This window comes from Uloborus diversus, chromosome 2 (assembly GCF_026930045.1).
Source record: "Uloborus diversus isolate 005 chromosome 2, Udiv.v.3.1, whole genome shotgun sequence".
Lineage (NCBI taxonomy): Eukaryota > Metazoa > Arthropoda > Arachnida > Araneae > Uloboridae > Uloborus > Uloborus diversus.
Genome location: NC_072732.1, coordinates 1,213,050 through 1,335,062, shown reverse-complemented (window position 1 = coordinate 1,335,062; position 122,013 = coordinate 1,213,050). Strand labels below are relative to the sequence as shown.

The 122,013-nt window shown below is 33.6% G+C and overlaps 1 protein-coding gene across 1 annotated transcript; it reads left to right on the top strand.

Annotated features, from left to right (window-relative positions):
• Positions 1-10,746: 10,746 nt before the first annotated feature.
• Positions 10,747-99,828, top strand: LOC129216849 (uncharacterized). The gene is made up of 21 exons (XM_054851061.1): positions 10,747-10,827; positions 19,016-19,101; positions 28,834-28,937; positions 37,336-37,445; positions 37,530-37,573; positions 39,503-39,551; positions 42,508-42,572; positions 49,343-49,370; positions 50,784-50,855; positions 52,905-52,981; positions 56,280-56,371; positions 58,172-58,329; positions 62,172-62,513; positions 68,422-68,498; positions 73,474-73,568; positions 77,032-77,161; positions 82,390-82,462; positions 85,765-85,811; positions 89,140-89,220; positions 92,386-92,454; positions 99,639-99,828. Exons 1-21 carry the CDS (start codon positions 10,803-10,805, stop codon positions 99,741-99,743), a joined length of 1,929 nt encoding a protein of 642 aa, XP_054707036.1. The 5' UTR covers positions 10,747-10,802; the 3' UTR covers positions 99,744-99,828.
• The last annotated feature ends 22,185 nt before the right edge of the window (positions 99,829-122,013 follow it).

The following is a 122,013-nucleotide window of genomic DNA, read 5'->3' as shown; positions in this document are numbered from 1 at the left end:
ATGACGCGGAAATGTGTTTGCCTATTAAAAAAAGTCAGAAATTCACTCGCAGTTTATTAACATTTTTGTTTCATGTGTTTTGTTTTCTTTTATCATTTTGGTATCACTTTGATATACCCCCCAAAGATTACGCGCCAAATCTGGCACTCCCTACGGACTTCTAAGGGTTGCTGTATCTTGTTTTGGTGTTGCCAATTTAGGTTTTTTTCAGCTTTTAGGTTTTTGCTGTTGCCAAATTTAGTATTTTCTTGTATTTTGTACAATTTTTTGAGTGTTTTTTAAAAAGTTTTGTGGCAACAAAACAGGTATTTTGCTTGGCGAGAAAAAGAAAGTCGCCAAATTTCCGATTTGGGGGGTATATCAAAGTACTTCCCTTTTATCATTTTTTTGGGGATATTTCGATAATTGGGAATCTGGCGCGGTCATATCATTTTTGGCGCAAATAATTTTATTTTGGTAACCCTGCTGATTTATAGTAACCCTATGTGAATAGGTGTTTCCAGTCTCTTTGTTTAGATTTATACCTCTCGCGCAGGCGCTGGAGCCAAAAATTGACGCCAATGAAGAAAGATCGCCAGATTCCCAATTACCGAAATCTTCCCTTTTTTTTACATCGTTAAAACAAATAAATAGAAAAAAAATTAAACTTTCCTTTTCTCTTTCGGGACTATCTAGTGGAGAGAAGTTTCCCATTCTGGAGGTTCGGTGTTTTGACGGAGCGTGATGAGCCAATGGGGAGAGAGCATCTTGCTGCTCTGTGGTACTTTTAGACGCTCATTTGTTTTGAAAGGGGCTGATGTAATTTTCCTTCAAGCGCTTGTCCCAACACGTTTAATAATATAATTAAATGCTGAATTTGTTTTATTACCGGCAATGTTGTGATGGGAAGTTTTTTTTTCATATCCTTATGTAAGTGATTAAAATGTAAATTTGTTAAAAATCCTGTTTTATTCGAAGAAATCCTGCGTTTCTTTATATAGTATCATTGTTCTGAAATCTATATATTAAATTTTTTGCATCAAAAACTTTAAAGGTTCTAATCGAGTTTACATTGAGAAAAAATGATTTGAAATAATGCTTAGCAGCTGTCATCTATGAAGTTATTGCTTTTAAATTGAATATTAGTTGTTCCTACTTCAAAACTATATTATAAATCAAGAACAGAACTATTATGAGAGTACTCTAGAGCTGCAAAAATGGATGATTTGTGTGAGATCGCGTAACTCTGATTGATTTCTCTGGTTGAAAGCTGGATATTCACTTCTAAGCGGTTTGTAGATCCTGCCTAAAATGTCAACATGAATGAGGAAAAGCGTGAGAGTAGCGTAGATGTCCTGTGTAGATATTTCAGAAATGCCGAACAGGCCGTCAAGTCCTCATCCTTTCGAGGCAGTGGTGGAATGGTCGACGAAAACAATGGTCGTGAATCAAATGACGGTAATCGAGTATTACCAGCCGTCACAAATCTTACTACGGCAAGTCATGACGTTGAAAGCAAAGTACTCGTTCCGAACGATCCGTTTCCGGTTTCGAAGAAACCTCGTACGGGCTGTAGTTCGTCTTGCAACTTCATCCGTAGTATCGATGCGAGTTATTGTGTTTGTCCGATACATGACATTGCGATTGACTCTGCCGGAGAAAACTCCGAGAGTGTTTATCCCGAAGTGATGAAAAGCGACACTAGTAGCGATGATACTACCAAAAGCGATGTCGCTCCTGCTCAGAACGGCGAATCAAAAGTTGAATCATCGGAAAAATGTGTCGACTCTGAAACGGTCCGTTTGGCTGATAATTTGGAACGTGATATTTTCAAAGCAAAAAAGTGTGACTCGGAAGCATTTCCCAAAACAATTAGATCCAATCCGCACCCCAAGCAAATGCTGAGATACAAGAGGAGCTCGTCGTCCAAAGAAAACGAATTCGGTTCGAAGAAAAGGAACTTAGCGATCGATAATTACGAGAGCAAATCCGTTCCGTTATACAACACGGTGGTCGTCAATTTGGGAGTCACGTCGAACGTTAACGACGATGCTCAAAGTTGCAATTCTTCGGACGACGAAATGAAAATAGACTTGGCGAGACCCGCGACCGATTCTGTTTCAACCAATGACGTCAAGAATGTCTTGAAGGATTTGGTTATTTCCGTTTCTGAACCATTAAATAAAGAACAATGCATGCACTCCAAAACTGAAACTAACTCGATATTTGATCCCCTTGCCGACCCTGAACCTGTCACAAATAATGAAAATTTTCCCAGACGTGACACCGAGGATGAAGATGAAAACATGAAAGAAAAATCCTTTGATAATGACTTGAATAAGAACAAAGCATTGGAGTTGAAAGCTGTCTCTGACAAACAAAATATTGCATCGTCCAAGTTGAAGATGAAAAATAAACGAAATTGCAATAGAAATATGAAAGCTGTTCGTTCAAAATGCTTACTTCCTAATGATACAAACTGCAATTCTTCTATTTCAAAGTCTCAGAGGAGTAAAGATGCTAGTAATGAGAATATTTCTCATGATGGAAATCAAGAATCTCATATTGATACTAACCCGAAGAAAGTGATATTCGTACACGCTAAGACTTTTTCGAATTTTAATGGTGCTAAAGAGCTTTTTGGTGAATCTTCTGATGAAGCAAACATACATTCCCGTGTTTCTGAAAGAGACCATAATTACAATTCAAAAGAAAATCAGTTGAAAAAATGTAGCTATAATGTTTTACCCAATGATGTAGAGTCGAATAAAAGTTCTAAAAAGCCCCTTCCGGAAATCGACGAGCATGAAATGCCGTTGAGCATTGAATCGAAATTGGTTGAGATACTGAATGAGCAAATCAATATGGTTTGTGCCATGGAAAAAAATGTCGAAGTAATTGGATTATGTCCCGACCTAAAATATAGCTTATTTAGGGACGGACAAAATTCTAGTCCTTGCAGCTCGCAAACTTGCGATCCGAAAGAAAAGGGTGTTAATTCTTCACCAATTATCAGCCCTCAACAACCAGCTACACCTATTTTCAATCGTGAATGTCAGAGTCCAGCATCGAAAGAAATCGTACGTTCCTCCAACGATGACAGTTCAAGAATGAATAATTCTAAAGAAACCCATACACTTTCTGGTATGGAGGATTCCCAAATTGGCAATTCTAATGGAACTATCTCGTCTGTTTCAACTGTTAATGATTCTTGCGAAGCAAAAGATCTTGTCCCGTGTGCTTTCGATAGAAATGATTCACGAAGCGGCAACTCAAAAGAAGCCTTAATTTCTGCTTCCAATGCTAATGATTCAAAAACTGGTAATTCAAAAGAAATTGATGTCTCTATTGCTAATGAATCACAAATCAGCAACTCAAAAGAAGCCTTAATTTCTGCTTTCAATGCTAATGATTCAAAAACTAGTAATTCAAAAGAAATCGATGTCTCTATTGCTAATGAATCACAAATCAACAATTCAAAAGAAGCCTTAATTTCTGCTTCCAATGCTAATGATTCAAAAACTAGTAATTCAAAAGAAATCAATGTCTCTATTGCTAGTCAATCACTAATCAGCAACTCAAAAGAAACTCTCATGTCATCACCTAATCCAAAAGATTCTCAAATTAACCATTCTAAAGAAATCAACTTATCTGTATCTATTGCTAATGATTCACAAATCAACAGCTCAAAAGAAGCCTCAGTATCAACATCTAATGTAAGTAGTTCACAAATTTGTAATTTAAAAGAAATCAATATATCTAATGCTGCTAAATCACAAGCTAGCAGCTCAGAAGTTAACATCCTGTCTGCTTCAAATGACAGTTTACAAGGTTGTAACTCAAAAGAAATCAACGTATCAATATGTAATTCGCAAATATGCAATTTAAATAAACCAATTCCATCTCCTGCTAATCCCAATGATACACAAATTTGCCAATTGAAAGGAACCATCCCCTTTACCACTAATGCTAATGATTCAGAAAGTTTGAAATTAAATGGAACCATTTCTTCTACATCTCATATTAATGATTCACAGATATACAAATCAAATGAAACCAACCCATCTACTTCTAATGTTAATGATTCACAAATTCATAAATTGAATGAAACCATTTCATCCACTACTAATCCTAGTGATTCACAAATTCGCAAGCTGAATGAAAACATCCCACCTATTTCTAACGCAAATCACTCACAGTTTTGTAATTCAAAAAGAACACTGGTACCTCCTAAAATGGTGAGACAAATTATGTCTGGGGAAGGTTTTTTGCTGAGGAAATTTTCGGCAGAAGAATCCAGCATGCTGCAGCAGTACTATGCAGCAAAAGAACAACATAATCTCAAAAGCAAAACTGACTGTACTCTTGCGCATCCCCGATCAATCTTGAAGCCTAAATCTGTAAGAGTAGACCCAACGACAAGCGAGATTGATAGCACTTCCACGCTTGCAAGAAGTTCTTTCCTCATTCCAGAAACTAAACCTACAGAGGTGGGACAGCCAAAGAAGACTATGACCGATTGCGCTGTGCTATCTGACCAAGACACTTTCCTCGTTCCCCAACCGAAACCTGTTGAGGTGGGGCCTAAGAGAAGTGAGACTGGTTGCACTCTTGCACTTGAGCAAAATATTTGCCTCATTCCAGAACCTAAACCTGTTGAGGTGGAACCTAAGAAAAGTAAGACTAGTTGCACTCTTGCACTTGGGCAAAATATTTGTCTCATTCCAAAACCTGTTGAGGTGGAAACTAAGAGAACTGAGACTGGTTGCACTTCTGCACTTGGGCAAAATATTTGCCTCATTCCAAAACCTGTTGAGGTGGAAAATAAGAGAAGTGAGACTGGTTGCACTTCTGCACTTGGGCAAAATATTTGCCTCATTCCAAAACCTGCTGAGGTGGAACCTAAGAGAAGTGAGACTGGTTGCACTTCGGCACTTGGACAAAATATTTGCCTCATTCCAGGACCTAAACCTGTTGAGGCGGGTACCTAAGAAAAATAAAACTGGTTGCACTTTTGCAGGTGGGCAAAATATTCCTGTTGAGGCGGAACTTAAGAGAAGTGAGACTGGTTGCACTCTTGCACTTGGGCAAAATATTTGCCTCATTCCAAAACCTGTTGAGGTGGAAACTAAGAGAACTGAGACTGGTTGCACTTCTGCACTTGGGCAAAATATTTGCCTCATTCCAAAACCTGTTGAGGCGGAAAATAAGAGAAGTGAGACTGGTTGCACTTCGGCACTTGGACAAAATATTTGCCTCATTCCAGGACCTAAACCTGTTGAGGCAGAACCTAAAAAAAGTAAAACTGGTTGCACTTCTGCACTTGGGCAAAATATTTGCCTCATTCCAAAGCCTGCTGAGGTGGAACCTAAGAGAAGTGAGACTAGTTGCACTTCGGCACTTGGACAAAATATTTGCCTCATTCCAGGACCTAAACCTGTTGAGGTGGAGTCTGAGAGATGTGAGACAGATTGCCCTTCGGCACTTGGACAAAATATTTGCCTCATTCCAGGACCTAAACCTGTTGAGGCAGAACCTAAAAAAAGTAAGACTGGTTGCACTTCTGCACTTGGGCAAAATATTTGCCTCATTCCAAAACCTGTTGAGGTGGAACCTAAGAAAAGTGAGACTAGTTGCACTTCGTCACTTGGACAAAATATTTGCCTCGTTCCAGGACCTAAACCTGCTGAGGTGGAGTCTGAGAGATGTGAGACAGATTGCCCTTCGGCACTTGAAAGAAATGCTTGCCTCACTCCAGAACCTAAACCTGTGGAAGAGGAACCTAAAGTTCTCGTGCAGACATTACCCATCATGAGCATGGGCCATTTTTCCTCTGACAGCAAGTTGAAATCCCCAAAAAGCATACGTTGCTTATTCAATTCTAAACATTTAGCTGCAACAATTCTTCAAGAAAATGTGACAAATGAGAAAAGAATACGTAAGAAAAAGGTTCTTTTTGATTTAGAAGAACCTCAACCCAGCTCTTGTAAGTTTCTTACTATATTTTGTTTCATGCTATAAATTTTAACTGTTTATTTATATGCAATAGTAGAGTTTAAAATGGGTGATCTCTCTCTCTCTGTCCTGAACCATAAAAGTAGTCAACGAACCAGTCGATTGGTCTGTAAAGCTATTAATGTTTTATCCTCTTTTATTCAAAATTTTGATATTCTTTTGAAACTATTAAGAGGAAGTTTACTCATTTATTGGCAAAATTGACATTTCTTTGACTAGAAAAGACATTAAGAACAAGAGCCTCCCATTTTAAACTTACTGCTAAAAAGCCTCCTATTTCTTTTAAGCATATTGTTATGTTGAGGGGTGTACACAGGGAGGGGGGAGAGAGAAGGGATACCTGTTGGCCCGGGCCTGAAGTGGGCCCGAGATTTTTAAAATGAGAGGTGAAATATATATTGGGACCTGGGTGGGTGGTGTCTCCATTTCGTTGCTCTAGTTCGGGGAAAAACATGTTTATGTAAAAATAGTGATGTGGATCGGGTAAATACCCAGCGGGTAGGTAAATATTTTTTGGGTATTTACCCAAGGCCTGGTTAAATACCCAAAAACTGGGTATTTAATAAAAAAATGCAAAAAAGCGAATGAGAATTTTTTTTTTTTTTAAATCTAAATATGAAATAATTGGTAAAACTGATATATACATATGTATTACACAGTTTATAATATTTTTTATTGGAAGACTTGATGAAATCATGAAAGAAACATATCGTGAACCAAAGAACCTTTCTTTTCAATGTCATAATTGGAGAAGTATAAGCAATTCATTATGAACTTCAGGATTTCAAAATCACAATCTAGGTTAGTCATATCCAAAATGAAAAAAAAAAGGAAGCATGAGGGATGTTTGGAAGAATAAACAGAAGTTATTAAGAAACTATGGTGTTATTTATTTTATTGATATTTAAGTGATATCATGGAAAATATAGAAACAGTTTTCACATTAATAAACAAAAAAAAAAAGCAAAATTTTCTTTTCTGTTGCCTTGCTCATTTGCATTTGCTCCCCTGTAGGGTGGGAAGGTAAATATTTTTTTGGGTATTTATCCGAAGGCAGGGTAAATCCCCTAGTAATTGTGCATTTTGCAAAATTTTTTTAGGTAGTATTAAAAGGTGACTATTATCTTTTTTAAACATAAACCCTAAAATAAAAGATTAAAAATTTTAAATTTTTATGTATATTATGTGTGTGTGTGTATATATGTGTGTATGTGATACAGAATACACCTGAACAATTGAACTAAGTTTGGAGGAAATTTCCGCATAAGATATAGGTAAATAAATTGTAATAATAAATTGAGCGACATTTCGTAACATTTTGATGTCATGCAGGGACATATTACTGGGTTATAAAAGACTAGGACCTTAAAAAATTGATGTTTGCTTTTTTTTGTAACCAGTTAAGCTTTTTTCTTTTTGTAGAATGGCTTTTTATATCTGAAATTTGGCAATCAACATTGATTAGGCATATCCAACACATTTAATGTGAATATCATATTAGATTGCTAAGCTGTTTCACACAATAATTCTTTAAATATGTGATCAAAATACAATTTTTGGGCAAAAATTTATTGTTTTGTATATGGTTGGTTGTATATATACATAATGGAATACATACAGAAAAGTATTTTAGATGAATATAAATTTTTGAAATAAATACCCGGGTATTTACCCATTTTGGGTATTTACCCGGGTATATACCCTGGGTATTTACCCCTAAAAATAAATACCCGGGTATTTTACATCACTATGTAAAAATGACTTTAAATCTTTTGCAAAAATATGAAAAAATACCTCAAGGAAAGTGAAGAAAAATTGTCTACAATTTAACACAAAACAAAAATTTTAAAATCTTTCAAAAACTTCCCTTTTTTGAGTTTAAAAAGTAGGTTGATTTGAAACTGAACAAGCAAGGAAAAGTCGTTTTTGTTTACTGCTGCCACCGATGACCCTTAAAGAGAAGGAAATACTACCCATAAAGCAATTTTTGTGGTTTTAAAGAGAAAGTTTTTAAATTGAAACCCATTTTTGTGACCACTGTGCCAGAACGGGTTCAATACATTAGAACATTTACACATCTGTTAAACGGCATCTTAATGCATACCGTTTAACAGATGACTGTATGCATTAAAATATAGCGTCATCTCACAGCAACAGTAAGGTATCTATTCCCAGACTTAGATAAAATGAAAAGTTTCTGCGAACACAAATCCTAACTGGAAAATTTTCTGCAAATAATTATTTTGCCTAACTTACCCTTGAATAAAAAATTAAATTTATATTCAAATATGAAAGAGGCCAAAAAAAAAAAAAAAGCTTTAAATCATTTAATTTTTTTTTTTTACAATAACATATAGTTTATGCTTATTTTTCACCAACTGAAGAAAACTGCCAAAACAATTATGTGCTTTAAAAGGCTTTTGGAGAAAGGCTTCAATGGAAATAAACTTATTTTTTTAAAAATTCTCTTTAAAAAAAAATTAAATTAACATTAGCAGTTTGAGAAAAATTTCTTCAGAGCCAAAAATGTCCGAACTCCGTTCACGTGTTCGTCTATATTATGCAACACTGTCTATTCTTATATAAGGTAGTATCTATATGAATATGAATTTTGCTTAATGTCTATTTTCCTAAAGTTGCTCCCTTTAATATTTATTTGAATTGCCGAAGAATATGAGGATGTATGTTGATGTAAAAATGTAATTTCTGTTAATTTTAAAATCATTAACTTTCATTTGATCCAATGCTCGTATAAATTAGAAATTGGAATTCATACAAGAAAATTAGCTTTTATTTTAATGTTTTAGGATACTTTTATATGATAAAATAGGATCGTTTCCATATATCGAAATTTCTATATATTGAATTTTTTTCCCGGCAATTTGCTACTTCGATATATAGAGGTCCGACTGTATATGTAACTCATTTATCCTCTAATTCATGCAATTACCTCAAACTCGTTTTATAAATAATTTCGTCGTCTGATAATTCTCCAACATAAGACTAAAAAACAGAAAAATAAAATAATAGTTTAAAAAACTGAAAAAACACGCTTTCGTAGCAAAATGAACTAAAAAGCGAAAAATAATCTTTGGAAGATAGTAGTTGACCAATCACTTAATTTTAATGTAATACAAAAAAGCATGGGGGGCTTATCAGTTGTCTTGAATTTCTTCCATTTGTTGTCCAAGCAAAATTGTAAATAGACAGCACCCCACGCTTTTTTGTATTACATTAAAATTATGTGATTGGTCAACTACTATCTTCCAAAGATTATTTTTCGCTTTTTAGTTCATTTTGCTACGAAAGCGTGTTTTTTTAGTTTTTTAAACTATTATTTTATTTTCACTTGAATGCAGGGTTGGCTTTCTGCCGGCAGAAACTAGTTTTTGCCGTGCCAGTGGCAGAAACTGGTTATAACCGGTAAAAACCGGCAAAAACTTAAAAGCGTCTTTAATAACTTAAGTAACTACTAAATGATGTTTAAGTAAACTAAAAGGTTAAACTTCATTTCATCATTTAAACAACAAAATCGTATGCTAGTTCCCTTGATTTAGTTCGGAAAGGAAACTTTTATATTTGGATGAATCTACCAAAAGACGAAAGACCATATCGGAAAGAGGAGTGACATACAGAATTAAACAGGCACTACTGATTGCAATTTGCTCGTTTACACAAATCATCTAAATTGCTTGTGATTGAAATTATCATGTGCTTCAAGAAGAGAGTGCCAGAACATTACATGCAAATATTAACGTCGATTTTGTACCTAATGTCACAGCTTTGCAAAACAAGTTGGCCCCATTTCTCAAAACTCATTTTTCCAGTCTAATTTTTCCCACTACCCCAGTTACTGCACGGTGGACCAGTTAGAAAAAACATACAATAGACGAAAGTTTCACGAATATTGCTTGTTCCTCGATGCATTGCATGCTCGCTCTTCTGTTGCAAGCATATTCTAAAGTTTCTCATTTGTGCATATTAAATCGAGAAACTGTTTAGATTTTAGAAACCACCTTTTCTATGAGGCAAGTGCAGGGTCCAAACAATGTAGCATTTGATTTTGAATTGTGATAATATTGTAATTCTCTCAATTGTGTTTTGGTTAGCAAATTAATATTTTTTCCATGTATTGGAATTCTATTGTATGTCAATGTTTTTTTTTTTTGTCATTTTGTGAGTTTTTGCCACAAATGTGGCAGAAAGTGGATTTTGCCATGCCGGTTTTAACCGGTTTCTACCAGTGGTTTTAACCACCTCGGCAGAAACTTGCCAACCCTGCTTGAATGTCAAGTGAGAGTTGATACTGAGGAAAAAATTCTTTCCTATGTATTGTTTTCTTTCATATTGCGATCAATAATGAGTTTAATGCGCCTCTGAAGTAGAAAAACTTACTTTTTTTACTTCCTCTCCCTTTCTGCACAAAGTAGAATGAGTTATATTTTTGCCTCCTTAGCAGCAATTAAAATACCTCTTTTTGAAGTATTTAAGATTGAATCTGTATGATATGGATGTGTATTTTTACTTTCTTCTATATCTAATATATAGAAGAAAGTATTGGATGGTTTTACGCTGCAGAACATCATTAAGTATTCTTCTTTGTGGGTTATGACTTAGAAATTAATTTTTGGAAACTGAACTAATATCAATGTTCTACTTTTATATTATTCTCCACTGAAAATTTTTACATGATTAACCACCCTGGGGTTGGCCAGTCTCTAAGATATCTTTTCCTCATTTCAGCTAAAGTAAAGAAAATATGTCAGCGACCTCGTGGCCTGGATTTCCAAATAAAGAAAGGAAGGGGCATGAAGCTCAAGCACATAGAGAACAGTAAGTAGTTTAATTTTGTTTGTAAAGATTAGAATCTCGGCACAATGTAATTTAAAAAAATCGATGAAGATTGAATCAACTTGAATATTAACTGTTTACTTATATGAGGTTACCGTGTTTGTTGCAATTGAGAATTGCAAAATGAAATATACTTAACCAATGATTCTCAATTTTTGTTAAATCATAGTAAATTCGTAATACAGTAAAAGACCGTTATAAGGCCAACCTGTGTAACGCGATTCTCTATAAACTGCACTACTTTTCAGAAGTAAACAATAGGTTTTGAAGTATAAAATATACCCCTGTTTTGCTTTGCAAACATAAAAATTGTTAGGCAAATTTAATTTTGAAAGTTTTTCATCTTTCCATCTTATTTTGAAGCTTTTAAGTTGAAAATGAGTACTCGTAGTAAACAGAAAATTCCAGATGGCTCTCGAAAATGCAGCTGTTTTGCAAACCATGAAGCTAGCAGAAGTGCAGGATTTTGATTGTGAAACATATTTATTTGTGAATAACTAATTTGGTGCTTTAATACTCATTGCAGATAAAACTCATTCTGAAGTGCTAATATATAGATATATTCTGAATATTAGTTTCAAAATTTGTGAAATGATCTATATACCGCAAAAGCTCTGGTCCCAAGGTGTGCGTTATAACGGTTTTCTACTGTAACTGAATTTTCTTGATTACTGTGTCGAGTTGATATACCCTTTAACAAGAACACACCTGAAATATTGGTCAAGGGGGAAACAAGTATTTTTATTAAGAGTACTAAATAGTTGGACAATACAATATAGAGATGCACCAAACAACATATTTTTGGAATACCGAATATTCGGTTAAAATTCTAACCAAATATCTGTAATATTTGTATGACAGCAATTTTAAGACAGAAAATATTTTATCCATTTTATGTCTCTTGTTAAACTTAAATGCATTTACCATCCTAAATTTCTCTACATTAATTAAAATAACAAATTTAAAATAAATAAAAAATGAAAAAAAACTATTCCAAAAGACAAAAGCAAATTAATCTAAATATGTAAAGGTGACGGTGTTTCTTTGCTTCTTTGTTTGTACCCGATGGCCAGAAGACCCCATAGCACCTACAGCCCTGAAACTTGGCAAAAAATTCGAACGTACCCCAGGGGTCTGCACCACAAAGCCCAAATTCTAAATTTCTAATTAGTTTTTCATAATTAACTAATTAAGCTAAAAAATTTCACACTTTTTGCCTAATTAGGGGGCAAACATCCCCTCCCCCCTGTAAATGATTTTCGTTTCTGCTGGGACGTCATCTTCAGTATACGATTGCGTTCGAATAGTAGAACCGGTGATTTCTTGATTTGGTTATTGCGCTGTTGTCATTTTTGTTAAATTCATTGTGCGAATGTTAATTGATTTTCTTTTTAATTTGAATGTCGCTTGGTGAATTTGGTGATACACAATGTAGTTGCGGATTATTTGTTTTTTTACTTTCTTCTATATCTAATATATAGAAGAAAGTATTGGATTCGTGCAAATTTTCGAATTTCGAAGGATTCGAACGTTTTTAGGTGTGCTGAGTCCATTTCGACTATTTTTGGAAAATGTCTGTCTGTCTGTGTGTGTGTATGTGTGTGTGTCACGTCTGTGTGACCAGTTTTTTGTGGCCACTCTACAGCAAAAACTACCGCATAAAATCGTACGAAATTTGGTACACATATGTGCCCCTATGTGAACTTGTGCCCATTGGATTTTGGCGCGAATTCCTCCAAGGGGGTGGAGCAATGGGACGTTTTTTGAGTTACGCGTGATTGCTATTCCTCAGGAAGTAACTGGCGGAATCAAACAAAATTTGGTCCATATGTTGCCTGTAACAGGAACAGGTGCTGATTCAATTTTGGTGTCAATAACTCAAACGGGGGTTGAGCTATAGAACGTTTATTGTCGTCCATTGTGACGGCTGTATCTCAAGAAATAATGAACGGAATGAAAGAAAAATTTATCGGCAAGTAGTCCTTAGTGGGTATAAGAGCTGATTTTATTTTGGTGTCAACAGCTAAAAAGGGGGGTAGCGCAATCGCCCGTTCTTTTTTTCCATTGTGAGTGCCCTATCTCAAGAAGTAATGCTACATTCTGGTTGAAATTTGGAATATATGTGAATCCATATGTAAACAGGCTTTGGTTCAATTTTGACGCCAATCGCTCCAAGGTGTTGGTTTTTTTTTTTTTTTTTTTGAATAAAAATAGCTTTATTAATGCAACAATAAGAAAGATAAATCGTAACAGATTGTCGTCTGCGTATTTCTCGTGATTTTAAATGAATGGAAATGATCGGAAATATTATCTCGATTTAAAATTTTTGACTGTTGCCATCTTATGTTTGTTAACAAATAAAATATTTGTAATTAATTCAAGCAAGGCTTTTAAAATAACTTTCAGTTTTTGCATGTGTCATTTTGTTTTTGTTGGGAATATTGCTTCCTCGTCAAGCATGGGGAAGGATCAGAAAAAAAAGAAAAATATAGAAGAAAGTTTCGTGATGGCCACAACATACTAGTTTTTTTTTTTTTTTTTTACAAAATATTTCAGATTTCAAAGGATTGCATTCAGGTTTTTTAAAGGGTGTTCACACATTTTAGTTAAAAAGTATGATTGATCATTTAACATCAGACCGGGGGAGTTTTTTTTTTTAGTTCTAGAGTTTTTTTTTCCTTTTCTGAGACAATAGCTTTTCTATAGTTGAATTTTTCATACAGGGTGCGGGATTTCCTTTTTGTCCTAGATGTACCGTGATTTAGCTATTGAAGAAGGGATTTTTCGCTGTATCTATTTTATGTTACATATTTGCATACTTAATTTAATTGGCGTAAAAAGGTGAATGACACAAAACGCAACTGGAAGTAGGTATAGAAAATAGGAAAAAGATAGATATTGTTTATAGGTATAGAAAATACGAAAAAGATAGATATTGTTTAATTAATACTGATTCCAAATGTATTTAAACAGCCGCCATAGGCATCAAACTTGGTGTAAAAACATGGGGGAGGGGAATGGATTTTTTTATTCAAGGGACTTCCTTTAAATTCTTAGCACGAAATTCTTGCTGTGTGGATCAGGGGTGCCCACGGGGGGGGGGGGGGGGGATTATGGTGCAAGTTGCGCCATCAAAATTTCTGGGGGGAATTTTTTATTTTTCAAAATTTTTCTATTTAAATTTATTTATTGATTTATTTTTGATTCAAGTTATTTATTTTATTTTATTTTGTTTTATATTTCATTTCATTTATTTATTTAGTTTGTATGTGTGTGTGTGTGTGTGTTTGTCATTGGCGTATCACAGAACTTTTCTAATAAAATAATGATGATAATAATGATTAAAAATAAATAAATAAACAAATAAATAAAAAAAATGTTAAAAAAATAAATTAATTAACATATTTTTAAAATAAAAAATTAAAAAGAGAGCTACAAAATAAAAAAGAGGGGGGGGGAAGGAAAGAGGGTTGAGAAAATGGGGGGAAGGGGAATTTGTGCTATTGAACTTGGGGGGGGGGGGGATGGGCACCCCTGGTGTGGGTGCAGCTAGTAGCTAGTATAACATATGAGGCAGGGAGAAGCAATGGTAGGTTAGTGTGAAAATTAAAAATTTTGCGATAACCAGCAAAAATGGTGGGTGAATTTCTCCTGTGTCTTGGGGCAAGCGATAGTACTAGTAGTCGTGGTAGGTGTTGCTGTACAGCATGATTCAGAAGAAAAAAATTAACCTAGGAAGCTATTTTCAAACGCATTTTCAGGGGCCAATATAGGATTTTTTTCTCGCTACCTATTTTTGTGAAAGTATTGCATCATTCTATTTTTGTGAAAGTTTTTTTTTTTATCAGCATTGTTTTTGTGAAAGTTTTTTTTTTATCAGCATTGTTTTTGTGAAATTTTAGAGGCATCCTCATTTTTGTAAAAGAGAAGTAGAATAAGTGAAATTTTTGTTTGAAAAGTGTAAATGTGATCTAGTATTATTTTTAACAGGTTTCGTTTTTTGGGGAGGTGTGAGGAGGGGGGAGCTAAAAACCTAAGAAGTATGAAAAATATCATCGTCATTTCAGCTTAATGGGCTATGTACTGTGTACAAAATAGGAAATTATAAGAAAAACGGTTTCCCAAAACATATGTTGAAAGATTGCGATAATATTGCATAAATACACTTGGGCGAGAAACAGCTAAAAATGAGTTAAAATACTACAAAAAGGTTTCTATTTAAGCGATTGTTCATATAAACCTGCTTAGAACTTTATTTTATGAGTAAATTTTGTTTTAAACAGAGAAACAAATTTTATGTTTTAAAATGCTAATTTTTGTGAAATTTTCGATGTTTTTGTGAAGCTTCTGATTTTATTACTTGATTTTTGTGAAAATACCGATTTCAAAACAAGATTTTTGTGAAGGTACCGAAAAATGGTAGCAAAATCAGCCTCTATTGGGCCCTGATTTTACTCAAAACTTGAAACTGTCCACTTACATCCCTTTGCTTCTCATTGCTTCATATGGCTAATTTGGTTACCATTCATCTGATATTCTGAACAAGATGATAATTTCTGCCATGATTATGTGATTCATTAACATATGATTATGGCTCTGTGGCAGAATTTTATTTTACTTTCTGCGACAAGTTTTCTGGACCTAATTTCTTTCTGCAAGAGTGCGCCGTGAAGTGAAAAATGAACTAATGGACAAACTTAAGTGCAGTTTATTTCAAAAGTGAAAAATTTATTTATTTATTAACAAATTTCACACAACTTCTTGTTTAGGTAAATTCATTTATACAAAACGAAAAGCATTAAAGCTCAGTATCAGGGTTTCCAACAGATTATCAGTTTTCTCTAGGGGGAAAAAAGTAACCTTGAGCTAAATCTATGGTAAATATTAACACCATGGTATCAGCAATTAGTAAGTAGAAGAAAAAAAAATCCAACCAAAAGCAATGTGAATTATTAGGCTAATTTATGTAATGCTAGTGTAAATTATGTTATAGCAGGGGGTGATTGTTTAAACAGAGATGCCACTCTCAAATTTAAGTTTTCAGTCTTAATCTCTTAGCACTTACTTATCTGTAGTTCTTAATACCAGAAAAATACAGATGCAGCATCTATACTCAAAGAAATAAGATCTGAAGAAAAAATAAGTTTTAATTAAAATATTCATTACAGTTCGGTGGGCTCCCCCCCCCCCCCCAAAAAAAAAAAAAAAAAAAAAAAAACTAAAACATGCATGTGATTGGAAAAAATAAATGTGGATCACTCCTCCTCCCATAAAAAACAAAATTAAAATATACATTTTACACAACTAAAACGAAGTATTCCCCTCCCCCCAAAAGGAAAATGAATTTAATTAAAATATGCATTACAGTTTGGGAAAAAAAACTAAAACATGCATGTGAATTGGAGAAAAAAAATGAATAAATAAAGGGCACCCTCCCATAATATATATATATATATATATATATATATATATATATATATATATATATATATGCAATACACAGGATTATAAACAAAGTATCCCCCTCTCCCCAAAAGGAAAGTAAATTTAATTGAAAAACACATTTTAGTCAGAACAAATTGAAAATTTAACCCCCCCCCCCAGAAGAAAATAGGATTTTATTAAAATACTAAAGCAAAAAAGAAATACCACCCCGGGATTGCCCCCCCCCCCCCACCTAAGGGCAAGGATGCACCCCCTTCAATATTGTGAAGCCCCCAATGAAAAAAATACCCCTCAAAACAACTCCCCCCCCCTCCTTACAAATTTTAATGTCTCAGTCTGCACCATGACCCCCCCCCCCTCCAGGCTGAGCACCCCTGCCCTCTCCCTCATGTAAAAAACAGAATTTAAATCAAGTACTGGAGCAAACAAAAGTTCCCTTTCCATGATAAGAAAAAATAATTTAATTAGAATATGCATTTAGAAAAAAAATATATAACTCCTCCTAAGAGAGAAGATTTTCATTCATGTGAGCACCCCTATCTGAATAACGATTGGTCAGCCCAAAATAGAACACAATTTATCAAATATTCCATCCGTTTTCTGTTGCTGCAGCATGCGACAGCCACCCACCGCAAATAAGCAATTTGTTAAAGGCTTAAACTAATTTTTCAACAGAGGTGAAAAAAGGCAAGTCGGCACAAGTTTTTCACACAAACAAACACAAACATGTGCATTGCCAGCCACTCTTCTTTGATCAACACAGCAGGGTTGGCCAGATTGGACCCAATTGGGTTGGACGCAATGTTTTTTTTTTTTTTTGAAAAAAACCCATTTAAAAAAACCCATTATTTAGCCCACTTTTGGGTTTTTTTAATTTTTCCGAGAATTTTTTTAAAAAATTAACTAATTTAAATACTTTTACAATTCAAACTTCTTTTTTATTTGTTCTTCACCACAGACAATGGACATAAAAAATGAATTTTGAACTGTAATAGTATTTATTAACCCTTAACGGCATTAAAAAATACTCCAAAAATTTTAAATAAATGTATTTAACTTTTTTTCTTTAACTGGTCAATAAGTAACTCAAATTATTTTGACTAAGTCCTGTCACGCCTGATTTTCTCAATATTTGTAGAACAGAGGAAACTACTCTAGCTAAAAGGAGATTTCATTTATTTGATTTATTTTCTGCAAACCAACACGTCACAAATCTCGAATAAACAAGGTATATTTTTTAGAAATTAGCATGTGTTACAAACGGACGGACAGAAAACGGAATAGGATGTACAGTATTTTCATTATCTTACAAAAAAGTTTAATATTTGTTACTCTGTACACAGAAATAGAAAAACAGGCAACATAAAATTCAAAGAAATGTCTTGATTAAGCTGGAATTCAGTAAAAAGGAATTTAAACTACTTGAGGTTCTACAGTAGTTTTGCATAACAAAGCGAAATACAATAAAGTAAAATTCAAAGAAAAAAAAAGGGGTAATTAAAAAGGAACAAACGCACAATAGATTTTATCACTCGAGATATAACTTTGCCTTAACTATTGATGATCATGGAAACTAAAAAATCTGAAACTTGATCATTCAGGTTTCGTCGTCTTTTATACTTTTCTTCAGAAAATGCTGAATTTTCCAGCTTTTTTTACCCGAAGACAATTTTTGTGCTTTGTCCTTATATTTAAGCTACAATATGCTACAAGTACCCACATTTTCCCTAAAAAAAGACAAAAAAACCCACATTTCTTTTTAAAAAAACCCAGCTTTAGTTGGGTTTTTTTGGGTTTTATTTAAAAAAACCCAAAAAACCCTGGGTCCATGGGCTTTTTAAAAAAAACCCGGGTTTTTGCCAACCCTGCAACACAGGGTTGCTTTAAAATCGCTCCACGTGGTGAGAAGTTCCGGTTAGAACTGGTTTCTATCCATGGCCTACCTCCCAGTCTCCGATATTGCAGACTACCACAGTCGTCAATGATCGCTCGATTTGGTGATCGCCAAAGGTTAAGGTTTTTTTTTTTTTGTAAAATATCGAGATTATTTTATTTTTTGCATAAATTCAGGCCTTTTCCTTAATTTATAGTCGAGTTACATTTTTGCCGTGAAACGGCTATCCTTTGGTATTGTTCTGCAGAATGATTTTATCACTGACCTTTTTTCCCTCCTTAGTGCAAAACCTTTCTGCACAAACTCTCTCTCATTCTGCGACAATGTCGGCAGCTTTCTGCCACGGGGGATCATGGTAACATGATAATGTTATAAATAAACACTATCTCGTTTACTTTACATAAATAGTTACAAAGGTATTAATGAGCTGCAAAATGAAACTGTAGAACACCTATTGTTGCTTCACAGGAATTCACCATTACTCTACTTAGATAACAATAATTAATTTAATTACTTGGTTTTCAAACAATTTTTAATATTTTCTATCTAAAAACTTCTAAAATTGAAACACTTCTAAGTTTTATGTCTAAGAGTTCCCTTTTCATTTTTAAATGTTTGTAAAATGATGATAACCCTTAATTGACTTACCATTTATGAATAATTAGTATTCTTTTCTGTCTTTTTTTTTAAAACTCTTCCATACTTAAATGAGTTATAGTGAACAACTCATCACTCATTTATTAACTACATGCAAGATGCAGTGAAGTTTCTTTGCTGTTATCTTTTTTCGGAGGAATGGTATTTCAACTGACTTTTAATTTTTTATTTTAGTTAAGAGCAACTTAGAAAAAGCTTCAGCATCAATGCTGCGTATTCTTCACTACATCCTCTTCGATACCTACGGCCAAGATCGTACTGTAAGTTGCTCATTCCTTCTATTTGTTACTTTATTTTTTCATATGTTTGGGTAAGAATATATGCATTGTACAGTGAAACTTCAGTAACTCGACATTTATTTTTCTTATGGTTGGCATAGTACTAATTTCAAATCGCGAAAACCTCTCTATCTTGACACACATTTGCAGGAACCCCTGTAAGTCAACATCCAATTGCTATTTTAGTCCAATTTTCGCTACCAACATTCTTTCATATTGTAACGGATCCGGTACGACTTCCAACTTTCTTGAAAGGACGACACAGTTCTTGATTAAAAACACAGAGAATTTATTTACACTATGTACAGGAAATATCGTCAACAACTGCTGAATGAATCATCAGCAATTAAGCAAACATCACACCACACCGTAAACTCAACAGCTACACACGTATTTACTTCCAAATACGAAAAACAGCACAGCGAAATGCCTCACAATAATCAGAGCTAATACACTCTCAGTACAAATTCTCAATCGAAACTGACTCTTTATCATGCGTAACGGCTTTTTATACACACCGAAAGAGAACTCTCAAAATATCAGGGTTCGTACGCCCTTGAAAAACCTTGAAAAGTGCTTGAAAAAAAAAAGTTCATTTTCAAGTGCTTGAAAACCTTGAAAAAGTTTTAAAACCTTGAAAAAGTTTCCTGGTGCTTAAATTCTCCCAAAAATCAACGAATTGTGCTTAGAAGTTTTAAAAAAGTATTTCACTAATGCAATTTTCTGAACATGTGTTCAGTATGCAACATCGAGAAAAATTGCTTCCGTTGTTTGGGATTTCAATCCTTTTGCATCTTGTAAATATTTTGATGTTTTTTACAACCGAAAGATATTTTGACATATGGTACCTTAGATTAGTTTATTTTTTGTTTAATTTCATTAATTAACAAAAATTAATTTGGAAACCATGACAACATTGAACTTACTCGGGTTTCGCGGAAAATTGCTCTTGTGTTTGAAATTTCAATCTTTTTGCATCCTGCAAATATTTAAATATTTTGGCTAATCAAATGTTAGTTTCGCATATGCTACCTTAGATTAGTATATTTTTTGTTTAATTTTAATAAAAAACAAATAAATTTATTTCATGGGAAACATGCCACGTCGAACGAACTCAGACTTTGCGAAAAATTGCTTCTCGTGTTTGAAATTTCAATCTTTTTGCATCTTGCAAATATTTAAATATATTCACTAATCGGATGTTATTTTCATATTTGCTACCGTAGATTAGCATATTTTATGTTTAATTTCAGTAAAATATAAGTTTATTTTATGGGAAACATGACAACATTAAACTTAATTCGCGAAAATTTGCTTCCCTTGTTTGAGATTTCAATCCTTTTGCATTTTGTAAATATTTTTATATTTTTGGCAATTAGTAGTTATTTTGACACTGCTACATCAGATTAGCTTATTTTATTTTTTATTTTAATAACTAAAGAGTTAAAGAATTCATTACCTTGGTCTTTTTTAATTATTTGCTTATTTATTTTTGCAATTTTGAATGATTATCTTTACCTAATTTTTGGTCATAACAGATTTTTTTTTTTAAAATTTAAATTTCAGCAGTTGAGCACCTAACAAATTAACTTAAAGTTTGTATTTTAAATATAAAGTTTATTTATATAATTTTATTTATAAGTACATCATTTTTTTATGTCTGCTAAAATAAATAAGGTGTATAACAGGGGTGGTTGTGTTATGATTATTCACTTGAAATCCAGTAGTGTTCTTTTTTATGCTTTTACCTCCCTATATCTCCAATTTTCCCCTTTTCCTCAAATGTTCAAAATTACTACTTTATTAAGGTTGTGGGTACTTGGAGCTTTCCGAAAGAGGCTTTAATCAGCAAAGGGGTAGATAGCTTAAGGAGGGTCATTCATCTTCATTTGGATCTAATAAATTGACCTAGCTAGGCCCAGTGCCTGTTGCTGGTTATCAACAGGCACTGGGCATGGTATTTCTATGCAAAATATTTTGACTTAATAAACTATTTTATGAATTGTATGCATAGCAAAAGTTGTTGTTGTACATATGTATATTCAAGTAATAGGGGTCTTAGTTTTAAAAATTATTGCCCCCCCCCCTCGCCCCATTTTGCTCTTTGAAACTTTCAGGTAATTTTTTATGAACTCACAAATCACCTGAATATTATTGCCTTTCTAAATTTAAATTCTAATTTCAACAATAACCCATTTTTCCCCAAAATAAAACTACTTTTGTCATAATATATGTCAACTTCTTGTGAATCTTTTCAATTTCGAAATATGGCTCTATAAATCTGAACTTGCACATTTATTGTCTATTGCAAGTTAATCAATGAAAGCTGAATAGGCTCAAGTTTGCATTCAGAGTATTTATCACTGCTTAAGCTGCTTTTGTATATTTTGAGGTGTAGAGACTGGACTGTGGACTTTCATAAACTTTTCTTACTTCCTAATTTTTAAATTTACTCGAGGACAGTTGAAATGCCTTATTGTCTGAACAGCTAATAAATACATACGAATAATTGATTTGCATACTTATAAATGATTTGCAAACCTAATATTTTTAGAACTTAATAGTGAAAACTGAAATAACTTTCTGGGTAGTGTTTTTGTCCTAACCGCCCTTATATTGTAATAAACCACTGTATAGATATTGGAAATAAATGTTGAAACCGGGGGGGGGGGGAGTGACTTCAAAAAATCCTCTCTGGCAATGCCATTGAACTTGGGTATTTTAGTTTCTTCCCATAAAAGTTAAAAGCACTTATGAAGTTTTTTTTTTAAGTATTAATTTGCTGATTCTAGAAAATATACAAACCTCTGACTGCTGCAACCTTTGAAAAACCTCAAAATTAAACCTCTTGGTATCTGCTTCTCTTTATGACCAAACTTTTCAAACATTTTCAGAAAAACTTTCAACGCAGTAGATCTTTCATCAAAGCGTCTCTCGTTGTAGAAAAGCAATTTTGCTTTCCTATACTTTTTTGTATTATTGCCTTATTTCTATGTGTTTGTAGTAAATGAAATCTGCATACAATATTTTTTGTACAAATTTATGATATTGCCTTGAAAACAAAATTTTTTACCTTGAAAAGTACTTGAAAAGTGCTTGAATTTTTTTCTGCCTAAAGGGTATGAACCCTGAATATATTCCACAAGATTCCCGAAAATCGTAGACCGTTATTTTATTTCTTTTCCATTCACAAATTTTATCATTCAGAAATGAGGGGATGTATACTTCAGCCGAATGTACAGGGACCGTATATTCATTACAAGAAACTATTTACAGGTTACGTTACAATTATTTTAGATGAAAGATAATTTAATAAACGCCAAATTTAGCTAGATTACGACAAATTAATCACAAAAATAATTACTATTTACAGAATTTGTAACAATATTGACCTTTTCTTAGAACCTTATTCTGTGGTTTCTTGGATCGGTCCATCCTTTTCTGGATGGATCTTTTAGATAATTCATCCAGGGGAGTCAGCCACCACACTCTGTTGTTGGTGCAATCCTAAAAGGGTAGGGAAAATGTACCGAGGGGGGTCTTCAAGGCAAAGAAGGCACAATGGCATGTTTTTCAAACAAGTGTGAGCAGGACTTTCTATCTTTAACAGACCTGACTGAAAAGAAGCTTTTATCCCTTTTCAAATATTAATGATTTATTCTTTATGAGGTATTCAAATAATATTAGCATTTTTTTGTGTACTTATTAAAAATGAAAGCAAAATAAATAAATAAAAGGAAAATTTAAAAAATAAAGTTTAGAATGGAATTAGTATTCATTTTGTGAATGTATTAGTCAGTTTAGCAATGTTTGATACTCCCCCCAAAAAATGTAATCTCGTTGAAATTTTAATTTTTATTAGTTGTTTTGTAATGGCAACAGTAGTGAAAACAGATTGTTCTTTCTTCTTGCAAAAAGTGTTGATGCATCTAATGAAGTAGTGACTTCATGCGTTGTTTTATTTAAAGTAGTGGCTTCATATATATTATTAGGAGTTAATTAGGAGTAGTGGCTCCAACTAATAAAGTGTGTTGATTTAACTTTTATACGGTCCACATTGTGTTTTGTGAGTATGTTCATTTCGAACCAGAACGTAACAGTGATGCAACGAGTAGTGATTTGGCCGAATGCTGAATATTCGACCTCAATCGAAGCCGAATATTTGGCTGTTCGACCTCCAAATAGTTAACTGATTTTTGTTTAAAAACAAAACACAGGTTGCATTTGATTGTGTGGTTAATAATTCAATATACATTAATAATGATTTTAAAACTGATTTGGGAAATTGTTTCAAAAAATTGCTAGCATTAGTTCAAACTTTGAAACTATTCGACAGTACAATTACTGAAAAGAAGCCTTAGCAACAGTTTAAATATAAGAGTCCTTTATTTAAAAACCACATGCACTAGATAATTCATGTCTATTCCAGACTGATAAGTCCATTACGAGGACAAAACTGCAGTCTCTATAGCATGACCGAGAAGTCGGTATATTGCATGTAATATTACAAAGAATTTTATTTTAATGTTTCATATGACATAAATGAATATTTAAGACAAAAATGAAAAGAATGGAAAGAAGCATTCATTTATATCATAGGGTCTGGTGGGGTTAAGTGGTCATAAAATCGTAGATTTTCAACTTCGGTGGATAAAAAATACAATAATTTCTTTAAATACTTCAACTTTTTTTGTTATTATTTTACATTGCATTATTAAAGAACACGTACATTGAATTTCAGGAAAAAAAATTATTGATTTAAGTAGTTTTATAACATTTTCATTTCTCTTTGTATTTATGACCCCCATGGGGTGGGGGAAAGTGGTTATAGCATGGGGTAAAGTGGTCATAGTTAAAACCAGCTGCAAAACTGTTACAAATAACCCTATTATTTGTATATTTCGGTTATTTTTATAGTTACAAGTATATGTACGAGTATATGCGGGTATGCACGAGTATATACGTGTCGTGTAAACAAGAGTAAACATGTTCATATATGAATAAATACATGTATACATCAGATACATGCATGCATGTGCCTACTCAAGTATATTCGTGTATACACGAGCATATAAGCATGTATACTAATATACAGTTACAGGGGCCAATCCAGGATTTTTTTCTCGCTACCTATTTTTGTGAAAGTATTGCATCGTTCTATTTTTGTGAAAGTTTTTTTTATCAGCTGTTTTTGTGAAATTTCAGACGCATCCTAATTTTTGTAAAAGAAGTAGTGGAACAAGTGAAATTTTAGTTCGAAAAGTGTAAATGTCATCTAGTATAACAGATTTTGTTTCTTTGGGGGGGGTGGGGCTGAAAACCTGAGAAGTACGAAAAATACCATCGTAATTTCAGCTTAATGGTCTATGTACTGTGTACAATATAGGAAATTATGAGAAAAACGATTCCTGGATACAGATGTTTAAAGATTGCGATAATATTGCATAAATACACTTTGGTCAGAAACAGCTAAAAATGAGTTAAAACACTACAAAAAGGTTTCTATTTAAGCGATTGTTCATATAAACCTGCTTATAGTTTTATTTTATGAGTATATTTTGTTTTAATTAGAGAAACAAATTTTATATTTTAAAATGCGAATTTTTGTGAAATTTTCGATGTATTTGTGAAGCCTCTGATTTCATTACTTGATTTTTGTGAAAGTACCGATTTCGAAACAAGATTTTTGTGAAGGTACCGAAAAACGGTAGCAAAATCAGCCTGTATTGGGCCCTGAGTTACTTAATATACAGTCGGATCTCAATATAAGGTCACCCCTCCGAGTTTCACGAAACTGACCTTATAAGCAGGCTGACCTTATAACCGATCCATGTATATTTATTGATAGATAAACATGCTATATACATTAATTATTCTTAAAATTTAATACATTAAAAAAATATCAGTAATTAGGTTATATTAGTTGAATAGATTTCTGAAAACTTTCTTCGGCTTCTCATGACTGGTAAAAAAGTGCGATATGTACACACTGAGTGCCCTCATTACTACTGCTTCATATTTTTCACTTTCTACTGCATTTGGTGCACTACATGCTACGTAATGGGAATACGACTTTTCACTTTTTAAGGATCGTTTATTGCGAAAAATTCTTGGAAGTGAATCTATTAAGCACTGAAAGTGTTTAAAGAAATCAGAAAGAAGTGACCTCATTTAATGGACCCAATTGCGTTGGACCCAATGGGTTTTTTTTTTTTTTTTTGAAAAAACCCATTTAAAAAAACCCATTATTTAGCCCACTTTTAGGTTTTTTTAAATTTTCTGAGAAGTTTTTTATAAAATTGATTAATTTAAATACTTTCACAATTTAAACTAATTTTTTATTTGTTCTTCACCACAGACAATGGACATAAAAAATGAATTTTGAACTTTAATAGTATTTCTTAACTCTTAACGGCATTAAAAATACTTCAAAGATTTAAAAAATATATATTTAACTTTTATCTTTAACTGGTCAATAAATAACTCAAATTATCTTGACTAAGTCCTGTCACGTCTGGTTTTCTCAATATTTGTAGATTGTACAAAGGAAACTACTCTAGCCAAAAGGCTTTCATGTGAATTATTTTCTGCAACCCGACACGTCAGAAATTTCGAATTAACAAGTTATATTTTTTTTTTTAGAAATTAACAGGTGTTACAAACGGTCGAACAGAAAACAGAATAGGATGTACAGTATTTTCATTATCTTACAAAAAAGTTTAATATTTCTTAATCTGTACACAGAAATAGAAAAACAGGCAACATAAAATTCAAAGAAATGTCTTGATTAAGCTGGAATTCAGTAAATAGGGATTTAAACTACTTGAGGTTCTACAGTAGTTTTGCATAACAAAATGAATTACAATAAAGTAAAATGCAAAAAAAAAAAAAAAATGTAGTAATTAAAAAGGAACAATAGATTTTATCACTCAAGAAGTAACTTTGCCTTAACTGTTGGTAATCATGGAAACTAAAAAATCTGAAACTTCACCATTCTTGGGTTTCGTTGTCTTGTACTTTTCTTCAAAAAACGCTAAATTTTCCAGCTTTTTTTTACCCCAAGACAATTCTTGTGCTTTGTCCATATACTTACGCTACAATATGCTACAAGTACCCTACATTTTCCCTAAAAAAAGACAAAAAAACCCACATTTCTTTTAAAAAACCCAGCTTTAGTTGGGTTTTTTTTGGGTTTTATTTAAAAAAAAAACCCTGGGTCCATGGGCTTTTTAAAAAAAACCCGGGTTTTTGCCAACCCTGCTTATAAGCGATTAATGTATCATAACCATCCGATAAGACACAACATAGAATTCCTATTCAGTGAGCCGGGACTTGAGAAAAGTGACCTTATGTGCAGGGTGACCTTATATTAGTCTGACTGTATACTTGTTTCTTTAACATATGTTAATGTTAAACTCTCCAATTAGTTTTTAGAGGAAAAGTGAAACGTGAATTCCAGTAAATTCACTCTTTCTTATGCACTTGTTCATAATTTTTTGTAATTTTTTTCTCTGTGTTAATTTGTTCTCTGTGTTAATCTGTTGTAATTTTTTTCTCTGTGTCTCCCTTAAATAGAGTGTCTCTTAGTTAGAGTCTAATACATGGGGTCCCTGTTCAAAGGGACTGCGACCAGAAAAAATGTCCCTTATGGGGAGTAGGGTGTGTCTTATAATGCACTTTTTAAAAAAGCTTTGAATTTCTTATGGGGCACCCCTTTAATTGCTTCCTTTTGATGAAAAAATACACACATAAAAGTTTCATAGAATTTGAACATAATTTAGTGGGTGCTACCAGTGATTAAAATTACATTCATTGTGAAAAATATGATGTAAAAATCAACTCTTGACATATTTTTAATCAACATGAAATTAGGTTGGTTGAGTTTAACATAACACAAATACCTATTTCTTATATATACTAGAAAATAATAAGCATTTCATGGTTGTCATTTTATGTAATAATGTCAAAAAAGCATTTGAAAGTTCGGTAATGCCATTCATATCACAGGTTCAGACTTTCGGTCTTTTACATTCAGCAATATTGTAATTTTTCTCTTTGTTACTTCCATGTAACAATACAAACTTTTCACTGATTGCTACTTATTATCCAGGCTAAATAAATAAATTTAAAAAAATAAAAAGAGAGAAAGTTGACAAATTTTGCAGCAGTGGTAGCACCCTCTAAATATTATTCAATTTTTATATTTCATATATGAGAATTTTTTTTCATCCAAAGGAACAAAATGAGAGGGTGCCTCATGAAAAAATAACACCTTTAAAAATAAGACGCACCCTAATGGGGAGGTGTTCCTTAAGGGAGGTTTTACTCTATATTTTACTCTGAGTGAGAAAACTAACTTTGCTTCACACATGATTTATTCTTCTATTTTACCGATTTAGATTCTTCATGTATTAGAATTTGTTTCATTAAAAGTATTAACCTTCCCGATGTGACAGAAAAAATATTTTGTTTTTCCGCCTTTATTTGGAAATTTTATGTAGACATATTTTATGTGTTAAGGGGGTCATAGTACCTTTCAAACATTTTTTTTTAATTTAAATAAATTTTATATTTATTTGAAACCATAACATGCATACTTATTTCGTAATCAATAATTTATTTTCAAAATTAAAAAATATTGCCTACATTTTTTAAAAATTCAAAAAATTGAGAAAAATTTCAGTTTTTTAAAATTTTTAAGGCTTTTTTATATTTTTGCACTAATTAAAAAAAAGTTTTTTGCTAAATGATCAGTATAATCATCTCTAAAAATCTGTGCATTCATTTGCTTATGAGTTTATTGGAAAATTTTCTGTGATTAATTATGTAAAAAATCAAAGTTTTTTTTTTTAAATGTGGTTTTTATAGGTTTAACAATCTCTAAACATTTGAGTAATTTATAAAATGCTTATCCAATGCACAATTTTGTCAAATAGGTTATCCCAATTGCAAAAAGTATTACTTTAAAGCTCTATCTTTGATAGAAAAAAATCCTCAGGGATTCTAATGACATGAAAACAAAAAAACCATCATCGAGAAAAAGCAATTTAAAGTTTTTCTTTTGCATAAGAACACACAGCAAGCATGGCCTAAAACCACTCATAACTTTTTAAATATTTGAACTAAAGCAATGAAACTTTTCCCCTGTGTTCAGAATAGTTTTTAGTTTTGAAATAAGCAATAAAATTTTTTTTAAATAATTTCATCATTTTTGAGGTATTGTAATAGAGGGTCAACATTTGTAGTACAGACATTTCTAATCACCCTGAAAAATGGTAATGCATCAAATTTGAATCAAAATGCCAACGAAAAATGGTAAGCATGAATACGGTTTTATAAAACTTCCAACGTGTGGAAGTAAAATACGTTTTTTGCATAGTATTCGGCCAAGGCCGAAAAGTAAACTAGGTATTTGGCCTAAGCTGAATGGGCCGAATATTTGTTGCATCATTAGTAAGTCAGTGATACAGAAACTCTTTAGGAATTAAAATTACGGAACCTCGGTAAATCGACATCTGCTTATGTTGACATTTTTTCGTGTTCCCTTGGAGTGTCGAGTTATACAGGCATGTGTGTCTGTATGTCTGTGTAGGCGTGTGTGCGTATTATTGATGCAACGAATATTCGGCCCCTTTCGAGTTATCGAGGTTCCTCTGGTTTTTTATTTTAATGAAGTCACATTAATAAAGTGTGCATTGTTTTTTTTTTCTGTAGGAAAGATTAAGAGTCAGAACGATCCGAAATATTTTGTGCTTCAGTGGTTTTCCGTTCGAGGAAGATTCCGAAGAATTCGAAAGAAAGCATGTTTGTTTGACCAGGTAAATACCATCAAGTTGTGAACTTTGGAATGTGAACAGTGTTAGCTCTTAAATGCAAGATTTTTCAAAAACACTTTAAAATACAGCAGGCACCCCATAATGTGCTCACTTTGGGACAGGGTTGGCTATCTGCCGGCAGAAACCGGTTTTTGCCCTGCCATTGGCAGAAACTGGTTATAACCGGTTAAAACCAGCAAAAACTGGCCAAAATTTAAAAAAGTCTTTAATAGTTCTAAATTGCTAAATCATATTTGTTTAAGTATACTAAAAAATCAAATTCATTTCATTATTGTAAAAAGTAAAATCCATCGCTATTGCTCTTGATTTAGTTCAGAAAGAGTATTTCAATTTCTGATACTTGTAACATTTGGATTAATCTAACGAATGACGAGAATCTTATTGGTGCTTAAGGGAAAAAAAATGACATACAGATTTAAACAGGGGATTATCCTTTGCTAGCTTATAAGGTTCATTAAAAGTGCTTGGAATAAGATTTGTCACGCACTCAAGAAGAATGTGACAGAGTTTTACTTGCCATTATTAACTCAGATTTTGTACATGATATAGCTTTGCAAAACTAAGTAGCCTCATTTCCTGAAATGTATTTTTCTAGTCAAGTTAAGGGAACCAGTTTCAAAAAAATAAAATAAATAAATAAAATGTGCATGAAAATCTTGTTAATATTTCTTGCTCCTGGATGATAATACCTGTTAGTTCTGCTGAACTTGATAAGATCTTCTCTATTTTGAATGGTGATAATATTGTAAATAAATTGCACTTCGCTTAGCATTTAACTGTTTTTCCCGAGCATTTCTTGTTACACGCCCGTAATTACTTCTGTATCATTTTGTGCTGCATAAAAGCACATTTCGTTTCTGCCATAAAAGTGGCAAAAAGGAGTTTTTGCCGTGCCGGTTTTAACCAGTTTCTACCAGTGGTTTTAACCACCTTGGCAGAAACTTCCCAATCCTGCTCTGGGACAAATGCAGTTTGACTGAAAAAAGTCCGTGACAGACAAAATTATGCTTTTTTTTTACACTTAAAAAGCATTTATTTTTACAACTGCAAATTAAAACCGCAATAACTCTCAACTAAACGCTTAATTTTCATTAATCTTCACTTTGTTTTCAATTTCGTCACGATTCTTTACTAACCTACACCTGGATGAGAAATTCTTAGCTATGCTGCAGCATTTCTTTGACTCAATATTGATAAATTGTCAAAGCGTTTTAAAATGTCAATTTTTTGCTTGACAGGTTAATCATTGCGCTTTTCCATCATGGCTGAAATGTTTGATCGTTTAGTGATATTTTTAATGCAACTGGACATGGAGAAATATTCTTATACTTTACTGATTTTCCCGGAAGCTACATTAATTCTCTCAAAGTGGGAGGAGATCACCACTTGCAACATGTCCAACGACTGCACTTTTGCCTGTGCAAAGAAAAAACATCCTAGAGGGAGTCTGTGATTACTGAAAACGAACTTCCTGTTGTTTCATTCCTAGAAAAAGACTGCTTTGCTAAACCAGAAAAGGCCACACATAGAGTTAGTCTTGTCAGGGTTTCCCTTTGTATTTCTGTTGATTGTTGAACAAAAAAGGGGGGTTTATGGTTGAATGGCTGCTTGGTAACATCGGGTTTTAACTAAAAAAAACAAAAAAAACAAATACAGTAGGCGCCGCTTAATGTTATCAGAATCACAAAGTCCCGGAACACTTGTATGTTAACACGCGTTTAAAAAAGTCGGATATTGTAATCAGTGTCTTCGTTTATTGTTATCACTTTTTCATAAACTTTCAATTTTTTCCCCATTTTTGTTCCTCAATTAACAGAAATACATGGGCAAACCCTGACGAGTCTAACTTTCTGTGTAGCATTTTGTGGTTTTCAATAGCAGTTCAAAATTTTTCTAGGAATGCAGCTACAGAAAGTTCACCCCAGTGACCACAGACTCCCCCTAAGATAACTTTCTTTTGTATCTAAAAAAATTCAGTCGCTGGACATGTTGCAGGCCTTGATGTAGGGCCTCCATTGTTGCCATTACTTTGTAAGCTGTCGAGATTGAAAACAAAGCGAAGTTAAACTAAAATTTAAACAACAACCAAAACCATGCTGGAAAAGATAGAAAAGCTGAATGTGCTTTGAAACTGGTTGACGAATGTCGGGGAAAACGACCATATTTTACTTCACCTATTACTATGTGATTAAAAAATTGAATAATTTAGCTTTAACTTTTTATAATTCAGATATTTCCATTCTGTTAATTTAATAATTTATAATTTAAAACTGCGTTCAGTTGAGTCATTGTGATTTTAGTTTGAGGTTGCCAAAATAAATGCACCTTAATTGGAAAAAAAAATATTATTTTGTGTCTCCTATATTCTACCGTCATAATCATAGTTGCCGTAACTCCACTTTAGGTAAATGTTCAGGAAGGGCGATTTAGTTTCTTTCGCTTGGGCCACCAATTTAAATTGCGACAACTCTTTTGGTGATTATGTTACTAGGAGGTATTTTGGATGCTCTTTGACATAAGATCGTTAAATTGGACGATTTTCCAAAATTTGGGGCTAAAATGGCGGTTACGGCTTTTATGCGTAGTATACGACTTCATTCTGGAGCAGCAGAAATGCCGCAACTCCCTTCTTTAGCGTGATTTCGGCTACAAAGTTACGATTTGAAACACCATTCAGTGAAATTGTACTTTATATTTGTTATTTAACTTTTGCTTTGTAAATAAAAAGGATGAATTAAATTAAAAATGAACCTTTAACACCAGCCAAATAAGTTTTATTACATCAAAAACAAAACAAAAAGTCTTACTTGTTATTCACAAGTTGATACCAGGTCAGTAACGTGTCTGGTTGTAAAAATTTGCATGTTAAATACCATTTTTCGAATGACATATTTATCCAAAAATTTACAAAAGTATAGTGCTTTCAGTATTACAATTTAAATACCATTCAAAGGAGATATTTATACAAAAATTGACAAAACTATAGAGCTGTCAGGATTACAACTTAAATAACATTGATTAAATGACATTTTTCTAGCCATCGTCGACATTGCTGCGGAGATCTGCAGCCTTGTTATTCACTGGAAGATTTTCCCAAAATAGCCGTCTGTTTTCTGGCATGAGGGGGAGCAAGGTTTTTAAAATTCCTTCTTTTCTTTCAGCTGAAATGCCCCGTGCTTCGGAAATCGATTGCGGCATGCCCTTGTATTTTTGTGCCTTTACTGAAAGGAAATTGAGTGGAATGTACTCCTTTTCTGAAAAGTCAGTTTTATATTTAACGTTTTGCTGTCCCCTCTCCGCAACAATTTCGACGATATCTTTTAAGTAGGGCCTTGGCTTGGCCCGACTTATTTTGTATTGTGATGACTCATCTTTCCATTCCAAAAAATCGCTTTGACCCATCTCTTTCACCTTAACTTTGCCAGAATTGGCTTCACCGACAGCTTTAACGAAATCCGAAAAGTCGTAGGTTTTTTTTTGACGTTTCAGTGATAGTTCGACCTGGTGGTGAAAACTATCAGCCGCCATGAAAGTATGGCCAGGCTCAAAATAACGTAAGGTAATAGAGTTTGCAGCTATTTCGTTGGAGTTAACTATTTTTACGATGTACGAAATGAGAGTCCAATTTTTATTTTGACCGGCGCAATTATCCAGCCAGATAACTAAATAAAGTATGTCCCTGTGACAAACAAAAAACGAATGGAAAGCACTTACAAGATCTTCTTTTTTGCGCCCAGAAGTGCATTCATGCCATAGGCAGGCAAAAGGGGGTACCTGCGGCTTATCGCCTAACGGAGCGAAAGTCTCATTAAATACAACGATTCTTGGACAAAATAATACCTTTTTAAACATGTCAATTCGCGGTAACATAATTACTTTTTCTAGATCAGCAGAAACGTACAAGGTCTCGGCGGAAGTAGTTTGGCTGTCGGCGCGATATTTTTCTCGCGCTGCTGTTGCTTTCTCAATATGTTTTTTCCATTCAATACAAGAAGTACAGTCACTTGACAAAGAATCCTCTGTATGCAGAGGGTCATGTAGCTTAAAAATTTCGCAATGATCGCACTCTTCATGACCAAGTTTGGTAAACGAAATATTCAAAGCTTTGACACATTTTCGGTACAAATCATACGAACACGTAATATTTGGATACTTTTCAACAAAATCCGCATGCATATCAGTGACCGTTACGTCGTTTGGCAAATATCTTTTGTTCGGAGCGTGCTCCCTACGGTAATGAGACACGCTAGGCGAAAAAGATTCTATGTGTTTATTTATAAGATCTCTGGTTGTTTTGTCTCTTTCATACCGACCTCTTTTATCAGCAGTCACATAGTTACCAAAAACTTTATCGCCGTTCAGGACCTTAACAATGATTCTATCGTTTTTAGCACTATAACCAAGAGTTGTAAGGAAGAATGTTTTACACACATGGCAAGCTTTTCCGTTTTCATCTTTTAACTCGTACGTAACAGATCTCTTGCGTTTATCAGCATTCTCGCCGCGCCTTCTTTTAACTACCGATTGTGTTACACACGACGAAACAAAAAGCTGCTGTTCATTCGGTTTCATAGCCCAATATTCAGAATTTAAGACGTATCTTCGATCATTGGAAATTTTTGAACCGCAAGCTTTAAAGGTGCAAGCGCAACTAGCTTTGAGTTGATGTTGTTTAACTTTCTTTGACCGTTGATCCTCTTTCCTGTCATTTACAGATTGGCTGTACATTTTTCTCTTTCTAGTGGCACCCCTCTTCGTCAAACTTTCGGCTACATCAGATTCCTTAACGCTCGGAGTACCGGTATTTGAAGTGGACTGTCCCAGTTCAGTGCTGCTGCTGCCGTTTGCCCTATTTTTCTTTGCTTCCGTTAATCGTATATAGTAATCAAACGGATCACAATCACTGGAATCCGAAGAATCAGTGCAAACAAAATTTGGATTTAGCATGGAGCGGTTTGAACTCGTATTAATGTGGGACGGGCCCGCTTTTGGTGAAGATGCACTGTTGTTGTCATCTTGATCCAATTTAACTGCCTCCCGCTCCTCTGGATCGGTTTCCATTGTGGCGGTCAATTTGTTATACCCTAACAGCCAAACAGACAGAAAACTCATTAAAAAGGTGACTCTTGTTAAAAGCCGTTGTCCCACCTAATTAGTCTACGTAATTAAAACTAGTAACTGCAATATTGCACTAATAAATACACAAACTTTAGTGTAAGTTTTTAGTGAATTACAGAATAAAAATAAACTTTTGTAGTCTCCAAGAGCACTTTTTTTTAGGTATGCACTATTGCTGCTGAACAATAATTCACTCGGGCACACTAGATAGGTCAAGATCACACGTCCACGTACTAAAATAAAATGAAGGTGTGCCACAGTCTACCTTGCAAAGTAAACATCACCAGCTGAAACTTCCGCGCATCGTGTCTCTGGTCCGTTCCTAAGCGTAAACACAGTAACTCCACCACGCGTGCGGAGTTGCGGCATTTATGCCTATGATTGGATTTGCGGCATTTATGCCGAGTACCGACTGCATTTTGGAGGAGTTGCAGCAAAACTGGCTATCGATTTAGGTGGGAAGGACGCTTCAACCGAATATATCCTTTCGTACACACATGCGTAATGGCCTATAGTACCCAAAAATCGCAATAACTCAAAATCGACAAAAAGTGGAGTTACGGCAACTATGCGTATGACGGCAGTATTCTTTTCAGTTATTGTTATCAGTCGGTTATTGTTATCAAATTATATTTGTCCGAAAGTGATCATATTAAGTGGCGCCTACTGTAATTGATTATCTAATGTCCCAAAATATTGATGAAAATTGTAAAAATGCCTTACTATTGAAGTATAGTAGTAAAACTTGATTCGTTATAGAAATAAAGGTAGGCATTTTCAAGAGCATTAAACTAGGAAAAAAGTCCTACTTTTGCAAATGCTGAAAAAAGAAATCCAGCAATAAGTTACCACCCCTAAGCTGGGGCTAAGGCAGAACCACATGCAAAAAACCAGACAGCCCGATTATCACATCCAGAGACTACAGTTTTGTTCTTATTTGAACACCTCAGTCCGGAATAGTGAATAACTGAGCTCGAAGCAGATGTCATCTCATTGAAGCTGTGAGAGCGCCAACAAACTGGTAGATAAAGGCAGGGGCCAATCCAGGATTTTTTTCTTGCTACCTATTTTTGTGAAAGTTTTTTTTATCAGCATTGTTTTTGTGAAATTTTAGACGCATCCTAATTTTTGTAAAAGAAGTAGTGGAAGAAGTGAAATGTTAGTTCGAAAAGTGTAAATGTCATCTAGTATTTTTAACAGGTTTCGTTTTCTTGGGGGGGGGGGGGAGGAGCTGAAAACCTAAGAAGTACGAAAAATACCATCGTAATTTCAGCTTAATGGTCTATGTACTGTGTACAATATAGGAAATTATGAGAAAAACGGTTCCTCAAAACAGATGTTTCAAGATTGCGATAATATTGCATAAATACACTTTGGTGTGAAACAGCTAAAAATGAGTTAAAATACTACAAAAAGGTTTCTATTTAAGCTATTGTTTATATAAACCTGCTTATAATTTTATTTTATGAGTATATTTTGTTTTAAATAGAGAAACAAATTTCATATTTTAAAATGCGAATTTTTGTGAAATTTTCCATGTTTTTGTGAAGCTACTGATTTTATTACTTGATTTTTGTGAAAGTACCGATTTCAAAATAAGATTTTTGTGAAGGTACCGAAAAACGGTAGCGAAATCAGCCTGTATTGGGCCCTGAAAGAGAATTTAGCTCACCAGAGGATAGGAGATGATTGAATAGTATTTTCTTTTTCATTAGCAACAACAGAGTTTTAATTTGTTCTTAGAGTATTTCAGAAGGCTAAACTGGGTATGTTGTCAAAAGGCAATGTGATGCATTTAAGGGTTGTAAATAAGTGGTCGTTAGTTGCGTTTTGCGTCCAGAAATTTTTATTTGATGCTTAGATTTCCATCTCTAGGTGACTAATTTGATACTTCAAGTTTCGGATCACATTAAAGCTTTTTTCTCATAACATCAGAGTCTCATAACTCGGGTCAGTCATTAAGAACAGTGACGGACCCCAAGGATTAATTTGTAAAGATGAGTTTTAATTGCAATCAATTTAATCATTAAAAAGTCAATATCTGTTTTGTGTTTTACAGATTATTTTAAATGCATTATCAGCTGTGTAGTATGCTTTGAGTTAAAACTGCTGAAAAGCATAATTGAAACTTACATTTTCACATGATTTTTTTTTTTTTTTTTTGGAGTTATGATTAGTCATGGCAGGTTTGATTCATGGTGGGTTTTTTGGTGTTCAAACCACCTCCAAAATTTTAAATTACGGTACTAAAATATACTTTACATTTTTATTTTTTTTTTGTTGAGAAACTTATTGTTACTGTTTAAAAAATGAAATTTTTTTTCGACGAATTGTACAAATTTAGTGCTTTATCCGCAGTCTTGATTTATTTTTGTGTAGTAATTCTGAACATGATTTCTTACAAAAAAAAAAAAAAAAAAATTACAGCATTTTCCTTCAGATCTTAAATACCAGATGCTAGCAAAAACATCAATATTCTTTAAATTTTATGGTGCCAAACTCTGTATTTTAAATATTTTTTTGCTGTGAGAAAATCTGAATTTACAAAGTATTACTTTGAATGCGCATGCATGAGTACATGCATCTTTTTTTTTTTTTCTTCTTTTGAGTTACTATTTCAAAGACATCGAATATTTAACAGGGGTTAAGTATGTACTCTGTGCTGCACACATCAGATTTTACAGAATACTAGCGGTACCCGCACAACTTTGCCCTTAGTAAAAAATTAAAAGGTCATTTGGTTTGCATGTACGTTTAAATAATGGGAGATGAATTTCTTGGCAATATGCTATGTTCATTTGCTCGTCCATGTTATGGTAGTTCACTCGGTGTCGAGGAATTAAATCCACCAATGGCGGTAAAAATAGAACAAAATCAAATTTTCCAAAAATTGCTTTGAGGTGCTCAGCCCTATGCTAAGAACTAATTTTGTATCAAATTTTGTGAAAATTGGCCAAACGGTCCAGGCTCTGTGGTTGTAACAGACCTCCAGAGATTCAGACTTAAGGACTTTTATATTAGTAGAACTTTCAGCTTTATTTTTAGTAAAGATACAAATAAAATCAAATGTTATCGATCGTACTATAGATTTCATGAGAAATGTGTCGTTAAAACCCTCCCCGAAAGGAAAGTCTAGTTACGACCCTTCGATGAATGTGCAAAGTTTGGAGGCAATTGAATCGTAAATGATGGAGATACTAGGCGAAAATCTTGGGTTGGCCTAGTTAATGCAGTTCATGAAGTGAACCATTTTGTTTTCCAGGATCTTTTTTCCCGTGTTGGTGGAAATTCAGGATGCGGTTATCGGGAAGAAGAGCGGAATGCGGTGTGAAATAGTGGAGAATCTTCTGACATTCTTCATGGCGCCTAAGAGTGAGATTCGATTTATTCAGTACAAATTGGCCGATTTTTTTCTAACTCATTTTTATGTGTATTTAATCTTGACTGTCTTTCTAGGAATTGCTTCCGAGGAGGTGCCGGAATATCACGAGAATTTAGCGGTGAGTTTAATTTTTCTTTTTGAGGAATGGGGTGTGAAAAGTAATACAGTAAAACCCCTCCTAATGGACACCCCTCTTATGCGGACAATTGTTACTTTCCCGGTTCCAATGCAAATAACATTATTAAACCCCTGTCCTACAGACACCTTTCTATTGCGGACAAAAAAATTTGTCCCGTTAGTGTCCGCATTAGAAGGATTTTACTGTATTTCGTTTTGTCTTGTTCTTGATGTTGGTTTTTGTGTAAAGATAAAAATATAGTTTTTTCACAAGGGGAGGTGGGATGGCGGATGAACTGATGACGTATGTGCTGGTCAAAATGAGACAACACTATGAAACAATTCTAGAAGGATGAAAAATGTTTTGAATTCTCAACATTCATGATGTTTGAGGCAGTTTAAGGGTAGAATTTTCTTTTTTACGGTTTTTAAGACTTTCTTTCGTGTAGTCCTTAGAAATCCTTAGAAAGTCCTTATTTTTAATTTCCATTTTTATGACCATAAAAACCTTGCTGAAAAATAGTGAGGCTTTAATAATGCATGAATCTCTTGAGCCTCCCCATCATTGTTTCTTTCTGCATCAGAATTGCCAAGTCTCCCAATTTTGGTGAGAGACTCCAAATCTATTGCTGTTCTGCTTTGTAGTTTATTTCTCTCAATTTTTTTCTATTATTCTTGATAACAGTTTTTAAAAATTTTGCTTGTTTTGATAGTTGAGTAAAGTTGTTGAGTCGCAAATCTTATTGCTTCCTAATTGCTTGTTGCAATTTGTTACTATGTGAGCTGATAAGATTTAGTCTCCCAATTGCTGTAGAAATCAAAATTCATATCACTCTAGATTCCCCTTCAAATTTCCACTGAATGGCAGCAAGTTCCGGTGTATTAAAGGAATCGATGATCATTTTTAAAGCCACCATATTTTCTAAACTGATTCTCAATTGCTATTTAGACCTGCAAGTGGTAGAAACGGTGCTGAAATGAACTACTAATGACTTGAAAAGCAGTTTTGAATGATTTAAGCATATGTTTTGCTAGAAATCACTTTTCGTACTAATATTTTTCTTTTGCACACAGCTTAGTTCGATTCATTAGAACTTTAGCAGCTTCTATTTCCTCATAATCATGCTTATATTTAAGTAATTGACATCGTTTCAAACTATTTTCTATTCAATTGCTCACATTTCATCATGGTGCCAAAAGATTTCTTGAATTGTAAAAGGGAATGTTTAAAAAAAGAATAAAAAGTAACAAATTTCAATATCTGGCTAATTTTAAAGGAATATAAATTAAAGCTGAGATTCATTTCAACCTATCTTTAGCAAAGCATTTTTTTTTAAATATTTTTGTATCGCTAGAAACTTTCAAAGCTATGTGTGTGTGTGTGATGTGTGTGTGTTGTGTGTGTGTGTGTGTGTGTGAACCACTCATACCTTTACTCTATTTAAATCTTCGGGAACTAACAGAAAAGTCCTTTCTGATGCAGGAAACAAAACGCTGAATGGCCTGAAAATTAAGTTAGCACTAAGATAAAAGTTTTTTCCTCTTATTCTTTCTATTAATTTCCCAAATACAATTTCAATTATTGCAGTAATTTGATTAAAAATACCTATATTAATTTAAATGTATACGTTTTTGTGTTATACATTGTGTGATAAATTCTTACATATATATCTTTGTTATTTTCCCCACTATACCCCCCCCCCCTGTAAATATTTCAAATATAGAAAAGATTGTGAGTAAAATCTCCCATTTTCCACTTACACATTGACAGTATGCACATAATTTGCTGTATACTCTCATATTTTCTTATTTTCTGTATGCATGGATGGGGAAAATATTTAAAAATAGATATGAATATCTTTTCATTATTATTTATTTTTTATTATTATTGTTATTTTCTAAACATTTCTTTTTCTTCCCCTATGCTCAGGAACCATCATATGCTGAGCTTGACAGATTGAAACAGCACATTTTAAAAGGTAGTGAGTGCCCTGGTGCATTTTTCTTGAAACATAAATTTTCCTCTGCTTCAGTGGAAAAAATACATTTATACTTATTTATTTCTAGTTTGTGGCAACAGCATTTAATTTTCAGGAGTTGCCATGGTAACTTATACTTATTTATTTCTAGTTTGTGGCAACAGCATTTAATTTTCAGGAGTTGCCATGGTAACATCCTATTTTTGAACATTCTAAACTCAGCTTAATTCAGTTGTATTTTATCCACTCATTTACTGCTTTGCATTGAATTTAATGTTACTTAAGAATTTATTGATAAAAATATAATAAGTTATCTTTTTTATTATAATTTCTGCTTAAGGCATTGGAGAGTTAAAACTTTGTAAGTAATCTTCTGTCAATATATTCTATGTAACATTTATTCTTCATTTTCAAGAAATTATTTATTTATTTATTATTATTATTCTTATTATGTAATTTATGCTCTCTTGCAATGAAAAAAAAAAAACTTTTGTTTAAAAAAAAATTGTGTCACTGTTTTTTTTTTTTTTCTCTGAGAAATGTCTTTATTTTTTTTATTTTTTTATTTTTTGAAGCTTTTGTTATGTTAATGCAATATATTGAAGATTTCTTAAAACTGTTTGTAACCAAAACCAATTGTTACTTGTTTCAAAATTGGATAGCATCATCACAATGATTCTTGATATTTTCTTACGTACAAATTTATCTTTGTGTAGCTGTTATTTATTATTGTTTTTTTTTTTAAACTCATTTAATGCATGGTAGAAATTACGGTAACCGGGTCGCGGCGATAAATGTTTTATTCTGGCAACCCGCTACCTCAGTTGGCGACACAGCAATTTTAGCAACCCTACAACAAAGCTGATTCGCTATTCGTTTGGCCAATCGACGATACACAAAACTGTTATTGATTTGTCTCTTTTTTTTTTTAATTCCATAGAATTAAGTTTTTAAATTTCTGAAAGTTGATTTTTTTTTTTTCTGAAAATTGGCAACGTAAACTGTAGTATTTCAATTTTTAGATCATCGAAATATTTTATCAAATTTTACATTGTGGAATGTTTTTCACTCTTAACTATTTCAAGTTGTTGATTTGAAAATTAGTCATTAATATCTTTCAGATACTTTTTTTTTTTTAGATTTGGCTCGCCGTAAGTACTTTCCTTCATGTTTTATTGTTCCATCTTGAATTTTAAATTTATTCATTATTGTAATTATTCAGTAAGGGTAGAAGTAAAATTTGCAATTATGATAACGTTCTCTGACTGGATCTTTTCGTTCGGTTTCATTTAACTAATAGATTATTTTCGCTTTACTGTTACACTTTAACTGTACTAACTTAATGGCGTTTTCTGTTTACTTCACGATTTATTTCGTACTTAATTTTCGTTTTCGATCCAATTTTTAATGGTTGTTAAATTTTGTTAGAATTTCTCACATTTTTTTTGTTACTTAGAATTTCTTTCAATGTGTTTTGGTAGAGTAATTTAAATTTTAATGGAATTGTTGAATCATTTAAATAGAATGTTATTTTACATTTTAATGGAGCTTTAACGTCATTTTGTAGTATTTTCAATTTATTTAGCAATTTGTTTGAATTTTAACATAATGTTAATGTTACATAATGTTTATTTTCCTTTTTGCTCATTTCGCTAATTGCTAGTTGTGTATTTTGTTCGAATAAAATGTGCATGCTAACCAAAAACAACTTAAGTTAATTTTTTTGCATTAAATGTTTTTGAAAATTATCAATTATCTGTTTCCAATATCCAATCCCCCCCCCCCCCTTTTTTTTCTTTCAAGTATTTAATTGTTTTCTCTCTTAAAAAAATGCTCTATGACTTCCTAAATTATTTTAATAATATGTTTCTTTGCATATTTGCATATTTTGTTACATTATCATCATTTAAAAGAGAAAAAGAATTTTAATATTTTTTTTTCTTTGCGGTTACGATAAGAGAAAGAAAAAGTTAACAGACTCTTTGTTACCAAGGTGATAGTTTGAGTCATCCGGAGCTCCTCCCATTTTCTTTGGGTTTATTCTTATTGGTGGATTTCCTTTGTTTACATTAAAATACTTTGTTTACATTGAGTCGTAGGTGCCAAATTTGGCTGTTTTTGAAAAAAACCGCCAATGCGACCCGGTGTTACCGTAATTCTACCTAATGCATTTTCTTCCTTTTTAAAAAAATTTTTATTTTAATGTACATTTTTTAAAAACTTGGTTACATTTGAGAGTAGTACTACCTGGATTTGAACTGTTTTTAAATTTAGTAATGCTTGTTGTAAGTTTGATCTTTTTTTTTTTTTTTTTAAATTTTTATTTAGAGGAGGTAAAATTATCATTTATTTTAAAAGATGTGGAAAATGTCTGCTTGTTTTTTTTTTTTTTCAACTGTCTTTTTTTCTTTTAACGATTTATCTTCCTTCTTCTCTTTCTCTTTCTTAAAGCCTGTTCTCAACCTACAGAGAAATTTTGGCTTATTACATGAAAACTGCTCATATTTGTGCTACAAGAAATCAGGTCTGTTGGTCATGCCACCTTAATCACATCTGAAAAAGTAGTTTCGTATAACAAAGGGAAAAAAAATGTTCCAAACTACTTACATAGCTTAATATTCAATATAAACTCAAATTCTGAGATGAAAGAAAATTAAAAAAGAAAAAAAAAAGCTATTTTTGTCCTGAATGAAATTTTTTTTTTTTATGTGAATTTAAAAAAAAAAAAAAAAAAAGCTCAAAAAGTTGTCTGTTGTGTTTAATCAAATTGTAACAATGGAATTTATCGGAGTTTTTTTTTTTTTTTTTTTTGGTAATTTTGGAATTTTTTCCGGTTTATTGATAGGTTTAGATGACATAACCTTTAAAGATAAGGAAAATGGCATACTGCAAAAATCAGAATCAGTATTTTTGCATGTGTTAAAGCTATTGTTTTTTAACAAATTATTTTTTTAAGGTCCGGAACCAATCGTTGTGTTAGAAAGATTGCAAGGAAGTGAAATCGATGAAATGGCCCAAAATGTAAGTGTTTTAGAACTTTCAGTTAATTCTATAGAATTGTGCAATTTATTTATTTTTATCTACGGTTTGACTAGTTAAAAAAATCAGTAGTGCAGTGATGAATTGGTCCCTGCAGAGTCCGAAACTACTTTGATATACCCCCCCCCCCCCAAATCGGAAATTTGGCAACTTTTTTTTCTCGCCAAGCAAAATACCTGTTTTTGGCACCTTTTTTTTTCTTCTCCTTCAGATCCCTAGATTTGCAGCCTTCAACAATCCAACCTCCGTCAAAAAATCAATTAACATCTGCATATTCTGAGCCAAATGATGCACCAAATAAACAATTAACAATACTTGGCCTTCCAACTGTCGGCCTACCCGACGAAAATAAAGAACAACTATCAATTTTCCCGACTCAAAATTCCCTGAAACTTTTCAACAACACTATATACCGTAGGCATATTGAAAGCTAAAAGATATAAAATAATTAATAGAAAAAAAATTATAATTGGAAAATGCAGCAAGTCAGAAATCTGCTTGATCACTTCACAAAGAAATGGCGAATGAATGAAATGGCGCTAAAACATATATGAAATCCAAAAATTGTTGCCGCAAAATTAAAAAAAAAAACTCAAAAAATGTTACAAAATACAAGAAAATACTAAATTTAAAAACCTAAAAGCTGAAAAAACCTAAATTGGCAACACAAAAATAAGAAACAGCAACTCTAAGAAGTCCGTAGGGAGTGCCAGATTTGGCGCGTAATTTTTTTTTTGGGGGGGGGGGGGTATATCAAAGTTATACCCAGAGTCCAATACATATTAACGTACAGGGGCAGCAAATAGGGGGGAGGGCGAGAGGGGGTTGTTGCACCTTGAAATTTTTCACTTAGAATAATAAAAAATGGGTAAATTCAATTTAGATAACTTAGAAAATCATTTGCCTGCATTTTCAGAACAGAAAAAACTGATGGAGGATCATTGCTTTAACTGAAGAAGTAATTTCTGGGGGGGGGGGGGGGTAAATGTTTCAAAATTGTGTATTCTTGTGTTATGAATGTGCATCTTGTATGAGATGCCCATACAGTGTTGAGACTGCGCAATTTTTACACGTAAATTCCATTTCAATTTACATAAATTTTTATGCTCATATCTTAATGTTTAGCTAGTAAGTGTTCATCGATTCCTTGTACTAGAAACACATTTTAGAAATTCAATGTATTATATGCTTTCATAGAAGCTTTTCATAAAGATATGCTATTTTGGAAAAAAAAAACCCATCCCACGTCAAAAAAATACTTTTACATCAAACAGATATATCTTGAGGATCTTCACTTGACAATCTCTGAGTGACACAAGATGGTATTTAAGGGTTAAATCTATAAAAAAAAAATAAATAAATAAATAAACTGGAAGGATTGCCAGAAAGCGACCTTTTCAATGGTAGAAAATTTGATGTCATTTTAATATGTATGACTTTGTTTGAATTTTTGTTTACTTTATTTATACTGTGGAGTGTTTCTTGAACAAAGCTACACTCTAATTTACAAATTTCAATTCTCTAATCTTAATTCTTGGATTGACAGTTGAAATTCTTAGTAATTTTCGCACTAATACATACTTGAACCAAGTGTGAAACTTAGTGACAGAGATTTCCATAACAGGTTTTACAGTATGCCAATGTAGAAGAGGTGACAAAACCCACATGAAGTTGCACTCAAAATATTAAATAAATATTTGAATAAAATGATCAATTTTGTTTCTCAAGAAATTGAAGATTTGATGAGATATATTTATCATTGGTCTTAAGTTCAATATTACGTAGGTCGGTTATAGAAAACGAAAAAGGAAATATTACACTTATAAGTGAAATTTATAGATTGAGGGACGAGGAATTGTTTTGTTGATTCTGGATATACCTTTAATGACGCAAAATAAATACTAGCTCAATTAAAAAAGTTTTCTTTGTTGCTTTAAAGAGAGAATTTGAAGGAAATGTATTTTTAACATAACTTTTTTGTTCCATTGTTTTTTGACTGTTTGAATCAGGTCAGTCATTTGAATGGTGATTTATGTGTCTTAGGAGGTTAGAAACTTACCTTCAAAGTGCAATGAGGCAAGCAAGACCTTCATATTTAGCTATACTGGCAATAAAGCAAAACACTGGATATTGATTAAATATAGTTACAAAATTTTCTGTTCTTCTTGACTCCAAAAAGTTTAACTTATAGCTTTGGTCGCAAAAAATTTTAATTGTTCTTAACAAACCTAATTATTTTTAACATTAAAACTATTTTATTACCACTTCCTGTTATCTAATGTGCATTTTATACCATACTGAGGAAATTCATGTTCAAGAAACTCGACCACCCAAACGAAATGCTGAAATGGCCGCCCCTGTTGATGTATACCTGTTTATACGTTTTTTTCATGCAGTACCTTCAAAAACACATAAATGGTGCTTCACTGTATTTGCATTTGGGGGCATCCCTTCTTCTTGGCACCAATTTGTTCTTGTTTCTGCCAAAAACTTGATTGACATTGCCAAATGGTGCACTTCTTTGCTTTCACTAGTCGTTCTTTTCTGTGAACGCAGTATACTTTAGTTTATTGATTAAAATAAGAAGCAATTGCTTTTTCTGAAATGTAAAATATTTTTACTTCAGTGGTCTGAAATTTAAAACAAGGTTTTGTTTACTTTACGTTATTGGAAGGTAATGATAAAGCACCACATATATCCCAGGGTCTGATGTATCGAGGGGGTTTTGCTGTATTACCTTAACTTTGAATGATTTTAGTTTTTTCATAAAACATTTAATCTAATTTCGAAATGCTCAATCATTAACAAAGTGAAATGATATTGACCTAATTCTCTAACTATGAAAAATATGTGTTGAATAGAAACTATGCTTTGCATCTCTCTGACCTAAGCAATTCAGAGATATTTGAATTAGAGGTTTGGATGTATTTTTGGGCACTGAAGCTTATTTCTATAGCCGTCCGTAGAATTTGAAATGCTGGGTATTATGTGGAAAAGAAATGAACTTTTATTGGTAACTCTAACTCAAAATGATTATTTCAATGCTAGAATTTTTACTCTCCTTCAATTTGCATATTTAAATTTCATTTAAAGGTTTTTATTCTACTAGGATCTTAAATTTAGCAATCGGAGATCAATCCATGTTTGAAACTACTATTACCATTCAACTTTTTTTAATCAAAAAGTTCCTACAAGTTTTATGATTGAACAAAATGTTTTTTGCTACCCCAAAGTATGGATTGCTAATCTCTATGCATGCAGTTTTGAAATTTTTATAATGTTTAAAATTATTTGACTTGTAAAAGTTACAATTATTTTGCTTGTAAAAGCTATTGTTTGATGCAGCTATTTTTTCTGCAGTAGTTAAATCTAAGTTCTAAACAATTAGTTTCTTTGATTCCAATCTATGCAGATGTTCCAAAATGTAATATATCTTTTCAAATTATAACTAAGTGTAATTTTTGCTTTTAGTAAATTGGAGAAAAGATAAAAAGAAAACATTTTTATTTGTAAATATTTTTAAAGATTTTTTTTACACACAGATGATAAAAAATTTAAAAAAAATAAAGTTTTACTCATAACAGTATCAAAAGTTGTTTATTCATGCTCTAAAGTTCAATATTTAAAACTTTGAAGGAGAAAATTCTAAATCTTATGAAGGATGCAAAAAGGTTGCATATTTTGCATCCTTTTAAACTAAAGAGGAGACTCTTTAATGTTTTACAAAAATATCTGTTTCAGAAATAAGAGTCCAAAAAGCCTTTGACACATTGAAAAAAATCATTGAAAATCAACACATTGTCATATGAATATGCTGTTTGGTATTTATACAAGAATAACCACAAACTCATCAAGATTTTGAATTGGTTGTAATTTGAGTGCAGTTTTTTTTTTTTTTTTAATGGTCACAGTTTTTTTGTGTGTCATGTCCTGGTATTGTAACACATGTAAAAGAAAAAAGCTTATCTTGTTTCCTTCAGGGGTCGAAGTGGTCCTATATATCCTATATTTCCTATATTTTCAAAAAAAATATGAAAATTGTCCTATATTTCCTATATTTTTGGAAAATGTCCTATATTTCCTATATTCCTGTTTTTTATCCAATTTATTTCTTTAAAACAACAGTAAATAAACTATCTGACTTTGGATATTTCGTCGAAAGTACGTGTGCAAACGAATTTCAAATTAAAAAACACAACTCACTAAATCCTGCAACAGGCATCTTCATTGGCCACAGCAATATGACGTCGCTGTAGTGGGTGGAGTTTCGAGAACGAATTCTGAAGTTAGTTTTAGAATTTTGCGTTTGGCAACAGCAGTTTGTTTTGTTTTCCAGCGTGGTTTTTTTTGGTTTTGTTTTCGTGGTTTTTTTTTTTTGGTTTTTGTTTTCGCGGGTATATTTTTGTGTTCAGTGCATTTTCTGACTGGAATGTTCTAATAGTCTTTTTGCAATCTTTTCTTTTTGTGGAATTTTATAGAACAAAATATCTGTATGTTTGCTACAAAGCATTGGTTATTTCCTGTTAGTTCTCAACACAAAGACGGTTTTTATTTATTTATATAAGCTATGTGTGTGACACTTCTATCCCTGCAAAAATTGTGAGTTGCTGTGTTAATTATCAATACATTTCACTTTGTTCTTTTTTTTTTTTTGTCTACAAAGTAAATTTTTTTTTCCAAAATTATTCTTTCAGCTACAGGAAAAACATTTCAGGTGTAAGTTATAATTTTGTTTAAAGGTTTTTTTTAAAACAAAATCATTGATAAGAATAAATAAATAATATGTATGTATTATTTCTTTTTTCATAACGAAACTATTCATATAATGTGTCCTATATTTGTCCTATATTTTTTGTGGAAAATGTCCTATATGTGACAAGTTGATCACTTCTACCCCTGTTTCCTTGCCATTTTAAAAAGACTGCATTCGTGTTACAACACAATTCCAAATCTAGATGAGTTTAATTATTGTTGTGCAAGGTCCACATTCATCCAACAATTGTTTGTCTGTGAAATTTTTACCGTATTACCCGGCACTATCCGGCATGCAGCAGAATTTGGGGGTCACCAGGTTTTCAACAACACTTGCCTGGTCCTTTCCGGCATGCCGGAAAAATCGAGGTTGGGAAGAAAAAAATTAATGCTATAAAAAATATATGTTCAGCTTAAAATAAATATAATTTAATTATCTTATTAGCACATTGGTAACTTAACACCGGACCAAAAAATATCTCATGTTCAGAGTAGTTTTTTATTTTACATTTTCCTCTGGTAAGAATCTCCTGCATAAATTATTTTTAAGATGGGGGGGGGGGGGTCTGAGAGTTTTTAGAATGTTTTGGCATATTATATGAAATGTTCCAAAGACGAATTTATATTACCTTTGAACATTATTGAGAATTTTTTTATTTTTATATAAAAGAGCCAAACCAATTTTTTTTTCCAACATAGCAGTAATCCCCCAAACCAGAATACCACTAAATTTGCGACATGTGTCGCAGAACAGATTCCAGAGCTGCAGAACGATTCTGTTCAAATGTGAGAGGAAAACTCAGACAAAATTTCTGTAGGAGTTCTACAGATTTCTGTGAAATTCCCGCAAAAACTGCCAAAACAGAATTTTGCACAAATTCTGCAAATTTATTTAAATTAGAAGGAAATCCAAAATTCTCGGAAATTACGATAATTCGGCGGAAAGCTCGCGAAAAATGTTGAAGTCAATAAGTCATCTGTCAGAACTATAGATTTACTTTGACCTTAAAGAAACCTGCAGAATTTGTGCAAAATTATAGTCGAAAGATATTTGTACAAAATCGGCTGTTTCTGCAGAAATTTCATTTTCTAAATCTGAAAAGATTATGATTTTTCTAGCACTTTTGGTTCCCCTTTTCCTTATTTTTCCCAATCGATCTTCATCCGCTTTGGAAACATGCCAACATTGAAGTGTGTCCATTGCCGAAAATTGCTTGTCTTGTTTGATATTTCAATCCTTTTGCATCCTGAAAATATTTCATTTATTTAGAAAGTTTTGAAGTGTTTTATTATGTGCACCCTAACTTTACTCGTTTTATTTATTATTTTTAGTAATTTATTTATTTTTTAACATTATTTTAATTGCTCCTTCATGCCATGTAAAATTGGCCAAAAAAACGTGGTTTGATACCTAGGTTCGGTTTTTATAAAACATTGTATCTTTGCTCTTTCTATGCATTTTAGAAATAATATAAAGTATAGTTGGAGAATCTCAATCAGTGAAAAGATTTTGATTTAGGGATCCCGATTTGTGAAAAAGGCCACGTCGGTTGCTTGTGTAAACAATGCTTGAAGTACTTGCAGAATAATTTTCATCAAATGATTTTACGATGCAGAACATCGACAAGTATTCTGCTTTGGGGCAGTAATCCTAAGCTGTCATTCTCTAAAGGTGTTTCATTTTCAAAGAGTATGCTCACTCATATGTATTCTAACATCATGTACTAGTTTTCATAGCGTTTCGTTCAGTTTTATCTGAGCCTGAATTGAGTCTCGAAAAGTGACATAGTAAGGGCTGAAAATTTGGAATGGTGATTCATTTATTATTTTTCCTTTCCTGCTTTACTGTTTGTATGCAATTTTTGCGAGGAAAAAAATAACAGCTTCTGATATATGCCCCTATATAATTTTCTTAATGTGCTTACATGTACTGTCATTTAAAAATCATTTATTGCTCAAAACATTTTCTACAGAATTCTAATGTATCCGTTTCTTCTTAGGTGCAGAGCCTGTCTAAAGAAAGCACAAGTAAGTTTTTTTTTTTTTTCAATTTTCCATTTGCCATGTTTAAGTTGTTACACAGTCATTCAGAGTGTGTAACTCTGTTCCACTCTATTTTTCTTTTTAACTGCCTCACTTCTATTTTAATAGCATTCTTAGCATAAAATTGTTGAGGAACTCCTGAAGTATTTAATGGATGGTTACCCATATGTATTTTAAATGAATGATTGACCTGGCTGAAAGTGTGAAATGAATTTATACTTAGTGATGCAACTTTGAATGACAAAAATTTAATATTTAAAATGAGCCGTGTTCGATATTGCCAAATTATTTGTGAAATAAAAATAGAAAATAACAACCATGTGCTGGCAGAGGGCATCTTTGGACTTTCTATTGTTTCTTTTGAAATCAAATAAAGTGAAAATTATATAGTGACTAGCCCAATTGCTTCAAAATTACTTTAAATAACTGTACTAAATTAATTTTTCTCAAATATATATTCCAACTGCAATTACTATAATGGTTCTATCCCCTCTTAAGAAAAATTGATTTGTATTCCCAAAAGTGCAGTTTTCGTCATGGTGTTTAAACCAGGGGTTCAGCGCAGACAGCCGCATAGAATTTTTTTAGAGGGGGGGGGTCTCATTTGAGGGAGGGGAGGGGGCTGATCCATAGAATTTAAGAAGGGTGAGCTGTTTCGCTTCCTGCGATGAGACAACCTAGTTTAAACATGACTGAATTATTATGGAAATGTAAATGGTTTAATTACTTGAGTGAAAATCCTCAGCAAGTTATCAACTCTTTTGAAAATTTTCAATAGCTCCCTTCTTTTTATGTAAAATATGGAGTTTACATATATGCTTATAAGATAACTTTGTTTTGATTGTAATGATTTTTTATTGAGTTAAAAAATTGCAGGTTATTTAGAAGTGAGCTTTTTTTTTTTTTTTTTTTGAAGTTGTACTTCTGTTTCTGTGCTACCCAATAGGAAACTTGCAAAAAAAGGGGGGAGGGGATAAATAAGAATTTTTGTTAGAAATTTGGAGTATCATCCAGATCAGAAAGAACAAAAGAGGAAGAGAATTACAACAATTAGTTTAACAAGTTTGTAATCTGTACAGGGAAATGTAGACTCTTATATCTGGATAATGCTTAGTATGTCCTATTTCTAATTCAGTCCTAGAATTAACCATACATTTTAAACTATATTTATTACATGTCATGGCCCTTTTCATGCATACTTATTGTTTTTTAACTGAATGTTTCATTTTCATGACCTCTGTTCTGTCTTGTTTTTGGAAATATATCATGCCCTTTTATTGTCCCCGACGCAATGTAACGAAGGGTAGCTGTACTTTATTTGTGTTTGATGATTGCTCTATTATGTAAATATTTTTCTAAATTTCTTTTGTTTGTGTTTTGCTTTAAACTCACGGTTAGGTGCTTTTAAGTATTGCAAGCCCCACTTCATTTTCGATGGCCCCGGCATCACTCTGAAGAAGCTGATGAAAGGTAACTATTTTAGAATACAGCGAAACCTCTCAAGAAGGGACACTACGGGGAATGGACATTTTGTTCCTTAATTACAGGTGTTCCTTCTTAGAGGTAGATTAATTAATGCATGCTGTGTATTAAACTCGGTACAATTTCGTAATAAACGTAAACTAATAACTTTTAAGATTAAGTACTGAAAGTATTTCATATTTTACGCTAAAATTCAGCTTTATTCAAATTGGAAAAAAAAATTAAAATGGAAATATTATGACGATTTTTGTAGCATCCAACTTTTGTAACCGATTCTTGTTAACTAACAATTTTGAATTAATGTGTCACATAGATTTGTTTGATGTCATGTAATTTACAATGTAATACAAAGCAAAAAAATTTCTATACAAAACTTGTCACTTCGATGCGCTATCCGTCAGAGCTGAGCCCATTATTGGGAATGATGCGAGGGAAAAGCATGAATGTAGTAGGTCTCAGCAATAATTTGAGAATACATATTTGTTTTGTTTTTTTGCATGTTATGGATCCCGAACTAAAAGGCAAATTTGCTTCAAACAAATTTTGAAGCAAAAAGCCATAAATGAAAAACAAGTATAGAAATTTTTATTTTTAAATTTATTTTTTGAGCAATTCCAAACTTTTAACGTTAACAACAACATGAAAAATTATTTTATGGCACCAAAAAATACCTCAGATTTTGAATATGTTCTCAATAATTGGTCTCGAGAAATAAAAAAAAAGGAAATAAAAAAAATCAATGTATTATATCTTGTAAACTTTACATTGACATAAGCCTAAGATAAATTTGATTGAATCGAAATGAATGCAAAGCGCAAATGTATTTGCTTACAAAAACAACAAAAATTCTGTTTTTTTTTTTTTTTTTTTTTTTTTTTAAATTTTTTTTTGTTTAAATGCTATTTATAAAAATAACTATTTTATTTTTGAAAAGTCATGAACATTTTATGAATTAATTGTTAATATAATACAATAAATTAATAATCTTTCAATATTCACATTTGTGCCTAATTTATAAAAATAGATAATTTACAAAAGATATATACATAATCAAATAAATTACTTTCTGTGAAAGTTAGAATGATTAGTTATAAATGACTAAGAATAAAATCTTGTAAATGAATTTTCTCTTAATTATATCTTTGTGTGATAAATAAAAGTAAAATTAAACCCATGTATTGTAAAGCCTACGTAGTATCTACCAGTATCTACAAATGAAGCATAAGTTAGGTGTACATTATACAACTTTAAAAATAAAAAAATTGACACTTTATTTAAAGGTTAAAAAAAAAAAAAAAAGAAGTTACAGATGGTGTAAAAATTTTCCTAATGTATCAGTGAGAACACTTATGCAAATAGCACAAATATACTTTAAGAAAATAAATATATTTTTCATTGCAGACAAAATTTTCCTGGTTTAATGGAATACAATTTCTTTATTAAAAAATCATTTTAACTAAAAACCTCAAAAAAAAAAAAAAAAAAAAAAAAGGCAAGATTTGGTTGAATTTTCGGAAGTGGCCAATTTTCTCAAAAGTACATAGTTGCTAATAAGCTTATCTAGTCACCTTGGTGGCTAGTTATTATATTAGAATGTGAGTTGATAATTTTACTACGTTTAACAAATTGTACGAAATTACTGAAAAATAGCTGCATAAAATATAACATTGGTGAAATTACCATACAGTAATTATGCAATTGCTGAGCTTGTTTTAGAGAACAAGTTTTCTCTAACTATGTTGCTATTGAAAAGATTTTACTGCTTTTAGTTTTGGCGCTCTAATTCAGAATCATAGCAATAAGATTTTTCTAACTCTTTTTTTTTTTAAACTGGTTCTCCTTTTTTTTTGCTGAAATTTTCTCTTTTGTTTTCTTTATTATCATTATTATTATAAGAACTATTTTTGATTTGAATATTTTGGTAATAGCTGCCACAGACCACTGACATAATATTATAATATTTTTCAATATTTTCTGATAACAAGGACATGTATTATTGTAATGTTTAATAAAATGTTTTACTTTTTTCTTTTTAAGTTCGTCGCAGTGTGTTCAGAGCTCGTAAAGAAGTTATCAGTCTCTTGCATGTCATTTTATATGGACGAACCGAAGATGTAAGTACTACACCATTTTCAAATAAAATAAACAACACCAAATTTCTTAATGTCTACACCACTTAATGGTTCTATTGTTTATATCGCCACTTAATTTCTGTGCTACTTAATGACCATCCCAGGGGTGAATAAGGCTCGGATAAAATAGCAAATTTGGCAAACGAATTATTTTGCTGTTCATTTCCCGCCAATCTCGATCCAGTTCAATCAGAGTTAATTTAAGCCAGCACCATTTGCCAAGTTAAGTCTTAATCTTACTAAAGATATATTTCAAGAACATTTTAATAAAATTAAATTTATTTTAAATATCTCTTGTTATTTTATTATGACAGACATGTAAATTTGGGAATTTTAAGATGCTCATACACAAAGTATGGCCTTGTTTTCTAACTGTTTTTATTTGTTTAAATAAGTAACTATTATTATGCAAGTGTTATAGTTGATTACAGGGTTTGTACAGGTCATGGAAATCCTGGAAAGTCATGGAAAAAAAATAAACAGATTTCAGACCTGGAAAAGTCATGAAAAATCAATATTTTCATATAAAGTCATGGAAATTTGTTTCAAGTCATGGAAAAATACCTTGGGCAGTAAGAAAGTAACAGAAGCTAAGAGGAGCTATATTGATGTGAAAGAGGAGCTATATTGATGTGAAAGCTATTTCCATTGGAAAACTGAACGATCCTATAAACAAATCTGAATTTTGGAATCCTATTGCATCCGCTTCTGTAACAGCTGTTCGCCTTGTTTTGTTATGTGATTTTACTGCTGGGACATCACTTATTTGGAATTCAGAATTATTTTCAGCGCTTCTTATATTTTCTATTTTTTAGAACTGGACTTGCATGTTCTAGATTTTCCCACACCGGCTCAAAAAGTAGAATTCAATTGCATCTGAGTACATTTCAACCACTCATAAAAAATCATTATTAAACATGTCGTTTATCTTAACTTGTTGAAGGCTTTAGAAAATCAATACTTTTGTCAGGGGATAGAACAAAGAAATAGGGAACTCTAATGCTTAAAAAAACATGAATTTGACGAAAAACGAGGCTTTACTTCAATGAACGAAAATACTGTCAAGTTACATAGATTATTCGATACACTGTTGACACCAAAGGGCAATATTTTTATGAAGTAAATTTATTTTTGAAAACTTTGTAATGACTCATTCATCCTTTGTCCCATTCATTAATATTCTGTCCCATTCATTGTTATTATGCTCTGTTTATTAAATATTTATTAATTTCAACATATATATGTTGCATTCACTATATTTGTACCTTGCTTAAATTAAAAAGATAAATAAGAATATTTATTAGTTTCTGCGCTGTGCGCTGATGTTTTTTCAGTCACAAGTAAATGCTTTGATAAGGTAGTGGCATTCACATAATAGTTTTGTTAATACCCATTGAAGAAAATTGGCAAATAGTACTGTCAGGGTTGCCATGCCACAGGGAAACCTGAAGAAACAGGGAAAACACAGGGAATTCAAAAATCAACAAAAAAAAACTGGGAAAATCCTGGGAATTTCGAAAATTTCCTCGAAAGCCTGGAAAATACAGGGATTTTTTTTCCTTCTTAAATTAAAGTTACAAAAATCAATATTCTCAAATATATAAACTACCAAAAATTAAATAAATAGTAATAATTATAATGAGAATATTAATAAAGTTCAGAAATAAAGTAAAATAAAAAATGGTAATTTTGCTTTAAAGTTTTTTTTTTTAAAAGTAAATATTAAAATATTTATCATAAAAATAGAATCTTGAATTTCATGATAATTTAGAGTGTATGAAATTAGTCGTCAATCATCATTGTTCTGGGTCACTTATACACTTTTAGGTCCATGGCTAAGAGAAGTTTTTTTTTTTTTTGAATAAAAAGTTGAATATATTCAACCACCATGCTATTATTTCAGTTATTATGAATTCGTATTTATTTTCCCTCATTTATTTAGAAATTTGTGTTTGGTTTTTTTTACCTTGTGGTAAAATTATCAAGATATTAATGTTCTTTTCCAAATAATCAGTGCTCGCTCGTTTGTAATGTTTTATTTTCATACAGGGAAAACACAGGGAATTTTTTTTCCAAAATTGAGTGGCAACCCTGACTGTTCTCTTCGTGTGACGTTACAAGGTCATGAAAATTTTTATGAAGTCATAAAGTTTTAGATAAGTCATGGAATTTTTTCATCCAGAGTATGAACCCTGTGATTATCAAAGCTCAAAAACAAACTTTGATTATAGTTTTTTTTTATTGAATGATTTTCATACAAAATACCAAGTTGCTCCTCAAATTTTTGAAATGCTCCTCAAAATTTCTATGGATGCTCCTCAAATTGTTTCTCCAAGGTTGGCAACCCTAAAATACAGGGTTCGTACGCTCCTTCAAAACTCCTTTAATACTCCTTCATTCAGAAAATTTTCCTAAAGGGCCCTTCAAACTCCTTCATTTTGGTTTGAACTCCTTCAAAACTCCTTCTTTTTTAGTTCAAGACTACATAATCTTCCTCTATGACAGAAACTTAAAATACTTCAATCGACAACTTAACATCGTCACTAGGGCAAAGGTAAATTTACGATTTTGATATAGTAATTTCGCATATTATATTTTTTCAAAAAGATGTAATTTAGAAATTGAGCATAGGAGTCATAAAAGTTGAAGGTGAAAATATTATTAGATGACAAAGACATTTCGGAAGTGAATTAAAACATGCTTAAATGGTGCTTGGCTATTTTTTCAAGTTTTATGATTATTGCTTTTCCTTCCACCACACTCTCAGCAGCAAAAGTCGGTTTCTCTAATTATTATTTAAATATTTAAAAATACATAAGCAGATGTACTATATTAAGCAATTGTGTTAAAGAAAACAATTGTTTAGTAAATTGCAGTTCTGACAATGTAAAAAGGGTCATCCATGTTTGATGTCATAACTTGAGGGGGAGCCGGGTTCATGAAATTGTGACAAGGGGAAGAGAAAGAGTGATAATAAGTGACATCACACAATTGTTACAACACTATGTTATGACATGTGACGAGGAGTAGTAAGGTGAAGTGTGACATTTTGTGACAAAGGGGAAGGGGGTCAAATACGATGAATACAAGTGCAACACCATTTAAGGACAGCCCATTAGTACTCCTTCAAAACTCCTCCAAAAATCCTTCATTTTATTTTTGAAATTGAGTACGAACCCTGAAATATATATTTTTTATATATTTGCTTTTTTTTATTCTGTATGTTTTGATTTTTTGAAATGTTATGGGAGTGGCTTGCTTATATAAATGTTATTTTTAGCTCAGTGAAATGCGGCGGAATATTTTGGAGTTCAACGGGTTTGCGGAGATTCAGAAGGAATATGCCGAGATCCAGCCCATCATCCTCTCCTGGTATGCTGTGACTTAAACATCTTTCGTTTTATTTTGTAGAAAGAAGTCATTTAAATTTAATAACTGTTTTCTTTAATCCTGAATGAAAATACTTCAAACGTACTGAAGTATATTATTTTCAAAATCATCGAACGTTTTTTCGTCTATTCAGTAAATTACCGCCAATTAGCCAGGGCTAAAGCAGAAATACATGAAATACACCGCCAACTCAGTCATTTCCAGCCGAGGACTGCAGTTTCGTGCTTATCGGCACTCATCAGCCCGGCATAGGAAAGTGACTGAGCTGGAGATGGAAAACCTCTTAAGGAAACCAAGAGGGCCAAACAAACTGGTAGCTAATATAGAATTAGCACAGATCAGCCGAGTGACCGATAGACTGACTCTATTTTAAATGTATTTTTTTTTAAAAAAGTACCTTGATCCTATAAAGTTGATGAATTAAGTATAATGAGTTAAATTATTTGAAAAATCCTTCCAGTGCTTCAGTCACTCGGCTGATCTGTGCTAATTCTACATTAGCTACCAGTTTGTTTGGCCCTCTTGGCTTCCTTAAGAGGTTTTCCACCTCCAGCTCAGTCACTTTCCTATGCCGGGCCGATGAGTGCTAATGAGCACGAAACTGCAGTCCTCGGCTGGAATTGACTGAGTTGGCGGTGTATTTCATGTTTTTTTGTCTGTTCGAAATTCAAGAGATATTCAAAAATGTTGGGAACAAAAAAGGTATTGCTTGTGTCTACCTTGGAAAAAAACCATTGCGTTAAGTGAAGTATCTTCAATAACCAGGATTAAAAGAAAGAAAAAAAAAAACCATCATGCAAAATTTTATCGCCAAACAATGACGACCGATACTAAAATACTTTTAAGAAATGAAAACAAAATGAAAAAGATGGATTTAAAAGGCATAACCATGGAAACACAAAATAAAATAAGTTTAAGAATTGAAAATGAGAAAGATGGAAATAAACAATGAATGCAAAAAGCGTTACGATAGAAACACACGCAAAAAAAAGGTTAAAATCTTGAATAGAGAACAGATTTTTGAACTTCATTTCGCTTTTAACTTTTTTTCTTATGGAGATAGAGGGTTAAATTTTCGACCTTAGGTCGAGTTAGATCTAGAGTAAAAAAAGCAGCTCTTTTAAATGCTGTCAAAAAGAAAACTGTGGGACGATTCTTTCACTTTTTATTGGTGGTTTTAATGAAGAAAGAAGTGCCTAAATTTCAGCTAAGCCTAAAAAAATTCGAGCTAAAAACGTAAAAAACTCCCGCCGCAATAAAGTTAGAGCGTTGGAACAAATTGCGTAGAACGCGGAAAATTCTTCCCTTTCCAACGATATATAATATTACTATTTACGAGTCATTTTTCACCCCCATATTCAGGAATCTATGTGAAAATTGGGCCTAAATTGCATTAAAAAAAGAAAGATTCGTCGAATTGTTTTCGAACTGGTCTGCAAATCTTCTCAGGACTTAAAGGAACAAACTGTGAAAATTTCAGCAAAATCGGCCGGGTAGTTCTCGAGTTTTGCGAGTTCAAACACACAGACGCGTTTTGGAGACTTCATTTTATACTATGTATATATATATATATATATATATATATATATATGTGTGTGTGTGTGTGTGTGTTTACATATGTGTGTATGTGAAAAGCGTGTGTGTTAGGCGGATGTGTGTACAGGCTCCAAGAATCATCATGGATTGTTGAGCCTCCGAGGAAGGAAAGAAAAATGTAAGTTCTTGTTAAAAAATAAATTCCGATTCCTGTCGGACTAAAATGTGACATGTTATTTTTTTCAGCTTGACGTACACAGAATTACAGCAGATCTGTGATGTGTTGAGCATCTATGCTACCGGCGACTCCAAAAAGAAGAGAGTGAAGAAGATTCTGAAGTTTTTAAACTCCCCCCATCAGCCTCCGGATTTCAGATCCAGACTGGAGCGGCGGAAGAGGAAAAGTGAGCCCCCTTTCTGTGCCCTGACCTTCGTCCACTCGATTTTTATTTGTTCACTAGCTGCGTAGCCCGACTTTGCACGGTTTCTCGAAAATAAAAGTTATGTCAAGTGATGCGAGTTCAACAAAAAAAAAAGTCAGTGAAATTTTGCAGCAGATTGCCGAAAACCCCCGAAAAGTAAACATTTTAAATCCCCTGATTACAGGAAAAGCCCCAAAACAAAGAATTTTACCTGTTCATATTCGAGAAAAAAAATGGCAACAGATCTTTCATCTCAATGATTTTCTTCAGGCTATACATTTTAATAAAAGCGTTGTCGCGGAAAGTTGAGATGAAGCACTGAATAATGATTTGAATGGAGGAAAGCCTTCGAAAAATAGGGATTTTATTTTGAAATCTAAGAGTCATAATTAATAGTTTTTAATGGATATCTCCGCTAATTATTATCGTAGGATTATGTTAAATAGCCAAACATGAAGACGGGAAGATGACGAATCCATCGATACCTGTTTCGCTGGTCGGTTCACTGTCGTTCGGGAGAAGAAGCTTGGACATACATAGATACGCTCAGTTTTTAATTGTATAAGAGATAATTGTGTAATAAGTTGATTTCATGTGATGGCAAATCAAGAAAGAGAGATTGAAAGCATTTTTGTCCTCAGATATGTTTTTTCGAGATGCATATTTAACTCGGGAATCAGAAATTTATGCCTCAGTATTTTAAACAAGCAACCATCATAGCTGTTGACTCCCGATTCGGTCGAGAGACTCAGAATTTTGATGTTTTCTCACGAAATCCCAGATGAAGTAAATACCTCCCGAATTTTCATCAAAACCAACAGGGCTCTCAAATGGTCCGCTTTTCCCGCCAAAGTCCGTTTTTTAGGTTTAAGTCCGCTTTAGACCGCTTTTTAACTTTTTAGTCCGATTAGTCCGCTTTTATATTGTTTTTACTTAAGAATCAGATTTTAAAAATTTTCCATTATGTTAAAAGATACTGTACACCCAAACAGGGGGCCGCGACAGCTTAACCTGACTTTCCCGTGTTATTTCGCTTCAGATTGACGTCATTACTCCTCCTTCATAGCTACAGCATGGAAATCCATAAAAAAGAGAGGTTTGGGGGAGGAGTTATGACGCCGAATCGGAGCAGGGTGCTACCGATATTTCTCGGAATTTCAGCCTCACGTTTGCAATAACGAATGAACATTCCAATCTGGGATCTCGATAACACGAATATTCCTTCATCTCAAAGTTTTTATTGGATCCTAAGCATTGAGACTGTTGTGGAAACTTCCCATAACTCGGGACGTTTTAGCCGGTCCCTTGGGACTTAGAGTTGTCGCGAGTTGACTGTAATAGTAACGCTGCTATGAACCACCCCTTTTTTTGCAAATGAATTTGGAAGTAATCTCGTGGCGCATGCGCCATTTTTTTTACAGGCGCATATGTTCGTAAATTTTACGAACTTGAAAAACCTTGAAAAGTTCTTTGGGGGGGGGGGGGGGAGAGAGTTTATTTTCCCATGTGCTTGAAAACCTTGAAAAAGTATGAAAAGTTTCTTGGTTGAATTCTTTCAAAAATCATTACAAGCAATCTAAAGCATACTTTAGATTGCTTGTAATTCTTTTAAAAATATTTCATCAGTGCAATTTTCTGAACATATGTTCGATATGCAGTATCGCAAAAAATTGCTTTTGTGTTTGAAGTTTCAATCTTTTCGCATCTTCTAAATATTTTCACGTTTTTTACAATCAGAAGTTATTTTGACATGTGCTACCTTAGATTAGCTTATTTTTCGTTTAATTTCAATAATTAAGGATTGAATTAGTTTGGAAACCATGATAACTTTGAACTTACTCAGACTTCGCAGAAAACTTCCTCGTGTTTGAAATTTCAATCCTTTTGCATCTTGTAAATATTTTGATGTTTATGAAAGTAGGAAGTTATTTTGACACATACTACTATAGATTAGCTTATTTTTCGTTTAATTTCAATAATTAACGAAGGAATTAGTTCGGAAGCCATGACAACATTAAACTTACTCGGACTTCGCGGAAAACTGCTTCTCACGTTTGAAATTTCAATCCTTTTGCATCTTGTAAATATTTTGATGTTTTTGACAGTAGGAAGTTATTTTGACATGTACTACTTTAGATTAGCTTATTTTTCGTTTAATTTCTATAATTAACAAAGGAAATAGTTTGGAAACCATGACAACATTGAACTTACTCGGACTTCGCGGAAAACTGGTTCTCGCAATGGAAATTTCAATCCTTTTGCATCTTGCAAATATTTTGGTGTTTATGACAGTAGGAAGTTATTTTGACACATACTACTTTAGCTTATTTTTCGTTTAATTTCAATAATTAGCGAAGTAATTATTTTGGAAACCATGGCAACATTGAGCTTACTTGGACTTCGCGGAAAATGGCTTTTAGTGTTTGAAATTTCAATCTTTTTGCATTATAAAAATATTAAAATATTTTTCCAGGGGCAGATACAGAAAAATCTTTTGGAGGGGGCACGGGAAATTGAATCCCCCTCCCCCGCCTTCGATGTTTCATAACAAAGTTTTGACGACTTTATTTTTAAATGTGCGTGTTTATTTATTTATTAATTAATTATTATTATTATTATTATTTTAGGATTTAGATCAATGAATCTACTTCTAAGTACATGAATATTATGCACTAATATACTTTGATCGAATGTGGACGGAATAGATCTTTAACGTTTCAAGCCATTTAAATACTAAACCCAATATAATGTCACCAAGATGCTAGACAATGAGCGGCTTTACCTAGGAGCATTGTCATAATGATTATAACACGAGGGCGAGGTTATTAAATAAACCCATACCGCTCTTGAGTTTTTTAAAATTAATTTAATCATAACTTCATAACATATATGTTTCACTGAAGAATTCAGTAACTATTTCTGTGTGAATTTCAAAACAATTGCAGATTTGTTCTTAAAGCCATGATACAGTTGAGATAACATATTGATACTACATGCCGTTTCTATTGAAAATCATGGTTTTTCTAAGAAACTACCACATGATTTCTTTCATTATGCATCTTTTATTAGCTGAAAAAGAAATCTATTATTTCTCAAATAGGTTCCTAGATTAAAATGACTCTTTTAGGTGCGCCTACACATTTTAAAAAATGCTAATTATTGATTCCATCAAAGAAGAATTAATGGACGAATCGCGATAATGCGATCTCTTGAAATTGAAGCCAATGCGTTAAATGTTTTCTGCAATTCCGGGCATCTGACTCCAGTAATACTTCTTTAGCAAAGAAAAATGCTTTTATTCAAAATATGCTGTGTGTGTGTGTTTTGTGTTCTTTTTAATTAGCTAGGTAAAAAATGCAAAGGAAAGGTCAGTTAAAAAGTAATAAATAAAATAGTGAAATTAATTAATCCTTTTTGGGGGGGCACGTGCCCCCTGTGCCCCCCCTAAAATCCGCTACTGAGCATAGGGTCGTAAGTGGACATTTTCAAGTTTTGAGTAAAACACGTTTAAAGTTCCAGTCCTAGGTAAGCTTTCATCAAAACATTTTTCTAAACCATGCTGTATAGCAGCAACTATTTGTACAGGTTATCTCCAAATGTTTGATTAGCGCACTTACCGCCGTTTGCTTCTCATCTCTTCAAATATTTGTAAATCATTGTTTTGGGGGAAAATATGTTTAACAACGACATCTTGACAATAACTCAATTTTGATAAAAAATGCGGGTGTGACTTTTGTGCTCCGTTCGGATGGAAGGAGTTTCGACAGTATCTTATGAAATGATTGTCTTAAAATGTTAAATGCCACATCCGTTTTATGTTCCAGTGCTGCTCCGGAAGGCTAAATTGGACTCGGCAAACGAATCCGCATCTTCGAAATCGAAAAGCCAACCCACCGCTGCGCCGAAACTGCGGAGCGACTCCGCTCCGTCGAAGTGGAAGGGCGAAGTGTCTTCTTCCACGTCCGAGGATGCGACCGAATCGAAGAAGGGGAGAGATTCCTCGAAACCGGGAAAGAGAGATCCTTCGCCGGAATCGAAGGAGGGAGACGCTCGACCGGAATCGAGCGACACGGTCACTTCGACCGAAACCGCAGCGACCGAATCGGCGGGCGTGGCTACCAGAAGTCAGAGCAAAAGTCTGCCGAAGCTTGGCGATTTTGGAAAAAGTGAGAGAATTTATAAGTACATTGTCGACACTCGTTTGTCATAGTTAATGAGTGAATTTCCCTTGAAGTAGGTTTCTTTGTAGGATGAATGAATGACCTGCACATTGCCATTTTTCGTCTTACGTCAATTTTGCTCTGAGGTTCAGAACTGTGGATTTGACAAGAAGTTCTGTCTAGAACTAGACAAGCCTACTTTCCCGTATACCCATACTACTTTCTAGTACCTGATCAATGTTCTCAAAATAGCTAAAATCGCAAATTGTTTCAAACATATTTTTCCAATATTTTAAGCTACTTTCTAGGAATAAAATATTTCTCACTCATCTAAAAAAATTAGATGCGTAAAAAAAAGAAAAAAAAACAAAACGAACAAATAAAATAGCAGCAACTTTTAAGCAAAGCAGCTAATACACTTTTTTCCATTTAAAAAAAAATCTTCAACAGCTTTCAAAACAAAAAAAAAATAAAAATTAATAAGCTCATTAAAATAAATACATCCTATCAAAAAAAAATCATTTCTTTTTCCCCTGTTGCCAATAATAATTTTTTAAATGAATTAATGCACTTATCAAGATAAATAAAAGCAATAAAATGTCAACGTAAAGAAATACTTTTCATTGTCAAAAAAGAAAAAAAATTGTCTGCGCGTATCTTTATGTAGAAACATCAATGACTTCGAGTTTATTCACCAAAAACTGAATACTTAAATAAAAAATTTAGCGTTAAAATAAAAACAAATCACATCAACAATAATTATTTCACAGTTAAAACCATAGCGTCGAAGTCAATCTAATTTTGGGATGAAGGAGTCGGAGTCGAATATCCAAGAATCGGAGTCAGTCATTTGTCCTCCGTGTATAAATGTTTGCCAAAGCTACGAAGTCAGAGTCGAAGTCGGGGAGTCGGAGTCCGATTAATTGTCGGGAACAGGAGTCAGAGTCGGTGTCAGGTCCCCCTAAATTCTCGGAGTCGGAGTCTGGAGTTCGGCGTCAAGAGCTATTTCCAACAAAATTTATTTGAAGTAAATCCGCCTTCAAGTACGGAATCTACATTGACTTTCAGTTTCCCCGTAGGCGCTAATGTTAAGGGATTTGAACTGTTCAAAATTGAACAGAAAATTGTTCAAATCAAAAAGATATTTTATATACAAGTTTTTCATCAAAAGCTTTTTCCTACAAAGTTTGTTTGAAGCAAATTCGCCTCACAGTTCGGAATTGCCTTGAATTTCCCCATAGGAGCTAATGTTAAGTTTTTTTGAACTGTTCAAAATTGAACAAAAAATAGTTCAAACCAAAAAGCGAAATATGGGAATGAGGTGTCCTCGCCGAGATCTTTCGAACAAAAAAAAGTTTGTTCGAATCGGACTATTCATTCAAAAGTTATTAGGGGGGGGGGGGGGACAGACAGACAGACCGACAGACATTTTTTCCCATCTCAATACCCTACTTTCCAATTTTTAATTTTTCGATATTTATTTAATTATTGTATTTATTTTTGACTTTTTTTTTGTTTTTCGGGATATTTTTAAGATGCATTAAGCCTTCTTTCATGCTTTTTTCTTCTTTTTCTGACTTTTACTGGGAAAGTAGGCTAAAAAAGGGATCCTCTGTCTATTGGAGGTTTTTTGCTCCCCTCCCCCCTTCCAAACGAAGGCAGAAAAACACTTATATGAATTCCCAGGGCCCACACTAGGGATTTCAGATTGTTAGCCTGTAAATTAACCAAATTTCCAATGGCTCAGCCAAAGACCCATTTTTATCCCCGACACACAAAGGAAGGTGGTTATAAGTTTGATGTGTCTGTTTATCTGTGTGTCTGTCTGCGGCACTCTAGCACCTAAACGGATGGACCGATTTTGAAAAAAAAAATTGTTCGAAAGGAGAGTGGATAGAGAGTGTTCTGAGCTAGGTTGCATCTTCGGATGACAATTCATTATCGAAGCAACCGAATGATTCATTAACGAAGATATTAATTAAAATCCTCTGAAAGGTTTTTCATCATTTTTGCAGTGAAAATATATTAACATTTTTTAAAATTTAGTACCAAAATAAAGAGTTTTTCCTTGGTCTGATAGAATGTGTTAGGGACTTCCATGTTGTATAGAATTTGAATTATAACACTTTTTAAAGCCGATTTTAGATACGGCTATGCCTTTATTCAGCGATTAGTAACCGAATTTATTGTTGGCCGACAAGGAAATTAAAAGCAATGATTTAAAATTTTTATCTGTTGCCAGTTTCTGTTTGTCAACAAATAAAATACTTGTAATTGATTTTAATAGTATAAGGCTTTTAAAAGGATTTTCAATTTTCTCTCTTGATTTTACATTTGTGACCCAGTCTGGCTTTTTTTTAACTTTTAATTTTAGTTACTTGTAACTAATCAATAAACAAAAGAATAATTTTAGAAAGTATAAAATGCAAACACTTGTATGTATGTTTTGAAGATGCAACATACACTTAAGATAATTAAGACACTTATTTGGTGGAGTCTTCAGGCAATTTTTTCACAATCTTATGGCATAGTTTTGTGGATGCTGTTTTTTTCCTGTGGCATTTTATGAGAATTTCCTTTTCGCCAATACTTTTATCAAATAACAGCTTGCTTTGCCGAGTTTTCTGTTCTTTTATTTGTGCTGTGGCGAATGCTTAGCGCTGGCCCTGATTTCCTGAGCATCAACAGACCACAGTGCCAAATTGGCCAAAAATTCTACATAAGCTTTAAATTATGGATTTGTACAAGGAACATACACACATACATGCATTCACAAATAAATATACATATACACACACACACACACACATATATATACTAGAGGACCCGACAGACGTTGTTCTGTTCAAACTTTGTAAATTGAAAAGTTAAAAAATTTCAATAAACTATCAAGTCGTTGAACCATTTTGTTGAAAACAATAAGTAAGAAGAAAAGGTTTTAAGCTGCTTGGTGTCAAAATGCGTATATTTATTATAACTTGATTTATCTTATGCTCACTGAGCAGTTGTTTTATTATCTATTTTTTCTCCCGTACTTGATGGTTTTTTTTTCTTTCAGTCATACTCAAAGGATAAAAAGCGTCGTCAGATATTAAGTGTAAAAAACCAACTACCCATCTAGAACAAACGGGAAATCCCGCTGCAACATCTCCCATATGAAAAAGAATAAAACAATCGAAAGGATATCGTTCAAAAAAAAAAAAAATGATAAAGGTAAAAACAGTTCTCTGACTAAGCGAAAATCACTCATCCCACACCCCCCTCCCGATGTAAAATAAAAACATTCTTCAACTAAAATGACTAAAAATTCTTTGAAAACGATAACCAATTCTTTGCAATTCGAAATATTTCGCCAAATAAACAAAAAATACAATAAGTTACATTAACAGTAGCTTTAAAATGTAAACAAATGATCACGCAACTCTAGTGCTCAAGCCACCACGTTACTGTAATCCAGCCGATCAGTGAGCGAAACCAACTCCGACCGATTAGCAGTCCGATCTTTTGAACGAAAACTTTTAAAACTTCATATATATTGCTTATTTCGTTCATTCCACCAGAGATAATGATCTTCCACTGCCCTGATCTTTTGTGTACAGAACTACCCTGTTGTAATTTATCTGGACGAAAATAAAATTTGTTTCGTCTTTAAATTCCATCATCTTTTCCTTTAATAATGTACTGATTAGTTTGATAATCCTTAAAGTATTCTTGACATTGGTGCCAAAACTCAGAAGGATTTGAGCCGAGAAATGTTGCTGGGTCTTTCTGATCATTGAGTTAGGAAAACCTTAAGCACCGATCCGGTCACATGGTTCAACTACGACGACAGAACACACGTTTTGTGTGAACCTTTCAGTGTTTTACTTTAAAATATATCTCGGGACCTTATATATAATATATCGTTGCTTTCAAGAAATGAAGGTTTCACTCTCTCTCTCTACGTTTTATCTGTTCTCAATTCACATATAACAGTAGGAAATTTCATTACAAAAAGCAGAGCTGACTTTCTTATTGTCCTTTGGCAACGGGTTAAATATTTATTTCAGTTCTCGCTCAACGAAAGGTTAAAATAAATATTAATCATTTGGGAGATATAACTCTCCAATGTTTAAATTAATTAACAAAAACCTTTCCGATTCGATCCATCGCGCTTCAAAACCATGCTTGCCACAACTTAGTTACACACAAAAAATTTGATCAAAATCGATCCAGCCATTTAAAAGCCTTATGGTGACAAACGTCCGCACAGAAGATTTTTATATATTAAGATATATATATATATAAAGGAGTACCATATGACCTTTTTTTTTTCATTTCTTTATTTTTCAAAAAATATTATCTATTTATCAGAACAAAAATTTCCCCGTGATTGAATATTCTTTTCTTTGTGTCATGGAAGATTTTTAGATTAAAGAAAATTATTTCTTCACTTTATACTGCTATCAAAAATGTCTTCAGCACATGTGAGCAAGCCTGTGGCACATATGAACACAATGCAGGACAAACAAGCATCATATTTTAACGAAAAACGTTTTAATGTGAAAGATTTATATACTTACAATATCAATGAACATTTTGTAACCTGTATTTAATCAGTTTCAATTAATTAATTGTATAGTACATGCGTCATGAAGGAAATCTTTGCTCCCAAATGTATAACTCTGCTCACTGTCAAATTTCGTAGCATGTTCTGATCACTAGAAAGACAGTAAAAAAACTTATGAGACTTCCTAGTACAAAGAATATTTTATTATGTAAAGATTATTCTTATTATGTATTGCTTTTAAGCTTTATTTGGAGAATGATAATGCAGTTTAAAATTATTTTAAGCTTCAGTTTTCAATTGAAGGAAAATATTTTGTGACTTTTTAATTCTTGTAAGCATTACATTTCACTACATCGTTGGACTAACTATTTAATGGTAGCAAAAATTAAAATGTAATAAAATAAATGAAAAATTATAATTAACAATAAATTTACAAAATTGTTGTAGAAAATTAATAATCAAAAATATTTACTCATTTCTTTAACACTTATAATTTCCTACTCTAATATTGATATTAGAGTAGGTAAGATGGTAAAGTATTCACATGCACCCCTACATGTTGTGTTCACAAATGCCCCATTGTCTACCAAAGAACAGACTAGCAAAAAAAAAAAAAAAAAATAGAGAGAGAGAAACTTTAATTTAATAGAGAAATATGAAAATTGTCCTGAATTTACTTGAATGTTCATAGAAATGGTTTGCAATAATTAATCACTTGATATTTTTTGTTGTATATATCATGATGTGCTATCTGGTATTTTTGACATTCATTTTTGGAACAATGTTTTTTGTAATATTAAAATTATATTAGCCTTATATGCATTAATGAGCATCTTTTGTTATTAAAAATTATAATTTTTTAAACCTGACTAAAAATGTACAAAGTATAAGTTATGTAAAATATGAATTTATTAAGGTAATGTAATATCATGTTACTTTTTTTATTTTTCATTAATTAAAATATTATTTTGTATCATATATTTAAAAAGTTAACAGTAATTTAACAATTTTCATAACAAATAAGAAATGCCAAACTGAAAATTGAAAGTAGGTCAGGGAAAAAAGTAAAATGAAAACTGTCTTTATGTTTTCGTACTGACTAGTGCAGTATTTGTATTTCTGAATTACATAACTTGGTGAAAGTGGCTAACATAGTCTAAAATAACTAATGCTAGAGTTGCTTAATTAATATTAATTTGAAGTACTTAGTATTATTATTATTATTGAAACACTAAATTGTGAGATTTCATAAATAATTGCAAATATCATTTGTAATTACATATCATTTGAAGCATGTCGTGATATTTTCAAACCCTGTTTCTTATGCTATTTTTTACTCATTGTGCAACACTTTATTTTTTCCAGTCCGAGAAAACGTCGAATGTGCAACTCCAAAGGATTTATTGGAATTGAATGATCTTCTTCTCTTGAATCCTTCTGATGTAAGTTTCCTTTAAAATACATCTTCCTGTTTACTGTATACAAGAATTTATGGACACAAACAGGATAATCATCACACAGTAACCAGGGCCGGATTTGGAAGTGTGGAGGCCCCTAATCAGGGTTCGAAAAGATCATCCTATTTTCGAAAATATCCGATACTTTGATATATATCCGAAAATTTTGATATATATGTATATATCCGATATTTTGGATCAGCACTTTAATTGTAAATACAACCTGAAGTTACGGCTATTAATTTTTAATATTATTATCATTATAATTTATAGACTTAAAATTACTGTTTCTTATTTATATCTAAACATACATTTCATTTTAAAAGTTATGTACTTTTAAAGTTATTTTCATATGATATTTACAATACATCATCTCTTTAACTCATAGGTACAAATTGCAATCAGGGCTTTCTGATATATCGATAATAATATTACTTTTGTGCAAGCATTCTTTGTAGGAATACAAAAACAAAAAAAAAAAATGTCTGGGAGATGAAATGTAAAATTTGCTGACTCGTGAAAGTTAGGATATTTCGTAAAAGTTGTATTGTGGGGGCCCCTTTGTTGTGGAGGTCCTGGGGCAATAGCCTCGCCTGCCCTCCCCTAAATCCGGCCCTGTTTCTAACCCCCTTTGTCTTTTCAACTAAACAGAATTTTCATGCATAATTATGATGGGAGGATTATCTTTTTGCCAGGTTGCCTATCAAAATAAGGCTGGAATTTTGAGGGAATGTATTTTCAGTAATAATAACAATCTATTTTCAATTTGGCAGAATTAAATGACAAGTGCCCTACATATTTGGCGAACAAAGCCAAAATCTCAAGTTTCAAAACATTCCCCACCATTGGGTGCCTACTGCAAATGATTTTGTTGAATAAATGCAAAAATATTATGCAAACAAAATTGTATAACAGTCTTATATGAATCCATTGCAAATTTTAGCATTTGACCTATTTCAACCTTTGCTTGAAATTTAAACATTGATTATGAAATTCAACCCGGCTTCCATTAGAATTTTTATTAAAGTTTTATGTTTTCTGTAACTTTTTTGTATTGGGTAAATTTCATTCAAATTTTATTTTGAAATTACAGTGTAGCATCTTTTACACGTTTTTGAGTGGACTGTATGAAAAAAGCGTACAAATGAAAAAAACATATAATAGGTATTGGTTAATGTGTATTAGACTTTGCAGGGACCAATTTAAAAAATGTATAATTTATAGAAACATATAATAGAGAAACATATAAATGGTTCTTCACTATGTCTATTATAAGTTAAAAAAATATGTAGAAGGTAAACACACCAGTAGTAGCCAGTGCTTCAGTAGTGACCCTTCAAGGTTTAAAATGCATTAGTAGTTGCCATAATCATACTTGAAAACTCTACTGTTTTTAACGGGAAACTCCCATTTTTTGCTTCCATCTCCCAATTTCCAGTTTTTTTCAGCCAATCATCAAAAAGTTTCACATTTTTTTCAATAGATGGCGCCCTTTTCTAGTCTACCAATGTCAGGGAATAAGAATTATTCCAATTAATAACTCATTTAGTGAAAATTAATTTTTTAGAAGTTTTCCACTTTGCATGTTCAACGAAGCACGTGCTTTGTCGAAAATTGCAGCAGATTTCAATCCTTTTGCATCTTGAAATTATTTCAATTATTTTTAATGTTTGAAGTTATTTTAATATGTGCTACCCTATACCTACTTATTTTATATTGTATTTTCTCTATATATAGATTTCCTTCTTTTTTTCCGCCCGGATTTTAGTAATTAAATTTTTGAAGCTACTTTTCTGGTTGAGACTGGAGATTGTACGAAACTTTAAGCAAATTCATTCCTTATTATTTAGTTTTTCCTTTGCAGTATGTTTTTCTTGCTGCACCAATTTGCTTACATCTGCAAAAACTCCCCATTTCACTTTAAATTTAGTATTCATGTTACTTAAAAGCATAATTTAATAATTCTGTAGCGAGGATATGTCGATGGTGAACCACCTATGTAGTACCTCTAGTAAAATCTCCTGTTTTTTTTTTCCTTTGAAGGTTGGCAAGTATGGGCAATGAAGTATGTTTTTGAGCTGTGGGTCTACAATATGAATTACCTCTCTTAAAACTCAATGAGCACAGTGTAGCCCAACGTATTGTAGCTTCATCGTCCTATTTTCTAAAAATGCCAGAATTTCAATTTGTTCCATCCCCCCCCCCCTCTTCTGCCCAACCTCAAATTTGATCCATTAGTGGCCACTCCAAAATCTGAAAATTTCAGTAGTGGCCATTCGACATTCTCCTATTCGAAGAATTTACATCACCTACATCAATTTCAAACTCCTTCATTTTGGTTTGAACTCCTTCAAAACTCCTTCTTTTTTAGTTCAAGACTACATAATCTTCCTCTATGACAGTGACTTATAATACTTTGATTGACAACTAACTTCGTCACAAGGGCCATTTTAATGTAGTAATTTCGTGCATTTTTTTTTTTTTTTTTCATAAAGATGTGATTTTCAAATTGATCATAGTTAAGTCATAAAAGTTGATGGTGAAAATTTTATTAGAAGACTAAAACATTTCATAAGTGAAGTAAAACATGCTTAAATGGTGCTTGGCTATTTTTTCAAGTTTTATGATTATTGTTTTTCCCTCCACCACCCTTTCAGCAGCTAGAGTCAGGTTGTCCAATTATTAATTAAATATTTAAAACTACATAAGTAGATGTACTACATTAAGTGATTGTGTTGAAAAACAATTGTTTAGTAAATTGCAGTTAGATATTGTAAAAAGGGTCATCCACAAGTGATTTCATGCCTTGAGGAGGATACCATACAGGCTCATGAAGTTGAGACAAGGGGAAGAGAGAATGTGACAAAAAGTGACATCACACAGTTATTGTAACAATATGTTTATAAAAAAATATGACATGTAACAAGAGGACGAGTTAGGTGAAGTGTGACACTTTGTGATAAAGGGAGAAGGGATATGTTGAAAAAATTTGTGACATTTAATCATAGCCCATGAGTACTCCTCCAAAACTCCTTCATTTTATTTCTGAAATTGAGTACGAACCCTGAAAGTGTATAAGTAACCTTGAAGTGGCCACTACTGAAGCACTGGCCTTTTCTGGTGTGTTTACGTTATATACGAGGCGTGTTTTTAAAGTAAGTTCCGTTTTTATATAAAAAAGGAACGAGTACAGATACAGCTAAGTAATTTAGTGCACAAAAATCTACCACCCTTACGCTACATTTCGACACTGCTCCAGTGATTTTCCGAGCATTTGTCATAGCGTGGTGCAGGTTTTTGTATACTTATTCGTAAAAAGTTACCGCCCGTTTAGTCAACCATGAGGACTCTTACGGGTCTTTAGGTGAACTTTTTTGAACATCCTACAGTTTATCCCAACCTCGCTCGCAGCATCTTTCATTTGTTTCGGCATCTAAAGTCTTTCGTAGGTGGTCTGTGGCACAACAGCAATAATGAGCTCAGAGAACATGTTATCCCGTGGCTGACTACACGGGCGGCAATTTTCTATGAATAGGTATACAAAAACCTGTACCACGCTATGACAAATGCCTGGAAAATCACTGGAGCAGTGTCGAAATGTAGCGTAAGGATGGTAGATTTTTGTGCACTAAATTACTTAGCTCTATCTGTACTCGTTCCTTTTTTATATCAAAACGGAACTTACTTTAAAAATACGCCTCGTATGCAGTATCCATCCACATATCCCTGTGAATCAGTATTGCAGCATCAGCAGGTATAAGTTCAACATATCAAGCAAAGAAGATAGACATTGTGCTCTTTTTTAAGGGGTCAGAGTGCCTTTCAAACATTTTTTTTTTAATTTAAGTAAATTTTATATTTCTTTGAAACCATAACATGCATACTTATTTCTTAATCTATAATTTATTTTCAAAATTTAAAAATATTGCCTACTTTTTTTTAAAAATTCAAAAAATTGAGGAAACTTTCAATTTTTTGAAATTCTTAAGATTTTTTATATTTTTGCACTAATTAAAAAAAAAGTTTTTTGCAAGAGGATCACTATAATCATCTCTAAAAATCTGTGCATTCATTTGCTTATGAGTTTATTAGAAAATTTTCTGTGATTAATTATGTAAAAAATCAAAGTTTTTTTTTTTTAAATTGGTTTTTAAAGGTTTAACATGCTGTAAACATTAGAGAAATTTATAAAATGCTTATCCAATGCACAGTTTTGTCAAATAGGTTATCCCAATTGCAAAAAGTATTACTTTAAAGCTGTATCTTTAATAGGAAAAAATCCTTAGGGATTCTAGTGACATGAAAACACAAAAAAATCCATCATCGAGAAAAAGCAGTTTAAAGTTTTTCCTTTGCATAAGAACACTTAGCGAGCATGGCCTAAAACCACTCATAACATTCTTAATATTTGAACTAAAGCACTGAAACTTTTCCCCTGTGTTCTAAATAGTTTTTAGTTTTGAAATAAGCAATAAAATTTTTTTTGATCATTTCATCATTTTTGAGGTACTCTAACCCCTTAACAATTAGCCACCTAATATTCAAACCCGTCATTGTGAAGAGCGAAAAACGGTACCCCGCCCTCTTTTTTTTGTTGTTATGAAAGTGACTGGTATTACATACCTACCTCACATAGATCTTAGATTATTTCAAATTTATTTTTACTATTTAGTTCTTTGATCTCTTGTGTTGAAGAAGTTCAAAATAAAGTAATAAGAAATTTTTTTCACAAAGTTATCAATATATAGTTTCAGTTTGAAATTTTGATTGCACTCTTGTATTGGCCACGTATGGTGGTTTGATGACTTGGGGCGGGGGGGGGGGGCATGAGCGTTCAAAGGGTAGCACTGGACTAAGCCATGTTACAGGTTAACAGTTATTAGCTGGGTGTTTTCACTTCCAAAACCTAAGCGATGTGTTTTCTTTCCTGTTCCTGTGTTGTAAATATTTGTTTTTTTAGGAGACTGAAATCCATCAAAATATCCTGCAGAGTACCCAGTTCACTTTTGCCGAAGACTCCCTAGAATTCCGTGCACGGAAGGTGGTTTTAAATTAGTGAGTTTCCATGTATTTTTTCCTTAAATTCTTATGTAGTAACTCTCAGCTCATTACCAGTGGCGTAGCCAGGGGGGGGGGGGTCCAGGCCCCCTCCGAAATGACTATGTGTAAATATGTCATTGAAGAAAGAAATGCATTGTGTTGAAAACAAGCATTTTACTCAAGTATAAAAAAAGGAACAAGAAAAATATGCACATATATTTCGGTGGAACAATATTTGATACAAAAAAAAAAAACAATTGAAGGGGAAAATTGATAAAGTAAAATGGGTGGGAAAAGAGGGGGAGGACAAAATGAGGGGGTGCTGTAAGGCATAGAGCTTTATTGAAATGATTCTCAATTTTTCCCTCATGTGCAGAAATATTCTTCTCTGCAGCCTCCAAAACATTGGTTTCCCTTGTATCATTGAAGTAGTTGTAAATTCTGAGAATATACATGTTTAGAATCCAACAAAAGGCACCTCTCCTTTGTCTAGTTCCCTACGTATTTCTTAGAATTTAGTCCCTGCATGGTTTTCCTGGGGAAGTGGAGAATCTATTTTGCATTAAATTTTGCTGCTGTTTTAAATTCAAATGCATTCAAAATGTTTACTTGTCATTGAAAACAGTTAAATTAAATTTTCATGTCCAAAATGCATTTCACTTAATTTAATCTCCATATTTTTCCAAATTTCTTTAGCCCTCCCCCCCCCCCTAACACTGAAATAACTTCCTGGCTAAGCCACTGATTGGATCCCCTCCATAATGAAATCCTGGCTACACCACTGCTCATTAGTGCTTGTAAATCTCATCTCCTTAAAATATACGACAGAGAAAGCATCAAAATTAGGCTAAGATAGATCCAACAGTTACATGGATGATCTGACACATCCAAATTTTATATATTTAGTGACTTAGTTCACTTGTTGGAAGGATTTTTTTCATTTTAATCTTAACTATAAGCTTTATAAAATTTATTGCTTTATTTAAAATTAAACTTCAGTTTTTAGTTTCAGCAACATTGATTTTGGCCATGTTTGACAAGCAAATGAGCTCTTAGTTTCGATCCATAGACTAACCGACCATTTTGGGGGGGGGGAGGTTTTAAATGAACCGTGACACACTCACAACAGAAAAATGCCTCCCTTAACGGGGGGCTTTTGCGATCTTTCGTGGTTCTTTAAAGACTGGGTACCCGCACACCTGGAAAATTGGGGAAAATTATGGAAAGTTATGAATTTTTACCATGTGATCAAAAATAGTGATGGAAAATCATGATTTTCAGCAAAAAATGCTCAAAAATCATGGAAACTGACTAGTCATAGATATTCAGTAAGTTACCGCCCTATTGCCAGGGCTAAGGCAGAAATACATGATATGCACCGCCAGCTCGGTCATTTCCAGCCGAGGACTGCAGTTTCGTGCTTATTAGCACTCAACAGCCCAGCATACGAAAGTGACTGAGCTGGAGATGGGAAACCTCTTAAGGAAGCCAAGAGTGCCAAACTTAGGTAGCTAATATGGAATTAGCAGAAACCAGACGAGTGACCGAAACAATGGTTCGGTTCAACTCGAATATTGAAGGCAAGGCAGGTATATTCAGTAAGTTACTCGTCACTCGTCTGGTCAGTGCTAATTCTGTATTAGCTACCTAAGTTTGGCACTCTTGGCTTCCTTAAGAGATTTCCCATCTCCAGCTCAGTCACTTTCGTATGCCGGGCTGTTGAGTGCTAATGAGCACGAAACTGCAGTCCTCGGCTGGAATTGACTGAGCTGGCGGTGTATTTCACGTATTTTTGCTTTAGCCCTGGTTAATGGGCGGTAATTTACTGAATATACCTTGCCTCGCGTTCAATCTTCGAGTTGAACCGAACCATTGCTTCGGTCATTCGTCTGGTCTGCTAATTCTGTATTAGCTACCAGTTTGTTTGGCACTCTTGGCTTCCTTGAGAGGTTTTCCACCTCCAGCTCAGTCACTCCTATGCCGGGCTGATGAGTGCTAATGAGCACGAAACTGCAGTCCTCGGCTGGAAATGACTGAGCTAGCGGTGTATTTCATGTTGTCATAGATAGTCTAGAACATTTGCCGAATTCCCAGAATTTCTGAAAATAATTTCCGAACAATTCTTAGGAAAAAATACTCGAAAACGTGAACATGTTCCTGATTTTAGTCTATCCCTTTTAGGCAGATGCTAAAACAAATACTTTAACATTCTGCTACACGTTTTCATGGTCTGGCTGTGAAACAAAAACTAAATAAAAACAGTATACGACTGAATATGCGGAAAGTGCGAGGATCGCCGTATTCACGAATTTTCCCAATAGTCGCTAATTAATGCTCATTTTAAAAAAATAATGTAACATGGCTATAGCGTAAATTTTATTGATAAAAAATCAAAATAAAAGTACCAAGTTGAAAAAAAAAATAACGGTGAAATCGTGCCCTTTTTAAAAATCGGGATCCCAATGGTAAACCTTTCTGGTGCAAAAGATGAAAAATCGGTCGTTTTTTTTACTTACATAACATAACTGTTCATACATACATAACATAACTGTTCATTATATTTCATTTTTCTCCTTTTTATAACATTTAAATTCAAAATTTGCGGCAAAATGTCCCCAATTGTTCCAGAAAGTAGGGACTCGACTTCTATGTGGGTCTTCGATTCTTTCTCCAATTTTCCTCTTAAAAGTAGGGCAGTCTACTGAAACCCAAAATCGACTTCCACGCATGTAAAAAGAATAGGAAATAATTTTCGTTGAAATTTATCCTTTCACCTCAATAGAATCAATGAGTGCACCTTAATTGCAATATCACAAATTTGAAAATGTGATAAGATACATTAAGAATTTCGGTTTTAAAAGTTACTAACAACTGAAGTTCTTCTGCCCTTATATAGAAGTTTGGTAAGACCTCTTTTGGAGTATGCTGTTCAGTTTTGGTCTCCTTATCTGAAGAAAGACATTCATGTATTGGAAAGGGTTCAAAGGCGAGCTACGAGGCTAATTAATGGACTTTCTCACTTAGACTACGATTCCAGGCTCAGAAGGCTTAAAGTGTACAGTCTCGAGCAAAGAAGAGACCGAGGGGACATGATTCAGCTGTTTAAATTTATTAAAACGAAAGATGTTACGGGGCTGAAGTTTAGCACTGAAAACAGGACAAGGGGTCATTGTTTTAAGCTATTTAAATCTCAGGCTAACATGGACGTTAGGAAAAATTATTATTTTAGCAGGGCAGTGGAACAGCTTACCGGAAGAGGTGGTCATGAGCAAGGGACTTGAGTAGATAGTTCTAAGAGGGCCATTGATCTTCACTGGGGATTGTCAACTGATTAGGAACAGCCTAGCTGGGCCCAGAGCCTGTTGCTGGTCATCACTTTTGTATTTGTATAAATAACTTATTATTTTAATTTATTTGCTCAGACCTATGTTTTTTTTTTTTTGTTTTATTGGATATTAATTATATGATTTTGTATTAGCCTACCTTTCGAGACCATTAAGAAGGTGGCTCAGCTGCTGGACATTGAAAACTGTGAAAAACTTTCTACGAAGGAAGAGCTCTCGACGTCAATATTGAAGTTTCTGACAAATATGGTCCAAAAAAGAATCGTAAGCGAATATTTTGGTTCTTGATTACTCCAGGCTTTTGGAAATAATGATTGTTTCCAGCATTTTCCTTTTTTTAAATGTACACATCCTCTCTTTAAAAACCCAAAATACAAAAATGAGGGAGCTCAGACTTTAAAAAAAAATTAAGATGCTTTTTTAGTTTTGTTTATTTTTGATCATTTGCTCCTTTTTTGTTTTCTGTAAGTGAAAGTGTGCCAACAAGGAAAAAATCTGTAACGTACGCTCTAAGTTTCTCTCATTTTGTGTGAGAATCTATTGTTGCCTCTATAGAATGAATGGTGAATCAGTAGTGAAATTATTTTAACAGAAGGTGAATAGTGATGTAACTTATAAAGCTTTTGAAATCTCCTGCTGCATCATTTATTTTATGTTTGCAAAATTGTTTTGTGACTGTATTCTATGGACTATAAGATGCACTTTTATTTAAAAATATTTTTTTCTGAAATTGAACATTTTTAACATTTATCATTTGATCTCAAAACCGGACTGAATTTTTTTTTCAAGTACAGCCGGACCTCTAGATATCGAAGTAGCAAATTGCCGGAAAAAAGTTCGCTATATAGAAATTTCGATATATAGAAACGATCTTATTTTATCCTAAAAAATCTCTTAAAATATTAAAAGTAAAGCTAATTTTCCTGCATGAAACCCAATTTCTAATTTATACGAGCATCGGATTAAACGAAAGTCAATAACTGAAAAATGAACAGAAATTACATTTTTGTGCCTTCATACATCTTCATTCTTCGGCAGTTCAACTTGATTCGCAACATGAAAGGATTTTACTTTCGACAATGTAATCGAGAGAAAAATAAAAAACTTGAATGATTTTTACTGAAGCTAAAAAGACTAGGAACGATAATCAACCGACAAAAGAGATAACTTGAAACCGATTTTACAGTGTTACTGGTTACAACTTAGATTTGAAATGAGCTTGAGGGAATTTAAGAACTCCAGAACGGAACAGCGACCTATATACACACCTTTCAATCCCCAGATTCCTTCTGAGTTTCGTAGCAACCTTTAGTGAACATAATATTCTCCCTTAACCTTCATTTTTCATGAGACAAACTGTCTAAAGTGGAGGAAAAAAATCTACAAATGTCTCAATTTTTTTTCGATATATAGAGATTTTTTCGATATATAGAAACAATTTTTCTATGTAACGAACATTGAAATGTGCTGGGATTTCGATATATAGAAAATTTTGATATGTGGAAGTTCGATGTATGGAGGCTCGACTATGTTTATAAAAGCGAACTGACATTTTAAAATCCCAGATAATCGCTTACGTCACCTTTATTTCTTGTCCCTGTTTCTGCTCATGGTCAAGTCTGGTGAAAATTTTGTATCAAATGCTGGATATTATTAGTTTTCAGTATAATGAGCACCTGAATTTTAGTGGGGGGTGCTCACTCTTGTTTTTTTTTTTTTTTTCATTATCCAATTTCATGTGTGTTAAACAGGGGTGATTGTGTTCCGGTATTTTACCGAATTTCCGGTATTTTCGGACGTATTTCCGGTATTTTTATGTCCGAAAATACCGGAATTATGTGTTTTTTTTTTTGTTATGCTTTTACCTCCCTACCTCCACAATCTTTTTAAATTATATAATACTCATCAAATATACCTGCAAGAGCCTTAAGATGGACACCCACCTATCCCTTAAGATGGACAAATGTCAAGATAATTTGTATAACACCAGCTCAAAAGTAACTTTGTAACCCATTAAAAATTTAATCAAATGTACACACACTATTTTGACTCAAAACTATTTAATACTATGGCAAAGGTGCCCTTAAGTAATAGGGGCCAAAGATTCCCCCCCCCACCCCCGTTCTCGTTTTGAAACTTTCAGGTATTTTTTGATGAACTCACGATCACCCCTGGTTAAAGTGTTGAATGTAAAACTATATTCAATGAGAAAAAAAAATCATCCTTTTATGTTGTAAATTGAGACCTCTATTTAGCAAACTCCTGTTCAATTCTGTGAATTTCTCTTTTGTATTGATTTTCTTCTGGGAACTAAAAATATTTTGAGAACATTTTGAGAATTTGTTTTATAACTTTGAAAAATGACCTCTATTTCTTTCTTTCTTTCTTTTTTATTTTAATAAAATAGAGGTTTTAACTCAAAAATGAGTTCCTTTAACGTAACATTTTTTCTCTCTGTTTCTGAAATGTTTCCTTTTGTTCTGCACCTTCTTTCTGTTCTTTGTTTTTTTCTTCCTAGTAGTCTGTTAGCAATTTTCACGTAGTCCATGAAAGATAGTGGAAATTAATCTATTTCATTTTTATACGTACATTCAGATTCATCTCGTTTCGGTCATTTAATTGTTGCCCTTGGTAGTGAGAGAGAGAGCTGAAGCCGAATGTCTTCATATTTGAAGCTTAGGTAGATGGAATTAATTTTACTGATTGTTTCCAGCATTTCCCTTTTTTTAAATGTACACATCCTCTCTTTAAAAACCCAAAATACAAAAATGAGGGACATACTGGGACTGCATACATTCCAATTCCTCTGAATAGAGTATGAAGATCATGTGTTGTGTTTAGGCAATGCTGATCACAAACTGCAAGAATTTTTCTGTGAATATTAGCATTTATTTTGTAGTGAAAATTAAAAAAAAAAAAAAAGAAAAAAAAATTAATTTGAATTTTGACATCTTGAATTCAAATTATGTTTTTCGCAATCACGAGTGCGTGTATGTAGGCGTGTGTGATTGTGTGAGGGGGGGTGTAGGGGTTATGTGTATGAGTGTGTAGGCATGTGTGTTTGTGTCTGTGTGCAGGCATGAATGTGTGAGTAGTTGTGTGTATGAATGTGTGTGGGGGGGGAATGCGTATGGGGGGTGTGTGTAGGCATATGTGTTTGCGTCTGTGTGCAGGCATGAATGTGTGGGTAGTTGTTTGTATGTGTGTGTGTGTGCATGTGTAGGTGTCTGTATGTATTTGTGTGTGCATATGTGTGTGTATGTGTTTGTGTGTATATGCGTGTGTGTGTGTGTGTAGGTGTTTGTGTGCTCCTCCTTTCTTCTCGTTAACATCCTTCGGTAAAGTCAGACCAAACAACGTAAGTAGAAGCACAAATTTGTAAATTACAGCAGACACGTGTTTCGGCGTTACAGGGAACGCCTTTTTCAATGCAAAAATAATGAGCTTATGGATGAAAAGACATCCGACAAAAGCCAAGAGCAGATAAGCAAGCAGCTTAAAAGATAAAAACAGCGGATTAGCCAAACACCAATGACAAAGTTATAAACCGATCAGGAACCAATAGGAATGCAAGCAAAGGTCAGGAGCTTTCGCTTAGGTACGAACCCAGAAAAAAAGAATTCAATTGGACAAGGATTATGCCGAAGCTTAAACAAAAAGAAAAGAAATTGTCAGTAACCGTGAACCGCAAGAAAGGAAAAGCAGAATGGAAAACCATGAAATAAGATAAACAGAAACAAAAAATATTCGAAAAAAGGAAAAATAAAGATGAATAGAAGAATTTTGGGGGGGGGGGTGTCAATCAAGACAAAAAGGCAAAAATAAACAAAGGAAGATAGATATGGGAGCCAAATGTTAGAAAAATATGGAACTGCACTAAGATCGTTAACTAAGTTAGAACTGTTCCTCAAAATATGAAAGGATTCCCAAAAGTCAAGATCTGATGAATTGGGGCATTTTTGGATAATCTGAAAAGAGTTAAAATCAAAAGAGTGATTCGAATCCCAACAATGTTGAGCAATACTAGACTTATTTAATTGTTGTTTTTTCACATAATTTTGATGCTCTTTCAAGCGAATTTTTAAAGCACGCCGAGTCTGTCCAATATAGGCAAGTTTACAACTACAATTAATTCTATAAATTCCACAACAATTAAGAGGGTGAATAGGATCTTTAAGAGAATTCATTTGCTTTTGCTTTCTGGCACTTCTGCTGGGTTTCATTTCCAATGTGATATTTTTTGTCATTGCTTTATTAGCTTTAAAAATTATTGTTTTCTTACCCCTATGGTTTGTCATTAAGCAACGATGAATTTTGAATAGCTAAAAAGTCCTCCAGTGTGTGTATTCATATTTTTTTCTAGTTTACTGTTTCATGACTTTGAAAATTTGGCCCCATTCCTTGAGAAAACAAAAAGAGGATCATACGTAATTCAAGCATTTCAACCAGCTTTCAAATCCATTGTGCAGAGAAACGTTGAACACCGACGTTTTATATCGCAAAATCCCTTATTGTTCACTTAAGGGGTCACGGTACCTTTAGAGCAATTTCTTTTAATTTATATAAATTTTATATTTCTTTGAAACCATAACATGCATACTTATTTCGTAATCAATCATTTATTTTCAAAATTTAAAAATATTGCCTACTTTTTTTGAAAATTCAAAAAATTGAGGAAAATTACAACTTTTTAAAAATCCCTAAGGCTTTTTCATTTTTGCACTCATTTAAAAAACGTTTTTTGCAAAACGATCACTATAATCATCTCTAAAAATCTGTGCATTCATTTGCTGATGAGTTCATTAGAAAATTTTCTGTGATAATTATGTAAAAAGTCAAAGTTTTTTTTTTTTTACATTGGTTTTTAAAGGTTTAACATGCTCTAAACATTAGAGTCATTTATAAAATGCTTATCCAATGCACAGTTTTATCAAAGATGTTATCCCAATTGCAAAATGTATTACTTTAAAGCTGTATCTTTGATAGAAAAAAATCCTTAGGGACTCTAATGTCATGAAAACACAAAAAAACCATCATCGAGAAAAAGCAGTTGACAGTTTTTCTTTTGCATAAGAACACATAGCGAACATGGCCTAAAACCACTCATAACTTTTTAAATATTTGAACTAAAGCATTGAAACTTTTCCCCTGTGTTCAGAATAGTTTTTTGTTTTTAAATAAGCACTAAAAATTTTTTTTTGAACGTTTTTGAGTTACCCCTTAAAGGGTTGGTAACTCTTATGACCCATTGCTCACATGCAGCCTTTTATTTTTCCAAAGCATCGAATTTATCTTTTGCAAACGTTTTATGAAAGGATGCTTTTTTTAATCTTCCAAAATTTTGTTAGAGTATTATACTTTTTGAAATCACACTCGGGTTAAATTTAAAAATTGAAATCAATAACCCGTCAAATAAGTGTCCTAATTTGTCTGTACTATACAAATATCTATGCTAGGTTCATCTTGATTCAATTCCAACTTTTTATTCACAGGAAGACAAAAGTCAGGATAGCGAGATAAGTAGCACTGCATACATTCACAGGCTGCCTTCAAATTCTCTGAAAAGTAAGACACTTTCCTTTTCCGTTTTAGATTTTCTGATTGGTTTGCATTGTTATGTATGCACTTTCGTCAATTTCGCCAAATATTTTTTTAATGGTTACCTTCCGATAATGCCGACAGTGTGATGACACTGGTCTCTTGTGCCCAAAGGTTCGCACCCGGCTTGAGTCGGCGGCTTCCAAGTCACATGATTAGGTGGTATGTAAAAGATTCCCCCGAGTACTTGTTTGACTCGGAGTCATAGGCGGATTTAGGACTAAGTTCCTGGGGGGGGGGGGGCAGGATTTTTTTTTTTTTTTTGGAGCAACATTTTTAATTGCCCTTCCCCCCCCCCATGTTTTTGTCTGTTTTCTGTGATGCGTAAGGCCAATCTTTACTTTTTTATGTGTCGTTTTCATTACTGTGTGTAATCATGCTGTCCTTTTTAAATTGACCTTAAAAGAGAGGGGGCTGGTATTAAGAGAGTAACGCAGTGCTCCCTTTTAAGTGGGATATAGAATATCTGCAGTTTTAGAGGATTGGGAGTTACTCCCCCGGAGGAAATTATCTAAAATGGATATAGAATTCTGCATTTTGAAGTCTTGTAAGGGTTAATTGGAAATAATTTTTTTTTTAAGTTTTACGCTTTAAAAGTGCTTTGTGATGCAAGTGAATACTTTAAAAGAAATGGTGCACAGATTTAGAGAATAGGTATCAAGAGAGTAATAAAAATAGGTAACAAGAATAGGTAACAAGAGATGAACAATTCTTAATTTATACACTTGATAAGAAATAAAATTGAAGCACACTTTGCTTAGGAGTTTCAAAGACTTGTCTAATTGTTTTCAAGGTTTGGTTGGTTAGATTGGGTTTTTGGTACAAGAGCCCTTGTAGGCTATACTGCGCCAGTTCTTTTCAGGGATTTTAGAACCTATCAATAATTTGCACTTTCCAGCCTCTGAAATTGAGTAGTAGATTATACACTTGTACAGTATTGTTCAAACTTTGTAAGAAATGGCTACTTTAAGTTTAAAAGAAAAAATAAACTTTAATTTCCTATTCAAAAAAGAAAAAATCTTGATTTTTTTTTTGTTATAAGATTTTGGAAGATATGTTGTTACTATATAAACTCCTCCCAAAACTGGGAGGCATTGTCCCCTTTGCCCCCCCCCCCCCCTTTAAATCCACCCATGCTCTTCTAAACTATTCAAAAACGAAAAAATAATGATATTTGTTTTTAATTTTTGGAAGATGTGTTGTTACTAAATAAAGTCCTCCCAAAACTGGGGGGGGGCATTGTCCCCCTCTGACCCCCCATAAATCCGCCCATGCTTGGAGTGCTCTGGGCAAAATTTTATTTCCAGTGCAGTTTCACATTGAAGAGAGTCCATGTGCTTCCATCTGGTATGGAAACTGGACATCTAAATTCTTGTGTTAGTCTGGGGATCCATGCTATATATGCACTGTCTACGTAAAAGATAAACTGAAAATAAACAAGCTATTTACCGAAACGTTTGTCATCTATGCAAGTTTTGGGGATTTTCTCTATCATAGAAAAAAAAAGGTAATCAATTGTATTTGCTTTTGTCTGCTTAGCACCATTTTTTTTTTTTTAACCCAAGCCAAACTAGTGATTGAGATCGCCAAATGGAACATTTCATCAAACTCGACGTTAAATCCTGGTTATCACAAATTTGCCATTTCAATGCGCTTGCGCGCGGACTTAACTGATTTCAAAACTCGTGCTAAATTAATTACAATTATTTTAAATTTGGTAATAAATATGAGATGGCAACAGATAAAAATTAGAAATCACAAAGTTTTCTCTGATTTAGTTTTTAGGCCTCGGTAAAGATTGCATTTTGCGTCTTAATTATTAATGGATTCGGTGACTGATTTGTATGTCCTTTCTCAGGACCAAATTTTTAACCTCAGAAGAGCGTACTAGAATTGCAGCATCACTTCTAATACAAAGCCGAACCCTCAACCTAAATAAAAATGTATAATACTAAGCTGTTTACGCCTTACGTAAAATATCCGCAAAAGACGGATTTCTGTACTAATATTGCAATTATTTTTGAAGTACACAACGTATTTTACATTTATGGTAAATAAATTTTTCCAAACTAATAAATATTGAAGTGTCACTTTTCTCTTAAGATTATCAGTTATTCACATCCGTAGTTTCATATAGTATATCACGAAATCGCTGTGAAAATATTCTAATCGCATTCATTAATTTGGTTGGACTCTCGCTCAGCCTAAATATAAACAAGCAACACGAAATCTTAAAACAGAAAGCCCAAAAAGCTAAGTCCGCGCTCAAGCGCAGTTGAAATGGCAAATTTGTGATAACCGGGATTTAACGTCTAGTTTTCATCAAAAGCATCTTAGTCTATGTTTCCTGTCTATGCAGTATAGGTCTGCAAAAGGTAGTGCCTCTAATGCAGCCTCATTGGAAGGGAAGAAAAAAATTCTGCTAATGTGAAATATATTGCACAACATGTGAATACATTATATTTTTCTGAAATTGAGCATGTAAATATTTTTTTTTTTTTTTTGGAAAAACTCAAAAAAAAAAAAAAAAATCAGATTTTAATTAAAGATTTTATTCAAACTCAAATATTGATCCGTGATATTTCTTTGGCATTGAAATATGAACAAATGATTTTTTTTTTTTAATTTCATTTTTGTCTTTTTCACTTGTATTTAAGGTTAATAATTTTCACTCAAATGATTTTTTGACTCTCAGTTTGAGATAGGTCCAACTTTTCGAAAAAGTTGACTGGGGTTTTCACTCGGACTGTTACCTTTTCTTACAAGTCAATTTTTTTTATGACCGAGCGGAACTTAGTTTTGGAATACACCTCGCAGTTTAGCACTCAATAAAACTTTTCTGATGAAATATCACTTTTTTTTCGACAAACTCGCGCATTGCAGAATTTCTTGAGATTGTATCGGTGGATGTACCGTTATTGTTCCATTATTAGACCTCTAAATGGAGAAAACTGTCTGAATAATTGAATTCTTTGTTATGCACCTCTGAATAAGATTGGTGTGATTTTCTTTAATGTGTTATTTGATAATTAGAGTGCTGATAGTTCTTGAAATATATTCATCTTATTTCTCCTCTCTCCATCAAACCAAATATTTAGCCTTAGATTGTGACAAATTTGTCTACATAAAGTTGCTCAAGATTATTTGACCCTCCTGCACATATAGATTAAAAGTGTGTCAATTAAATTATCCTTAGTAACCAAGTATTTATTTATTCATTACATCATATTTTGTTCATAAATTAAATGCATTATTATTTGTTTTTTCAGACTCGACCCTGTATACCAATATTCAGCCTCTGTATTTTTCGCCTACGGTATGTTATCAAACCTTCTCACCATTTCTTTTTCTTTTTTTTTGGAACAATGCAATCCAACCTGTCAGTCTCCAGTTTCATGGGACAGAAGAAAAATTCGAGATCGGGAGGTTTCGAGATACGGATGTTTTCATAAAGTTATAAAAATAAGCAATGGGAACTAAGTAGTCATAAAGTTGAGGGATTCTTTCAAATATTGTTGAACATTTTACTGGATGACTTGTGATGATCGCAGGGTTTTTATTGATAGTAAGCTAGTGCTATCCTTAAGAGCAAAAATTGTCTTTCAATGACTGTCGTTCAAAAGTGCTGAAATTTATAAACTCAGAGAATGTCAATTGACCATTTTCAATGACTCAAAAGCAAAACCTACGAAGCTTTTTCAGTGCCCCCTCCCCCTGCCCCACCCTTTTTATGTGGATGGAATTCTCAGAAAACTTTCTCCTTGTACTTAGTTTTCCCTGGGCTTCATGTTTCAGAAGACTTGGAGGTTTATATGACTGTTGATAGTTTAGCAACTGCTTTTTGTGTTTATTATTTTTGTTGTTGATAAAGATCGCTGAGGATCAAATTTGAAAATGACTGTGTAGCCAAAATGTGAGCTTTAGAGGTTTTTGGGAACATTTGTTCGAGATAAACATGGAAAAATATGTTGAATTTATGATATAACTGTAGGAAAATGAAAAAACTCAACTTGTGGTGGTTGGCGAGACAGACAGGTTCAACTGTCTGCTAATTCTATATTAGCTACGAGTTTGTTTCGCACTCTCGGCTTCCTTAAGAGGTTTTCCATCTCCAGCTCAGTCCCTTTCCTATGCCGGGCTGATGAGTGCTAATAAGCACGAAACTGCAGTCCTCGGCTGAAAATGACGAAGCTGGCGGTGTATTTCATGTATTTCTACTTTAGCCCTGGCTAATGGGCGGTAATTTACTGAATATAGGTTCAACTGTATTCGGATATTCTGAAATTTTCTGGGGCAATCCTGGAGTTGCATGTTTTTTTTTTTAAATTGAAGTGTACCCAAAATTTAGTTTTTTTCTTTTCAAATTGATGATTCCCAAATCCCTGGTTAAAAAAAGCTTCTAGATTGCCATAATTTGTTTTCAGACATCCAGAGCAACCATTTCTTAACATGTAATTTTACTTAGCTAGCAACTTATACTAGCAACTGAGAATGAAGTGCTAGTATAACTTTAAAAGAATATTGAAGAGCTGTTTTTGAATAATTTGATATATAACGACCGAATTATCAAAATTAAAGAGCAAATTCTTGCAGTAAAAAAGAAACAAAAAGATGGGGGGGGGGGGGGGGGAATTATTAAAAATAGAATTTAGTATATTTTTCTTCAACAGCCTGTCCTTATTATCCCCCTTTGCTCAGTGTCATTCTGATAGTATTTAATTCTTTGTCAAGAATTTTGCAATCCTTCCCAAATGTCCTAGTTCGAGTTACCAAGATTCAACTGTATTATAAAAAAAACTTTTTATGACTTATAAGTGTACCAGTAAACTAAAGCTGCACTTAACTATCACTTTTTGAATTGAAATTTATAAATGAGTTATAAAGTTTGACAACAAAGTTTCTTACAGAGTAAGAGTTTTATTTATTAATTTTTTTTGTTTTATAACATGTCCCAAGTACATTTTTCAAATTAATTTTCAAGCAATCAGTTGTCTAATAACAACTATCCAATCATGGTAACTGCTTTTTTTCTTCTCTCATTATAATTCAATTTTCTTGACATTTTCGCTTCATCGTCTGCTTGTTAAAACCAAATGCAGAAAAAAAAATGCATTAAAAAAACATCATTCCTCATGCAAGAATTCAATTTTGTTTCTTGTTAACAAACTGTATATTGCATTGCACCTGCAATGGCACATTTTTCGAGTCGAGAGTCATGGGTCGAAAGGCCCATTCTCGCATCACTCTCTAATATGCCCCCGAACATATTCCTTTGATTTTATTAATTGTTGGGAACAAGAAACAGTGAAAAGCTAGTTCAATAAATTAATAGCATTAATTAATAAACTAAATCATACCTGCCAACTCCAGTGTATTTTCCGAGAGACTCCCGGATTTTTAACATTTCTCCCCGTTTTCCGATTTTTATTAAAAATCTTTCGGTTTTTATTAATCTCTAAAAAAAAAAAAAAATCCCTCCATTTAGGGATTTTCTTGAAAATGAAAAAAATAACCCTCTTTAAAATAAATTTTTACATCGTTTTAGTGCTTTTACTCCATGGTTTGAAAGTTTCTTACTCAATTTCAAACTTTAGCACATTGGAAGCTGGCAACATCAAGTTCTTGTTTACGTTTGCGATCTCGCTTCGCTCACTCATCGCTAAGCCTATGTAATTAAAAGCATTACAACATTTCTCGTTGTACACAAAACGATCACTATTATCAGGCACTTTGAGGCCAAAAAAAGTAGATTACATCTTGTTGAAAACTTGAAAAAAACTTGTCTATGATTGTATTTTTACAGATAATTGGAATTCTTTTTCTCCTCATTGAAAAAGTATTACTTCAACTCTTATTCTTTCATTTAATATTTTCATTAATTAATCTCTGTGTATATGACTCAAGGAACTTGCATATGAATGTACTTTAAGAGATAATAAAAAATCCCTATTTCCCCCTCAATAACATGGGAAACAGCGATATTGCACCACACTGAAAAAAATCTACTGGATTTTTTTTCTTTGAATGTTGGCAGGTATGCTGAATTATTTATTACAAACATGTAATTAAATTACCAGAAACCCCAAGAATTCTTGTATTTGCATTTTCCATAACTAGGAAAAAAAAGCTTAAAGATTATTTATTTATATTCTTCTCTTCTTTATATTCTTCTCTTATATAATTAAACACTGAGCGTATCTATGTATGTCCGAGCTTCTTCTCCCGAACGACAGTGAACTGACCATCGAACCAGGTATCGATGGATTCGTCATCTTCCCGTCTTCATGTTTGGCTATTTAACATAATCCTCCGATAATAATTAGCGGAGATATCAATTAAAAACTATTAATGATGCTCCTTAGATTTCGACATAATATCCCTATTTTTCGAAGGCTTTCCTCCATTTATTTTTCAGTGCTTCATCTCCACTTTCCGCAACAATGCTTTTATTAAAATTTATAGCGGTGAAGAAAATCATTCAGACGAAAGATATGTTGCCATTTTTGTTCTCGACATAACTTTTATTTATTTTCGAGGTGGACCGTGCAACTCGGCTAGTTTCTTTATAACTATGAGGTTCTCTGCTAAAGTAATGTTTAAGTTTTTGGTGCATGATTTTTCTAATGTTCGAAACACCTTTTCAGGAGATGGAGCTGGAACAATTCATTTCTAGGGTGGTGACGTCCAGTCAATGGTCTTGCAAAGATGAAGACTTGATGGAACTGGTAAAATGAATTATTTTATGGTTCGATTAACCCTATAAAACTCCTTTTTTGGCCCCCCCCCACCCCATAATTGACTTTTCTGATTGCCCAAATGATGCCCTCCATTTTAAGCTGGGGCCCTTGTCCACATTGCTGGATATATCTTTCAGTTTAGAATCCTATGTGTTTCGTATCTCATAATGCTTAAAATTTCGACCATATGCAGGGTGGAAATCAGGGAGATCAGGGAAAAGTCAGGGAAATATCAGGGAATTTTGAAAAAATAATCAAAAATCAGGGAAAATTGATTTTATGAAGAATTTTTTTTTTTTTTTTGCATTACAAAATTAAGTACCCTACGAATTTTCCGCCAATTATCTGCTCAAAATAAATAAATCGATAAATAAATAAATAAAAATAAATGAATAAAATTAATGTGGTGCGATTATACACTGCCGCATATTTGTGCATCTTTTTTCCTCAACGTCAAAGTATTGAATCTTATTAACCACAGGATGAAATTCCTAAGATTGCTTCGGTGTCTGTTTGGTTGTTTATTTTACCTAGCTTGGAATTTCCTTTTACGCTTTCAATGCTATGTAAAATAAACAACCAAACAGGCAAAGAGGAAACCTTCATTAATGCCTTAGCTCCTTTGCCTTTATTTCCATTGTCTCGAAGTAATTAGCATACTGTAGTCACGATTTCACGAAGAAATCTTTGGTTTTTGAATTAATACTATAAAAGCTTAAAAATTATTATTTCTTCACGTTTTTAATTTAATTGCTAAAATTGAACTTTCAATATTTTGAACTTTCTCTTTGTTTTTTGCCATTATACTTTTTGTTGTTACCTCAAATTATAAAGGTTTTCTTTTCTTCAGACTTAAGTGATTCTTTTATTTTATAACCAAGTTGTATTCTTCTTTTAAATATTTTGAAATGAACTAATTGCTTCTTTTTTTCTTGCATTTCAAAGTTGTTTGTTATAAAAGAAATCTAAGATTCTCTTTTGTTACATACTGAAATCATTTGAAATAGAGTTAACTAATATACTTAAGTAAATATCTTTATTTTTTTATTGTTAAAATGCTGTATTCATTCATTAAAACCTATCTTCTTGATTAGAGAAAAGCTCCCTATGAATGCATGTCGAATGGTTTCATCTGTTTTGCATAAATATGTCAATTAGTTATATAAGAATAACTACATTACTTCTATTCTTTCACTATTACTTGTTATTCTTGCAACAATTGTTATATTGTTTGAAAATTTAGTTCAAAATAATTTCAATTACTTTTTAGTTCTATCATAAATATACATATGTTTTTAAGAGTGATTTTAATAGTTTCTTAAAATTCTTATGCCAAGTGGTTTCTGGAAGTTTTTTTTTTTTTTTAAATTTTCTATAATCTTTCCATGTAGAAAAATTTAATATACTGTTTTGCAGGGGGGGGGGGGTCCCCCAAAAAATTAACTTTATATGCTTTCTTTTAACCATTTTATTAAAAAAGTAACATCTTTTAAAAATATATCTTTAGTTCAACAACTTTACACAACTTAAAACTTTTAAAATACTGCATTTTATACAAACATACAGTGGATTTCAAGTAGAGCAAAGAAAGAAAGCCATTATCATTGGTAACGTAAATCAGGGAAATTTGGTGAACTTAATCAGGGAAAAGTCAGGGAACTTTTTTTTACAGTTCCTGTCGCCACCGTGATATGTCTTCATTATGTATTTGTTTTACAGTTGGTCTCAGTTTTATGTTATATATGCAATGAGGACTTTAGAAACTCTGCTTACAGTTTTTTTTTTTTTTTTTTTTGGTACATGAAAATGGATCTAAGACTCCCAATAATGACCAGTGGTGTGTAGTCTGTGAGAAATGTTATGCCAGATTATAAAAAATTTTAATCCCAAACTAGAAACCCATTTTTTTACCTCTAAACTACAAATCAGGGTATATATTTACCCCATGGGTGTTTTGCTTCTGCAATCTGACTCCTAAGTATGTGGACTTTTTTGTTATTTCATACCAAAGAGAATGGTGAAGAGCTAATTCCATCTTATCAAGGTTTAGTTGGTGAAAGTATGATTTGAAGAGCTAAAAACTGGTGAAAAGTGCTGAAAGCTCAGTTTTCCTGGTCTAGATGCCTGCTCCAGTTTTTAGTTCTAGGGTAGGGGGGCCACTAAATAAACGTGACACTTAATAAGGGTTTTTTTAGTGTCACATGACACCTATCATTTCTCTCGTTCAAACATGATGTTTACTTGTGTGGTGATGTTAAGGGTCTTAAAACACATTCTCCTTTTAATTAAAATTTGAAGATTTTTATTATCTTATACATATAAAATCTGAGTATCTATCTATCTATGTCCAAGCTTCTTCTCCCGAACGACAGTGAACTGACCATCGAACCAGGTATCGATGGATTCGTCATCTTCCCGTCTTCATGTTTGGCCATTTAACATAATCCTCCGATAATAATTAGCGGAGATATCAATTAAAAACTATTAATTATGACACTTAGATTTCGACGGCTTTCCTCCATTCTAATCATTATTCAGTGCTTCATCTCAATTTTCCGCAACAACGCTATTATTAAAATGCATAGCGGGGGTGAAGAAAATCATTGAGACGAAAGATCTATCGCCATTTTTTTTGTCGAATATGAACAGGTAAAATTCTTGTTTTTGTTTTGGGGCTTTTCCTGTAATCAGGGGATTTAAATTGTTTACTTTTTTGGGGGGTTTTCCGCAATCTGCCGCAAAACTACACTGACTTTTTTTTTTTTTTTGGTTCAAGCCTGAGTGTTGAACTCGCGTCACTTGACATAACTTTTATTTTTGAGGTGGACCGTGCAAAGCCGGGCGACGCAGCTAGTTTATATTTTAATTATTGTTATTTGTTATTGTTGACATGTATTGTTATTTTTAGGTTACTTTCAAAAGCGATAACTACAAATGGTATTTAAGAAACATTATTTAGTGATTAGAATATACTTTCAAGTTTAACAAGCCTTAAAATGTTAGATTTTGCCCGGCCTTTATCTGATAATCTGCCTCGTCACAACAACTGGATGTATTTTGTTGCGGAATCTACCGAGCTTACTAAATTTTAATTTATCAAACAGGGATAGCATTTTAAAAGTTGTAACTGATTTTGGAAATTTTTGCATGTAGGTGTGGCACCAGTATCCTGTTATGAATTTGGAGGAAAAAGTAGAGTTCATCAAAAAGAAAGCCAAAGAAGTAAGTATACCTTTTGTTATTGACTTCCATACCGCAAGTAAATGTTGAAAATGCTTCCGAATTTGATGTGGATATATTTATTGATATCGATGGATAGGCTTTTATCCCTTTCAGGGGCAGTAATCGCGCTGTGAAATCACTAATTTATAAATTTTTTTCTCTGTTTTTTATGAATTTTTTAAATTAAATCGCTTGAGTCCTCTTCTTTTAAGTTCAATAAAAAACATTAGATGGTAGAATAACAAACAATTTTTTTTTTCGTAGGCTCAATTTCTTGTTCAAATCATCAAATTTTCAATTTTTCGTTTACCCCAAAATTTGGAATTTTTTTTCAGATTTTAAAATTAGCGCTGAAAGAGTGAATCATTTTTCTTCTTTTTTCCTGAGGTAGACAATCATATTGTTCGAAAAGATTCAAATTCATTTTTACATGCATAAACATGGTTTTTGTCCTTCCCCAGGTGCGGGGTGTAAATAAATAGAGACATCACCCCAGTAAAAAAAATTCTGGAAAAAAATTTTTTAACGGAAAAATCTATGTCTAGATAATCAAATAAACCCATTTGTGGTGTTTTTTCTTAAGATTTCTCAAAAATTAATGATGCGCCCGTGAAAGAGTTAAGGGGCACCAAACTCTCCCGATTCATATGGGAGACTCCCGAATTTTTGTGCCTCCCCTCAAACTCCGAAACGAAGTTAATGTGTCTCGAATTTTTATCAAAACAATAAAATTTCCTGAAATCAGAATTTTTTGGGGATTCAAAATTTTGGAAGCTTTCAACAGTTCCGCAATTGTGGTCACAGAAAAGAAACCTTTTCCTACATGGGTATGAAAAGTGTACAGTAGATCCTCATTGTACGCGGGTTTATTTTACGTTGTTTCAATTATACACGGCTTAAGATTTGACACCTTTATTTTTTTTACACGGTTGGGTTTACGTGGATGTGGCAATGCAAAAGATAAAATTTTCCGCTTTTTTTTTTTTTTTTTTTGAAAATCCAAACTCCTAAATACTGCAGATTGCACTTAATAAACTGCATTTTGATGTTCTAATATTCGGGCTCGGGCCACTGGAGGCATTTTATGCGATGGGTTACAGCTGAGCTCTTTCCAGAAGTAAAGTTATTAAACTCACACAGTTCAGAACTCACTGGAAGAAGAGCTTTTGGGAGTGACAAAGGAGGCCAAAACCAACGAGGATACCGATGTCGATGACGCACAACCAAAAACGTTCACATTGAAAATTTTGAGCCAATCCTTGCACAATAGAAATGATCTTTTTGATTTGTTGGTGAGGGAAGATCCTGTCATGGAAATGTGACGCAAGTGATCATGGATGCGTTAATGATCTGCAAAGAACATAGACTAATAATAAGAATTGACCAAGCTATGGCAACCCTTTTGCTGCTCATAAACCAAACCATGTGACTGGTGGACATCCTAGCAACGGCGGGAGTTGATCCTAGCAGACGATCAACGAATAAAATAAATAGAATTGATGGAACACGGAAGAATGATCTTTTATGGAGTCCAATTTGTAAATTGGTTATTCGAAGTTGTAAATATATTTGTTAATATAGTGAGTTTTTCGTTTAGATAGTACTGCGCATTTTCTTTAGTCCATTTCAACAACTCTCTGAGCAATTCAAGATGTAAGCGCCCAAAAAGAATCGGCCAACGGTAAGATTTTTACCTACCATTTCAATTTAAGATACCGATGAGTACACTTTTGCGTTAACGCAAAACGTTTCCTCCATTACGTTCACGCCAACGCTCACGTAGCAGTTCCAAATAAAATAAAAGTGACTGAAAACTGTGATCAAAAACGAATGACTGATGACAAAATAATGCATAACTAAAAGAAAAACAGTTCAATCATCTCTGCACCTGGACAAAAAAATTATAATGAAAACGCATTACGTCTTAAAATACATGTCGAGTGCCAAACTATAGATAATGTTTCCATCTAGCAACCATGCCGCCAGAGTTTTCGCCGAGCCTCCCACCAGTCACATGATGTATCCATGAACCCATTTTTTCATCAGCAAGTCTGGGAAAGCTCGGTCTATTCTTATCATTAGTCTATGGCAAAGAATTACAGAGAAAAATTCTTAATGACTGCCAAAAGGCTATCATAGGCAGCTCCTCTTTTGATAAACAGAACACGAAATTTATTTATGTTTTCTTTATGTCATGTTGTGCATAAAAGTCGATATAAGTACACATCACGCCTATTATACAATGAGTCATCACCAGAATGAAGTGTTATGTTATCTACGGAACCAAACCCCTATTTTAACACTAGTATTAGGTAGTGATGTTCCGGATATCCGAGGGAAAATATTTTTAGGTATTTTGTGTTACTTTTTTTTCGGCAGCAACTTATTCAAAAAAGAATCAAAAGAAATACAGTCAAGCTGACATTCTTCGAAATATATATATAATTTTAATAATATATATAATTTTTTTCAATGAAAATTTTCTACTGCTTGTGTCTGAAGCAACTCTGCACTTGGGTTTTTTTTTTTGGCTTCAACGTTATTTCATCCTGGCATTTTCGCACAATGTCCTTGAACTAATGAATGAACAAATATTGCCAAATGAAATATTTTATTAAATAGGATGACCATAAGTTGTTTCAAAATTCAATTAGTGTCAGGAGCAGGGTTGGCAAAAACCCGGGTTTTTTTAAAAAGCCCATGGACCCAGGGTTTTTTGGGGTTTTTTTTTAAATAAAACCCAAAAAAAAAACCCAACTAAAGTTGGGTTTTTTAAAAGAAATGTGGGTTTTTTTGTCTTTTTTTAGGGAAAATGTGGGGTACTCGTAGCATATTGTAGCGTAAGTATATGAACAAAGCACAAGAATTGTCTTGGGGTAAAAAAGGCTGGAAAACTAGTTAAAATTCAGCGTTTTCTGTAGAAAAGTATGAAAGACGACAAAACCCAAGAATGGTGAAATTTCAGATTTTTTAGTTTCCATGATTACCAACAGTTAAGGCAAAGATACTTCTCGAGTGATAAAATCTCATGTTCGTTTTTAATTACTACATTTTTTTTTTTTTTTTTTTGCATTTTACTTTATTGTATTTCATTTTGTTATGCAAAACTACTGTAGAACCTCAAGTAGTTTAAATCCCTATTTACTGAATTCAAGCTTAATCAAGACATTTCTTTGAATTTTATGTTGACTGTTTTTCTATTTCTGTGCACAGATTAAGAAATATTAAACTTTTTCATAAAATAATGAAAATACTGTACATCCTATTCTGTTTTCTGTTCGACCGTTCATAAAACCTGTTAATTTCTAAAAAATATAACTTGTTAATTCGAAATTTGTGACGTGTCGGGTTGCAGAAAATAATTCACATGAAAGCCTTTTAGCTAGAGTAGTTTCCTCTGTACAATCTACAAATATTGAGAAAACCAGACGTGACAGGACTCGGTCAAGATAATTTGAGTTATTTATTGACCAGTTAAAGATAAAAGTTAAATATATATTTTTTAAAGCTTTGAAGTATTTTTAATGCCGTTAAGAGTTAAGAAATACTATTAAAGTTCAAAATTCATTTTTTATGTCCATTGTCTGTGGTGAACAACAAATAAAATAGAAGTTTAAATTGAAAAAGTATTTAAATTAATTACTTTTTTAAAAAACTTCTCAAAAAATTAAAAAAAAACCCAAAAGTGGGCTAAATAATGGGGTTTTTTTAATGGTTTTTTTCAAAAAACCCATTGGGTCCAATCCGGCCAACCCTGGTCAGGAGGTGCTTCTTTGTAACATACTTTACCTGTATTATCGTCTCTTGTGAACAGGAAATATCTGAATTTTTTTTTTTTTTAAAGTGAAATCAGAATCAAATGTATGGAAACATAGAACTTTAAAGGCTCATTTTGAACTCAACTGCAGGTACGACTTTTGTGTTTAGCACCGCAGTACTAGCCTATACACAACCCATGATTTTTTTTTTGGATCATCGTTCTACACCCTGTCCCTAACATATGGACTAAAGCATAAAATACTCATACCTGCCAACCTCGGAGAAAAAAAATCCGGAAGATTTTTTTATTTTTATCCACAAGATTTTAACGCAAAATAAAATCAAACAGGACACCTACCCTCTTTACATTTAACAATATATTAGTTATGAATTTCATATCAATTGAAATTACTTTCGTTTAGTAAATATTACTTTTATTGCTTTCTTTAAAAGTTTGGAAATAACATTTGGTACTCATCTTAAAAAAAGAACGAAGCAAAAACAGCTCGAACTGAGAGAATGAGAAGATAATCGGCGCCGAAATTGTGCCCCTAGTTGCCCGCCGCGACGCTTGCTTTGATTGGATCCCGATGAAGTCATGCGCTGTATCACGCAGTGACGTCATAATCTTGCCTCGCTTCTTCTCGTGCCATTCTCTTACGGCAACCTTACCTTGGCTACTTGGCGGTGCCGCGTTCCACAAAAGTATCGTTAGCGCCAAAATTGGCGAGATAATTATTTTTTCTACAAAACGTAAAAAATCCGGAAGATTTTGCTCATACCCGGAAAAACGGAAAAGGACATAAAAATCCGTAAAACTTCCGGGAAATCCGGAAGGCTTGGCAAGTATGAAATACTATTTAACAGCAGAAATAAGATTATGAGAATTTCTTTTCTTATGTGTATAGTTAGAAACTGCTCGAAACACACAAGTTAAGATTAATGTATCAGAAAAAAATATTGTCGTCCCAAAATTTTTACATTAGATAATTTATAAATAAGAGATATAAATTGAAAATTATGTTTCTTTTTGAAAAACACACTTATTAAATAGTATTAATTTATTGCGTTTTAATGACCTCTAATTACTTCTTGCTAGCAGTTTTCCACCAAAAGTATCGAGTTTTGAACTTTACAAACATTTTTTCAATGGATCTTGAGTGTTACAAAAAATCTGATTTCTTAACAGTCGGTCATTACGCTCTCCTCACTGCTGAGATAAATGCAAAATTAAAAAGACTGTTGATTGTACTCTTGAGAGTTCTACTAGAGTTTCAAAAGTTATGGAAATTTTGAAGCGGTGGGCCAGAACCGGCGTAAAAGAACTGGTTGTGTACTACAGTGAAGCACTGTTTTTGTATTTCTCTTTAGTACGTCCCATTAAACGTTTTTTCATTTATACGCTTTTTCATACCGTCCCTTTAAAAACATATAAACAGTGCTTCACCATATTATAAAATACTAGCTGCGTTGCCCGGCTTTGCCCGGTCTACCTTGAAATAAGCCATAGCGTCAAGTGAAGTATCTTCAATAACCAGGATTAAATGAAAGAAAAAAAAACCATCATGCAAAATTTTCTCGCCAAACAATCACGACAGGTACTAAAATACTTTTAAAGAATTGAAATAAAATGAGAAAGGTGGATTTATAAAGCGTAACCATTTAAACACAAAATAAAATAAGTTTAAGAATTGAAAATGAGAAAGATGGAAATAAACAATGGATTCAAGAAGCGTTACCGTGGAAACGCAAAATAAAATGGTTAAAAACTTGAATAGAGAACAGATTTTTGAACTTCATTTAATTCGCTTGTAACTTTTTTTCTAATGGAGATGGAGGGTTAAACTTTCGACCTTAGGTCGAGTTAGATCTGGAGTAAAAAAAAACAGCTCTTTCAAATGGAGTCAAAAAGAAAACTGTGGGACAATGTCTTCACTTTTTATTGATGGATTTAATGAAGGAAGAAGTGCCTAAATTTTAGCTAAGTCTAAAAAAATTCGAGCTAAAAACGTAAAAAACTCCCGCCGTAAGTAAGTTAGATCATTGTAAAAAATTGTGTGTAATGCAGGAAGTTCTCTTTCCAACGGAATATAATATTAATATATGCAACTAATTTTTCACCCCCATATTCGGGAATTTATGTGAAAATTGGGCCTACATTGGAATTAAAAAAAAACGAACAATTCATCGAATTGTTTTCGAACTGGTCTGCAAACCTTCTCAGGACTTAAAGGAACAAATTGCGCAAATTTCAGCTCAATCGGCCAGGGTTGGCAAAAACCCGGGTTTTTTTTTTAAAAGCCCATGGACCCAGGGTTTTTCTAAATAAAACCCAAAAAAACCCAACTGAAGCTGGGTTTTTTAAAAGAAATGTGGGTTTTTTTGTCTTTTTTTAGGGAAAATGTGGGGTACTTGTAGCATATTGTAACGTAAGTATATGAACAAAGTGCAAAAATTGTATCGGGGTAAAAAAGCTGGAAAACTAGTTAAAATTCAGCGTTTTCTGAAGAAAAGTATAAAAGACGACAAAACCCAAGAATGGTGAAGTTTCAGATTTTTTAGTTTTCATGATTACCAACAGTTAAGGCAAAATTACTTCTCGAGTGATAAAATCTATTGTTCGTTTTTAATTACTATTTTTTTTTTGCATTTTACTTTATTTTATTTCATTTTGTTATGCAAGACTACTGTAGAACATCGAGTAGTTTAAATCCCTTTTTACTGAATTCCAGCTTAATCAAGACATTTCCTTGAATTTTATGTTGCCTGTTTTTCTATTTCTGTGTACAGAGTAAGAAATATTAAACTTTTTCCTAAGATAATGAAAATACTGTACATCCTGTTCTGTTTTCTGTCCGACCGCTTGAAAAACCTGTTAATTTCTAAAAAATATACCTTGTGTTTATTCGAGATTTGCGATGTGTTTGCAAAAAATAATTCACATGAAAGCCTTTTAGCTAGAGTAGTTTCCTCCGTACAATCTACAAATATTGGGAAAATCAGACGTGACAGGACTTAGTCAAAATAATTTGAGTCCATTTATTTATCAGTTAAAAAAAATTAAATATATTTATTTAAAATATTTGAAACATTTTTTTTTTTAATGCTGTTAAGAGTTGAGAAATACTATTTCAAAAAATTCATTTTCTATGTCCAATGTCTGTGGTGAAGAAGAAATGAAAAAGAAGTTTAAATTGTGAAAGTATTTAAATTGATTTATTTTTTAAAACTTCTCAGAAAATTTTAAAAAACCCAAAAGTGGGCTAAATAATGGGTTTTTTTAAATGGGTTTTTTCAAAAAAACCCATTGGGTTCGACCCAATTGGGTCCAACCCTGCAATCGGCCGGGTAGTTCTCGAGTTTTGGGAGTTCAAACACACAGACGCTTTTTGGGGACTTCATTTTAGACTCCCGTCTCTCCCCAGATCCTCCGGCAGACGAAGAAGAGGGCCTTCGACTCCCTGGCCAAGGAGGAAGATCGTTGGGACGAGGAAGAGGACGAGGATGCATTCATCGACATCATGACGTGAAAATGTATCGACATGTTTCTTGTAAGATATGTACAAATTTTGTATCATAAGACTATTTTATGAAGCTGTACTCTTGTTAAGACTGTTGAATAAACCTGTTATCTGAACCTGTGTTCCTGTATTGGTGAACTTTTTTTCACGAACATGAAAGGAAATGGTAACCGAATTGACTTAATTTTTCTTTTTTTAACAGGCTTTTATTAGCTTCACCTGTATGTATGTATGTATCTTGTAACGGAATCTTGCAGCTCAAATTTCGCCCACTTCCTGCGATCGGATTCTTTTGAAATTTGGCACGCGACCTCAGACCCCATGACAATGCAATATTCTATAATCAAATTAACTCTTTTAACTGTTACCGTATATACTCGCGTATAAGTCGAGAAATTTTGTCCAAAAAATGAAATCAAAGGAAGGGGAGTCGACTTATACGCGGGTCAAATTTTCCGAAAAATTTTTCCCGATCAACGAGAGCTGGGAAGCTACGAGAAATGCCGATGTACGGTTACAGGTAGTCGCTGATAAGTTGCTTGTGTGAAAAAGTAAACTTATTCAAAAATACCTAAAAAAACCTAAATAATACACATAAATAAAGATAATTTTATTCCTCTTTATTAAGGATCAAATCAGCAATTAACAAATATCGTGAAACGTATTAAAATATTTAACGTCAACAGTCAAGCCATTCAGACTGAGAGTGCGTTCGACGAGCACGACCGGGAGCGACCGGTTAGCGAATCACGTGACAGCTAATGATCACTTGCTCAAATCAACCAATCAACTGCTTAGAATGGTAACCGCTGCGGTAACCGGTTGATCATAGAACGCCGCGGTTAGTAACTGGTTACTTACCGGTTGACCGGTGAGGTTCGTCGAACGCATCCTCTGATATCATTGACGATTCTGCAGCCGCCGATGTATACGATGACGCGGTGATGACGGAAGCGGACTTTAATGAACTTTTTTTTGCGTCCGACTCGGAATCCGAGTTCGAAGGCTTTTTAGAAATGTTTTCCTATTTAATTCCTATTTTATTTGTAAATAAATGTGTTCATTATTTTGAAATTTCTTTGAAAATAATTCGCGATGTTTTTGGAAAGTATGGGAGTCGACTTATCCGCGGGTTTTAGATTTTTTCTGGATTTTTCTCTGAAAAAGGGGGGGGGTCGACTTATACGCGAGATCGACCTATACGCGAGTATATACGGTAGTTTCCTCCAATTTTAATCAATGTTTTGGCGTAAATCCAACCATGTGAAAAAGGAAAAATTTTAAATACATTAAAAAATGCTCGCGAAAAGTATTTAAAAATATCCACAAAAACCTTTCATTTTTCTGCATCAGACAAAATGTGTTCCAATGTTCCGAGGTAATTAGAACATGAAAAATAATTGTTTTTAACTCATTTCATGCCAAAATTAAGGTGAGCCTTCAGTTAGAAATGCATTGCTGATCAGACCATTGTTGAACAAAACTTTTATTCAAATGCATCTCAAATTTTCAAATTAATGAAGATATGATTTCTGCAAACGTACATCGATGACTCACAGTAGCTTCCCATCGGGGTGCCCTTGTCTTAACTTTAAGATATTACCTCGCACTCGTTTTAAAAATAATTTCGTCAATTCAACTTTTACGAAAAGAAGTAATTGCAATTTTGCCTGATAATTCTCCAACAAAAGACTAAAAAACATAAAAATAAAATAATAGTTTAAAAAACTAAAAAAAAAACACGCTTTCGTAGCAAAATGAACTAAAAAGTGAAAACTATTCTTTGGATGATAGTAGTTGACCAATCACTTAATTTTAATGTAATACAAAAAAGCGTGGGGGGCTTCTTATCCGTTGTCTTGAAATTCTTCCATTTGTTGTCCATACAAAAATGTAAATCGGCAGCACCCCACGCTTTTTTGTATTATATTAAAATTAAGTGATTGGTCAACTACTATCACCCAAAGATTATTTTTCACTTTTTAGTTCATTTTGCTACGAAAGCGTGTTTTTTTTTAGTTTTCTAAACTATTTATTATTTTATTTTTCATGAGTTGCATTTTGTGCTATTGCAACGTTTCGGAGGGGGGTGGGGGAGAAAGCAAGAGGGGTGGAGGTCAGGACTTTGTGGCTTTTTAGTTTGTACCTTATGTACAAACATCCTGCCAAAATTCAGCTTTCCTCTAATTAGTTGCGACACGAAAACCGTATAATCATAGTACTGCTTTTGCAACGTTTCGGAGGGGGGTGGGGGTGAAAGCAAGAGGGGTGGGGGTCGAGACTTTGTATTTTTTTAGTGTATACTTTATTTGCTAACATCCTGCAAAAATTCAGCTTTCCCTAAATTTGTTGCGACAAAGCCTATTTTTTTTACCTTCATTGACTGGGCTAATTGGATTTGGTCTATTATTTTTGGATTTGAAAGTTTTTAAAGTTACAGTTAGTAACAGCTGAAAGAATTAGCTATCAATTAAAAAAAAAGGATTATAAACTATTCAACTGTCCTTGGAAGTAATTCATGAATGTTTCGAAGCTTTTATTGTTGCAATAATAAGACATTTGAACCCAGGAATATCAATCCTACGACTATATCCACAAATGCTTTGAAGCGATACAGGGCTCATAGCAAGTGGAAAAAAATATATAGGAGTTTAACAGGAAAAATATAGGAGTTAGATAGCAAAATATATAGGAGTTTGGTAGCAAAATATATAGGATTTTAAAAGGAAAAATATAGGAGTTTGATAGAAAAACAATAGGAATTTCAAAAACATATAGCATCTAATATGTTTGGAGCCCTAAAAAAATATGAAAAAACATAAAAAAACAGAGATCCAGTATAAATACAATTCCAGAATGCATGAAGTCATAGCAATGAAAAGAGTCAAAGAAGAGAGAGCAAATGAATTTTTGTACCCACGGTTACTTATATGAATCCTGTTCGTTTAAGACAACTTTGATTCAACTAAGCAAAATTGTGTGTGCGTGTTTTTTTTTTTTTTTTTTTTTTTTTTTTAACGTGGAATTCACCATACAATTTCAGAGAACTTTATTAAATTTTCGGCCAAACATGATATCATAAGAAGTATACCGCCAAATTATCCGTTCTCTGATTCTTTAAAGAATTTTTTACCAAAACAGCATGAAAAAGCAATTACAAAATTCAGATTTTAGCTTACGTACTTCGGAAAATACATCTCTCATTGATTGCTAAAACTAGATAATAATTAATTTGGACATTCTTTTTTCAATGTCTTAAATCTACCCATAGTTCTCAATATTGGTACGTCATTACTTCAATGCTAACACTAACGATGAAAAGTTGAAAAGTCCATTCAACTCCATGTTTCTCTCGTCTTACTGGTTTTGTTGGACATATCAAGAGAGAATCGTTACAAAAAGTGTGCAACACTCTGCCTCCCCATCGTTTCACTATTTACAGAAAAAGAAACTAATTTTTTTTTAAACGAAGGCAAAGAAGAAGAAAAATTGATCAAAAGTTTTTTCATTTTTGGGTAGAATTTAACATTCAATGAAGAAAATATAGCAGTTAGTGAGGAAATATAGGAGAATATCTGACAAATTTGAAAATATAGGAAATATAGGAGATATAGGAGGACTATGAGCCCTGCGATAATATGCCTTTTTAGTTTCAAAAAAAAAAAAAAGCCTTTTCTCAAAACGTGCCCTAAAAAAAAAATTAATTTTGACATCTTGAATTCAAATTATTTTTTTTTCGCATTCACGAGTGTGGGTATGTAGGCGTGTGTGTTTGTGTGTGTGTGGGGGGGGGGGTATGTATTTTGTGTGTGGGGGTATGTGTATGTGTGTGTAGGCATATGTGTTTGTGCTTGTGTGCAGGCATGAATGTGTGGGTAGTTGTGTGTATGTATGTGTAGGTGTCTATATTTATGCGTGTGTGTATGTGTAAGTGTCTGTAAGTATGCGTGTGTGTATGTGTTTGTGTATGTGTGTAGGTGTATGTGTTTGCGTGCGTGTATGTGTGCGTTTGTGTGTGTGTAGTTGTGTATGTATGCGCGTGTGTGTAGGATATTGACGCAACCTGGAGACGGTTTTCGCTATATGAGCAGCATCGTGAGGCGGCCGGTCGACGGTGGTGCTGTGTATGTGTGTGTGTAGTTGTGTGTATGTATGTGTAGGTGTCTGTATGTATGCGTGTGTGTATGTATTTGTATGTGTGTTTGTGTAGGTGTATGTGTGTGTGTGTAGGTGTGTGTGTGTACGTGCGTGTGTGTAGGACATGGATGCAACCTGGAGACGGCTTTCGCTAGAGTAGCAGCATCGTGAGGAGCCGGTCGACGGAGATGCTGCAGAGGGTGGGGGTGGGGAAATAAAATGATAGGACGCCAAAACAGTCAATGAAAGCAATCAGCAATCGTGATTGCTCAAAAAAAAAAAAAAAAAAAAAAAAAAACAGCAGCACCCTGCCCTTTTTTAATCCTGGGGAAGCTCTGTTATCATGCAGTGGCGCGAGTGTTATTGTTAAAACACATGGGTTATTCGATCATTGGCTATTATTTATATGTGGATTCATAGCAATTAAGTGAAAAATTTATAGTTTAATTGTTTCAGAAAAAAAAAACCCAACAATGTACTAATATAACACATCAAGTATCAAGGAACGACAATGCAAGATTTTTAGTGCCCTATAGTAATCAATGCATCAAATGGCAACAATGCATCGGGGGGTTGGTTTGTGCCGACAATGCTTCTGTTCTACAACACAGTGAAAAAATTTTCGATTCATCACTTTGAGTGGATGAGACGCCATTTCGGCAGAATTCTAACTCAGGAGATCGAAAACTTTATTTCTTTTGAAATATTTTCAAAAAAGTTGCGAAAGATTGTGAGTCTTTATTCTACTTAATGCATACAACTAGATTGTTTCCAATTTTATCTTTAGTTTAGCCCTCATTGAGACATTTGTGGATTTTACATTTTAGGGGTCTATGCTACTCGACGTTAAATCCCGGTTATCACAAATTTGCCATTTCAACTGCGCTTGCGCACGGACTTGGCTGATTTCAAAAATCTTGCTAAAATTAATTACAAACATTTTAAGTTTGGTAATAAATATGAGATGGCAACAGATAAAAATTAGAAATCACAAAGTTTTCTCTGATTTAGTTTTTAGGCCTCGGTAAAGATTGAATTTTGCGTCTTAATTATTAATGGATTCGGTGTCTGATTTGTCTGTCCCTTTTCAAGATCAAATTTTTAACCTCGGAAGAGCGTACTAAAATTGCAGCATCACTTCTAATGCAAAGCCGAACCCTCAACCTAAATAAAAATGTATAATGATAAGTTATTTACGCCTAACGAAAAATATCTGCAAAAGATGGATTTCTGTACTAATATTCCAATCATTTTTGAAGTACGCAACGTGTTTTACACTTATGTTAAATAAATATTTCCAAACTAATAAATATTGAAGTGTCATTTTTCTCTTAAGATTATCAATTATTCATATCCGTAGTTTCATATAATATATCACGAAGTCGCTGTGAAAATATTCTAATCGCATTCATTAATTTGGTTGGACTCTCGCTCAGCCTAAATATAAACAAGCAACACGAAATCTTAAAACAGAAAGCCCAAAAAGCTAAGTCCGTGCGCAAGCGCAGTTGAAATGGCAAATTTGTGATAACCGGGATTTAACGTCGAGTGTCTATGCTTGCGTCAAACCTAACATGCCGTCACGATGCTGTCATTAGGATCTTCGTAGGCTTCCTAATGCTGCCAGGTTGGGTCTGCCCCAACTACAGTTATTTTAAAATCATATGAACGACATCCCGTCAGTGTACATCTGCAGACTGTTGCGAATCATCACGTGATTAAACGAGTCATTTCCATATCTTTTACACCGGCGCACACGAAAACGACAAAAAGCGCTTATTGATGGGGGTGTTTTTTTTCCTATACTAAACCAATTGAGAATTAATAAGTTTGCACAGGCCTACCTCTTAGGCAATCAGAACTGGAATTCTAGAGCCCTTCGTCCACTACAAAGCTGAAGGGAGCCTTTAGAAAGTTGAAGAACCATGAGTGCGGGAATTTACAAAAATTGCTTTTAAGCAGTCTATATTTTTTTTTTATTATTATTAAAGGCGGATATTTCATTTCTCTCGTGTCCAACGATAGTAATAAGACGAAAAAATGAGAAATCGAATTCTCAAACCGAAAATCGGTTTTGATCAGCACCGAAAACCTGGGAATTCAAGGTTATTTTTTTCAAAACACTCTACAAAAAAATGTCCTCTTATGTCCTCTTAGAAATTAATATTAATGAGTCATAAGTGGTCTGTAGAAAGACCCTGAAAAAGAATTAGCTGTGTAAACCTGCGAACTTTCAACCAGAAACTTCGTGTCGGTAAAATAAGCTTGTGGTAATAATAGCAACAATGGGATTGTTTCCATCAGTCAAAAGTAACTTTTAGTCTCTGAAGTTAGTAGAATGAGCAAAAAAAAAAAGGGAAAAATTAATTTGAATTCTGAAATTTTGAATTCAAATTATGTTTTTTCGCAATCACGAGTTGCGACAAGACCCTATACCCATTGGTTACTACCCTACTCACTCGATTCTAGACACGGCTCCTGTCCCTCCAAGCCTACCTCTCCTCTTCAACGGAGACGTGTGTATTAGTTGTGTATGTGTAGGTTTTTGTGTGTGCGTAGACCTGTGTGTATGTGTGTATGTGTGTGAGTGCGTAGTGTATGAGCGTGCATGTGTGTAGGACGGCACCGACTAGGAGCGGCTACCGGGGGACGGAGTGACGGTGGGAGCTGAAAAAGGCACGGACACCAAAGACGATCAAATGAGAACAATAAGCAATAGTGATTGCTCAAAAAAAAAAAAAAAAAAAAGACACGGAGCGAGGAAAATCTTTTATCTTCAAGACGTTTAATTTTTAATTAATTTTTTAAAATGTCCGAATTTTCAAACAAGGCGTGGTCTTTATGACGTCACAAGTGATGCAATTTGGCGCGCTACTAAACGGGCGCACTGAATGCTTACGCTTGCTGTCTATCGCGTTTTCACGATATGGCAATTAAGAAGCATTAAATTTTGCGCTCTACGCTTGTTATCAACCCTATCGTTGCCAGTACATGCAGCGCTGCCATAGAGCAGCGGTTCCCAACCTTTTTTCCCTTGCGAATTGGTTGTAAAACGCGAAAGAAGTTGACGAACTCCTTGTGCAGTAAGTAATAAGTAATAAGCAACAAGAAAAAAAAAAAAAAATAATAATTTGAATTTTGACACCTTGAATTCAAATTATGTTTTTCGCAATCACAAGTGCGAGTGTATGTATATGTGTGTGTTTGTGTCTGTGTGTGTGGGGGGGGGGTTGGTGTGTTTGTGTGTGGGGGTAGGTCTCTGTATGTGTGTGTAGGCATGTGTTTATGTCTGTGTGCAGGCATGAGTGTGTGGGCAGTTGTGTGTGTGTGTGTCTGTATGTATGCGTGTGTGTATGTATATGTACGTTTGTGTAGGCATGTGCGTTTGTCTGTGTGCAGGCATGAGTGCGTGGGTAGTTGTGTGTATGTATGTAGGTGTGTGTGTAGGTATGTGTTTGTGTGTGTGTATGTATGTGTTTGTATGTATGTGTGTATGTATGCGTGCGTATGTGTAGGATATGGATGCAACCTGGAGACGGTTTTCGCTAGAGGAGCAGCATCGTGAGGCGGCCGCCCGACGGTGGTGCTGCAGAAGGAGGCGGGGCGAAAATAAAATCATAGGAATTCAAAACTGTCAAGTGAGAACAATAAGCAATCATGATTGCTCAAAAAAAAAGAGAGAGAGAGAGAGAATGAGAGAGTCACACGCACATACAATAAATTTTGGGGGAGGTGTTTCAGTTTGATGTTTCTGAATAGTTCATCACACAAGCAACGATAAAATTTAAATTTTTTAGAAACCCCGACTGAGTCGCAACTATCAAATCAAGAGGGAAAATTAAAAATCCTTTTAAGAGCCTAATATTATTGAAAATCAATGACAAGTATTTTATTTGCTGTTAAATAGAAACTGGCAACGTATAAAAATTTTAAATCATTGCATTTTATTTCCTTGTCTGCCAACAATGAATTCGGTTATCAATCGCGTGAATAAAGACTTAGCCGTTATTAACATCTGCATTAAAAAAACGTTATAGCTCGAATTCTACGAAACATGGAAGTTCCAAACACATTCTATCAGACGCGGAAAAAAAAATCTTTATTTTGGTATTAAATTTTAAAATTTTCAACTGTGTTTTCGCTGAAAAAATCGCGAAAAACCTTTTAGAGAGGTTTTTAATTAATATCAAAGTTAATTAATTCATCTGAATATCCAACTTAGCTAAGAACACTCTCGATCAACTCTGCTTTAGAACAAATTTTTTTTTCAAAATCGGTCCATCCGTTTAGGCGCTAGAGTGCCACAGACACACAGATACACAGACACGTCAAACCTATAACCCTTTTCCTTTGTGTGTCGGGGGTTAAAAATCGAAAACATAGCTGTAAAATATAGAAACACATTTTTACAAGCTAATATGTAGCTAGAAAATGAATGCAAAACAAGTTCAACAAAGAACAACAACCCTGTGATGATTCTTAGATAAGCTTCAGCCAACTTAGAGCCGCTATAGGGGCTTGATAGGGGCCCTATATAACTATATAGGGGCTTGATAGGGGCCCTATATAATTATATAGGGGCCCTAAGCCAACGTATAAACGAGCTCCCAATTTAATGTCGTTTCCCCATTATTGGCAATTTTAATGAGCTTCAATTTTTTACTCTCTAAATATCACCAACAGTGGCCAAATTGAAACCAAGTTTAAAATTCAAAAAAAAAAAAAAAAAAATCGCGAAATTTGTCGCCAATTTGGCGACAAAACTTGGCGACCAAAAGACTGGCGATATATCGCCAAGTGTCCGACAAATTATAACACCACTTGAGTTTAAATCGAAATTAACAATGATCTCCCCCCAAAAAGGGGCAAAAGACCCCCTTAGGAACATCCGAATGCCACCAAAAAGAAAGGTGCACAACTAGGCCCCACTAGGAGTCTTCGTACCAAATTTCAACTTTCTAGGACATACCGTTTTTGAGTTTCGCGAGATACATACACATATACGCACATACGCACATACATACGTACATACAGACGTACATATAGACGTACATACGTACGTCACGAGAAAATTCGTTGCAATTAACTCGGGGGTCGTCAAAATGGATGTTTCGTGTATCTGTAGGTTCCTAGGCGTGTGGTCGGGTCGAAAAAAAAAAAAAAAAAAAACTCAGCATTCACTCGGGGGTGAGAAAAATGGAAATGCCGATTTTTGAGTGAAAGTTTTTTCGCGAATACAATACTTCCTTTTTTGTAAAAGGAAGTAAAAAGTCTCAACGGGATAGTTTTAAGGAGCGCAAAGTTTGACTCAAAAGTCTGACAGATTTACTCCGACTTTAGGTTCAGCATTTGATTTGCCTTATGTATTTCTCTCTTTCTGTGTTAAAATCATTTTTAGCATTGAAACATTTGTCCAAAAAAAAAAAGAAAAGAAAAATTAATTTGAATTTTGACATCTTGAATTCAAATTATGTTTTTCGCAATCACAAGTGTGTTTGTGTATGTAGGCGTGTGTTTGTGTGTGGGGGTATGTGCGTTTGTGTGTAGGGGGTATGTGTATGTGTGTGTTGGCATATGTGTTTGTGTGCAGGCATGAGTGTATGGGTAGTTGTGTGTATGTGAGTGCGTAGGTGTGTCTGTGTTTGTGTCGGGGTATGTGCGTTTGTGTGTCGGGGTATGTGCGTTTGTGTGTAGGGGGTATGTGCGTTTGTGTGTAGGGGGTATGTGCGTTTGTGTGTAGGGGGTATGTGTATGTGTGTGTAGGCATATGTGTGTGTAGGCATATGTGTTTGTGTTTGTGTGCAGGCATGAGTGTATGGGTAGTTGTGTGTATGTGAGTGCGTAGGTGTGTCTGTGTTTGTGTGTGTGTATATATGTATATATATGTGTGTGTGTGTATGTATGCGTGTAAGTGTAAGATATTGACGCAACCTGGAGACGGTTTTCGCTAGAGGGGCAGCATCGTGAGGAGCTGGTCGACGGTGGTGCTGGCAGAGGGTGCTGGTGGGAAAATAAAATGATAGCACGCCAAAACAGTCAAATGAGAACAATAAGCAATCGTGATTGCTCAAAAAAAAATTCAAATTTAAAAAGTCTTTTTCGGACGCAACAGTACACTTATTTGTAAACACTGAATCAGAGATTAATTAAAGAATATTTTTTAAAAATATCTTTTAGAAAACTCTCAGTTTAACATTATTTATATCTTCTTGTAAAGGACTACGAGTCCAGCAGTTTGGTGGTAAAAAACTTCGCACATTAATCATGTGACTGCGATTTGCGATTTCCAGTTCGAGTGTTGAAGAATTGTCTTGTTTTTATGTTAAAAGTGCGGACTAAATTGCATTGTTATTTTCTATTTTATTTTTGAAAAATAATGGAAACATCTATAATTAACTCTAATTATTACATTCTTTCATTTTCATCTACATTGTAACCAAAAGTTGAACTTCTTGGGCACTCGATGAGAATGTTAAAAACTTCGGTGAGCGATCCACTTTGACAGGTGGTCAACCTTCAAAGGTGTTCCACTTTGCAGGTTTTACTGTATTTGTTTTTTGCGAGTGTAAAATAACTATTGAACCTACGCACTCTATTTTGGGCTTAAATGAAAGCCAATTAAATTTACTGTAACAGCATATCCTTTTTTTCCTTGTGGAGTAGGAATTGATGTCGATATTTGGCCCAAAATGTGATCGAATCATTATTTTTTTATTTTTCGTAAAAACTGGCCAATTTTTGAAGTACGATATCTCCTAAACTTTGGGTCGTCCAGGGCGTCATTTAAGCTTAAACTGTTGAAGGATCAATGTACAGGTATTCACATTCAGCAGCAAAAGTTGCATAGTTTAGGACTTACTAAGGAAAAACTGAAAAATGTCCAAACATTTCGTAGTTTTTCGCGTGTAACGCAGCTGGCAGAGGTTTTTAAAAACTGCAAACTTAGATTTACGCTACTCTAACTAACAACACATTAAAAAATCAGAACTACATCGCGCTTTGCTATTTTAATGTCTAATATGACTATGGACTAAATATGAAATATCTCTTTTGTCTTGCAGATACACTCGAATCAACATGGAATTCATTTCTCTTGAAGCTTTCATCTTTTACTTGGTCATCAACTGCCAGCTCCTTCATGAAAAAATAAGGTAAGGGTTCAATTCAAAGACGACCGTTCAAAACGCGTCGCATGGGGATGGGACATGCCCAGGGCGGTCATTCCAAGCTCGTCAGCTTGCGAGATCGAGATTCTCATTCACGTGATCGGTTGTGACGTAGAAATGTCGCAAAGTAGTGTTCTAATCTACTTGAACCTAGCCGCAAGCTACGTTCGAGTAGATTAAAATGCTACTTTGCGACATTTCTACGTCACAACGGATCACGTGAGCGAAAATCTCGATCTCGCAAGCTGACGAGCTTGGAATGACCGCCCAAATGTTTCGCAAGATTTTAAATTCCTTGAAACCGAGAACTCGCTGAAAGCATACTGTTAAAGGTTCCGGTGCAGCTTCAACTTTCTTGAAAGGACGACACAGTTCTTTAGAAAAACAGATTTATTTACACTATGTACAGGAAAGATCGTTGACAACTGCTAAATGAATCATCAGCAATTAAGCAAATATCAATCAACACCGTAAACTCAACTATTACACACGTATTTACATTCAAATACGCAAAACAAAACAGCGAAATGCCTCACAATAAACAGAGCTAATACACAGAGCAAAAAAAAAAAAAAAAAAAATAATTATTTGAATTTTGACATCTTGAATTCAAATTATGTTTTTCGCAATCACGAGTGTGTGTATGTAGGCGTGTGTGTTTGTGTGTGGGGTATGTGTGTTTGTGTGTAGGGGTATGTGTATGTGTGTGTAGGCATGTGTGTTTGTGTGCTGGCTTAAGTGTGTGGGTAGTTGTGTATATGAATGTGTGTATGTGTGTGGGGGGGGGGTATGTGTATGTGTGTCTAGGCATATGTGTTTGTGTCAGTGTGCAGGCATGAATGTGTGGGTAGTTGTGTGCGTGTGTGTGTAGCTGCGTATGTATGCGCGTGTGTGTAGGACATGGATGCAACCTGGAGACGGCTTTCGCTATAGGAGCAGCATCGTGAGGAGCCGGTCGACGGTGATGCTGCGGAGGGTGGCGGTGGGAAAATAAAATGATAGCACGAAAAAAAACAGTCAAATGAAAGCAATAAGCAATCGTGATTGCTCAAAAAAAAAAATGCTCTCAGCCCAACGGTTCAGACGAGACTGCCTTTTTATCATGCGCGACGCTATTTATAAACATCGAAAAGTTTCCACAATATTCGAAATGCTTCTCGAAAATCGTAGACCGTTATCATATTTCTTTCCATTCACAAATTTTATCATTCAGAAATGAGGGGCCCGTATACTTCAGCCGAATGTACGGGGGCTGTATATTCATTACAAGAAACTATTTACAGGTTACGTTACTACAATAATTTTTGATGAAAGATAATTTAATAAACGCCAGATTTAGCTAGATTACGACAAATTAATAAATAAAAAAACAATTACCATTTACAGAATTTGTAACAATACGTTTATTTCGTACTTTTTTTATGCGTTTCTTTCTCCTTCACTCAAATTTACGAAAACGTTTAATGTCAACTGGTTGACTGGAGTTTTTCGCGTGTACACACGAAGCAGCTTAGACGAATCAACTTTTCTTCAAAAAGCCGAAATTTTTCGAAACTCAACTAGTTGACTCGTGCGTAGAGCAAACGCTTGGCAATGTCTCGTTGAGTTGATTCAACTCCTTGTGAAAAGAATGGTTGCGGCAGATGTGCCTGAAGAGTTGACCGTCGTGGGAAGGAAGCCGGGTGATTCCTTCACATTCCCACCTGTTACACACCTTGATAACGTTCAAAACTCAGTTACTGTTTGACCACGGATTGCATGTAATTTGGCAATCTGCCAAGTAAAGACGATTCCATCTGAATGAAGCTAGCAGGGGAGAAGGGAAAATAACGATGGAATTTTTATACACGAGCTTTAAAATGTCACTAGTGCCTTATTCATTTATTGCATTCTCAGAAATAAAATAAGGGGAAACAAAAATAGTAACCATGGAAACAACAAAAAGAAAATACAATATTTTCATTTCGCTCAGGAATGTAAAAGCAAAATGGTAAGCTCAAAACTTTGGAAACTACTTTGATATACCCCTCCCCCCCAATCGGAAATTTGGCGACTTTTTTTGTTTTTGTTGTCACAAAACTTTGTTGCCACAAAAATTGTTGCCACAAAACTTTAAAAAAAACACAAAAAATGGTACAAAATACAAGAAAGTACTAAATTTGGCAACAGCAAAAACCTAAAAGCTGAAAAAACCTAAATTGGCAACACCAAAATAAGAAACAGTAACGCTAAAAAGTCCGTAGGAAATGCCAGATTTGGCGCGTAATTTTTGGGGGTGTATATCAAAGTTATACCAAACTTTGTTGTGAAGAAATAAATCAATTACCGCCGTGATTGGTTTTTGCCGTGATTGATCCAATTTTTGCCGTGAGAATATAGATCGAATATACTTTAGATTTAAAAAATGTTGCCGTGAGCAAATTTTCATTTTTACAAAACTAAGGCTAAATAATAGAGAGGCAAACGTGCACATCTGAAACAAACCAATTAACACCCCTATAAACTAATAGATACGTCCATTTCCGCCGATAAACCGGATATTAGCCTTTCCGTGTAATCGACGGTCAGACAGTATCTCGTGTGAAGGAGGTCTTGCAACTCACAATATCTAACTCCATGTAAAATAGAGGGCTTTCTAAAGTCAGTTAATCTTTTATTTTTAGGATAGATTCCCGCTTACTACATCAAGAATAACCGGTTCGTAGGAGTGATGTTTAACTATCTCATTTCCATTGCAGATACACTCTGATGAACTTGGAATTTATTTCTCTTGAAGCATTCATTTTCTATCTCGTCATGAACGTACAGTCCCTCTATGAAAAAATCAGGTAAGAATCCACTTTAATCTAAACATCAATTAATCCTATTAAGCGGTTACAGTATCTCAAAAATTATGAAAAGATAAAAAAAAAACAAAATTAATTTGAATTTTGACATCTTTAATTCAAATTATGTTTTTCGCAATCACGAGTGTGTGTATGTAGGCATGTGTGTTTGTGTGTGGGGGGGGGGGTGTACGGGTTATGTGTATGTGTGTTTGTGTTTGTGTGCTGGCATAAGTGTGTGGGTAGTTGTGTGTATGAATGTGTGTGTGTGGGGGGCTATGTGTATGTGTGTGGGGGGGGGTATGCGTATGTGTGTGCAGGCATATGTGTTTGTGTCTGTGTGCAGGCATGAATGTGTGCGTAGTTGTGTGTATGTGTGTGTAGGTGTATGTGTGTGTGTATGTGTGTGTGCGTGCGTGTGTGTAGTTGTGTATGTAGGCGCGTGTGTGTAGGATATGGACGTAACCTGGAGACGGCTTTCGCTATAGGAACAGCATCGTGAGGACCCTGTCGACGGTGATGGTGCGGAGGGCGGCGGTGGGAAAATAAAATGATAGGACATCAAAAACAGTCAAATGAAAGCAATAAGCAATCGTGATTGCTAAAAAAAAAAAATTATTGCTTATTTCAAAACAAAAAACTATTCTGAACACAGGGGAAAAGTTTCATTGCTTTAGTTCAAATATTTAAAAAGTTATGAGTGGTTTTAGGCCATGCTCTCTATGTGTTCTTATGCAAAAGAAAAACTTCAAATTGCTTTTTCTCGATGATGTTTTTTTTGTGTTTTCATGTCATTAGAATCCCTAAGGATTTTTTTCTATTAAAGATACAGCTTTAAAGCAATACTTTTTGCAATTGGGATAACATATTTGACAAAAATGGGCATTGGATAAGCATTTTATAAATTACTTTAATGTTTAGAGCATGTTAAATCTTTAAAAAACAAATTTTTCTTAAAAAAACTCCGATTTTTTACATCACAGAAAATTTTCTAATGAGCTCATAAGCAAATGAATGCACAGATTTTTAGAGATGATTATAGTGATCGTTTTGCAAAAAACTTTTTTTAAAATAGTAAAAAAATAAAAAAGCCTTAGAAATTTTAAAAAATTGAAATTTTCCTTAATTTTTTGAATTTTTAAAAAAAGTAGGCAATATTTTTAAATTTTGAAAATAAATTATTGATCAAAGAAATATAAAATTTATATAAATTTAAAAAAAAAAATTTTTGAAAGGTACAGTGACCCCTTAAAGCGACAACTCGAACACCATGGTGTGATGGAGGGTGGGTAATGTCCAGACGTTTTTCAAGAATTTAAAGGCTTCGTTGTCAAAAATCAAGAAAAGAACGCCATCCAATCAGGAACTAGTATCCACCAGCAGTTTGAGAACGCCATCCAATCAGAAACCGGCACCCATCAGCAGTTTGCTTAAATTCCTGAGTGACCGAGCAGTCGCACTGAACTCATCCACTGATGATGTCAGCCGCAGAGCTTGACGTAACGTCTGGATTTTCTTTCCCGTTTCGACTACGGCCATTAAGCCCGGAAATGTCATTTCTTTATATTGCCTCCCGCCGTGAAAACCTTAAGCAGTTTTCAACATCTGTAGGATTCTACGTATCGCTAATGTAATATTAGCACTTGTCATCTTTTTTACCGCTTTGCATAACTTTGAAAATTTTTGCAAAGCGATCAATTCAGAGTCGAAGAGAGTGTCACTTCTACTTTTATCAGCGATGCTGTTTTCGTAATTTTATAACAGGGTTTGTTAATTTCTAATTGATCATCAAGATATCTGAAGGCTTTAGTGTTCCATGCATTCCTTACTGGTTCAAGATTTAAAATTTTATTCATATGAGTATTAATAACAATATCTTGCCTTCCAAATCTATTCGTAAGTACTTCTACACTTTTTTCATAATTTTCTTTAGTGAGAGAAAACCCTTGATTAGCGCTTCATGCTACTCAGTGAATATTTACGAATTTCTAAAACCACACATCTACACTTAACAGCACAAAGTTCTATTCTACAATCGTAACTACGCACATCAGAGATCGGGAGCAGTCAGCGCCCTCTATACTGTCACTACTTTGATTTACAATAGTCGGTCATTCCAAGCTCGTCAGCTTGCGAGATCGAGATTCTCGCTCACGCGATTGGTTGTGACGTATAAATGTCACCAAGTAGCATTCTAATCTACTCGAACCTGGCCGCAAGATAAGTTCAAGTAGATTAGAATGCTACTTTGCGACATTTCTACGTCACAACCGATCACGTGAGCGAGAATCTCGATCTCGCAAGTTGACGAGCTTGGAATGACCGCCCAAAGTTGTCTCATACTGCCACACGCCCTCCTGACTTCCAACACGATGTAAAACAGTCTTTTCAAGCGCGTTCAAAATTGACCTATCATCTTCCGTTTCCATGATGCGTCCCGAATTATGTATTAGTCAAACCTCCATATATCGAACTTCCACATATCGAAATTTTCTATACATCGAAATCCCAACAAATTTCTATGTTCATACATAGAAAAATTGTTTCTATATATCGAAAAAATCTCTATAGATCGAATTTTTTTTCGAGACATTCGTAGATTTTTCTTTCCACTTTAGACTGTTTGTCTCATGAAAAATGAAGGTTAGGGGAGAAAATTATGTTTATTAAAGGTTGCTAAGAAACTCATAAAGAACCTGGGGTTGAGGGGTGTGTAGATAGGTCGTTGTTCCGTTCTGGAGTTCTTACATTCCCTCAAGTTTATTTCAAATCTTAGTTGTAACCAGTAACACTGTAAAATCAGTTTCAAGTTCTCCCTTTTGTCCGCTGATTATCACTCCCAGTCTTTTTAGCTGCAGTAAAAATCATTCAAGTTGATTGATTTTCTACTTTTCTCTCGATTACATTGTCAAAATGAAAATCCCCTCATGTTGCGGATCAAGTTGAATTGAAGAAGAATGAAGATGTATGAAGGCGCAAAAATGTCATTTCTGTTATTTTTTTTAAATTATTAACTTTTATTTAATACGATGCTCGTATCATTTACAAATTGGTTTTCATACACGTAAATTAGTTTTAATTTTAATGTTTTAGGAGATTTTTATAGAATAAAATAAAATTCGATATATAGAGATTTTTTCGATTGAATATCGAAATTTATTAATAATTTAAATCAAAATTTAAATTTAATAATTTTTCTATATTTTCTATATAGAAAAACTGTTTCTATATAGAAACAATTTTTCCATGTAATGAACATTGAAATTTGCTGGGATTTCGATATATAGAAAATTTCGATATGTGGAAGTTCGATATATGGAGGCTTGACGGAAGATGATAGGTCAATTTTGAACGCGCTTGAAAAGGCTGTTTTACATCGACATTTCTATATATCGAATTTTTTTCCGACAGTTTGCTACTTCGATATACGGAGGTCCGACTGTACATTGCACCCTACCGGTTCATCAAACCGACATTCAAAAGCGGCTGTTTTTCCTTTCAGATATTTTACGATGAACTTCACAGAATGGATTTCGCTTGAAGCAGCGCTCTTCTACATCCTCATGAAGTTGCAGTCCCTACGTGAAGAAATACAGTAAGCGTTTAATCCATTTTGAATATTGAGCAGTGGTATTGTGACGACAGTTAAAAACTCATTGTGTGAGGGACGGAAATGTCCAAATGGTTCGCAAACTTAACGTTAAATCCCGGTTATCACAAATTTGCCATTTCAACTGCGCTTGCGCACGGACTTAGCTTTTTGGGCTTTCTGTTTTAAGATTTCGTGTTGCTTGTTTATATTTAAGCTGAGCGAGAGTCCCACCAAATTAATGAATGCGATTAGAATATTTTCACAGCGACTTCGTGATATATTATATGAAACTACGGTTATGAATAATTGATAATCTTAAGAGAAAAATGACACTTCAATATTTATTAGTTTGGAAATATTTATATAACGTAAACGTAAAACACGTTATGTACTTCAAAAATGATCGGAATATTACAAATATCCGTCTTTTGCGGATATTTTACGTTAGGCGTAAATAACTTAGTATTAGACATTTTTATTTAGGTTGAGGGTTCGGCTTTGTATTAGAAGTGATGCTGAAATTCTAGTACGCTCTTCTGAGGTTAAAAATTTGGTCCTGAAAAAGGACAGACGATTCAAATACCGAATCCATTAATAATTAAGACGCAAAATTCAATCTTTACCGAGGCCTAAAACCTAAATCAGAAAAAACTTTGTGATTTCTAATTTTTATCTCTTGCCATCTCATATTTATTACCAAATTTAAAATGTTTGTAATTAATTTAGCAAGAGTTTTGAAATCGGCAAAGTCCGCGCGCAAGCGCAGTTGAAATGGCAAATTTGTGATAACCGGGATTTAACGTCGAGTGGTTCGCAAGGTTTTAAAATTCTTTCCAAACAATAACAAGGTGAAGCATTGTTTTGGGGGGAAAATATGAAGTACAGTCGAATCCCGACTTACGCGAAGGATGTGTTCCAAAACTCCTCGCGTAAGTCGAAATTTCGCGTTGTGGAAAAATTTATGCATGCAAATTTTTTAAAGTATACCAAACACTTTTAGACACTTAAAAACATCCCTCAAACAGCTTTAAAGCATTCCTTAACCATACACTACAGTTTCTTGCCTAAGGAACTGAACTTTTACTGTACTTAAAAAAGTAAAAGACTGTTATTCAACATGAAATACTTTATGGTGCACAAAATGAATGGAACTAAGTTCTGAACTTTTAAGGATATCTTTTCGTTTTTACTTTTAATATGGAAGAGTCACTCATACTGATTGTCCTGCTACCGTTGACGTTTTGTAGTTGTTCAAGCATATCGAGAATCTTAGCCTTTTTTAAAAAAAAATATCGGGAACTTTCTTTTTTTCCCATCTTCAAACTTAAGATAAAGGTGACACTAAGGTGCCATCATATTTCATCAACTTTTAATGCTTAGAATGAAAAAAATAAATAAATGAAAGATGCTGAGTGGTTAGTTGATGCACTAGACTAGTTTGGTGTGGGAACGTAGGATGTCAGTGATGCTTAAAGGAATGTAATAACATTAATGAAATCAATATTTAGGTAGCCAATAACGAAGATGATACTTCCTTCCAAAACAGTTAGAGTTGTAGGCGAAAAATTCGCGTTAGCTCTAAGACAATTGGTCCGTGAAAAATTCGCATTATAGCCATTTCGCGTAAGTCGAATCGCGTTGTAGCGGGAGTCGACTGTAGATAGGGTAGGTAGGTGGGTGGGTAGTACTTCCTATATATTGCCAAGCTATCGCCCATTTATGAAACGATCTGACTGGATTGTAATTAACACTGATCTGATGGAAAAAAACGTGTAAAGAAACCTTTTTGAAGCACTAGTTCGCTTCCCAAAAGCTAGGTGCCTACAGCAAGACCTAGAGCCGCTATATAGATAGGCCGACGCATCAGCTTAAGTTTAGCCGTTTTGGATCGGATTTTTCATTGTTGCACTGCTAGGGTTACCACAGCAAAGTTTCGGATTTCGCCAAATATGCTGAAAATAATATTTTTTTCAATGAATAATTCACGTGCCGCTAATAATTGCTCACCATGAATAATCACCAAACGCGATAACACGCCAGAAAAGACAACCACTCAAACACGCGCTCCGATCCAAAATGGCTAATCTTAAGGTCATGCGTCGGCTCGTATTTTGGGGCCTTAGCACGACCTGTGCAGACTTTACGTATGAAGTTTCAACCTTCTCGATTTCACCATATTGTAACGGATCCGGTGCGACTTCCACTTTCTTGAAATGAAGACACAGTTCTTGATAAAAACACAGGAAATTTACACTATGTACAGGAAAGATCGTCAACAACTGCTAAATTATTAATCAGCAATTAAGCAAATATCACTCAACACCGTAAACTTAACGGTTACACACGTATTTACTTCCAAATACGGAAACAACACAGCGAAATGCCTCGAAATAAACAGAGCCAATACACTCTCAGAAGAAATTCTCAATCGAAACTCAACTTTTTATCCAGCGTAACGGTTTTATAAACATCGAAAGAAATCTCTCAAATATTCCAAACGCTTCTGGAAAATTGTAGACCGTTATCAAATTTTATCAATGAACAAAAAAAAAAGAAATAGGGGGAGCGTATACTTTAGCCATATGTTAAGGGGTTGTATATTCATTACGGGAAACTATTTACAGGTTACGTTACTACAATAATTACTATTTACAGGATTTGTAACAATATGCATATGGAAGGACATCCGTGTGCATCGTTATGACACTATCCTATGTTTTCCTGGTTAAATGTTGAGAAAAGGATTGTCCTTTACTGTCCCTATTTCTAGCAGTAACCAACCTCATGTAAAATAAAGTTTTTTTTTAAAGAGGATACAAAATTTTCTTTCGCTTCCCTGATACCTTTCACATTTTTTTACGGAGTGTAACCCATTGATTCAACTAATCTTTACTAATAATAAAACTGAAAGTCTCTCTGTCCGGAGGATATCTGGATGTCTGTAGGATGTCTGGATGTCTGGATCTCTGTGAGGCGCATAGCGCCTAGACCGTTCGGCCGATTTTCATGAAATTTGGCACAAAGTTAGTTTGTAGCATGGGAGTGTGCACCTCGAAGCGAGTTTTCGAAAATTCGATGTGGTTCTTTTTCTATTCCACTTTTAAGAACAAAAATATCATAAGATGGACGAGGAAATTACGAAATTTTCATAACGTGGAACCGTAACATGGGCACAATCCAATTGGCGAGATACGAAATGATCATAACGTGGAACCGTAATATGGGTACAAGCCAAGTGGCGAGAAATTTCACCACATATTATTTGTAAATATACAGGCGAACCAAAAGACCTTTTAATTTTTCTATTACGGGCAAAGCCGTGCGGGTACCACTAGTTACTAATAATAAAGATGAAAGTCTCTCTATCTGGATATCTGTCTGGATGTCTGTGACGGGCACAGTGCCTAGACCGTTCGGCTGATTTTCATGAAATTTTGTACAAAATTAGTTTGTAGTATGTTTGTGGCTTGTTCACCTCGAAGCGATGTTTCAAAAATTAGATTTTGTTCTTTTTCTGTTCCAATTTTAAGAACGTTTTCCCGAGCAAATTAGCACAACGTGGAAGAGTAAATTACCAAATTATCATCACGTGGAACCGTAACAATGGGCAAGCTAATAGGCGAGAAATGATTGAGATCGAACAAAACACTATATTTCTATTTTTATTTGAAAGTGATTACTTGAGAATGTTAGGCAACAAAACCGTTTGCTGACAGTTGCTATTAGTTAAGTTAAAAAGCAAGCAAACTAGGGGACGGCTACAGAAAGTTCGGTAAGCACTCAAGCTAGTTGATTGCCATAATGGCAGTTATTTTCTCATTAGTATCTTTTTATACATGTAATCGAACCAATTGGTAATCAGTTTTTAAAAAATGCGAGGAGAGTCGGTGAAAAGGAAAGAAAAAAAGAAGCCCGGAGTCGGAGTCGGCATGTTTTCTAACGACTCCGACTCCTTTACCCCAAAATCGGTCCGACTACGACTCCATAGCCCTGCATTTTACCCAGCAAATGATCACAACGTGGAATAGTAAATTACGAAATTATCATAACGTGGAACCGTAACATGGGCGAGCCATTTAACATAGCAAATTGGCGAGAAATTTGCCATACATTATTTGTAAATTACATGCGAACCAAAAGAGCTTTTAATTTTATACTACGGGCAAAGTCGTGCGGTTACTACTAGTATTCAAATAAAATACAAAATCTTCCATTAAACTGTTATCGGTTTTGCATTAGGTCGACCAGTTACTATTTGCCCCCAACCGGGACAGTCACCAATCTTAGGCCTCTGCACGTGGCTTTTTTTTTTGGGGGGGGGGGGATACTGTATAACATACAAGAACAGAAATAAAAACTGAAAAGAGAAGAATCGACGCCATTTTTCAACTCACAAACTTTAGTTGAGTGATTGATTTTAAATGAGAAAGAAGTTCTTAATGGAGTTTCGTGCAATTTACTTGTAAAAGCGACATCGCTTTGAGGATTGATATTTGCAGCACACCACACAAGCAGGATTTACATTTCAAGAGAGAGAGAGAGAGAGAGAAGAAAGTGTG

Bases quoted from the DNA above. Each gene is read 5' to 3' on its own strand.
- LOC129216849 (XM_054851061.1), top strand. From the start codon at position 10,803: ATGAAGCTCAAGCACATAGAGAACA. The intron at 37,446-37,529 runs GTGAGATTCGAT...CTGTCTTTCTAG, and splicing joins ATTCTTCATGGCGCCTAAGA to GAATTGCTTCCGAGGAGGTG. The intron at 58,330-62,171 runs GTGAGCCCCCTT...TTTATGTTCCAG, and splicing joins GGAGCGGCGGAAGAGGAAAA to TGCTGCTCCGGAAGGCTAAA.